At 44.2% G+C, this 144,179-nt stretch overlaps 5 protein-coding genes and 1 pseudogene across 12 annotated transcripts; 3 read left to right on the forward strand and 3 right to left on the reverse strand.

Annotated features, from left to right (window-relative positions):
• Positions 1–2,292: 2,292 nt before the first annotated feature.
• Positions 2,293–33,644, reverse strand: LOC121586309 (tripartite motif-containing protein 46). Of its 7 annotated transcripts, none has more exons than XM_041902905.2 (12): positions 33,227–33,644; positions 22,967–23,231; positions 22,585–22,738; positions 17,410–17,608; positions 16,744–16,890; positions 16,258–16,353; positions 15,408–15,661; positions 14,219–14,340; positions 13,261–13,599; positions 11,238–11,467; positions 4,460–4,527; positions 2,293–4,132 (listed from the first exon to the last, which is right to left on the reverse strand). In XM_041902905.2, the coding sequence occupies exons 1-12, from the start codon at positions 33,239–33,241 to the stop codon at positions 3,673–3,675; spliced, it is 2,349 nt and encodes a 782-aa protein (XP_041758839.1). In that variant the 5' UTR covers positions 33,242–33,644; the 3' UTR covers positions 2,293–3,672. The 7 variants fall into 7 exon arrangements, with proteins under 7 accessions (XP_041758839.1, XP_041758836.1, XP_041758837.1 ...); XM_041902902.2 differs by having other exon boundaries at positions 33,215–33,644; XM_041902903.2 differs by lacking the exon at positions 33,227–33,644 and adding an exon at positions 32,178–32,405.
• LOC121586310 (zinc finger protein 574-like) lies at positions 19,094–20,822 on the forward strand. The gene has a single exon (XM_045226299.1). The coding sequence runs from the start codon at positions 19,125–19,127 to the stop codon at positions 20,331–20,333; it is 1,209 nt and encodes a 402-aa protein (XP_045082234.1). The 5' UTR covers positions 19,094–19,124; the 3' UTR covers positions 20,334–20,822.
• A 417-nt stretch (positions 33,645–34,061) lies between the features above and the next one.
• On the reverse strand, positions 34,062–38,917 carry LOC121586312 (protein S100-A1). The gene is made up of 3 exons (XM_041902911.2): positions 38,325–38,917; positions 36,090–36,256; positions 34,062–34,747 (listed from the first exon to the last, which is right to left on the reverse strand). Exons 1-3 carry the CDS (start codon positions 38,341–38,343, stop codon positions 34,655–34,657), a joined length of 279 nt encoding a protein of 92 aa, XP_041758845.1. The 5' UTR covers positions 38,344–38,917; the 3' UTR covers positions 34,062–34,654.
• A 4,872-nt stretch (positions 38,918–43,789) lies between these two features.
• Positions 43,790–89,893, reverse strand: LOC123492892 (annotated as a pseudogene).
• Positions 75,441–77,458, forward strand: LOC121586311 (protein S100-A1). Its single transcript, XM_041902910.1, has 3 exons — positions 75,441–75,552; positions 76,563–76,728; positions 77,201–77,458. The coding sequence occupies exons 1-3, from the start codon at positions 75,485–75,487 to the stop codon at positions 77,357–77,359; spliced, it is 393 nt and encodes a 130-aa protein (XP_041758844.1). The 5' UTR covers positions 75,441–75,484; the 3' UTR covers positions 77,360–77,458.
• Positions 89,894–92,409: 2,516 nt separating the features above from the next.
• Positions 92,410–94,791, forward strand: LOC121585541 (ictacalcin). Of its 2 annotated transcripts, none has more exons than XM_041901865.2 (3): positions 92,410–92,534; positions 93,812–93,954; positions 94,416–94,791. In XM_041901865.2, the coding sequence occupies exons 2-3, from the start codon at positions 93,817–93,819 to the stop codon at positions 94,554–94,556; spliced, it is 279 nt and encodes a 92-aa protein (XP_041757799.1). In that variant the 5' UTR covers positions 92,410–92,534; positions 93,812–93,816; the 3' UTR covers positions 94,557–94,791. The 2 variants fall into 2 exon arrangements, with proteins under 2 accessions (XP_041757799.1, XP_041757800.1); XM_041901866.2 differs by lacking the exon at positions 92,410–92,534 and adding an exon at positions 93,176–93,248.
• The last annotated feature ends 49,388 nt before the right edge of the window (positions 94,792–144,179 follow it).

Consider the following 144,179-nt stretch of genomic DNA (forward strand, 5'->3'; position numbering starts at 1 on the left):
GGGGGTGGGAGCCGTCCTGTCACAGAGGGGTGCGGATGGGAGATTACACCCTTGTGCCTTCATGTCTCGCCGCCTGTCTGAGGCCGAGCGCAACTACCACGTGGGGGATCTAGAGTTGCTTGCGGTTAAACTGGCCTTGGAAGAGTGGCGCCATTGGCTTGAGGGGGCTCAGCACCCTTTCCAGGTTCTCACAGACCACAAGAACCTGGAATATCTCCAACAGGCTAAGCGGATGAACCCTCGGCAAGCACGATGGTCCCTTTTCTTTAATCGATTCCAGTTCATCCTGACTTACCGACCTGGCACCAAGAACGTCAAGCCGGATGCTCTGTCTCGAGTCTATTCTCCCGAGGTACAAGAGAAGCCCTTGGCATCGATTATTCCGAGGTCTAGGATCGTCGCACCTCTTCAGTGGGAACTAGAAAGAGGGGTACGAGAAGCTCTTGCCCATGAGCCCGATCCAGGCGGTGGTCCTGCCGGTCGCCTGTACGTTCCTCTCTCGGTTCGGGCCCGCGTCTTGCAGTGGGGTCATGAGTCGCCCTTGACATGCCATCCTGGCAGTGCTCGCACACTGGAGTTCCTCCGACGGCGGTTTTGGTGGCCGTCCATCAAGAAGGACGTGCAGGTCTATGTTGAGGCCTGCCCTGTGTGCAACCAGGGAAAGTCGACACGCCAGCGACCCCAGGGACTGCTCCATCCCTTACCTGTTCCTCGAAGGCCTTGGTCACACCTTTCTCTGGACTTTGTTACGGGACTTCCTCTATCCCAGGGCAACACCGTCATCCTTGTGGTGGTAGACCGTTTCTCTAAGGCTGCCCGGTTTATTCCCCTGCCCAAGCTGCCCTCGGCTAAGGAGACTGCGGAGCTCCTCATGAACCATGTCTTCCGGATATTTGGCATTCCCCTGGACGTGGTCTCTGACCGAGGTCCCCAATTCTCGTCCCGGTTTTGGGGGCCTTCTGCAGGCTTATTGGGGCCACAGCCAGCCTATCGTCAGGATTCCATCCAGAGTCTAATGGCCAAACGGAACGGATTAATCAGGATCTGGAGACCACCCTGCGGTGTATGGCGGCCAGTAATCCCACGTCTTGGGCCACCTATATCATTTGGGCTGAATATGCCCACAACACCCTCCAGTCCTCAGCCACCGGATTGTCCCCCTTCGAATGCCAGTTCGGTTACAACCCTCCTTTGTTTCCAGAGGAAGAGGCGCAAGTTGGTGTTCCCTCGGCCCAGCGCTTTGTCCAACGCTGTAGGCGGACCTGGAAGAAGGCCAGGTGTACCCTCCTTCGGACCTCCCAGAGATACCAAAGTCAGGCTAATCGCCACCGCCGGACGGCCCCTAGTTTCCGAGCTGGTCAGAGAGTTTGGTTGGCCACTAAGAACTTGCCCCTCCGGGTCGAATCCAAGAAGCTTTCCCAGAGATACATCGGCCCTTTCCGCATTTCTAGAAAGGTTAACCCTGTGTCGTATCGTTTAGTTCTGCCTCGCTCCCTTAGAGTTAACCCCACTTTCCATGTTTCACTCCTTAAACCTGTCTTGTCTTCTCCTTTTGCCCCCCACACAGACCCCCGCCACCTCCCAGGATCATAGACGGCCAGCCAGCCTACACAGTCCGCCGGATACTGGACTCCCGGAGGGTCCAGAACTCTCTGCAGTATCTGGTGGACTGGGAGGGCTACGGGCCAGAGGAGCGCTCCTGGGTTCCGGCCAGGGACATCCTGGACCCAGGGTTGATCCGAGATTTTCGCACCCTGGGGCCAGGGTGTTCTGGAAGGAACGTCAGGAGTCGTTCCTAGAGGAGGGGGTCCTGTCAGCTTCCTGCTTCCCCTGTTTGTCTCCTGGCCTCTAGAGGTCAGCTGTGTTCCCCTTTGCCTTAGTTTTTCCTCATGTGTCCTAATTAGCTTATCTATGTCACCTGTGCCTTGTTTCCCCTTGAGTATTTTAGCTGTGTGTTTTCCCCTTGTTTCTCACTTGGTTATTGCGTCCTGTCTATGTGTCTCCTGCTTTGTCCCACCGTATCAGTCCTAGTAAGTTATTCGAAGTTATCTTTAGTTTGTTTTTCTCCCCTCGGGGAGTTGTTTTGTTTTGCCTCCTGTTTTGGAACATTAAATCTACTTACCTGGAGTATTGCCTTGGATGTTTCATTTGGGTCCTACAACATCTCCTCTGTGGCTAAGGGGTAGTACCCCCAGCTCTACACATTTGAGACCGGAGTTCTAGCCCGGCTTGTGACAACTACTACTACCACCACACATAACAATAAGGAGGTCAGGTTTTTCTCATTTTCAGAATTTGTGTTTATTTAGCGTTAATTGTTGGTCTGTTTTTTTATTTTTACAAACATTCTGCCAGCAGGTGAAGTCTACATTTTGACTGCGTCCAAAATGGCACCCTATTACCTAAATAGTGCACTACTTTTGACCATAGTGCACTATATAGGGAATAGGGTGTCATTTTGGAAACATCCTACATTTCTAGAAAGCTTATCATTCATAACAAGTACTGCTCATAATTTACAAACAAGCACGCTTTGAAATAATAAAAAATATTCCCTAAAAGCCAAAATGATCATTAGCCAATGGTGATCAATATGATTATCAGACAAGTTAATTATTTTAACTGCAGTCTCACTCCCACACACACACACACACACACACACACACACACACACACACAGACACACAGTTAAACATTGGAAAAACAACCAGTGCACAAACATATTAATCAAGCAGTAAGTGATAAAGGTGGCTAAAGCTGAAGCAGTATCATTCAGTTCCTAATTACAGTATTGCCTCATGACATGTTATCCTCCTAACTCAATCTACTGTCTACTCAATTACAACAGTATTTAGACCAGATAAATCACTTTGGTTGGGGTTGTGATGGAGTGAGTGGGAAGAGTTCACTAACAGTCAGGACTTTATTTCCATTGGAGATACACAGACGTACAGTAGATGTGTACATAGTGTTAGTACACAGTGAAGGGGTGGAACTGTTACATGATCAAAAAACATAGATCCCTCAAATTCAATTCTGGACCTCGAATCAATTTCCACTTGAGAAACCAGGTAGGTGCAATTAATTATCAGGTAAAACGGAAAACCAGCAGTGGTCCGGACCTCGTACGGTAAGATTTGAAAACCCCTGACATAGATGAACACCCAGACAAGACATGACTGAGAAACAGTTTTTCTCAAATAAATATATGTTCTTGCATATATACATATATACCGTAAATATATACAGTATAGCGTGGTTAATAGAGCAAGTGTCAAAGATAGGAGACATTACATAGTTGCTGTGTGTGTAATTTGCCAGCCACTACTTAAGCAATTTAGTATTTCTGACAAAATAAAAGTATGTAATTAAGTTAAATACATTTGCATATTGGTTGCAATAAAAACGTTTTCATACAAATGAAATACAAAACAACAAAATGAGGTTACTAACTTTTTGCTCTGGCCAAGTAAATAGCTTACAATTAACTTTATATATTGTATGTCCAATCAATCACCTCAGATTAGGGCCGAGATTCAATTATTTTAAAGGCAATGTTACTGCGTTTGCAGAGATCGCATTCAAGGTAAACGCTGCAGAGGTCGGCTCAATTGGATATTACCTTTAAATGTCAAGCACGCGCTACACCATTGTTTAAAATTGAATCGCAGCCTAGTTATTCAGATTAGTGACACGTGATTGGATGGTGACCCTCCTGACTGGAGTCTGGTCTGCCATCCGATTGGCCACCAACTCCTGTAACTGCAGCGCCCCTCCGCCAATAAAAATGAAAGCTGGGCAAACGGGGCCGGAGCAATCGACAGGCCCCTCCCACAGAGGACGGAGCGAGTGGGCATCGTAGAAAGTGACGCGACCCTTCTCAAAGTCAAGGCACACCCCGAGCCTGGGAGGCAGGGGGTAGGTGAGGCCCGTAGGCGAGGAGGCTGGGCTGTTGCCGTTGGCGATGGTGGGGCTGCGGCGGGGGCTGGTGCCGTTGCAACCGTGGTTGTTATGATGGTTGGGAGCCTGGGGCAGGAAGATCTTGCCCATGCCCATTGTGAGGAAAGAGAAGGAGGGAGGGGAGTCCAGGGAATCCTCTGCCCCACTGTCATGGCCACTGTCTGGGTCATAGCTACAGCGGGAGGCAGAGAGAGAGAGAGAGAGAGAGAGCGAGAGCGAGAGCGAGAGCGAGAGCGAGAGCGAGAAAGAAATAGAGAGTGCTGAGTCATACACACACATACACAACTAGGGCCCGTATACATAAAGCGTCTCAGAGTAGGAAGGTTGATCTCAGGTCCCCCCTGTCCATGTCATCTTATTCATTATGCTGTAAAAGGCTAAACTGATCCTAGACCAGCACTCCTACCCTGATGTAAGTCAGTCTCTCCTCAACATATTTTCCATTGACTACTTCCTGTTCTCCCTGCACTTTATAGCCTCAACCTCCAGCACCACTCACCGGGGACTGGCCATGTCTTGGGGAAGGTGAAACCACTCCTGTAGTTTGGCCTCTAGGCCCACTCCCACCTGTGTAACAGATAGAGAGAGGCACTGAAAGGGGGCAGCAACATACAGTGGGGTCCGAAATTATTGGCACCCTTGATAAATATGAACAAAAAAATACTGTAAAATAAAAAATAAAAATACTATATTGTATGCTAAAAAAAAGTGGGAGAATTATACAATTGCTCAGAGAAAGAGATTCTGTTTAACAGGTAATACATAAAAAAAAAAAAGATATCTATATATACAGTGCATTTGGAAAGTATTCAGACCCCTCGACTTCTTTTCCACATTTTGTTATGTTACAGCCTTATTCTAACATTTATTAAATTGTTTTTTCCCCTCATCAATCTACGCACATTACACCATAATGACAAAGCAAAAACAGGTTTTTATTAATTTTTTCACATTTACATAAGTATTCAGACAATTTACTCAGTACTTTGTTGAAGCACCTTTAGCAGCGATTACAGCCTCAAGTATTTTTGGGTATGACGCTACAAGCTTTGCACACCTGTATTTAGGGAGTTTCTCCCATTCTTCTCTGCAGATCCTCTCAAGCTCTGTCAGGTTGGATGGGGAGCGTTGCTGCACAGCTATTTTCAGGTTAAAGTCTGGGCTCTGGCTGGGCCACTCAAGGACATTCAGAGACTTGTCCCGAAGCCACTACTGCGTTGTCTTGACTGTGTGCTTAGGGTCGTTGTCCTGTTGGAAGGTGAACCTTCGCCCCAGTCTGAGGTCCTGAGCGTTCTGGAGCAGGTTTTCATCAAGGATCTCTCTGTACCTCGATCCTGACTAGTCTCCCAGTCCCCACAGCATGATGCTGCCACCACCATGCTTCACCGTAGGGATGGTATTGGCCAGGTGATAAGCGGTGTCTGGTTTCCTCCTGACCTGACAGTTGGCATTCAGGCCAAAGAGTTCAATCTTGGCTTCATCAGACCAGAGAATCTTGTTTTTTCTTGGTCTGAGAGTCCTTTAGGTGCCTTTTGGCAAACTCCAAGCGGGCTGTCATGTGCCTTTTACTGAGGAGTTGCTTCCGTCTGGCCACTCTACCATAAAGGCCTGATTGGTGGAGTGCTGCAGAGATGGTTGTCCTTCTGGAAGGTTCTCCCATCTCCACAGAGGAACTCTGTAGCTCTGTCAGAGGGACCATCAGGTTCTTGGTCACCTCCCTGACCAAGACCCTTCTCCCCCGATTGCTCAGTTTGGCCGGGCGGCCAGCTGTAGGAAGAGTTTTGGTGGTTCCAAACTTCTTCCATTTAAGAATGATGGAGGCCACTGTGTTCTTGGAGACCTTCAATGCTGCAGAAATGTTTTGGAACCCTTCCCCAGATCGGTGCCTCAACACAATCCTGTCTCGGAGCTCTACGGACAATTCCTTCGACCTCATGGCTTGGTTTATGCACTGTCAACTGTGGGACCTTGTAAATGTGTGTGCCTTTCCAAATCATGTCCAATCAATTGAATTTACCACAGGTGGACTCCAATAAAGTTGTAGAAACATCTCAAGGATGATCAATGGAAACAGGATGCACCTGAGCTCAATTTCGAGTCTCATAGCTAAGGGTCTGAATACTTATGTAAATAAGGTATTTCTGTTTTTTAGTTTTAATACAAACATTTCTATAAACCTGTTTTCAATTTGTCATTACAGGGTATTGTGTGTAGATTGATGAGGGAAAACAATTATTTAATCAATTTTAGAATAAGGCTGTAATGTAACAAAGTGGAAAAAGTGAAGGGGTTTAAATACTTTCCGAATGCACTATATATATATATATATATATATATATATATATATATATATATATATATATATATATATATATATATATATATACAGTGGGGAGAACAAGTATTTGATACACTGCCGTTTTTGCAGGTTTTCCTACTTACAAAGCATGTAGAGGTCTGTCATTTTTATCATAGGTACACTTCAACTGTGAGAGACAAAAAATCCAGAAAATCATATTGTATGATTTTTAAGTAATTAATTTACATTTTATTGCATGACATAAGTATTTGATACATCAGAAAAGCAGAACTTAATATTTGGTACAGAAACCTTTGTTTGCAATTACAGAGATCATACGTTTCCTGTAGGTCTTGACCAGGTTTGCACACACTGCAGCAGGGATTTTGGCCCACTCCTCCATACAGACCTTCTCCAGATCCTTCAGGTTTCGGGGCTGTCGCTGGGCAATACAGACTTTCAGCTCCCTCCAAAGATTTTCTATTGGGTTCAGGTCTGGAGACTGGCTAGGCCACTCCAGGACCTTGAGATGCTTCTTACGGAGCCACTCCTTAGTTGCCCTGGCTGTGTGTTTCGGGTCGTTGTCATGCTGGAAGACCCAGCCACGACCCATCTTTGATGCTCTTACTGAGGGAAGGAGGTTGTTGGCCAAGATCTCGCGATACATGGCCGCATACATCCTCCCCTCAATACGGTGCAGTCGTCCTGTCCCCTTTGCAGAAAAGCATCCCCAAAGAATGATGTTTCCACCTCCATGCTTCACGGTTGGGATGGTGTTCTTGGGGTTGTACTCATCCTTCTTCTTCCTCCAAACACGGCGAGTGGAGTTTAGACCAAAAAGCTATATTTTTGTCTCATCAGACCACATGACCTTCTCCCATTCCTCCTCTGGATCATCCAGATGGTCATTGGCAAACTTCAGACGGGCCTGGACATGCGCTGGCTTGAGCAGGGGGACCTTGCGTGCGCTGCAGGATTTTAATCCATGACAGCGTAGTGTGTTACTAATGGTTTTCTTTGAGACTGTGGTCCCAGCTCTCTTCAGGTCATTGACCAGGTCCTGCCGTGTAGTTCTGGGCTGATCCCTCACCTTCCTCATGATCATTGATGCCCCACGAGGTGAGATCTTGCATGGAGCCCCAGACCGAGGGTGATTGACCGTCATATTGAACTTTTTCCATTTTCTAATAATTGCGCCAACAGTTGTTGCCTTCTCACCAAGCTGCTTACCTATTGTCCTGTAGCCCATCCCAGCCTTGTGCAGGTCTACAATTTTATCCCTGTACAGTGAGGGAAACAAGTATTTGATCCCCTGCTGATTTTGTACGTTTGCCCACTGACAAAGAAATGATCAGTCTATCATTTTAATGGTAGGTTTATTTGAACAGTGAGAGACAGAATAACAACAAAAAAATCCAGAAAAACGCAAAAATGTTATAAATTGATTTGCATTTTAATGAGGGAAATAAGTATTTGACCCACTCCCAGGTGTCTTTTATACAGGTAACGAGCTGAGATTAGGAGCACACTCTTAAAGGGAGTGCTCCTAATCTCAGTTTGTTACCTGTATAAAAGACACCTGTCCACAGAAGCAATCAATCAGTCAGATTCCAAACTCTCCACCATGGCCAAGACCAAAGAGCTCTCCAAGGATGTCAGGGACAAGATTGTAGACCTACACAAGGCTGGAATGGGCTACAAGACCATCGCCAAGCAGCTTGGTGAGAAGGTGACAACAGTTGGTGCGATTATTCACAAATGGAAGAAACACAAAATAACTGTCAATCTCCCTCGGCCTGGGGCTCCATGCAAGATCTCACCTCGTGGAGTTGCAATGATCATGAGAACGGTGAGGAATCAGCCCAGAACTACACGGGAGGATCTTGTCAATGATCTCAAGGCAGCTGGGACCATAGTCACCAAGAAAACAATTGGTAACACACTACGCTGTGAAGGACTGAAATCCTGCAGCGCCCGCAAGGTCCCCTTGCTCAAGAAAGCACATATACAGGGCCGTCTGAAGTTTGCCAATGAACATCTGAATGATTCAGAGGAGAACTGGGTGAAAGTGTTGTGGTCAGATGAGACCAAAATCGAGCTCTTTGGCATCAACTCAACTCGCCGTGTTTTGAGGAGGAGGAATGCTGCCTATGACCCCAAGAACATCATCAAACATGGTGGTGGAAACATTATGCTTTGGGGGTGTTTTTCTGCTAAGGGGACAGGACAACTTCACCGCATCAAAGGGACGATGGACGGGGCAATGTACCGTCAAATCTTGGGTGAGAACCTCCTTCCCTCAGCCAGGGCATTGAAAATGGGTTGTGGATAGGTATTCCAGCATGACAATGACCCAAAACACACGGCCAAGGCAACAAAGGAGTGGCTCAAGAAGAAGCACATTAAGGTCCTGGAGTGGCCTAGCTAGTCTCCAGACCTTAATCCCATAGAAAATCTGTGGAGGGAGCTGAAGGTTCGAGTTGCCAAACGTCAGGCTCGAAACCTTAATGACTTGGAGAAGATCTGCAAAGAGGAGTGGGACAAAATCCCTCCTGAGATGTGTGCAAACCTGGTGGCCAACTACAAGAAACGACTGACCTCTGTGATTGCCAACAAGGGTTTTGCCACCAAGTACTAAGTCATGTTTTGCAGAGGGGTCAAATACTTATTTCCCTCATTAAAATGCTAATCAATTTATAACATTTTTGACATGCGTTTTTTTCTGGATTTTGTTGTTGTTATTCTGTCTCTCACTGTTCAAATAAACCTACCATTAAAATTATAGACTGATAATTTCTTTGTCAGTGGGCAAACATACAAAATCAGCAGGGGATCAAATACTTTTTTCCCTCACTGTATATATTAGTCAACAACCTGGTTGCCTCTGCCATGAGGCTGAAACTTGGCCGCAAGTGGATCTTGCAGAGGGTAGTGCGTACGGCCCAGTACATCACTGGGGCCAAGCTTCCTGCCATCCAGGACCTCTATACCAGGCGGTGTCAGAGGAAGGCCCTCAAAATTGTCAAAGACTCCAGCCACCCTAGTCATAGACTGTTCTCTCTGCTACCGCACGGCAAGCGGTACCGGAGTGCCAAGTCTAGGTCCAAAAGACTTCTCAACAGCTTCTACCCCCAAGCCATAAGACTCCTGAACAGCTAATCATGGCTACCCAGACTATTTGCACTGCCCCCCACCCCCACCCCCCACCCCATCTTTTTACGCTGCTGCTACTCTGTTAATTATTTATGCATAGTCACTTTAACTCTACCCACATGTACATATTACTTCAACTACCTCAACTAGCCGGTGCCCCCGCACATTGACTCTGCACCGGTACACCCCTGTATATATAGCCTCCCTACTGTTATTTTATTTTACTTCTGCACTTTTTTCTCAACACTTTTTTGTTGTTGTTCTATTTAACTTTTTTATTAAAAATAAATGCACTGTTGGTTAAGGGCTGTAAGTAAGCATTTCACTGTAATGTCTGCACCTGTTGTATTCGGCGCATGTGGCCAATACATTTTGATTTGATTTGATTTGATCTTCCAGCAAGACAATAACCCCAAGCACACATCAAAATCAACAAAGAAATGGTCAATTGACCACAAAATCAACATTTTGCAATGGCAATCTCAGTCTCCAGACTAGAGATCTTCACGGATCCACCCGTACCCGAATGCCCGAGGCCCGATCCGAGTAGGTCCGGATCCAGAATTCTAAATAATGTCACAGGTCTGGGTCAGATCTGATATGATTGTCAAGGGTCTCGGGTATGTGTAATTTTAACTGACTTGTCCAAAAGGACCTGTACAGATCCGAAAGTGACTGCTGCATTAGAGAGGGAGAGAGAGACATTGTATAATTTATGCTGCCGCCCCCGCCTGCTAGAGCGGCACCTTTCTCTCCCTCACGCTTTATCAGCTCCAGTTAATAAAATAGCTTAAAAATGGACTTTTCTTCTGCTTCCCTCACTGGGATCGGATCTGACCGGGTCTGGATCTGACCAGGTCTATGTGGAACAGGTCTAGTTGTCCTCGAGTCCGTTCGGAACGGGTCTCTATAATTAAAACATGTATTTTTGCATATCGGGTCCGGGTGGGAAAGCCTAGGTCCATTTCAGAACGTGTCAATTTTTTTTGACCCGTGAAGACCTCTACTCCATACTTGAAAATCATTGATAACCTGTGGTTCGAATTGAAGAGGGCAGTCCATAAGTACAGACCAAACATATCAAGGATCTGGAAAATTTCTGTATGGAGGAATGGACTACGATCCCTCCCAATGTGTTGTCCAATCTCATAAAACATTTTAGGCTCAGTGCTGTTATCTTCGCAAGGTGAGGTATTGAAAGGTATTGAAAACAGGGGTGCCAACAATTTTGACCCTTATCTTTTTGAGAAAAATATAAATATTACTTGTTAAACAAAATCTCTTTCTCTGAGCAATTATATTAGCGTAAAATAATATAATTTCCCGATTTTCTGGAGCATACAATATTTTCATTGTTGGACATAAAAGACTGTAAAAACCACAGGAAATCAGCTCCAAGTGATTTTCATTTAAGACATCTGTTCCCAAGTACTCTCACGCATAATAGAGAGACGTGCTCATATACAAATGTAAGCAAGGTTTGAAATTATTATGTTTTAGTATCTGTTTGGGCTTCTTGCGGTCAATTTGCAGTCAATTTATTTGTAATTATGTTCCAGCCCCCCAACCATCCGCTCTTGAAAAAAATTGGCCTGCGGCTGAATCTAGTTGCTGATCCCTGCCCTATGCACTTGTGGATATTTGAGAGGATTTGATTGGTATAAGCAATATGGTTTAACTTCCACCTAGCAGAAGGCAAGGTGGAGCTATTACCAAATTGATTTCACCTGTCATATCCTCTCAGATCTCCATAAGTGAATACGGCACAGGGCTTATGAGACGATTTGGGATTGGGCCAAACTCTCCTCCCAGCCGTTCCACTTACCTTGACCAGATAGGAGCCGGGCTCCACTGAGCATGCCCAGTAGTGCCTGCCCTGGGTGATGGCCACGTCGCCCACCAGGAGGTCTGCAGTCAGGTGACAGGAAGTGAGCGCTCGGTCGGCGGCCTGCAGCAGTGACAGGCCGGGGACGCTCCGGGCGCAGCGCTGCTCCTTACTCACCACCAGCCGGTCGGCATGGAGACCCCAGCGAGAGTCCAGGTAGAAATTTAACACTGAGAGAGGAGGGCAGGGGAGGATAGGGAGGTGGAGGGAGGGGGAAGGAGAGGGGGAAGGAGAGAGAGAGGGAGGGTGGAAGGAGCAGTGATTTTGCAGGAAATAGAGAAGAGGGAAGAGGAGGGTTTTGATGAGATAGAGTAGAGAAGCGAAGTAGGAGAGAGGGAAGAGGAGAAGGGCACAGAGGAGGTAAATACAGGGTAGTGCTGAGCGATTAGTGCTTTTTGAGGTCGGTTCGGTTTCGATTAGATTATTCAAAAATAATCACATTGTTTTATTTCGGTTTCGATAAAAGAAATTGACATTAAATGCAATATGTATTTTGTGGGTTAAATGTTGTAAAAACACAGAATAAAACAATTCATGATGGTAGTGACTGCTTATCACTTAATTTATTCACATTACTTTAATAAAATATTTGTTTTATTTGACGACTATATTATTTAATTCCAAGTCATCATCTCATCTCTATACAGCTGCTGCCTATACTGCCTGACAAAATCACTATTTTAGTAGTTCTTCAAAGTAAAAAAGGCATACCTTTATGACTGCTGAAACTATCAATCACTTAGATCATGTATTTTCAGGCTCATGAAGCAACTGCTTTCTATCCCTCTTGATCGCACGTTCTCTCTTGTCTCAGTCTCCGCGTCTGCTCCGCACAGACCAGATAAGTTTAAGCGGGCGCGCAATGGATTATGGTCATTGTAGTTCATTACCCCATTTTCTGCACTAAACTATGTAGAATATTGGCCTGTTGGAAACTACAACTCCCTACTACATCGCACAGTTCAGGCTTGATCTGAGTTATCTCTACAGAAACTGCACATTGAGCTCATAGAAAAAAAACGGAACAAAATGGAATTCAAATAATTGAACCGATGTCGGTCAATTAGTTGTTTAAAAAAAAAAAAAAAAACGATATTTTGGTTAATCGCTCAGCACTATTACAGGGATAGAGGAGTAATAAGATATAGAATCAGGGCAACAAGGAAAGAACTGAGAGGGTTAACAGAGGAGAGGGATAAAGAACTGGAATGAAGAGAGGAGACATGGACTAGGAGAGAGGGAGTCAAACTGTCTTTCATCAACAAACTAGAAACTGATAGAAAACAGTCAAAGCAGAAGGTCAATCAAAGGAGAAGGATGCATCTTTCCTAAATTGGGATTATTATTGGGATTATTTTGGGGAAATATAGCAGAATAGAAGAATTTACCAGGGGAGACAAGGAATACATTGACCACTCCGGACTTCTCAGACTCATTAGCATAGATCTCAATCAACCAAATCCATTTGTTAAGCCTCAGGTTTTAACAAACAGCAAACCTCATCAACACACTCTGAGATCTCATTATGGGAGAGAGGGAGAAAGAGGGTGTCTGGGAGGACAAGAGATGCATGGTATACATGAAAAAAGAGGTAGAGATATGTGCAAAGCAACAAGAGGAAGAATTCGAAAAGGGTGTCGATGCTCACACTAACAGGCACAGGGAGAAATGTGGATTGGGAGAGTGGATCTAGGAGCGGAATGAGTGAGATGAGGAGAGACATGTGAAGACAGTGTTAAGAGGATGGGTTGGATAGAGAGATGGGATGGGTAAAGAGAGGGATGGGAGGAGAGATGGATGGGAATGGGCAGAAAAATACAGAAATTAGTCATTAAGATGATCTCTATGGATACTGTTCTGATGCATATCAGCTATACCAAGACTTATGATGAGATTGTGTGTGTGTGTGTGTGTGTGTGTGTGTGTGTGTGTGTGTGCCTATAGAACAGTGTATAAACCTCACCTGGTGCTGGTGGAGTGTGTAGGTACACCTCCTCACTGTACTCCCCGAAGCCCGCCTTGTTGCAGCCTCTCACTCTCAACACATACACACTGTCCATCTCCAACCTGTCAATCACAGCACTGGTTCCGCCCACCTCCTCCAGCCGCTGCCAGCCCCAGCGGGCCGTAGCCAATCGCCCTTGGATACCACCCCTGGCTCCGCCTCCTGGCACCACCCCCCGGCGACGAAACTCCACTGAGAAGTGCCAGGCGGGGGTGGATTCCTGAGGCAGCCGCCAACACAGGAAGAGCTGGTCATAGGCCATGGTCTTTTGGGTGTCAATGACAGGGGCCAGAGGGGCTGATGGGAGAAAACGTTACAGCTGTCAGTCAGATGTTAGATACACAAACATACTCTCTGGCTTGATTACATATGCAATACTACCAACGTTCATTACAGTTTGCTAACGCATAGTTGAAGATACAATATGATGCAGTAATATGACATAATTAATGGTAGACTCAGCGAGAAGATGATGCCACAAGCAGCACCACAGATATTGAGATGAGCGTGATGCAAGACTTTGCTCTCACACAGTCACACAGAGTATCTGCGCATGTGCACTGGTGCGCTTCACGCTGCTACAACGTGATAGCTACAGGACCAAAACAGAGTTGTTGCCGAAATTGACACACTACTGCTGTTTATCTTGTGCATCTATTTCATCTTGCCTTTAAATTGAATGACCACCAACATGTTACATGATTGTATTCTGTAGAATGTGATTTCTCTTACATCCTCTATTTCCACTCCTATAGCCCTCTTTCAATACTCTGGCTCTAACCCTGCTCTCTGGCTGACTCTATCACTCTACGTCTCCATAGCCCCCTCCTTTCTCCTCCTCTCTCTCTGGCTGACTCTATCCCTCTACCCCTCCCTCCTATCCCCTCCTTCATCCTCCTCTCCTCCTCTGTCTCACCCTGGATGAACTGCAGGTCTGTGAGGAGTTTGAGCTCTTTGGAGACGTCCAGCTGGAAGTGTCTGAAGGAGGGATCAGCGGCCAGAGAGAAACACTGCAGCCCCTCGATGGACGTGGATAACCTTGGAGAGAGAGGAGGGAGAGAGAGGAGGGAGAGAGAGAGAGAGAAAGGGAGAGACTTTTAGAATCATTGTTTGGAAGTAGACAAGAAGTCAGAGGAGGAAGGTATGCACTACACAGACTTAACAACTGTATTATTAGGGTAACACGCAATTAGAGTAACTTTAGTTGATAGCAGATAGATTCATCTTGGTTAATCCAGAACTAAAGTCTCACGTAATTGGTCAACTGCTCGATTAAATTCTGGGTCCATACATGTTAAGAGAAGGGACTAAGAGACGCTAGAACGAGGAGCTCCAACTTCTCTCTTTGCAAGTTACGGGCCAAATGCCCCCTCCCCTTCCGAAATCCGAAAGATGCTAATACCAGCGAAATCGTAATTTGTCCAAATAACCAGTGACGAAAAACCCAAACACCGGAACTACTGCTGCTTGTTATCCCACGCAACCCATTCCATTCCCTACAGATTCTACGGTACCAGTTATGTTTATGTAGATCTGTCCACGAGTGATTAGATACTGTAGTTTAATGAGAGACTACATACTGTAGCAGTCTACTGTCTACCTGTATAACTACATGTTTCATGCCACTAATCCAGTGTCAGTCTAACAACCCATCATTGGAAACAGTGAACACTGGTTGGAGCACAACTACATAGAACACCATCACTAAAGCCACGCCATGTTATCTTTATCAAACAGGTCTACTGGCTCCCTCTTGTGGCCATTTGTCATTTTGCTGATGATGTGGGATGAGCAGTGAACGCATACACAAAAGAGGGGAAGAAGAACAGACATGGGTAGAAGGAGTGGCTGAGAGGAGGGAGGAGAAATGGAACAATAAGAACAGAGAAACATACAAACAAACAAACAAACAAAGGTACATAAAAATCAACAAACAACAAAACTAGGGAGCTAAACAGCCCTGAGTATTTGCCCAAAATAGCACCCTATTCCCTACAGTGCACTACTTTTGACCACAACTCTATGGGGAATAGTGTGATATTTGTTTAAGAATAGGGTGCTATTTGTATAAGTTTCCACGCTGTCTGCTGTCCAGCCAGTCAGACCTGCTGTGTGTCTGGCGTGCTGCCTGGACGAAGCAGGGCGGGTCCGTCTCCTTCAGCAGCTCCTGGGAGAACGCCATGAGGCCTGCATGTTCTAGCAGGCTCCGCCTCTCCGCCACCTGGCCCGCCAATGCCTCGCCCCGTCTCTGCCGTGCCCCTTCCAGGGCCTGGGCCAATGAGGCGTAGCGCTCAGCGAGGAGGGAGGTCAGGTCTCTCACGCTCTGAGACAGCTGCTCCCGTGCCGCTACACTGTTCGCCTGTGGACAGACAGCAACACACAGGTAGGAGTAGGACCATAGAGATATAATGTATTTAAATCTATATTATTCTAGAATCGTGTTCTATTTCATTCTGTGGTTAAGACTGGCTACGCTGTTCAACATTCAGATAGAAACACACAGGGAGGTTAGGAGGACCACAGAGATTATGTATTAGACAGCAACACACCGATTAGGACCATAGAGCTATGGATTATAAATACAGTTCACATTAGCATATGATGTCTACTGTGGTAAACAATGCTGTCCAAGGTGGTGTGGCCAGTAGGATCAATGAGTTAGCCAACTAACTTGCTTAAATATTATTATATATTATTGCCAGCGCAGTGGAGCTCATATGATGAATTGGCTATTTGTTTACTTAGCCAGCTAACAAGTTGCTTTTTTAAAGAAAACTTGGTCTAATTAACTCAACATCCAAAATAACATATCTAAGTTCAACTTTCTTAATGAATCAATAGTTATTTCTGGTTGTTTATTAAAGTTAGCTGGCTAACTAATTGATCCTCCTTTGTAGTATACCCCTCTGGTGGGGTATTTCTGGAGCTCTGCAGACTGCAGTATTATTTAGTTACCTCTGTCTGAGTGATGGCACTCTCCAGCTGTGAGATCTGGCCCAGCACTGTCTCCTGGTTGGACAGAATGTAGTTCATCTCCTTGGTAATCTTGTCCTGTCAAATAAACAGTGACAACAAATAAACAAAGAGTTAATGCCCAGACCAGACCAGACTTCCTCCTAATGCACAACAGTAGCTCTGTATTACCCTACATGTTAACTGTATCTCTTACATACTGGATGATCTAAACCCACAGTTCAATGGCGACTCCTACCCCTTTTCTGTCATGCACTGTACTACTAGACTAACCACCAACCATTGAGGGCCAATCTCCATTGTGTGTGATATCCACTAATGCAATTGAGTATAACAATATTGCCATTTGGGTACTTTTATTCAAAGCAGCTCATAGGTATTACATACATTATTCAGTAAATTCCACAGTATAAGGCCAATGCAAGAACCATGCTACAATCAATTAAGCCATTGCACCCAGATGCCCACCTTGAGTGTCTGGTAGGCCTGGGCGACTGGCGCCACCTTGTGCCCGGCATGGACGCGGCGCAGCTTGCAGAGCGGGCACAGCAACCTCTGGCATGTCCTACAGTAGAAGTGCAGACGCTCCTGGTCATGCTCCGGACACGACAGAACCTGGAGGAGGAGGACAGGCAAGAGGGATGAGAGAGGAGAGAGGGGGATGAGAGAGAGAGAGAGAGAGAGAGAGAGAGAGAGAGAGAGAGAGAGAGAGAGAGAGAGAGAGAGAGAGAGAGAGAGAGAGAGAGAGAGAGAGAGAGAGAGAGAGAGAGAGAGAGAGAGAGAGAGAGAGAGAGATGAGAGAGGAGAGAGGAGAGAGAAGAGAGAGATGAGAGAGGAGAGAGGAGAGAGAGAGGGATGAGAGAGGAGAGAGAGATGAGGGAGGAGAGAGAGAGATGAGGGAGGAGAGAGGGGGATGAGAGAGGAGAGAGAGATGAGGGAGGAGAGAGAGATATGAGGGAGGAGAGAGGGGGATGAGAGAGGAGAGAGAGAGGGATGAGAGAGGGATGAGGGAGGAGAGAGGGGGATGAGAGAGGAGAGAGAGAGAGATAGGGATGAGAGAGGAGAGAGAGGGATGACAGAGGAGAGAGAGATATGAGGGAGGAGAGAGAGTGATGAGGGAGAGGCAGGCCTCACCTTGGGCCTGAAGTTGAGGGTGGGCTGGACGTGTTCGTGCTGGGCGCGCGGCGTTCCCCAGGGGTGGTAGAGCTTGAAACACTCATTACAGAAGCTGGCTTGGCAGTCGGCGCAACCCTTAGTGGCCTCCAGGGACAGGGGAGGCTTGCAAAACTGACACATCACAGCCACACTCCCTAGGCTCACTGTGTGTCTGTACCTAAGAGAGGGGGGGAGGGGAGGAGGGGAGAGAGGGAGGGAGAGGGGGAGAGGAAGATAGAGAGGGATGAGAGGAGCAGGGGAGAGAGGGAGGGAGACAGGGGAGAGGAAGATAGAGAGGGATGAGAGGAGCAGGGGAGAGAGGGAGGGAGACAGAGGAGAGGAAGATAGAGAGGGGGGAGAGGAGGAGGGGAGAGAGGGAGACAGGGAGACAGGGGAGAGGAAGATAGAGAGGGGGAGAGGGGAATGATTAAAGGGAGGAGGGTAGGAGAGAGAGAGCATAGGCGAATTAGGGGAGGATAGTAGTAGAAAGGGGGTGGGCGAAGAAAGGCGAAAGAAAAAGAGACAAAAAAAATGATGGAAGGAGAGAACAGGGCCAAGACAGAGCGAGAGGGGATGGGTAGACAGGGTGATAAATAACATAAGAGGTTACTCTACATGGGGAAAATAAGCTGTTAGCAGTTACACTGCAGTAGTCCAGTGTAAGTACAGTGTCTGTCTGCTACAGTAGCTTGCTACAGTGTGTCGCAGTGTCTGGGAGCTCTGCTAATTTCATCTCTAGGTCAGCTCCATGCTGATTAACAAGAGTCAGCACGTGGCACCCTATTCCCTATATAGTGCACTACTTTTGACCAGGGCCCAGACTATTTTTGACCAGGGTGCCATTTGGAAAGCAGTACTTGGACACTCTCACTCACTGTGGCTAAAGGGGCTAAAGACGCTACTAATTGAAATGTTCCACAATAGCATACCCTGCAGCATTTAGACCACTATACAGTGTGAATGTGTGTGTGTGTGTGTCACGGGTGAGATCTGAACTGATTGGGAAACCAACGACTTCAACAAACCTAGAGGAAATTCCTTCGCGACGGTGACACTGATTTTGCAGACAAGGTAAGACTGGGCAATATGGCCAAAATATCATATCAAGGTATTTTATGTTTTTGAATAATAAAGTTCTAAATTTGCTTTATGAGAAGTGTGTGACCCTAGGGTGGCAACACATACATTCTAAGTGATTTCAATGGGTCTTTCTCCCTTCTGATTGTTTTATACTGTTCAATTCAAACAACAATTATTTTCAGCATGATCCATTTCTGCATTTCCTGCACTCATTTGAGATCATTTCCACACTGCCACGTAGGGCTGCACGATATGGGCAAACAATTTAGGCCTTATTTCAAAATAAAATGTTGCAATTGCGATTTAGAGCAAAACATTTGGGTGAACTGTTGGAATCATGGAAATAGATTGATTATTATAGGTCTATAGTTAGACTATAACAGTGAGCACTTTGAATGCAGTGTTGTTTGACATGACAACGAATAAAAATGCCAGGGAGGAGTTATTGTGACAGGGTAGGAACCAAAGTGATGGTCAGTGTTTCATAAGGGACCCTATAACCTTTGACTACATTGAATGTTTTCTCATAGCTACTTCATGTAGCTAACATATTCATGCTTCGGGTATTCACTTCACTGTACTGGAAGCGGTTTGAGGACATCCACTCTCCCACGATGGACTCAGACATACTGAATATAGAGGAGATAGTGATGGGGAAGGGGCCACCGGATCCCCCTGCAGAACTGACCACTGAGAAACCAGCGGAACCCTACAAACCCATTTCCTCCTTCAAAGCACCGCCCCCACCCACCATACAACCATACCAGCATGAGAACCTGCAGTGTTTCCAGTGCTTCATCACATTCTGTAACTCCAAAGCCAAGGAGAGGCACATGAAGAAGAGCCATCGCGAGGAGTACAAGCAGCAGCTCCAGCAGGGAGATACTCTGTTCACCTGTTATGTGTGTGACCGGACCTTTCCGTCCTCGGAGGAGCTGACCCAGCACCAGGGCTCACACAACAAGGAGGACAAGCCCTTCAAGTGTCCCCACTGCCAGGAGAGCTTCCGCACCTTCTCTGAGCTGACGACCCACAGGAGACAGGTCTGTCCAGAGAGGCAGTTTGTATGTAAGGACTGCAGTGAGACCTTCCGCAGCCCTGCCCTCCTTCGTACCCACCGCCTGGCCCAGCACCCCCGTCCAGAGGCAGAGGTGGAAGAGCCAGATGACCCTACCAAGACGCACCGCTGTGGGAAGTGCAACCGGGGCTTCGAAACGGAGTCTGAGCTAATAATGCACCAGGAGAACCACGCCGGTGACCAGCACTGCAACGGCGGCGCCTCACCAGCCAAGAAGCGCGGACGGCCCATTAAAGCAGAGGACACAGCGGTCGGAGAGAAGAAAGGGAAGAGGAGGAAGAAGAAGGAAGAGGGGACAGAGGAGGCTGAGACTGGAAACAATGCAGAGGAGGCTGCAGCAGCTCCGGCTGAGACCAAGGGGAAAGCAGCAGCCGGCGGCAGACGGGGTCGTCCTAAAGCAACAGCAGGCGAGGAGGCCAGAGAAGACGACAGTGAAGTCCCAGCAGAGGAGAAGAAACCCAAGGCGGCTCCCGCTCCACCCAAGCAGCACCCCTGCCCTGAGTGTGAGCTCACGTTCCATGCCCTGGCCCAGCTCCGCGCCCACAAGAAGGAAAAGCACACCCCACGTAAGGCCCACCCCTGCGAGGAGTGTGAGGAGAGCTTTGCCCGTGCCGAGCAGCTAGAAGCCCACAAGAACCGGGCACACACCAAGGGGCGTTACGCCTGCCCTACCTGTGGCAAGAGCTTTGGCCGAGAGAGCAACCTGAAGGCCCATCAGCAGAGCAGCCACCCGGAGGAGGAGTAGAAAGAGGCAGCGGGCCGCAGCAAGAGATAATTCAGAATGGGGAAGGGGGGGTTTTCTGTAAAGGGATTGGGGAGGGGACGAAGAATCAGAGAGGGATTTTAAAGAATTAGAATTTGGTCAAGGGTTTTTGTTGGTTTGAGGTTGGGTGTGAAATTTAGATCATGAGTTTGGAGTGTTTTTAGAATGTGAGAAAGACGGGTGAGGAATTTCTTGCAGGATTTTTAACAGGTGAGCTGAGATGTCCCACTGATTGTTCAGCATTTGCCATTTTTGGGTTGTGTTAGGATGTTCAAGGCACACATCACGCTTGGAATGACTGACCTACTAACCAAAAGATGTAAGCCGTTGTTAAACCCATCTGTCATACACCTGTGTCTTATCTGGACTAAGAACAACAGCAATTAGTTTTGGGCATCATGTTTGTTCCCTCATTTTTGTTTTGATTAATATCTTTTAAATGATTATCATGATAATTGAGTGTTACTGTTTTTAAATTTTTTTAGAGGTGTTTGTGTGAAAGAGTGTGTGTATAATGGCTTTCATGCTGTCTGACACATGGCGCTTTTCTTGTTTGTTTTATGATTTTTATATTGCTAAGTAAGTGTTCTGTAGTAGCAGATGAAATGCAACCACTGTGCATTTTATAAAACCTGTTGAGGATATTTACTATTTGAAAGAGATTTTTGTGAAAAGTAAACATGGATTGGAATGTTTGGGAGTTGCAATTTCTAAGAGACATTATGTTTCTATTTATATATGGTTTCTGGTTCATGTAGTGGTGCATTGTCATGCCAAACTGTTTCTATTATGATTAACTTCTAGGTTGTGCTGCTATTGTTAAATGCACAGAGTAAATGTATAAAGATATGAAGGTGTATTTCTCCACTAGGTTGGTTTCGTTTAGGCCCAATGGTTCTTTGGTGTCATGCATAGATTTTCACGTCATCCTAAACAATGGTTGTAATGTAGACTGTGAGGAGCCATTGGGCCTGGGCGAGGCTGGCTTGGTGGAGAAATATATTTTTATGCTCTGTGCATTTGGCGATAGCAGTGTAGTTTGGAAGTTAATCATAATTGAAACAGTACTCCCGAATCCAGGCTCTGTTGTAGCCGGCCGCGACCGGGAGACCCATGGGGCGGCGCACAATTGGCCCAGCGTCGTCCAGGGTAGGGGAGGGAATGGCCGGCAGGGATGTAGCTCAGTTGGTAGAGCATGGCGTTTGCAACGCCAGGGTTGTGGGTTCAATTCCCACGGGGGGCCAGTATGAAAAAAAATAAAAAAATAATGAATGCACTCACTAACTGTAAGTCGCTCTGGATAAGAGCGTCTGCTAAATGACTAAAATGTAAATGTAAATGTATTCCTCTTTGATTTAGAAGATGCTGTTGCACAAACAACATGCTGATTTAAGTCGCACCATCCCTGGTATTATCAGGCTGTATAGCTAGTTACGTTTGCTCTGACTCAGTACATTTATCAGCTAGCCAGCTAACTAGCGATTAGCATTAGCGGCAAACACGATTTAGGCCCAACTTGCTAAGAAAAGACAAACTAGCCATTTGCAGATGTAAGAAACACAAACTATTAGTGTAATTATAGAACGCTAGTGGATTTATATTAAGAAGCAAAGTGAAAACAGCATTGTTGTCATCAACATTGTTGCATGTGCTGCATTGACCGTGCAGACAAACGCAAGTGTCTCGTTGTCGAGGAACAACAAATGCGTTCCTTGAATGACAGGGGACAGGGCTAGGTCTGTGTGGAAAGTGGCATGGAGAGAGATGACTCAGGTAGAGAGTAAACTATAAAAATGGACGTTACACATGGTGTATCACATTTAACAAACCAAACATTCAAATACCGTTATAGAAGGTGAAGTAAAAACCCAAACCAGGCCGTGCATCAATACCGGTACATCGTAAAATACGGTATACTGCCCAGGGCTACCTCCTCCCTTACAGAAAAACACAATTTCACATGTGTCAAATCACATGATTTCATGTCGAACAATTCACATGTGATCACGTGTTTTCACATGTGTAGTTTCATGTTATCACATGTTGCTTTACATGATATTACCTTAACTTCACATAAGATCACATGGGATCACATAAAATTCATGTGGTTTTTCCGTAAGAGCTCACAAGTCCATGAGCCGACTCACCTCCACTACGTGTCTGTGCATGCCTGTGCATACGTGCATGTGTGCGTGCGTGTATAAATGTAAGTGTGTATAAGTGTGTGTGTTACCTTTCTACAATGCGCTCCAAGGTGAGGTTACGCAGGCAGTCAGTTAGGCCCTTCTCTCCCAGCTCTACCTCCCTCCCACAGGGCGGGCATGGAAACAACATCGCAGGGGGTGGTTCCTTACGCCGTCGCCCCGGCGACGGATACGTCCCAAATCCTGGACACAGGGTGGCAGAGGGGGAGAAGTCAGTCAGTGGGATGAGGAGAGAGGGATAGGTAAAGAGTGGAGGAAATAGAGAGAAAGAGAGAATCAGAGAAGGATGTGTGTATTCCCATCGCATCCCCAGACTAGTCCTATTGATTGTCACTTGACATTGAATCTAAAGATACATACACACACTCTCTCTCTCACGTGCAAACACACACTCACACACACACACATTACCTGAACGTAGCACGCGGTCGATGGGTCGATGGTCAGCCTTGCAGGGCATGGGCCTGCGTGGCTGGCGGGGAGAGCGGGTGTTGGGGGTGGAGGCAGGAGAGTTGGGCTCGGGTGGCAGCTCCGGAGGAGGGTAGCCATTTTTAACCAGGACCTCGGAGGCACACATCAGGCAGACGCTGTGCTGACATGGCAGGACCACGGGCTGCTTGACGATCTCCTTACACACTGGGCAATGCAGCTCGCACTCCATGCTCTTTACGTTAGACTGGGGAGGAGGGAGAGGTGGAGAGTCAATGAATCACGCAGGTAGATAGACAGACCTAAGGGGGTCCTGTGTGGCTCGGTGGTAGAGCATGGCGCTTGTGATGCCAGGGTTGTGGGTTTGATTCCCATGGGGGACCAGTACAAAAAACGATGAGAATGTGTGCACTCACTACTGTAAGTCGCTCTGGATAAGAGCATCTGGTAAATGACTCAAATGTAATATAATGTAAATGGCGAATCACTTTGATATTCATGAGACTAAAAAGAATTAATTAATTGAATTAAAACAAACCCACCTAGAGGGGGTAGAAGGATGAATTTATAGTGTTTGAAAAGAGAACGAAGTAAGTACACAGCACGGGACCAAAATAGAGGAATAACATGAAGAAGAGGTATTGAAATAAAACACATATAAAACAGTTGTACCACCAACTACCATTAACTGCAGCATTCAAGATGCTACAGGTGTCACACCCTGGCCTTAGTTATCTTTGTTTTCATTAATAATTTAGTTAGGTCAGGGTGTGACATGGTGAAGTATGTGTTTTGGGTTGTCTAGGGGTTTGTAGGTTTATGGGGTAATGTCTTGTCTAGGTGTTTGTATGTTGATGGCTGCCTAGATTGGTTCTCAATTGGAGACAGCTGTGGTTTATTGTCTCTAATTGGGAGCCATATTTAAGGCAGCCATGGGCATCATGTGTTTGTGGGTAATTGTCTATGTTGAACGTTTGTTGCTTGTCTGTGCACTTACGTTATTTAGCTTCACGGTCGTTTGTTGTTTTGTTAGTTTTGGATAGTGTTCGGTTTCGTGTTTTTTCTCTCTTCCAAAATAAAGAGATGTATTTGGCACACGCTGCGCCTTGGTCCAATATCTCACAAGAAGACGATCGTGACAGAATTACCCACCAATCTAGGACCAAGCGGCGTGTCAAGCGGCAACAGGACCCACCTACACAGGATTCATGGACATGGGAGGAGATACTGGATGGAAAGGGTCCTTGGGCACAACCGGGAGAAGTTCGCCTCCTTCGTGAAGAGCTGGAGGCAGCTAAAGCCGAGAGGAGGCGATATGAGGAGGCAGCACGGAGGCAAGGCTGGAAGCCCGTGAGCACTACCCAATAAATTTTTAGGGGGGGGCACAGGGCATGGACGACGGGGCTGACGGAGGCAGAGAAGGGGCGAATTCAAAAGGCCACCAGGTTACGGGGGCCACTGGTCAAAGTAGGGAGAGGAGATGTAGAGGCACGGCGAGTGGTACTGGGGTGTATTACCAGTCCGGTCCGGCCCGTTCCAGTTCCCGGGGTAGAGCCAGTGGTGTGTGTCCCCAGTACGGTCCGGCCTGTTACGACCCCTCGCACCAAATGGACGGTGCGCGTCGCCAGCCCAGCCCGGCCTGTTCCTGCTCCACGCACTAAGTTAATGGTGCGCGTCGCCAGCCCAGCCCGGCCTGTCCCTGCTCTACGCACTAAGCCTACGGGGTGCGTCGCCAGCCCAGCCCGGCCTGTTCCTGCTCCACGCACTAAGTTAATGGTGCGCGTCGCCAGCCCAGCCCGACCTGTTCCTGCTCCACGTACTAAGCCTACGGTGTACGTCGCCAGCCCGACCCGGCCTGTTCCTGCCACTCGCACCAAATCTACGGTGCGCGTCGCCAGCCCGGTCCGGCCTGTTCCTGCCACCCGCACCAAGTTTACGGTGCGCGTCGCCAGCCCGACCCGGCCTGTTCCTGCCACTCGCACCAAACCTACGGTGCGCGTCGCCAGCCCGGTCCGGCCTGTTCCTGCTCCCCGCACTAGCCCTGAGATGCGTGTCCTCAGCCCGGTACCTCCAGTTCCGGCACCACGCACTAGGCCGTATGTGCGTCTCGGCCGGCCAGAGTCTGCCGTCTGCCTAACGGCGCCTGGACTGCCCGTCTGCCCAACGCCGTCTGAACTGTCCGTCTGCCAAGCGCTGCATGAACTGCCCGTCTGTACTGAGCCTGCTAAGCCGCCCGTCTGCCATGAGCCTTCAGAGCCGTCCGCCAGACAGGAGCCGCTAGAGCCTTCCGCCAGACAGGAGCCGCTAGAGCCTTCCGCCAGACAGGATCAGCCAGAGCCTTCCGCCAGACAGGATCAGCCAGAGCCTTCCGCCAGACAGGATCAGCCAGAGCCTTCCGCCAGCCATGAGCAGCCAGATCCGTCAGCCAGCCATGGGCATCATGTGTTTGTGGGTAATTGTCTAAGTTGAACGTTTGTTGCTTGTCTGTGCACTTACGTTATTTAGCTTCACGGTCGTTTGTTGTTTTGTAAGTTTTGGATAGTGTTCGGTTTCGTGTTTTTCTCTCTTCCAAAATAAAGAGATGTATTTGGCACACGCTGCGCCTTGGTCCAATATCTCACAAGAAGACGATCGTGACAACAGGCCCTGGTCAAAAATAGTGCACTATATAGGGAATAGAGTGCCATTTGGGATGCAGCCATAGTGTGAGAGAGGGAAGAGATTTCTCTAGCTAAGTGTTACCACGTGACAGTTTAACAGTTGTTTTATAAATAGCTGTCCTCAATGGCTGTCAGAGCAGTGGGAGACTCATTAAATATCAATAAGGAAGGAGGACCAGACGTAAATTATTTAATTCCTGCACACGCCTGGTCCGGAGTGTGTGTGGACGTGTTTAACTATTCTTGTGGGGACCAGAAGTATTCTGCAGGACTGTGTGTGTGTGTGTGTGTGTGTGTGTGTGTGTGTGTGTGTGTGTGTGTGTGTGTGTGTGTGTGTGTGTGTGTGTGTGTGTGTGTGTGTGTGTGTGTGTGTGTGTGTGTGTGTGTGTGCGTGCGTGCGTGCGTGCGTGCGTGCGTGCGTGCGTGCGTGCGTGCGTGCGTGCGTGCGTGCGTGCGTGCGTGCGTGCGTGCGTGCGTGCGTGCGTGCGTGCGTGCGTGCGTGCGTGCGTGCGTGCGTGCGTGCGTGCGTGCGTGCGTGCGTGCGTGCGTTTGTGTGTGACGCCTGGTCCCGATGACTTCATTCTACACATGACCACTGCTGTATAGACTGGTGCTGCCTATTGTCACACACACCATACCTGGGCCCGTATTCATAAAGCGTCCTGCAGGAGTGATAATCTAGGATCAGTTCTGCATTTTAGATCATAATAAATAAGATCTACATGGACAGGGGGACCTGATCCTAGATCAGCACGCTGAAGCTTTATGAACACAGACCTAGATTGGAAGGATGAATGCACCTGTAATGCTGAAGATAGTGTGTCCCTTAGATCTGGACAGTGGACACTGATAGGTCCAAGACTAGGTGTGTTGCTTCTAATCTGTGGTTGCCCTTGACAGAGGTCTGAGAGATTCAATTCTGGCTAAAACAGATCATAATGAGTAAGATTACATGGACAGGGGGGAACCTGATCCTAGATCAGCATTCCTACTCTGAGTGAAGGAAATGAATGAATGAATTAATTAATTAATTAAATCACCCTTTAAACTGTAGTAAAATCAGTAGCCTAACGGTTGCAGGATGCATCAATACTGATAGCAGCTCTGGTCATAGTCGAAGACGTTGTATAAAAATAAGGGTGGGGGGGAAACAGTGCTCTACTCCAGCAGTCTTTCACTAAGGGATATTTCAGTGGCACAATGACATCATTCCAGGAAAGGGTTCTATGAAATAAGTAATGGAAATGTAGATTCTAGCCAATAAATAGGCTATCCAAAACTCAGCTCCTAAAGCTGAGGCTCCAGAAACTGACTCTCACACACACACACACACACTCACTCACTCACTCACTCACTCACTCACTCACTCACTCACTCACACACACACACACACACACACACACACACACACACACACACACACACACACACACACACACACACACACACACACACACACACACACACACACACACACACACACACACACTCACACACACACACTCACACACTGACACTCACAGTGATACACTCACACACACACTCACACACACACTGACACACAAGTTAATCAGTACATTAAACTAACCAATATCCATTCTATTGATTGCTCTGATGCAAGGGGAGAGGAGGATGACAACCTTCCTTTGAATTTTCTAAACCAATCACATCCACTTAAATTACATGATTTGTATTTGATTATAAGCTTTAAGCAACACTATAGCACAGCCTAAATCACTTGATACTTTTCCAACATTACAGTTTTTTTCAATCACTTTGGCACATTTTTCAGATATACAGTGCACTCAGAAAGGATTCAGACACCTTGATTTCTTCCACATTTTGTTACGGCACAGCCTCATTCTAAAATGGATTAAATAGTTTTTTCCCCTCATCAATCTACACACAATACCCCATAATGACAAAGCAAAACAGGTTTTTAGACATTTTGACATATTTATTACTAATAAAAACCGGAAATATCACATTTACATAAGTATTCAGTCCCTTTACTCAGTACTTTGTTAAAAGCACCTTTGGCAGCGATTACAGACTCAAGTATTTTTGGGTATGACGCTAAAAGCTTTGCACACCTGTATTTGCACACCCATTCTTATAATAATAAATAATTATTCTCTGCAGATCCTCTCAAGCTCTGTCAGGTTGGATGGGGAGCGTCGCTGCACAGCTATTTTCAGGTCTCTCCAGAGATGTTCAATCGGGTTCAAGTCCGGGCTCTGGCTGGGCCACTCAAGGACATTCAGAGACTTGTCCCGAAGCCACTCCTGCATTTTCTTGGCTGTGTGCTTAGAGTTGTTGTCCTGTTGGAAGGTGAACCTTCGCCCCAGTCTGAGGTCCTTAGTGCTCTGGAGCAGGTTTTCATCAAGGATCTCTTTGTACTTTACTTCGTTCATCTTTCCCTCGATCCTGACTAGTCCCTCAGTCCCTGCCGCTGAAAAACATCCCCACAGCAAGATGGTACCAGGTTTCCTCCAGACGTGACGCTTGGCATTCAGGCCAAAGATTTCAATCTTGGTTTCATCAGAGCAGAGAATCTTGTTTCTCAGTCCTTTAGGTGCCTTTTGGCAAACTCCAAGTGGGCTGTCATGTGCCTTTTACTGAGGAGTGGCTTCCGTCTGGCCTCTCTACCATAAAGGCCTGATTGGTGGAGTGCTGCAGAGATGGTTGTCCTTCTGGAAGGTTCTCCCATCTCCACAGAGGAACTCTGGAGCTCTGTCAGAGTGACCATCGGGTTCTTGGTCACCTCCCTGACCAAGGCCCTTCTCCCCCAATTGCTCAGTTTGGCCGGAGGGCCAGCTCTAGGAAGAGTCTTGGTGGTTCCAAACTTCTTCCATTTAAGAATGATGGAGGCCACTGTGTTCTTGGGGACCTTCAATGCTGCAGACATTTTTTGGTACCATTCCCCAGATCTTTGCCTCGACACAATCCTGTCTCGGAGCTCTACGGCCAATTCCTTCGACCTCATGGCTTGGTTTTTGCTCTGACATGCACTGTCAACTGTGAGACCTTATATAGACATGTGTGTGCCTTTCCAAATCATGTCCAATCAATTGAATTTAACACAGGTGGACTCCAATAAAGTTGTAGAAACATCTCAAGGATGATCAATGGAAACAGGATGCACCTGAGCTCAATTTCGAGTCTCATAGCAAAGGGTCTGAATACTTAAGTAAATAAGGTATTTCTGTTTTTTATTTTTAATACATTTGCAAAAAATTCTAAAAACCTGTTTTCACTTTGTCATTATGGGGTATTGTGTGTAGATTTATTTTAATTTATTATAGAAAAAGGCTGTAACGTAACAAAATGTGGAAAAAGTCAATGGGTCTGAATACTTTCCAAATGCACTGTAAGTGGTATTTAAAAAAAATATCTAAGTACAAAACTCTAAACTGATAACACTTGTAATGGCCCCTATCTTTTTTAAATAACTTTTGATTGTGCATTCATTGGGGTTTCACATATCTTTCACCACTGAGTCATTCATGCAAAATCCAAGTTTTCCGTGAAATACCATGAGCACATTTTATTTAGTCTCCAATACCTCAGATAATGATAGGCTCACCATTTAGTCATTTTAACTACCATTTAATCCAATAGCCAAATAATACAAGATACACATTTCGAAACTGTTCTTTTTGAAGTGCTGAATAGAAAGAATAGTAGATGGTAAATATACATTTCCATACAGTATTTGACTATAGAAAGCAAAGGTAACCTGCCTGAATGATTACCGCCCCGTAGCCCTCACGTTGGTAGCCATGAAGTGCTTTGAAAGGCTGGTCATGGCTCACATCAAACACCATCATGCCGGAATCACTAGACCCACTCCAATTCGCATACCGCCCCAACAGATCCACAGATGACGCAATCTCAATCGCACTCCACACGGCCCTTTCCCACCTGGACAAAAGGAACACCTATGTGAGAATGCGGTTCATTGACTACAGCTCAGCGTTCAACACCATAGTGCCCACAAAGCTCATCACTAAGCTAAGGACCCTGGGACTAAACACCTCCCTCTGCAACTGGATCCTGGACTTCCTGACGAGCTGCCCTCAGGTGGTAAGGGTAGGAAACAACATATCTGCCACGCTGTTCCTCAACACTGGGGCCCCTCAGGGGTGCGTGCTTAGTCCCCTCCTGTACTCCCTGTTCACCCACGACTGCGTGGCCAAGCACGACTCCAACACCATCATTAAGTTTGCTGACGACACAACAGTGGTAGGCCTGATCACCGACAACGATGAGACAGCCTATAGGGAGGAGGTCAGAGACCTGTCAGTGTTGTGCCAGGACAACAACCTCTCCCCCAATGTGAGCAAGACAAAGGAGCTGATCGTGGACTATAGGAAAAGGAACGCCGAACAGGCCCCCATTAACATTGACAGGGCTGAAGTGGAGCGGGTCGAGAGTTTCAAGTTCCTGGTGTCCACATCACCAACGAACTATCATGGTCCAAACACACCAAGACAGTTGTGAAGAGGGCACGACAACACCTTTTCCCCCTCATGAGACTAAAAAGATTTGGCATGGGTCTCCAGATCCTCAAAAAGTTATACAGCTGCACCATCGAGAGCATCCTGACAGGTTGCATCATCGCCTGGTATGGAAACTGCTCGGCATCTGACCGTAAGGCGTTACAGAGGGTAGTGCGTACGGCCCAGTACATCACTGGGGCCAAGCTTCCTGACATCCAGGACCTATATACTAGGCGGTGTCAGAGGAAGGTCCAAACATTTTTCAAAGACTCCAGTCACCCAAGTCATAGACTGTTCTCTCTGCTACAGCACGGCAAGTGGTACCGGAGCACTATGTCTAGGACCAAAGGCTCCTTAACAGCTTCTACCCCCAAGCCATAAGACTGCTGAACAATTAATCAAATGGCCACCCGGACTATTTACATTGACGGTAAGGTCTACACCTGTTGTATTTGCCGCATGTGACAAATAAAATTTGATTTGATTATAACTTGACATACGCCATTTTTATATCATTTGTATCCAATGGCAGGTTGTGAGTATGTTGGGAAATATGTCAGTCTTACGGTTTCATTATCCTTATACAGTACAAACGTAGGACAAATCATCAGAAATATGGGGTAATGTAAAGCAGTTAAAATAAATACAAAATAAGAAGTTTTATTGTCACATATTGTAGCATGGTGTTGTATGTCATTTCTGGCCCTTGCAACATTGTACAAGTTCACCTTTTCTATGTGTTTCTATACAATATCTCATATCTCTCTGCTCGACAAAATTAATCAGCTTACAGTGTATCATTGAAATTCAGATAATGAGTGGAATATATTGTTATATACAACCCATGTAGTTTAGCAGTGCATTGTACACTACACTATAATTACAAATGGTAGCACATAAGAGTGACTCTTTCCACTTTGAAGCACACTGGCTTATGGAGAATGATTGTGTCGTATTTACAGTCACATCCATATACAGTATGATTTCGTTTTACCTTCCAACATAAATTGGTGTCTAATTGATACATTTATGAGGTAAAAATATAGAAATATACAGTTATCAAACTATACACGGAGCCCCGTGTAGCTCAGTTGGTAGAGCATGGCGCTTGCAACGCCAGGGTTGTGGGTTAGTTTCCCACGGGGGCCAGTATGAAAATGTATGCACTCACTAACTGTAAGACACTCTGGATAAGAGCGTCTGCTAAATGACTAGAATTTAAAATGTATATATGTTAACTAGGCACTACATCAGTTTAGTTCGGTAGGTAACAGTTTTGAGCAGTTTGATTAAGTGATAATTAATTGTAGTGTTAACACATGATAAGAATATCATATCAAAAGTAGGCTTAAAGTGAATATTGCATTTTGAAAAGCTGATACTTCAATTGAATATGCATCCAAATTGAAAGAGTGATTTGTTGCAGTGAACAAGTGACTTTGTGAATTCGTTTGTTGTACTTGGTATAAACATTTTTTTTTATTAGTTTTGAAACATGAGCTATTTTGATGATCTGTTTAGATTTTTGTGCTCAGAGTTATGAAAATGTATCACATACTTGTGAAAATTGCACCAAAGTGATATTTAAACAAATATATAAATGTATATGATGCCAAGCCATTCACACACACATCACATCACATCATAAAACATGCTAATATAAATGTATATGAAGCGAAGCCATTCACACACACATCACATCACTTCATAAAACATGCAGATCTGAAGGTCAAAGAAAGATCATTTATAATTTACCAGCACGATATGGTTCGAGTCACGCTGTCTCTATGTCATTCACCAATGTCAACTCCGTCCAGTCCTTTCTTGTTCTATTCAAAACAGCGGCCGAGTAAACTAGCAATATGCTAGCAAGGCTATGCTACGCTGGGTACAATCCACTGACGCCCACAAATTATTTGTCCAAATAGGACCTACATTCCATATTACAGCCCAAATTGCTTCGCAATGCGATGTCTGTCTGTCACCGGCTTGTTTTCCAGAACACGCGTTGTGCTACAGCGCATTTCTTACCTTCAGCTGGAATCTAGGCGCCATGATAGGAAGGTTTCTTCCACCGTAATCGGAGCGATGCTACCTGATGGGATACTAGAAACTGAAAGAGGGAGGGGGGAATTTCTTCCCAACTACAAGGAGGTGTAACATGGGAGATTTGTGAGATGCTAATTATTTTAAAGACTACCTTTAAATTCCTGTTGACATAGTGCTTAAAAATAGTGATTTTCAGTCTCTCATTGTTCTCTTTGTTGAAAACTACAATAGCTTATTGCGCTGTGCAATTTTCGGTACCCTAGGTTTTTTTTAAATCTCCCCCTATGCAGCACAAGAGCGTACCGCGTGCCTGCATCCCGTCTCCATGGTAACAAGCATCTGCTGTACCTGAGCATCCTACAAGCTCGCACAAAACGTGTGGCATTTTATTTGCACAGCTTCTTTATTTGTTTCCAGCGTGTCTAGTGTTGCATTCGAATAGGCATAGGGTCTACATCTTTTAACGCATTTTTGTTGTCCACAAAAAAATCCCCAAGTCATTATAGAGCACCTTATAGCCTAGTTCTAAAGAAAATGTGCACCAAAATGGGTAACGCCCATAATAGGCCTATACGTGGTTCAATACATTTGGTAGGCATCCACATATTTGCGGGTGAATTGAATGGGAAAGTATGGTAAAGGATACAGTGTTATTTAAACATAAATAGCCCTATCTGTTTCTTTTTGGTCTAGGTTGAAGATTAGTATTATTATATATTTATTTTTTTAATCGTATGCTATAGATAGGCCTATATCACATTTTTAAAAATTACATATTAATGTGTGACATTGAGCCGTATTAAATGTTGGAAATTATTATGTAGACTAATAAAACTGGTCCGACAGGTGCAAATTGGGGCGAATCAGACACCTGAAAATAAAATGGTGGCAATCTGATTCTGGTAGCCTAGGCATTAGGCTACTGTCTGCATCATTAGCCTATAAAATGTCATAGGCTATAACAACAAAACATGTAAACACAAACAAAACACTGACACAACAATACACAGGCTACTCACACTAATACGAACCAGAGCGTCCATCATTGAAGAAGTGAGCGTTCAATCCGACTGTGCCTCCTTCGATGAATTACACATGATACCCCTACCGTTATCATAACAATAACAACAGGTGCCATAAAGACGAAAATTGCAAAATAGATATTCATAACTCCTGGTTCACTATTTGCGAAATAAGATTATTGGAATTTGGCGCACGCGCGTGAGCCTACAACCCATTAAAAAACGTTAACAATAGAAAAATGAAGCCAAATGGAAGAGAGACATTTTATTTATAACGAAATAAATGTAAACGATAATGAAAATACACACACTATTCCAAATGCTGCCAGATTATGCGCTTGGTAGGCTACTCCCCGCCCATACATCTCTCAACCTTCCTTTATTGAATCGCATCAGCGTCGGAAATTCTGCCACGATTCTGGGGTTTCTGTCTGCTAGGCACTGTAATATAAAGGGGCGGGTGAAAAGGACTACAATAGTCGGAGCATGGGTAACAAACCCTGTTACCAAAAAGTGACCACCCCCCAAAAATATGACAATTAATTAATAGGCCTACTTTACATAAAAAATTGCTACTGCTTTATACATTACAGTCATTTAGCAGACGCTCTTATCCAGAGCAATTAGGGTTTAGTGCCTTGCTCAAGGGCACATCGACAGATTTTTCACCTAGTCGGCTCGGGGATTTGAACCAGCGACCTTTCGGTTACTGGCACAACGCTCTTAACCACTAAGCTACCTGCCGCCTAGAAACAAAAAAAAAGAACACTAGTTTCTATAGCACAGATGGGATTGCAAATGTTCATAAACGCATGCAAAACAAATCGCTTTACAAAAGTGGATCTTTGGTTGGGTCTTTTGCCCATTTATTAGCAGCAATGACAAAACATATCAATAATTCCATACAGACAGATTTAATTACTGTAAACACAGTAAATACATTGGCCTACACATAGCCTACACACCCTGTTTACTATCTCACATGCTCTGTTTAGCAGCATTCTTTAGCTCTTAATATAATAATATATCTAATTTAGCAGACGCTTTTTTCCAAAGCGATTTACAGTCATGCATACATTTTACGTACCGATGATACCAGGAATCAATCCCACTACCCTGGCGTTGCAAGCACCATGCACTACCAACTGAGCTACTTTCTGACAAGATAATCCATGGGGGTGCATGTATTTGAGCATCAGTCTTATAATTGTTGCAGAGTTATGCAACCCTTGTGTCTATGTGTGCATATGGGCATGCTTGTGGACACAGGGAGGAAGGCATGTATCCAATTTACTCAATGAGATATGAGACTATATTAATGTGACATGTAGGCCTAATGCAATACACTGTAGAACGCAGATAGAAGCAGGCAGGTCTTTACATGACATGCAATCACATTTTCCCTTCCAGGAAGCAGTTGGACATGCAGGCAAGGGATTAAATCAGGGTGATGTACTCCTTGAAGTCCACAGCGCCATCACCGTCATGGTCTAGCATTGTCATCAGCTCACCCACGTCAGGACCACCCTTCTGCTCATATTAATGGGATATAGGATTACAAGGAAGACACATTACATTAGGATTTCTGTATTTTGTTGTCATTCACACTGAATGGCTGACACTTCACTCATGTCAAGAGAACATAAGCAGGGGATTAGAACACAAGGAAGACACAATACATAAGGATTTCTTTACTTTGCTGTCATTAGTACTAAATGAATGAGACTCCATGCAATATAGAATCAGTCAATCTCAATTAAACTTTATTTCAAGTGCATTCTTTATTAAAATCACAACACTTTACAATAAAAAATAGCATTAGAATAGCATTTGCTGTCTCATGAGTGACCAGGTTACCAAACACAGATTAAGCCTAGTCCTGGACTTCAAAGCTGAAATCCTTCATGGTGAAACTGCCACGTCCAACAAAAAAGTTACTGCAAACAACACTGTTTTTTCCCCTCGAATATCATTGCATGCGCGATCAACCTGGTCAGAGCATTTCGTATTATTTCGTATGTAAATCCGAGACCCTCCATTTAGTACGATATGTTAAGTTTCGTATGGTATGTATTAATTTGTGGATGTCATCACTCATTTCGTATGATATGTTACGAATTACAATCCGTATTATATGTTACGAATTTGCAAAACATACAATATGTTACGAATATACAAAATTTACAATATGTTACGAATTCTAGCTAAGTGGCTAGGTGGCTACCTTTAGCTAGCTCACTAACGTTAGCTAGGCTAGGGGTTAAGGTTAGAGGTTAAGGTTAGGGTTAGGGTTAAGTTTAGGAGTTAGGTTATAGGGTTAAGGTTAGGGTGAGGGGAAGGGTTAGCTAAAAGGGTTAATGTTAGGATTAGGTGAAGGGTTAGTTTAAAGGGTTAGTGTTAGGGGAAGGGTTAGCTAACATGCTAAGTAGTTGCAAATAGCTAAAAAATAGTAAGTAGTTGAGATGTTGCTAATTAGCTACAATTCTAAAGTTGTCCGTGATGAGACTCAAACTCGCAACCTTTATACGCCCACCAAACCACCCTCCTTTCATTTTTGCCTTAAGTAACAATCTGTCATATGTAACCATACCAAATGTAGCATATCATACTAAATGGTGCTTCTCAGATTTACATACAGAATAATACGAAATGCTCTGAGACCAGGTTGCCACGATAGAACAACAGAATATGTACTGCATTTCTTTCTTTTTTTATACCACATTGCGGACAATGGCGCTGTTTCCTCACTGCAGATTACATATTTTAAAAAAGCATGCTCAATGGACAATCTTAATTGAAAGTGCTTTTTAGTCCAGGACTATAAGCTTAATGGGGGTCTGGGAAACTGTCCCGAGTTGTTGCATTGACTCACCCCAGTGATGTAGGGCAGTTCCGCCTTGATGAGGTTGGTTAGCTCTTTCTTGCTGAGGGTCTTAGCATCTCCACTGCCAGAGTGCTTGTGGAATGCCATGATGAGGGCTCCCAGGGAGGCTTCCAGGGGTGTGGGCTGTGCCATGTTGTCTGAGACTGATGGTGATCCTGGGGGTGTAAATTATTATAAGTAGGCTACTAGGAAAGCAGCTTACATTTGGAATGCTTTATGTTCTGCAGAGGAATAAAGTAAGTAGGTAAGTAAGCGCTTACCACATGCAGAATATACATGCTAAATTGAACAGTTTACTCAGACCGATGATTTTACACAGGTAACTGACATTTCAACTCGTGTTTTGAATGCATGTAAATTAATGTTGGAGATATTTCAAACATTTTTCTGAAAAAGTAGTGTAGGCCTAGTAAAGAACTAAATAATTATGAACAGTACACCTTTAGGAAATAATCATTAACAGTCACACAACTGTACCCTATGTAGATGAGTGTTCCAAATGACACATGCATGAAGAATAATGAACTGTTTTCAAAAGTATTTTTAAATTATTTATTTTATAAATCCCTGCATTCTACCCTATTGATCAATGTAATATTTTACGCTTCAGTCTAATCGGCCGATTAAACAAGGACTATCCACACTGTAAAAAAAAAAATCCTGTTATTTTTAGGTAGGGTAGACAAGGGATGGTTATAACACTATTTGCATTTTTGTCAATTTGTCAGAGATTGTTTGAGCTACTATATTCAAAATGTGATACGAACAACTTACATCTGTCTGCTACAAATTGGTGTAGGTATTATCTCTCTAAATCAAACAGACAAGGTGTGACTTTGTCTCAAATACAAGGAGTGAAATGTTACAATTTACCCCAACTCCCCAGGACAGTGGTATAAGGGCTTGGGGTTAAATGTAACAGTTTGAAAATGGCATGCAACGAAATATTGAAAGCCTTTATTGAGAACATGAGGACAACATTGCCATGTTTAACATTTTGTGTGGCAGAAATAATAAAATAATAATACAAATCATAAAACATGTATTATTTGTACGTTCCATTAACTGGCCCTTTTCAACTAAAAACTGTGTGTGTGTGTGTGTGTGTGTGTGTGTGTGTGTGTGTGTGTGTGTGTGTGTGTGTGTGCGTGCGAGTTTGAGAAAGACAGAGCGGTGGTGTGTGAGTGTCTCTGTGTGTGTGTGTGTGAGTGAATGTTGGACATGTCCACTCAATCAGAGTCATAGTTGTGACAGTGGTATGGTAGTCTTGGGGTACAGGCTTGGTGGGCCCATAATTTATATTCCCAAGACTGCACCCAGACCTCCTTAGCTTGTTACAACTAACCCTGACTTGCAGTCTTTAGCTAGCTTCAATTTTAGCTACATGTTAAAACTCTAGCATTGCTAACTTACATAAGAAATAGCTACACACTGGTTTTAACCTGATATAAGTTTGGTGAATCGAACTACAAAGCAGGTGATACCATCAGCAAAAAATTATTGGTAAAAAAACTGACTTTCTTACCTCAAAATCAGATTTGTGTCAATAAAATCTATCACTGGGTCTTGCTTCTTCACATTAGGGCTGATGATTAAACTGAGCATGTGCACAGCGAATCCTGATTGTAGTTTGTTCATGATTGGAGATTTTGAGAGTGTTACAACTAACCTGTGTTACAAGCATCCCCAGTCTCCCCTAACTTACTGTCAGCCAGCTACCTGTAAATTACTGTGGGAAAAAAAAGGTACAGTATGTTAGCCTTCCATAAATTCCAAATAGGCCTAAACTTTGCTTTAACAGTACAGGTAAATGGCTGCCAGTAAATTACCTTAAAAACAACCAGATTAAAATACACTGATGTCGACAAGCCATTTGTCCAAAATAGCCTATTACAGCGCAAATTGCTGTGCAATGCGATATCTGTCTCTCACCAGCTTGTTTTACAGAATAGCGCATTTCTTACCTTCACCTGGAATCTAGCCGCCATGATAGGAAGGTTTCTTCCATGGTAATCGGAGCGATGCTCCCGGAGAGGATAGAAACTGAAAGGGGGGGTTCTGCCCCGCCACAAGGAGGGGTAAGGGGGAGATTTGTCTGCATGCATCATCGGTAGCCTATAAAATGTCATAGGCTATAACTACAACGGGAAAACAACAAAACAACAAAACATGTAAACACAGACAAAACACAGACTGACACGACCACAGACACAGGCTACTCACGAACCAGAGCGTCCATCATTGAAGCGAGCGTTCAATCCGACTGTGTCTCCTTCGATGAATTACACATGATACCCCTACTGTTATCATAACAATAACAACAGGTGCCATGAATGCAAATATTGCAAAATAGATATTCATAACTCCTGGATGATCCGTTTATTTAGCTGGAGTAGTCCTTGCCCTAATATGACATCTGTTTTGCGCAGTAAGATTGGAACTGGACGCACGCAAGTAAGGCTATAGCCTACATTATAGGCATGCAACCCAATAGAAAATGAAGCCAAATGGAAGAGAGAAAATAAATTTGTAACGAAATTAAATTTAGGCCTAACGATCATCCGATGATGAAAATGCACCGTTCCAAGTGCTGCCAGATTATGCGCTTGGTGGGATACTCCCCGCCCAGACGTCTCCCACCCTTCCTTTCCCGAATCGCATCAGTTTTGGCAAATCTGCCACGATTCAGGGGTTTCTGTCTCTACTGTTGCTGGCTGGTTACACTGTAATATAATTGGGCGGGGGTGAAACGGACTACATAGTCGGAGCATGTGTAGCCTAATAAACCCTGTTAAAGTGGCCTCAATTACATTGATATTTTAGGCTACATAAGAAATGGCTGCTGTACAAAGAAAAAAAAGAAGACTGGCGAACATCCATGTTTGCCACTATCAAGTGGGATTGCAAATGTTCATAAACGCGTGCCAAAAAACACGCTTTACAAACGTCGTTGGGTCTTTTGCCAATTTATTAACAGCAAAGATAAAACATTTTGAAGCGATCCTCACTATATGAGCTATGTTACAATTCCGATCGAGTGAGTTAACCCTATTAGCGCGAGGGTGTTTGCCTTTCTCTTCCCTGCCCCACCGTTCGGTACACTGGTATCAGAAGTGGGATTTCTATTGGAGAAGCAGTTTCTGCCAAACTTCATACCGTCGTCTACTATATTTGTTAAGGTCATTTATCTACTTACCCAGAGTCAGACGAACGCAAAACTGGGTGATTATACAGTGGGGAAAAAAAGTATTTAGTCAGCCACCAATTGTGCAAGTTCTCCCACTTAAAAAGATGAGAGAGGCCTGTAATTTTCATCATAGGTACACGTCAACTATGACAGACAAATTGAGAAAAGAAAATCCAGAAAATCACATTGTAGGATTTTTAATGAATTTATTTGCAAATTATGGTGGAAAATAAGTATTTGGTCACCTACAAACAAGCAAGATTTCTGGCTCTCACAGACCTGTAACTTCTTCTTTAAGAGGCTCCTCTGTCCTCCACTCGTTACCTGTATTAATGGCACCTGTTTGAACTTGTTATCAGTATAAAAGACACCTGTCCACAACCTCAAACAGTCACACTCCAAACTCCACTATGGCCAAGACCAAAGAGCTGTCAAAGGACACCAGAAACAAAATAGACCTGCACCAGGCTGGGAAGACTGAATCTGCAATAGGTAAGCAGCTTGGTTTGAAGAAATCAACTGTGGGAGCAATTATTAGGAAATGGAAGACATACAAGACCACTGATAATCTCCCTCGATCTGGGGCTCCACGCAAGATCTCACCCCCGTGGGGTCAAAATGATCACAAGAACGGTGAGCAAAAATCCCAGAACCACACGGGGGGACCTAGTGAATGACCTGCAGAGAGCTGGGACCAAAGTAACAAAGCCTACCATCAGTAACACACTACGCCGCCAGGGACTCAAATCCTGCAGTGCTAGACGTGTCCCCCTGCTTAAGCCAGTACATGTCCAGGCCCGTCTGAAGTTTGCTAGAGTGCATCCAGAAGAGGATTGGGAGAATGTCATATGGTCAGATGAAACCAAAATATAACTTTTTGGTAAAAACTCAACTCGTCGTGTTTGGAGGACAAAGAATGCTGAGTTGCATCCAAAGAACACCATACCTACTGTGAAGCATGGGAGTGAAAACATCATACTTTGGGGCTGTTTTTCTGCAAAGGGACCAGGACGACTGATCCGTGTAAAGGAAAGAATGAATGGGGCCATGTATCGTGAGATTTTGAGTGAAAACCTCCTTCCATCAGCAAGGGCATTGAAGATGAAACGTGGCTGGGTCTTTCAGCATGACAATGATCCCAAACACACCGCCCGGGCAACGAAGGAGTGGCTTCGTAAGAAGCATTTCAAGGTCCTGGAGTCTCCAGATCTCAACCCCATAGAAAATCTTTGGAGGGGAGTTGAAAGTCCGTGTTGCCCAGCGACAGCCCCAAAACATCACTGCTCTAGAGGAGATCTGCATGGAGGAATGGGCCAAAATACCAGGAACAGTGTGTGAAAACCTTGTGAAGACTTACAGAAAACGTTTGACCTGTGTCATTGCCAACAAAGGGTATATAACAAAGTATTGAGAAACTTTTGTTATTGACCAAATACTTATTTTCCACCATAATTTGCAAATAAATTCATTAAAAATCCTACAATGTGATTTTCTGGATTTTTTTTCCTCATTTTGTCTGTCATAGTTGACGTGTACCTATGATGAAAATGACAGGCCTCTCTCATCTTTTTAAGTGGGAGAACTTGCACAATTGGTGGCTGACTAAATACTTTTTTTCCCCACTGTACATTATAGTCTTACAAAGTTATACATAGTAATTCATATGTTATACATTCGTTAATGTTAACCCATAGAGATGTAGGCCTAGAGAGTTCGCAGCGTTGTGTCTCAATGGCGCTGCCTGAGCGCTCACAGACGCCATAATGGGACAGGGCAGATAGCCTACCACGCTTTTGCTGATTTTGACTGATTATCAGAAAGCCACACATCTAGCTAGGCTATACTTTTATAAGAAACAGTTTCATTAATCTACTAGCATAACCAGCGCATCCATGTGAAAACAATTTGATCTCAACTACCCCTATGGTACAAGGAAATGGTGTCACAGCATTATGTCATTATTACATATTAATTAGCCTACTAGTACATATGACATATGTTATTCACAAAAACGTTTATTCCTTATAAATTCCTCATTCAACAAAACCTATTCACAAAAACCTTATTCACTAAGAAAACACCCAGACAAACAAATTAAAATTAAACAGGCATTTATTCATGTGGCATCTATATTATATTACCTTAAGCCTCTAAATTGCAGTTGATTTAACACTGATTTCCTTCATTTTAGGCTTAAAAGAAGCATGTCCTCCTGTGTTTTGTATTTTTGTTTTTTCCCCCTGGGATACCGTGCTGTCAGAATGTAAAATGATGTAAGCACTTCTAGGGCAATTTAGATTCTGTAGAATGACTACGTTACCCATAATGCTCATTGACTGAACATTCCAAATTACCATAGCAATTATGCGTCACAATAGTAATATTAGGGTGCATTCGTAAATTCACTCTGGTTATTTACTCCGATTTCAGAGCACTCTCGTCTGAGTGTGCGAGAGCGCTGAATAACTGATGCATTTATGAACGTGCAACACCCCTTGAATATGACCGATGTTGGCAAAATATTGTTGCCAGCAGCACAGTTATCATCACCAATGCTCTAGATAACATTAAAACATCTTAACCAGCTCTGCTAGGACGAGCAAAATGGTCAGACTGAGGTGTTCTCTCATTTGTGTCTGGAAGTAGCTAGCTAGCAAGCTAGCCAACTTTAGCCAGTTAGCTTAGGTGCTTGACTGCCGTTGTGAGGTCAGAACGCTCAGATAAGCTCTGAATTTACAAATGGACAATCTGACAACACTCTGAATTTACGAACGCCCAGAGTGCACCCCGAGCGCATTCTGCCACTCCAGAGTGAATTTACGAACACACCCTTAATATGCAACCAATGTTGTATATAAACCCTGGATTGCTGATGCTATGTGTTGGCCATAAAGTACCACAGTATGAGTCATAATACCCATAAAACCTAACGGTCAAGCATGGAAACGGTTCCAATCATTTTTCCACCATACATTTTTCCCATAGGGGATTTTAGAAACACTTCAAATAAGGGCTGTGTTTCATGTAAGCTTACCCTGGCTTGACGTTTTGATAACTGTGTAAATCTCTCTCGGACAAGTCGACTTTTATCAATACATTTGCCTGTATTTACCCCCAACAATGAAATGCTATTTAGCTGCTAATGTGACTATCATACATAACTACAAATTTGTGTCTCAAGCTTTACGTCACTCACCAGGGCCATGATGATCTGGACGAGACTGCCGAATTGAGGAAAAGGTAAGAATCTCTAGATTAACTATCTAATGTTAGCTAAATTTAGTAATTAATAAATGGGCTACATTTTTTAAAATTGACAATTCTGTGAACTGTCTTGGGCAAGTTTTACATTTACACTACATGGTATCTAGCTATGCTAGCTAGCTCATGGTTAGCTAGCTAGTTAGCAACATTATACTGGCTACATTAGGCATCTATTTGTCTTGCCATTTAAATGCATGAGAAATTCATAAAAACGACTTTACCTTTCTTTGGCTTATATAAACCAACAGTCTAGCTTGCTAGTTAACTAGCTAGCTAACTTCGATGATGAAGCTAGGCATTCTTGATCATGTTTGTTTGTGTCTGTGGGTGAGGGGTGGGTAGCCTACTTCCAGTAACCTACTACTTGACTTGTAGCTACCCTAGCTAGCTGTATTATTTTGGTCTGGCTTTTTGAGAGTTTTCAGAGATGGACTGATTAGCATCTCTTGAGCCAACAGTGTGCTTACTTTACTGCGGGAAGACATTGATCTGTTTGCTGTTACCCTCTGGACAGCAAATTATTAGTATAGCTACTAGACAAGGTTATGTAACCTTATTTAGTCCTACTTGTTATGGTGGGGTATAAATTCATTGGTATTCACACGTTTGTTTTTGAGGTAGAATTACTGTCATGTTATTGATGCCAAATTGCAAACCTTCTCTATTTCAGAACCAAGGGGTGTGCCTGAGTCTTATCACCTCTCAACTAGGTAAGCTGTTTCAACCTGGAATACTATGCTTTGGTCTGATTCAGTCATTGCATGAAGTTCTGAAGAGCTGGAGTGTGTGAACGGTTTTGTCTCAGCCCAGCTCTAACACGGTAGCTAGTAGCTAACTAGCTGACAGTAAAGGTGTCAACTAGAGATGACGTGCAGGAGCTTGCAGGGATTTCTAAAATCCCCCTATGGGAACAATGAATGGTGAAAGAATGGGGGCAATTCTCCCCGCTCTGCTGATAAGGAGATTTTTGCTCTGCTCCTCTCATACAGGAGGAATAAAGGCCTAGTGCACTAATTTGGTGGGATTTTTTATTTTCTTAAAGAAACATATATATTTTTTTAATTAATACTTTTAAAATTGTGATTTATCAGGGGTGGCTGCAGCACCCTCAGCACCCCTACTTCCCGCGGCTATTTAAGTATTTTTGTTATTGTTGTTGTAGTGGGGACAGTAACATTAGTACTCAACATTTTTATGTTTAGCTCACATAATATAATTTAAAGTATGCATTATGGTGTCTGTAATATAATAAACATGTCAAAAACGAATGTAGACATTAATAAATGCATTTCTATAGCTTCCAACATCTTTTTTTCAATGGAGAGGTGCCAAGATGGCTGTGCGGTAGCTTCAATACAGCGCCCCCTATCAGTCATCCAGGGTTTATACACATCATGTATGCAACATGCAGCAATCCACAGTATCTAAGGTATACTATCAACAGTGCTATGGGCTTATAGCAGCCTATTCCCTGTGCATAACATCTTCAACGGCAGATCTAATGACTCGTTGCCCTGTTTTCCCCAACTCTTAAACTAACCCTCAAATCCTTTAAAATAATGCTGTCAAATAAAACAAAGTACGGTACACAATGAGTCAAACAAGCACTATGCCTAAAACATAGGCAACAAACGTGAGCTGGTAGATTAGTTAGCCCACACTGGAGAAGTGAAAATGACATTCTCACTCCCATTTTTGGATGTGCATCCTGCACATCGGACATGCAGGACCAGCCGTAGCCTACAGGCCTACTGTTTTATAATAGATATAGATAACATGGGTTCTTGGTGGGCCTATTAAAACATTACATTTTAAAGAGAAAGCATGCGCCATGATCCCACAGGAAAAGGCCTATGAGAGTTTTTTTAATGCTCTGGAGTTGAGAATATTACTGGTATATCGAGACACATTTTGATTTGCAGGAGGGGGGAATTGCATTGCAATCATGCATTACAATAGTAGGCCTAATTCAATTTCTGTTGTAGGCTGTTTTTAATAGATATGGATAACATGGGTTCAAGGTAGGCCTATCAAACCATGCACCACCAAGTCACCAACACACGCATCAGCGAGCAGGCATATCGCACAACTTGCTGACTTAATGGGATATTATTATTATTATTATTATTATTATTATTATTATTATTAAGTAACGGTTATGAAAGCAAGTGCCATGATCCAAAGGGAAATATTGGAGTTTCTTAAATGCTCCGGAGATGAGAATGTTGGTAGCCTATCCAGAGACCAAAAATCTGAATAAATACATATTTGATTTGCAGGAGGGGGGAATTGCATTGAATCAAATGATACATTTCCAATTATTTACTGGGGTGCACTAGTGTAATGTAATACACTGTACAAAGCAGATGGAAGCAGGCATTTTCCCGCTAGAGCACAGTTGCACATGCAAGGGATCCAATCAGGGTGATGTACTCCTTGAAGTCCACGGAGCCGTCAGTGTCCTGGTCCAGCATTGTCATCAGGTCCCCCACTTCAGGACCACCCTTCTGCTTATGTCAATGTAATATAGGATCACAAGGAAGACACAATACATTAGGATTTCTGTATTTCATTGTCTTTCACACTGAATGGCTAGGACTGCAATATAGAATCAGTCAAAGTTCAATAAAACTTTATTTCAAGTGTATTTTTTTCTTAAAATCATGACACATTTAAAGTGATGCTCCAGAGCTTTTGTATAATTTCAGCCAGTAGTTTTGAAAGTAGTGCTCAAGAGCCAAAACAGGTCCCCGAAAATGTAGCTAAATTGTGTACAACGTCATCCATTTTATATGATATTTTACACCCTGCAAAATTCATATGATATGTTACGAATTCCAATTTGTACAATATGTTACGAATTTGTAAGTGCTTAAGATCCCGGACTGCATCTTTAGCAATAAAAAATAGCATTAGAATAGCATTTGCTATCTCATAAGGGGGCGGTTTCCCAGGCACATATTAAGGCTAGTCCTGGACTTTAAAAAAACATGCTCAATGGATGTTCATTATTGAAAGTGCTTTTTAGTCCAGGACAATAGGCTTAATCGGTGTCCGGGAAACTGGCCCGAGGTGTTGCAATGACTCACCCCAGCGATGTTTGGCAGCTTAGCCTTGATGAGGTTGGTTAGCTCTTTCTTAATGAGGGTCTTGGCATCTCCACTACCAGCGTGCGTGTGGAATGTCATGATGAGAGCGCCCAGGGAGGCTTCCAGAGGTGTGGGCTGTGCTCTGGTGTCTGTGACTGATGGTGATCCTGGGGGTTGAAACTATTATAAGTAGGCTACTAGGAAAGTCGCTTACATTTGGAATGCCTTATGTTCTGCATAGGAATGAAGAGGACTAAGTAAGTAAGTATGTACGTACGTACGTACAGATGTCAGATCTTAATTTGACCCCTTTCGTCACAGGAGGAAAATAATCCTGCAGCAGGAGGATTTGAATATCTGAATAAATATTTTGAATCGCCGCCAGGGGGCAGCTGGAAGCGGTGATGTATACAATGCAGTACCGTACCTACATTGTAGGCTATCTTATGTAGGCTATGTGCAGGCTACAGCGCGTCTCATGTGAATTCTTATGTGTATTATAATAAATTGACATATTTGTAGGGGGTATATGTATTTTTCGTTAGGGAAAAGCAATTGTTTTATTTTATGTTGAAGGAAAGCAATAGGTAGAATACATTATTATAGCCACTGATCCCTGCACACATATGGCAGTCGGCATGTGTTCGAATCTGGACATTGCCCTTTAACTCATGGATGAATGTCTATTTTTGACGCATTAATTCCGCGTGGTTACAGGGTTAAAACAGAAACAACTCAAAGGTTAAAGGGTAAGTCTCAACCCCAATTACAGCCTTTGCCCAACCGCTTCAAATCTTTTTAAAAAATGCATTCAGGTGAGAAGTTGTGGGTGGGGGGAATTGCTCATAAATATTCATTTTGGGGGTGGGTAAATGTAGTTGTACCTGATCCGAACACTTTCTCACTAAAGCATAGACAGGTTGGTTTTTTAGCAACTATGGGGCAAAACAGACAGGGCTGGTTTAGATTGTTGACAACATCCAATGTTTATTGAAAACATAAATACAGTGGGGGAAAAAAGTATTTAGTCAGCCACCCATTGTGCATGTTCTCCCACTTAAAAAGATGAGAGAGGCCTGTAATTTTCATCATAGGTACACGTCAACTATGACAGACAAAATCAGAAAAGAAATTCCAGAAAATCACATTGTAGGATTTTTAATGAATTTATTTGCAAATTATGGTGGAAAATAAGTATTTGGTCAATAACAAAAGTTTCTCAATACTTTGTTATATACCCTTTGTTGGCAATGACACAGGTCAAACGTTTTCTGTAAGTCTTCACAAGGTTTTCACACACTGTTGCTGGTATTTTGGCCCATTCCTCCATGCAGATCTCCTCTAGAGCAGTGATGTTTTGGGGCTGTCGCTGGGCAACACGGACTTTCAACTCCCCCAAAGATTTTCTATGGGGTTGAGATCTGGAGACTGGCTAGGCCACTCCAGGACCTTGAAATGCTTCTTACGAAGCCACTCCTTCGTTGCCCGGGCGGTGTGTTTGGGATCATTGTCATGCTGAAAGACCCAGCCACGTTTCATCTTCAATGCCCTTGCTGATGGAAGGAGGTTTTCACTCAAAATCTCACGATACATGGCCCCATTCATTCTTTCCTTTACACGGATCAGTCGTCCTGGTCTCTTTGCAGAAAAACAGCCCCAAAGCATGATGTTTCCACCCCCATGCTTCACAGTAGGTATGGTGTTCTTTGGATGCAACTCAGCATTCTTTGTCCTCCAAACACGACGAGTTGAGTTTTTACCAAAAAGTTCTATTTTGGTTTCATCTGACCATATGACATTCTCCCAATCCTCTTCTGGATCATCCAAATGCACTCTAGCAAACTTCAGACGGGCCTGGCGTAAGCAGGGGGACACGTCTGGCACTGCAGGATTTGAGTCCCTGGCGGCGTAGTGTGTTACTGATGGTAGGCTTTGTTACTTTGGTCCCAGCTCTCTGCAGGTCATTCACTAGGTCCCCTCGTGTGGTTCTGGGATTTTTGCTCACCGTTCTTGTGACCATTTTGACCCCACAGGGTGAGATCTTGCGTGGAGCCCCAGATCGAGGGAGATTATCAGTGGTCTTGTATGTCTTCCATTTCCTAATAATTGCTCCAACAGTTGATTTCTTCAAACCAAGCTGCTTACCTATTGCAGATTCAGTCTTCCCAGCCTGGTGCAGGTCTACACTTTTGTTTCTGGTGTCCTTTGACAGCTCTTTGGTTTTGGCCATAGTGGAGTTTGGAGTGTGACTGTTTGAGGTTGTGGACAGGTGTCTTTTATACTGATAACAAGTTCAAACAGGTGCCATTAATACAGGTAACGAGTGGAGGACAGAGGAGCCTCTTAAAGAAGAAGTTACAGGTCTGTGAGAGCCAGAAATCTTGCTTGTTTGTAGGTGACCAAATACTTATTTTCCACCATAATTTGCAAATAAATTCATTAAAAATCCTACAATGTGAGTTTCTGGATTTTTTTTCCTCAATTTGTCTGTCATAGTTGACGTGTACCTATGATGAAAATTACAGGCCTCTCTCATCTTTTTAAGTGGGAGAACTTGCACAATTGGTGGCTGACTAAATACTTTTTTTCCCCACTGTCCATTTGCACAATGAGCAAATATATTGTTACAGTTGTTGGTTAACTACCTAGCTAATTGTAGCTATATTAGCATTGACATGAAATCAGTCAAAACACCTAAAAAAGACATGGTATCAAGAACAAGATGAAACGAGCTGAAACGAGCCACTTGATAATAAAATGATGTGCATCGCAAGCAAATACAGTTCTGGACAGTTAGCTCACAGTGGTAAGGCGCTGAGTTCCCTCACATTTACATTTGGCATTTTAGTAATTTAGCAGATGCTCTTATCCAGAGTGACTTACAGTTAGTGCATTCATCTTAAGATAGCTAGGTGGGACAACCACATACTATATCACAGGCATAGTAAGTACACTTTTCCTCAATAAAGTAGCTATCAGCAAAGTCATTTATTGCGGTATTGTGTTGGAAAGAAAAGTGCAATCATCACCTTGAAAATGAAGATTAAGGGCTCAATTCAATCCAACCCGCATTGCAGTATTTATGCAGCTCTTTATCCAATGGTCAAATTAACTCACAGATTGGTCTTATTGGGTACTGTATAAAAACCTACAACTACTACCAGGGTGACCCCTCTCACAGATATGCTTTAACTTTTCAGAATTAGAAGTGTGTGGGCACAGGATTAGAACTCATAATCATTCAACTAGGAGCCAACTGCCTTAGCAGACTGCGCCACCAATCAGTCATACTGTTACTGAAAAAATACAACAAGTTGACATGATCACCATTGTCATCGATTACTTGTTACGATGGATGTAGCTACGAATATAAACGTATAATCCTCAAAGCATACATGTATTTTTTTCTTCGTAAAAGCACATAGATGTGTATGAAATGGTAAGCAAAAACTTTGAATTTGGTCATATGCGGAAATGTGCCTTACTGCCTTTTGAATATTGTGTAACGTCAGTAGTGTAGACAAAGAGGCATCATGCAAAATATATTGTCGCACTCCACTTACCAAGACTATTGCCAAATAAGGAGCACTGTCACCTGCTTTATAGTAAATCTTGAGGTGGTACCATCCAGGGTTTCTTAGCACTAAAATCATCTTAATTCCATTGAAATTAAATGGACAAAATATGATCTTAGTGCTATGATGCTTTTGGGAAACCCAGCCAAGCACACCTAGAAGGGAGTGTATTTCATACCGGACCCCTCCCTTGAGATGACGTAAAGGGCACCTTCTCAAGGTGCCTCTACATAAAGATTTCAATGGTAGAGTTGAACCGCTATGGGCAAAAAGAGCTAGATTTACTGCTAAAAGACCAAAATATATCATTCTTGCAACAAACTGTCAAAATGAAGACCAGAATTGACGTGTTTCACTATAACTAAGCCTAAAACATCTGTTTTTTATGGGGGGGGAAAGTATTTTCATGAAAGTTAGGCATTGTGAACTGCCGTAGCGCAGTGATCTAAGCAGCATGCTCTGAGTCAGGGCCTTATGAGTGCTGGGCAATCTAGTGACCAGCCTGAGCCTACATTAAGCCCACAAGTTAATTGCATTTATTTAAATGTTTACAAGAAGTAAAACTAATAAATAACTTCAGGAGGAAAATTGGCTTAACAAGTCACATAATAACGAAGATACAAGCGTCCTTCCTAACTCAGTTGCCGGAGAGGAAGGAAACCGCTCAGGGATTTCACCATGAGGCCAATCGTGTCTTTAAAACAGTTTAATGGCTGTGATAGGAGAAAACTGAGGATGGATCAACAACATTGTAGATACTCCACAATACTAACCTATTTGAGTGATAAGAGCGTCTGCTAAATGACTAAATGTAAATGTAAAAGAAGGAATCCTGTACAGAACATGCATCCTGTTTGCAATAAGGCCCTAAAGTAAAACATTACGTTTGGGGCAAATCCAACACAACACATCACTGAGTACCACTCTATATATTTTAAAGCATGGTGGTGGCTGCATCATGTTATGGGTATTCTTGACATCGGAAAGGACTAGGGAGTTCTTTTAAATAAAAATTTACGGAATAGAGCTAAGCACAGGGAAAATCCTACAGGAAAACCTGGTTCAGTCTGCTTTCCAAAAGACACTGGGAGACAAATTCACCTTTCATCAGGACAATAACCTAAAACACAAGGTCAAATATACACTGGAGTTGCTTACCAAGATTACATTGAATGTTTCTGAACTGAAAACGGCTGTCTAGCAATGATCAACAACTTTAAAAAGAGTTTGCACACCTGGATTGCACAATCCAGGTGTGCAAAGCTCTTAGAGACTTACCCAGAAAGACTCACAGCTGTAATTGCTGCCAAAGGTGATTCTAACATGTATTGACTCAGGGGTGTGAATACTTATGTAAATTAGATATTTCTGTATTTCATTTTCAATCAATTTGATAGAATTTCTAAAAACATGTTTTGACTTTGTCATTATGGGGTATTGTGTGTAGATTTTTTTTTCATTCAATCCATTTTGAATTCAGGCTGTAACACAACAACATTTGGAATATGTCAAGGGGTATGAATACATTCTGAAGGCACTGTAGCCTAAGTATAAAATGTGGGCGAGCATCCACATTGGAGGAAAGTTTATCGTTCTACGGTAGGCCTACATCTGTCAATCAACTGATGGCCGATATCAGCTCATAAACTCAGCCAGGGAAACACTAACAGTAAGCTAGCCTATTATGGGTTTTCACACCTTTCACTATGTTACAATGAATAGGTTAACGGGTGTAGGCTATTGGAATATAATAAAATAACAACAGGCCTTTTGCAACCATCAATGGCACTAGATTATCGCCACTTGATGTCTCATTAAATCATCAATAACGCTAAATTCACCTGCACAGCTGATCTCAGTTGCAACCATTATTGGTCACCTCATTACCGTTCCCTGAAATATGATTTATATGTTACCTTAACGTTAGTCCTGCTTGCAACCAAAGTCTTTCAAGATACTGTTCGCCCTCTGGTTGGTATTTTTATTGGAACAACTTAGTACTTTTTGAACAGACTAAGGGTGATTTATCTACACAAATTTGTTCACATCCCTGTTAGTGAGCATTTCTCCTTTGCCAAGATAATCCATCCACCTGACAGGTGTGGCATATCAAGTAGCTGATTAAACAGCATGATCATTACACAGGTGCGCCTTGTGCCGGGGACAATAAAAGCCAGTTTTGTCACACAACACAAAGCCACAGATGTCTCAAGTTTTGAGGGAGCATGCAATTGGCATGCTGACTGCAGGAATGTCCACCAGCGCTGCTGCCAGAATATTGAAAGTTAATTTATCTACCATAAGCCACCTCCAATGTCATTTTAGAGAATTTGGCCTCACAACCGTAGACCACATGTATGGCGGAGTGTGGGCGAGTGGTTTGCTGATGTCAACGTTGTGAACAGAGTGCCCCATGGTGGCGGTGGGGTTATGGTATGGGCAGGCATAAGCTACAGACAACGAACACAATTGCATTTTATCGATGGCAATTTGAATGCACAAAAACATCGTGACGAGATCCTGAGGCCCATTGTGAGGCCCATTTTCTTTTACGTATCTGTGACCAACAAATGCATATTTGTATTCCCAGTCATGTGAAATCCATAGATTAGGGCCTAATTTATTTATTTCAAATGACTGATTTCCTCATATGAACTGTAACTCATGTTGCGTTTATATTTTTGTTCAGTATATTTGACAAGCATTCCGTACAGTATAAATAAAGTATTTCCTCGTTTACCACAGCAAATCTACTGCGGCAATTTACCAGACACTTTGTATGAATGGAAACTAATGTTAGTGTAGCCTATTGTTATTATTATATTTGTTCCCTATTTATGTTATCCAAAAGTGTCTGGTATGGTATGGTCAGGGGGTAAAATATCAATGGACTGTTTGAAATGTGTAAATAAATAAAGTAAATTGGGGGAATTGAGTTATTTGTGCCAGAAGAGCGTGAGATGAAATCGAACCCACGTTCGACACGGTAGGCCTATATGAAGGCAGCGGCCCTAACCCCTAGACCACCCCAGGCCACAACTGAACAACATTATGACTTTAGTATTCACTAGTGGAGACCAATATTTATCTTGCTTATTAAGCTATATAAAAAAATGGTTGTTGATGTGTATGGCTGCTTTCAGATCAATTGTTGTACATTTGAATGTTGCATTTATAGGACTTAGGCCTAGTGTTTCAGAGAGCGAGAGAGAACATTATTTTGATAGCAAGCCCTAATGCCAATGACTCGACTGCAGCCACATGGAGAGAAAAAGAACTACTAATTTTCAGGGACTCATTTGAATTTCCTGATGCAGCAGTAAAATTCTCCACGAAAATAGAGTGATCAAGTTAAGATACGACATCTGTACATACATACGTACATATGTAAGTAAGAACTTACCACATGCAGAATAGAATAGACATTGATAACAGTTTAGTCAGACCGATGATATCACACAGAAAACTGACATTACAACTCTTGTTTTGAATGCATGAACCATTGGGACATTCCAAATATTTTTCTGACACATTATACAGGTCATAAAAGTGTAGTAAAGAACGAAACCGTTATGAACATAGAATGAAGGGATGATGGCTCCTCTTTGCTAGAGTGATGGAATCTAATTTGATTGGTCCTCAACTCCCTGCTCAGGATTTGTGAGATGCAAGTTATTTTAAATGGCACATTCAGTGGTAAGGTGAAAGCAACCGACTGTAGACGAAAGTCGAGGAGTGAAGTAGGGGGAGGTTAATCTGCGACAGCCAAAAGTCGTACACTGATGTGGTTTTCCAACAGCAGGGCTAACTGCAACATGGTAGTTTTGCCATTGTTTATAAAAGTTTTTCTTTGCAATGTTGAAATAAACATGTCTCCAACCCCCATATCACACACTCACAAATTGTAAATACTGTATACGTGTGTACATTGTGCTATCATTTGGTGAGAGAGAGCCTCAAATACCACATTCAATTGTACATACAGTTGAAGTCGGAAATTTACATACACCTTAGCCAAATACATATTTTTCACAATTCCTGACATTTAATCCTAGTAAAGATTCCCTGTCTTAGGTCAGTTAGAATCACCACTTTATTTTAAGAATGTGAAATGTCAGAATAGTAGTAGAGAGAATGATTTATTTCAGATTTTATTTCTTTCATCACATTCCCAGTGGGTCAGAAGTTTACATACACTCAATTAGTATTTGGTAGCATTGCCTTTAAATTGTTTAACTTGGGTCAATTGTTGTTTCGGCTAGCCTTCCACAAGCTTCCCACAATAAGTTGGGTGAATTTTGGCCCATTCCTCCTGACAGAGCTGGTGTAACTGAGTCAGGTTTGTAGGCCTCCATGCTCACACACGCTTTTTCAGTTCTGCCCACACATTTTCTATAGGATTGAGGTCAGGGCTTTGTGATGGCCACTCCAGTACCTTGACTTTGTTGTCCTTAAGCATTTTTGCCACAACTTTGGAAGTATGCTTGGGGTCATTGTTCATTTGGAAGACCCATTTGCGACCAAGCTTTAACTTCCTGACTGATGTCTTGAGATGTTGCTTCAATATTTCCACATCATTTTCCTTCCTCATGATGCCATCTATTTTGTGAAGTGCACCAGTCCCTCCTGCAGTAAAGCAACCCGACTGCCACCCCCGTGCTTCACGTTTGGGATGGTGTTCTTCGGCTTGCAAGTAACCCCCTTTTTCCTCCAAACATAACGATGGTCATTATGGCCAAACAGTTCTATTTGTGTTTCATCAGACCAGAGGACATTTCTCCAAAAAGTACGATCTTTGTCCCCATGTGCAGTTGCAAACCGTAGTCTGGCTTTTTTATGGCGGTTTTAGAGCAGTGGCTTCTTCCTTGCTGAGCGGCCTTTCAGGTTATGTCGATATAGGACTCGTTTTACTGTGGATATAGATACTTTTGTACCTGTTTCCTCCAGCATCTTCACAAGGTCCTTTGCTGTTGTTCTGGGATTGATTTGCACTTTTCGCACCAAAGTACGTTCATCTCTAGGAGACAGAACGCGTCTCCTTCCTGAGCGGTATGACAGCTGCGTGGTCCCATGGTGTTTATACTTACGTACTATTGTTTGTACAGATGAACGTGGTACCTTCAGGCGTTTGGAAATTGCTCCCAAGGATGAACCAGACTGTGGAGGTCTACAATTATTTTCTGAGGTCTTGGCTGATTTCTTTAGATTTTCCCATGATGTCAAGCAAAGAGGCACTGAAATTGAAGGTAGGCCTTGAAATACATCCACAGGTACACCTCCAATTGACTCAAATGATGTCAATTAGCCTATCAGAAGCTTCTAAAGCCATGACATCATTTTCTGGAATTTTCCAAGCTGTTTAAAGGCACAGTCAACTTAGTGTATGTAAACTTCTGACCCACTGGAATTGTGATACAGTGAATTATAAGTAAATAATCTGTCTGTAAACAATTGTTGGAACAATTACTTGTGTCATGCACAAAGTAGATGTCCTAACCGACTTGCCAAAACTATAGTGTGTTAACAAGAAATTTGTGGAGTGGTTGAAAAATGAGTTTTAATGACTCCAATCTAAGTGTATGTAAACTTCCAACTTCAACTGTATCTAATGTATACATGAATCGCAGCAAAGTTGGTTCCTGTTTCAGTCACATCTGGTAAAACAAAAACACCCCAATGATTGGTTGAAAATAGAGCCTCCCACAATGCAGGTGAGGGCTGCAGGATGCAGTTGGTGATGAGCAACTGCAGAAATTTGCAGTCAACTGCAGTCAAAACTTCATGACCTTTCATCACATGGTTTCTGTAAAGTTCATGCAGTCGCAAATTGGAAAATGTTTGACCCCATAATGCAACACACTTTGGAAGGCGCCCCTCGAACGCTCCCAAATACTCCCTTTTAATTCCTATTGATATAGCTTACTGCGTAAAAAGTGATTTAAATCATTGTTTTATTTTTTTAAAACTAGGTTACTAGTGTACAGTCGTGGTCAAAAGTTTTGAGAATGACACAAGTATTGGTCTTCACAAAGTTTGCTGCTTCAGTGTTTTTAGATATTTTTGTCAGATATTACTATGGTATACTGAAGTATAATTACAAGCATTCCATAAGCGTCAAAGGCTTTTATTGACAAGTACATTAAGTTTATGCAAAGAGTCAATATTTGCAGTGTTGACCCTTCTTTTTCAAGACCTCTGCAATCCGCCCTGGCATGCTGTCAATTACCTTCTGGGCCACATCCTGACTGATGGCAGCCCATTCTTGCATAATCAATGCTTGGAGTTTGTCAGAATTTGTGGGTTTTTATTTGTCCACCCGCCTCTTGAGGATTGACCACAAGTTCTCAATGGGATTAAGGTCTGGGGAGTTTCCTGGCCATGGACCCAAAATGTTGATGTTTTGTTCCCCCGAGCCACCTAGTTATCACTTTTGCCTTATGGCAAGGTGCTCCATAATGCTGGAAAAGGCATTGTTCGTCACCAAACTGTTCTTGGATGGTTGGGAGAAGTTGCTCTCGGAGGATGTGTTGGTACCATTCTTTATTCATGGCTGTGAGTGAGCCCACTCCCTTGACTGAGAAGCAACCCCACACATGAATGGTCGCTTTACTGTTGGCATGACACAGGACTGATGGTAGCGCTCACCTTGTCTTCTCCGGACAAGCTTTTTTCCGGATGCCCCAAACAATCGGAAAGGAGATGCACTCACACCTGCCTGCTGCCATTCCTGAGCAAGCTCTGCACTGGTGGTGCCCCGATCCCACAGCTGAATCAACTTTAGGAGACGATCCTGGCGCTTGCTGGACTTTCTTGGGCGCCCTGAAGCCTTCTTCATAACAATTGAACCTCTCTCCTTGAAGTTCTTGATGATCCGATAAATGGTTGATTTAGGTGCAATCTTACTAGCAGCAATATCCTTGCCTGTGAAGCTCTTTATGTGCAAAGCAATGATGATGGCACGCCATTGCTGCGGATCCAGGCTGTGGGTCCCTGGGATCATCTACTTTGCTCACATTCTCTGCTCTACTTGTCGAGAACCTCCCTTTACATTTTCCACTGTCAATCGTGAATTATAATTCTTCAAATTTTACCGGTGAAACGTCCATGCAGCATCTGCATATCAATCAGTTTCATGGGGATATGCATTTAGAACTTCTTATAGGTTATAGGCTGCTACAGTTCCGAAGTAGCCAACAGTGTTCTGTTGAATTATGTGCAGTGACCAGATTTTTGAAAAGATGGTGTTAACAAACTGTAGCATAGCCTACCTGTGTTCAGTTTCAATCAAAGCACATATTATGCCTAGTTGCACCTTGCGCGCTGCAGTGTTTTGGCCACATGAGAGAAAAATGCGATCATCATCCTAAATGCGACCATCATCCTAAAATATCATAAGAAATTAGGTGGTGTTTTTTTCTTATAGTAAGGTTAAAATATGCTATTTTATCTGGTTCTGTTATATAGAATATATATATATATATATCATGTGATCTTGCAGACATTGGCCGTGTTCAAGAGGATCAAAACCTCAATGTATCATGGGCAAATTGTGACTGACTGACTGATCTACAAATAATAATGAGTAGTTATTTATGATGCAAGGTGATTTGTAGATCAGTCGCCTGCAGTCGTTTTGCTGCTCTCGAACACGGCTATTGATTCAGCTTTGATCTACACTACCGGTCAAAGGTTTTAGAACACCTACTCAAGGGTTTTTCTTTATTTTTTACTATTTTCTACATTGTAGAATAATAGTGAAGACATCAAAACTATGAAGTAACACATATGGAATCATGTAGTAACCAAAAAAGTGTTAAACAAATCAAAATATATTTTATATTTGAGATTCTTCAAATAGCCACCCTTTGCCTTGATGACAGCTTTGCACACTCTTGGCATTCTCTCAACCAGCTTCACCTGGAATGCTTTTCCAATAGTCTTGAAGGAGTTCTCACATATGCTGAGCACTTGTTGGCTGCTTTTCCTTCACTCTGCCGTCCGACTCATCTCAATTGGGTTGAGGTCGGGGGATTGTGGAGGCCAGGTCATCTGATGCAGCACTCCATCACTCTCCTTCTTGGTAGAATAGCCCTTACACAGCCTGGAGGTGTGTTGGGTCATTGTCCTGTTGAAAAACAAATGATATGCTGTGGTAGCCATGCTGGTTAAGTGTGCCTTGAATTCTAAATAAATGTGTCACCAGCAAAGCACCCCCACACCATAACACCTCCTCCTCCAAGCTTTATGGTGGAAATACACATGCAGAGATCATCCGTTCACCCACACCGCGTCTCACAAAGACACGGCGGTTGGAACCAAAAATCTCAAATTTGGACGCCAGACCAAAGGACACATTTCCACCGGTCTAATGTCCATTGCTCGTGTTTCTTGGCCCAAACAAGTCTCTTTTTATTATTGGTGTCCTTTAGTAGTGGTTTCTTTGCAGAAATTCATCCATGAAGGCCTGATTCACACAGTCCCCTCTGAACAGTTGATGTTGAAATGTTTCTGTTACTTGAACTCCGTGAAGCATTTATTTGGGCTGCAATTTCTGAGGCTGGTAACTCTAATGAACTTATCCTTGGCAGCAGAGGTAACTCTGGGTCTTCCATTACTGTGGCGGTCTTCATGAGAGCCAATTTCATCATAGCGTTTGATGGTTTTTGCGACTGCACTTGAAGAAACATTCAAAGTTCTTGAAATTTTCCGGAATGACTGACCTTCATGTCTTAAAGTAATGATGGACTGTCGTTTCTCTTTGCTTATTTGAGCTGTTCTTGCCATAATATGGACTTGGTCTTTTACCAAATAGGGCTATCTTCTGTATACCCCCACTACCTTGTCACAACACAACTGATTGGCTCAAACGCATTAAGAAGGAAATAAATTCCACAAATTAACATTTAAGAAGGCACACCTGTTAATTGAAATGCATTCCAGGTGACTACCTCATGAAGCTGGTTGAGAGAATGCCAAGAGTGTGCAAAGCTGTCATCAAGGCAAAGGGTGGCTATTTGAAGAATCTAAAATCTAAAGTATATTTTGATTTATTTAACACTTTTTTTGGTTACTACATGATTCCATGTGCTATTTCATAGTTTTGATGTCTTCACTATTATTCTACAATGAAGAAAATAGTAAAAATAAAGAAAAACCCTTGAATGAGTAGATGTTCTAAAACTTTTGACTGGTAGTGTAACTTTATTAGACGAGCCCCATTCGGTAGCCTGTTCTCTACAAGTGGAGCAGATTGTGACTGTGCACGGAGTGAGGGACCTGCACATGTACAGAGGCTTCGGGACCATGGCTGATGAAAAGTTGGATCCGCAGCAACTCTGTTTTTTTACGTAGCTGCTGCTCACCCTCTCCTCCCTTCACGTTTTTCTCTTTACTCACCCTCTTCTCAACCAAATTGATTGACATGATGATGTAGCCTCTGTACAGCAGAAATACAAACCCTGGGCAATTTTAATGACATAAAGAAAAGGATACAACCTAGCTAGCACATAAGGTTCTGAGAACCATATGTTTCTTAGACCTAGGTGAGAGCGTGGTTGTCCTATGGTTATTTTGCATACAACCTTTCCACAGTGTTCTGGAAATAGTGCAGGATACCCAGCTGGCACATAATGTTCTGAGATGGGAATTTCAGTTCTTCAGCATAAAGTTTCCTGCAGGTTTCCTCATGGTTCTATTTAAAGTAATGTTCTCAGAAGGTTCAGAGAACGTTAAGAAACAATGTTCTTCTGTGGGAATTTCAGTACTTCAAATCAAATCAAATCAAATTGTATTTGTCACATGCGCCGAATACAACAGGTAGACTTTACCATGAAATGCTTACTTACAAGCCATTAACCAACAATGCAGAATTTTTTAAAAAGTAAGTAAGAAAATATTTCCACAAAAAAATACAATTAAAATACAATTAAATAAAGCACGAAAAAAACACAATAAAATAACAATAACGAGGCTATATACAGGGGATACCTGCACCGAGTCATTTTGCAGGGGTTCAGGTTAGTCGAGGTAATTGAGGTAATATGTACATGTAGGTAGGGGTAAAGTGACTATGTATAGAAAATAAACAGCGAGTAGCAGCAGCGTAAAAAAAGGAGTCAATGCAAATGGTCCAGGTAGCCATTTGATTAACTGTTTAGCAGTCTAATGGCTTGGGGGTAGAAGCTGTTAAGGAGCCTTTTGGACCTAGACTTTGTGCTCCGATACCGCTTGCTGTGCGGTAGCAGAGAGAACAGTCTTTGACTATGGTGGCAGAAGTCTTTGACAATTTTTAGGGCCTTCCTCTGACTCTATCTGGTATAGAGGTCCTGGATGGCAGGAAGCTTGGCCCCAGTGATGTACTGGGTCGTATGCACTACCCTCTGTAGCACCATTGCGGTCGGAAGCCGAGCAGTTTCCATACTAAGAGGTGATGCAACCAGTCAGGATGCTCTCGATGGTGCAGCTGTATAACTTTTTGAGGATCTGAGGACCCATGCCAAATCTTTTCAGTCTCCTGAGGGGGAATAAGCGTTGTCGTGCCCTCTTCACGACGGTCTTGGTGTGTTTGGACCATGATAGTTTGTTAGTGGTGTGGACGCCAAGGAACTTGAAGCTCTTGACCCACTCCACTACAGCCCCGTCGATGTTAATGCGGGCGTTCTCAGCCCCCTTTTTCTGTAGTCCTTGATCAGCTCTTTTGTCTTGATCAAGTTGAGGGAGAGGTTGTTGTCCTGGCACCACACTGCCAGGTCTCTGACCTCCTCCCTGTAGACTGTCTCATCGTTGTCGGTGATCAGGCCACCCCTCAGAGCCTGGTTCTTCTCTAGGTTTCTTCCTAGGTTTCTGCCTTTCTAGGGAGTTTTTCCTAGCCAGCGTGCTTCTACATCTGCATTGTTTGCTGTTTGGTGTTTTAGGCTGGGTTTCTGTATAGCACTTTGTGACATCTGCTGATGAAAAAAGGGCTGTATAAATCAATTTCATTGATTGATTGATGAGTTTTAAAAAACATGGCATGCTAGCTCCATCCTGGTGGCGCAGTGGACTTATTCCATGGATAGGGAGCAGAAGATCATAGGTTTGACACTGTGCCACAATAAAAAAAAAGTATGTTTGCATGTTTAGTGACTAAGCAAAATAATTTCCATGTGTCCTATCTGTGCTTGGAGTTCAAAACAGTTAATCTAAGCTAGCAGTTTTAAGGAAGTTATTCAAAAACCTCCAACCTAATTTCATTCACAACATTTAGAGAATGTTCTCAGAACGTTATTTAATAATGTTCAAATAATTTATCATTTCCGTTCACGGAACGTTAATAAAACATCCCAGGAAACTTTCAGGTAACCATAGTAAAACGTTCTCAGAACCTCCCTGCAACCTAAAAATGTTTGTTCCCAGAACATGCCAAATTTTCACTTCAGTTCTCAGAATGTTTAAAAAACGTTCAGTTTTACCGGTCAGGAAAGTTATGGCTTCGTTCACAGAACCAATGGGAAACCAAAAACGTACATTCCCTCAACTTCCAAGGAACCAAATGTGCTAGATGGGAATCTTCTCTCTCTGTAACTAAGGATATTGCAGTAGCACAAGCTGGACATTCTACACCAAAGGAGGTTGGTGGCAGGGGAGGGAATGGCCGGCAGGGATGTAGCTCAGTTGGTAGAGCCTGGCATTTGCAACACCAGGGTTGTGGGTTCGATTCCAGTATAAAAATGTATGCACTCACTAACTCTAAGTCACTCTGGATAAGAGCGTCTGCTAAAGGACTTAAATGTATATGCTGCATGTAACTCCCCACCTGAATTTTGCATAAAACACTACTCATATTATTTCACATGATTTGATAGATAGCGCATTATTAAAATTCACCAGAATAGCTGTTAACACCTGATCATCGACGAGGAGGAAGCAGTAGCGGAGTAATGCCGCATGTACAAAGGATGTGTCATTACATTGCTGTACAGTAAATGTACGTAGTTGTCGCAAACCATGCACCGCATCACAACAAAAATAATCTCGCTACACATTAGCACATTCTTCTGTGGTTTATCTACTTTTGTTTCTGATACCGCATAGCTAAGTAAAGCACAAGTTGGAAAAATCCAACGCATGCGACACACTGCACGCACCGCAACCTAGTCCAGCAGATTAGTCGCAGCAGTGCAGATTGCCTCCCATTGAAATGAATGGACTTCAGCCAGAACGCATACAGTTTACAGCAGTTGGTGTGCACAAGGCTTAAAGGACAATTCCACTCAAAAACTATATTTTGGTATTGGTTTCATTAATCAACTGTTGATACAGTCCCAAAATGTTTTGCATGTCAGCAATCAACTTTTCAAGATATATAACTTTCAAAATACAGAAATACAGCCGGTATGATGCGTTTTGCCAAATGTGAACGGTGGCAAGAGCTCAGATACACATGAAAGCATGAAATGACCCTGGGAATCGATAGACATCGCTCAGAGATGCCCCAAAACGATAGAACATAAAAAATAGGTGAATCTTTCCTTTCGTGTAAAGTAGAGCATCTCGCACGTGCAGAAGCTTCGGGAAGAGGGATCCAGAGAATTCGTACCCATAGCCATTCTGTTTTTGGCCTCATCTCCCCCTCTGCAGCAAAAGGCCTCCATGTGCCTGGCCTACATCCCATCTCCATGGTAATGAACATCCCTGGTCCCTGCTTATCAGAGCTCCACAAAGTGTGTGGCATTTTATTTGCATGATTTCTCTGTTTGTTTCCAGTTTGTCTAATGTTGCAGTTGGAAAGCAATAGGCTTTACGTGTTTGTACACAAGTCATTAGCACCTTATTGTTTTGTCTCATAAATGTGCACCACAATTCGTTAAGCCTAAAATAGGCCTACCTAAGTGGTTCAATATATTTGGAAGGCTTCAACATATGTAGACGCAGCTTGATATAAAGAAGTGCAGGTGAATTGAATGGACATTTAACTGGTAGCCTAATGGGAAATCGTAAACATTCACAAGACGACATTGTGTACGACATGCTGTCCTCAAACATCACAAGACAGCAAGCAACCTGATTCCAATTGTGTATTGTCTACTGTGTTATTTAAAACATACATATCTGTTTCCTTTAGGTCTAGGTTTAATACTATTTAGGCCAACATAACGAATTAATTACTACATTCAAGGTAGAATAATAGGGTGATGATGGGCAGGTTGAGGAGGAGGAGGCTATATCTTTTCTACTACATAGCCTATAGATAGGCCCATATGAAGAAAAAAAGATATCAATGTATTACATTGAGCCGTGTTAAATGTTGGAATGGCATGACAAGTTATTTACTTGAGTGCTTGAATGTTGTTGTGAGGATATAGACCAAATTATGATGTAATAAGAGTGGTCCGACAGGTGGAAAATGCGGGCAAATCAGACACCTGAACAAAAATGGTGGCAATCTGTTACTGCCTGTATGCATCATCATTAGCCTATAAAATGGCATAGGCTATAATAGACTACAACGGGAAAACAACAAAACATGTTAACACAGACCAAACACACACTGACACGACCACAAACAGTATAGAATTACTCACACTAATACGAACCTGAGCGTCCATCGTAGAAGTGAGCGTTTTCAAAGCCGACTCTGCCTCCTTCGATGAATTATACATGATACCCCTACCGTTACTATAACAAAAATGCACGGTGCCATGAAGGCAAATACTGCAAAATAGAAATTCATAACTCCTGGCTGATCAGCAGTTTTGCGCAATAAAATTATTGAAACTGGACGCACGCACGTGAGGCTATAGCCGTTAACAATAGAAAAATGAATCCAAATGGAAGAGAAAATTTGAATTTTTAACGAAATTAAATGAAAATACACACACCGTTCCAAATGCTGACAGATTATGCGCTAATGTGAATCCCGAGCGCCCAGATGTCTCCCAAGCTTCCTTTACCGAATCGCATCAGCCTCGAAAATTCTGCCGATTCAGGGGTTTCTGTCTCTGCTATAGCCTACACTGGAATATAAAGGGGCGGGGGTGAGAAGGACTGCAGTAGTCGCAGCATGCGCAATAAACCGTAACTCTTACTGAAAGGAGTAGCCTCAAAAAGAATGTATTGCAATCAAATGAATCTGATATTATACATAATAATTGCTACTGCTGTACAAACACAATAAAAAAGAACACTGTAGTCGGCCTAACCAGTGATCTACAGTGCATTCGGAAAGAATTCAGACCCCTTGACCTTTTCGACATTTTGTTACATTACAGCCTTATTCTAAAATTGATTAAATTGTTTTTCTTCCCCTCATCAATGTATACACAATACCGCATAATGACAAAGCAAAAACAGGTCTTTTGAAATTTTTGCAAAAAAAAACAACAACATGGAATTATCACATTTACATAAGTATTCAGATGCTTTACTCAGTACTTTGTTGAAACACCTTTGGCAGCGATTACAGCCTCGAATCTTCTTGGCTACAAGCTTGGCAAACCTGTATTTGGGGAGTTTCTCCCATTCTTCTCTGCAGATCCTCTCAAGCTCTGTCAGGTTGGATGGGGAGCGTCGCTGCACAGCTATTTTCAGGTCTCTCCAGAGATGTTCGATCGGGTTCAAGTCCGGGCTCTGGCTGGGCCACTCAAGGACATTCAGAGACTTGTCCCGAAGCCACTCCTGCGTTGTCTTGGCTGTGTGCTTAGGGTCGTTGTCCTGTTGGAAAGTGAACCTTCGCCCCAGTCTGAGGTCCTTTAGCGCTCTGGAGCACTGACTAGTCTCCCAGTCCCTACCGCTGAAAAGCATCCCCACAACATGATGCTGCCACCACCATGCATCCCTGTAGGGATGGTGCCAGGTTTCCTCCAGATGTGACGCTTGGCATTCAGGCCAAAGAGTTCAGTCTTGGTTTCAGAGTGACCATCGGGTTCTTGGTCACCTCCCTGACCAAGGCCCTTCTCCCCAGATTGCTCAGTTTGGCCAGGCGGCCAGCTCTAAGAAGAGTCTTGGCGGTTCCAAACTTCTTCCATTTAAGAATGATGGAGGCCACTGTGTTCTTGGGGACCTTCAATGCTGCAGAAATGTTTTGGTACCTTCCTGTGCCTCAACACAATCCTGTCTCGGGGCTCTACGGACAATTCCTTCGACCTCATGGCTTGGTTTTTGCTCTGACATGCACTGTCAACTATGGGACCTTATATAGACAGGTGTATGCCTTTCCAAATCATGTCCAATCAATTGAATTTACCACAGGTGGACTCCAATCAAGTTGTAGAAACATCTCAAATATGATCAATGGAAACAGGATGCACCTGAGCTCAATTTCGAGTCTCATAGCAAAGGGTCTGAATACTTATGTAAATAAGGTATTTCTGGTTTATTTTTAATAAATGTACAACATTGTCTAAAAACCTGTTTTCGCTTTGTCATTATGGGGTATTGTGAGTAGATTGATGAGGGATTTTTTATTTTTTTTACACATTTGAGAATAAGGCTGTAATATAACAAAATGTGGAAAAAGTCAAGGGGTCTGAATACTTTCCGAATGCACTGTATATAAACACTAGATTGCTGTTGTTATGTGGTGGCCAATTAGAGGCTCTGAATATTGGTACTCCACAGAAGGACCAGTCCTCCATAGGAATGAATGGAATTCTACAATTCTACTGAACTGTATATACAGTCGTAGTCAAAAGTTTTGAGAATGACACTAGTATTGGTCTTCACAAAGTTTGCTGCTTCAGTGTTTTTAGATATTTTTGTCAGATGTTACTATGGTATACTGAAGTATAATTACAAGCATTCCATAAGTGTCAAAGGCTTTTATTGACAATTACATTAAGTTTATGCAAAGAGTCAATATTTGCAGACCTCTGCAATCCGCCCTGGCATGCTGTCAATTAACTTCTGGGCCACATCCTGACTGATGGCAGCCCATTCTTGCATAATCAATGCTTGGAGTTTGTCAGAATTTGTGGGTTTTTGTTTGTCCACCTGCCTCTTGAGGATCGACCACAAGTTCTCAATGGGATTAAGGTCTGGGGAGTTTCCTGGCCATGGACCCAAAATGTCGATGTTTTGTTCCCCCAAGCCACATAGTTATCACTTTTGCCTTATGGCAAGGTGCTCCATCATGCTGGAAAAGGCATTGGTCATCACCAAACTGTTCTTGGATGGTTGGGAGAAGTTGCTCTTGGAGGATGTGTTGGTACCATTCTTTATTCATGGCTGTGTTCTTAGGCAAAATTGTGAGTGAGCCCACTCCCTTGGCTGAGAAGCAACCCCACACATGAATGGTCTCAGGATGCTTTACTGTTGGCATGACACAGGACTGATGGTAGCGCTCACCTTGTCTTCTCCGGACAAGGTGTTTTCCGGATGCCCCAAACAATCGGAAAGGGGATTCATCAGAGAAAATGACTTTACCCCAGTCCTCAGCAGTCCAATACCTGTACCTTTTGCAGAATATCAGTCTGTCCCTGATGTTTTTCCTGGAGAGAAGTGGCTTCTTTGCTGCCCTTCTTGACACCAGGCCATCCTCCAAAAGTCTTCGCCTCACTGTGCGTGCAGATGCACTCACACCTGCCTGCTGCCATTCCTGAGCAAGCTCTGCACTGGTGGTGCCCCGATCCCGCAGCTGAATCAACTTTAGGAGACGGTCCTGGCGCTTGCTGGACTTTCTTGGGCGCCCTGACGCCTTCTTCACAACAATTGAACCTCTCTCCTTGAAGTTCTTGATGATCCGATAAATGGTTGATTTAGGTGCAATCTTACTAGCAGCAATATCCTTGCCTGTGAAGCCCTTTTTGTGCAAAGCAATGATGACGGCACATGTTTCCTTGCAGGTAACCATGGTTAACAGAGGAAGAACAATGATTTCAAGCACCACCCTCCTTTTAAAGCTTCCTGTCTGTTATTCTAACTCAATCAGCATGACAGAGTGATCTCCAGCCTTGTCCTCGTCAACACTCTCATCTGTGTTAATGAGAGAATCACTGACATGATGGCAGCTGGTCCTTTTGTGGCAGGGCTGAAATGCAGTATACAATGTTTTTTGGGGATTAAGTTCATTTTCATGGCAAAGAGGGACTTTGCAATTAATTGCAATTCATCTGATCTCTCTTCATGACATTCTGGAGTATATGCAAATTGCCATCATCAAAACTGAGGCAGCAGACTTTGTGAAAATTAGTATTTGTGTCATTCTCAAAACTTTTGACCACGCAGACTGACACAACCCAAACACACATATATACACATTACAACACACACACACACACGTTTACACTCATCATTTGCTGTTGCTGCTCTGTTCTTTATTTTACTCTTATTGTTATCTATCCTGATGTCTAGTCACTTTACCCTGCCTTCTTGTACATATCTACCTTAAATACCTTGCACATTGATCTTGTACTGGTACTCCCTATATATAAGTCCATTCTTGTGTATTTTATTTTATTCTTCGTGCTACAATTTTTATTTCTAAACTCTGCATTGTTGGGAAGAGTTCGTAAGCAAGCATTTCACGGTAAAGTCTATAACAGTTGTATTCGGCACATGTGACAAATAACATTTGATTTGATGATTATGATTTAAGTAATCTGAAGAGATGAAGGACTAGTGTGATTTATGATAACCCTGCTAATACGCCATTACACAGCAAGTTAAACATTTCTGCAAGGCACAAAACAATAGGAAAATTATGACATCTGCAGAAGGTTTTCATAGTATAAAAAGAAAGAAAGAAAGTTGCATATTCTGTGTATGCTCCCAACAATTGGGTAAACCTAACGACCAACGTTTCGGTAACGTAGTGCCTTCTTCAGGTTTTAGCACATCAAATATTGGGTGTGGGCAGTTTGGTTTGGCTGTTTCTCTCTCTCACTGACCCTGTAGATATTAAAGTTCAAGATATTAAAGAACTTGTTTGTGTCATGAGCCCTCTCACTCCACCGGGTTACCACCTTAATTTGCTTCCACTCTGCTCACCTCCCTCTCTCTACTCAGCCTAACTAGCTCCACCTGTCCCTGCTCTGCTCGGCTCTAATTACTCTGCCAGCTGCGCTGCATTACCCACTAACCTCTCCCAGTATTTAAGGCCCTGTCTTTCAGCTCTCCGGTGTCAGATCGTCTGCAAAGCTCACACCCGGAACCTGTTTGCTCGCGCTTCTGGCTCACCCTGGTTTTGTGACCCCGGACCTGCCTGTTTTTTGGATACTCTTCTGCCTCAGGAGATCCAGACCTGCTTCTGCCATTACGACTCCTGACTACTCTTCAATCCCGGTAACTCTGACCAGCCTTCTGCCTTGCTACTACGTATTTTGGATTTCCCTTGAACTGTACTGCTGCCTGGTTTCATTCCGCCCTGTTGTGTCTGTGTCTCCCCCCCCCCCAGGACTTCTGGAAGGACTTCTGGACCACCCACCACCGGCTTCATAGGACGCATCGCTGCCACTGGGGGGGGCACAGACCCAGCGCATTGGACGGGATCCCTGTTACCCCTGGAGCCTTCATTCACTCCCTACTTCCCTTTTCCCTTAAGTTTAATAAACTTTCTGGTGTGACGCAATTGTGGTCCTCTGGTCGTCTGTCTGAACCGTGACAGTACGATCTGACCATTATGGACTCAGCGCACACTTTCCCCGACATGGAAACCGATGAGCATGAGCAGCAGTTCCAGCAGCAGCAACAACAACTCGCCATGATCATTCAACTCCTCACCAACCTTACCCCAGCCAGTCTGCCCACCAGCCCAGCCCCCGAGTTACCTGCCCCGGTCATTGCAGCCGCTGCTCCGGAACCCAAGATTGGAAACCCCGAGCGGTTCAACGGCGATTCAACCCAGGTCCGGCCATTCCTGACTAGCTGCCGACTTCAGTTCTCCTTGCAGCCAAGGACCTTCGCCACGGAGGGGGCTAAAGTTGGGTATGCCATCACTCACCTGACGGGCCGAGCTCGACTCTGGGGAACAGCAGAGTTCGAACGTCAAACCCCCGCATGTGCAACCTTCGACCTGTTTGCTGAGGAGATGCTGAAGGTGTTTGACCTGGATTCACCCACCGCAGAGGCGTCTCGTGAACTGTTCAGTATTCGACAAGGCAGACGTACAGTCGCAGACCATTCCATCGACTTCCGAACCCTGGCTAGACGAAGTTCTTGGAACACACCATCGTTGGTGGACGCGTTCTTCCATAGTTTGGCTGACTATATCAAGGACGAGTTGGTCTCCCATGAACTGCCTTCCACTCTTGATGAAGCCATCGCACTGACTGTCAGGATCGACAGAAGGATACAGACCCGTCGTCGTGAGAGGGGGGCGCCAAGGTCCACCTACTACCGGCATTCGGAGAGATCCGACTGGGCTCCTGTCATCTACTGCCACTCACCCAGGTCAGCTTGATCAGTCTGAGCCTATGGAGATTGGGCGAGCCTCCCTCACTCCTGCAGAGCGCCAGCGCCGCTTCACCTCAAACCTCTGCCTCTATTGTGGAGGTGATGGACATCGTGTGGTAACCTGCCCTTTAAAGGGCCGAAGCTCACCGGGCGTAGGGGGAGTCCGGTTGAGTTCAATGACCATCCAGTCCTCCGACCGCAAACCCCTGCTGCAAGTTCACCTCCGCCTCTCTGACTCAACTCACACCCTGGCTGCTCTGGTGGATTCTGGCGCCGAAGCCAACATAATGGACATCAAGCTGGCACGCCAACTGGGACTGGAGAACCTCCGTTTGACACCTCCTATTCCTGCCCGGGCACTGGACGGACACTTACTCGGATCGGTCACTCATGTCACGGCCCCGGTCTCGATGGGTCTGTCCGGGAAACCATCAAGAAACTATCCAGTTTCACCTGCTCCCCTCTCCAGGCCAACCCCTCATCCTGGGTTACCCATGGCTCCGCCCGGCACAACCCTCAGCTCGACTGGGTGACCGGGGTGATCAGGGAGTGGGGAGAGGACTGCCACCGAACCTGCCTGCTTGCTGCCGCACTACCCCCTCGGCCAGTACCTACTAACTCCGCTCCTGACCTCTCCAATGTCCCAGAATGCTACCATGGTCTCAGAGAGGTGTTTAACAAAGCAAGAGCCACATCTCTGCCCCCTCACCGACCGTACGACTGTGCCATCGACCTCCTCCCTGGAACAGCTCCTCCAAGGGGTCGTCTTTATTCGTTGTCTGCTCCTGAAAGAAAGTCCATGGAGGACTACATCAATGGCTCTCTGTCCGCAGGATTAATCCGTTCATCTTCATCTCCTGCTGGTGCTGGCTTCTTCTTTGTGGGGAAGAAGGACGGATCTCTTCGCCCCTGCATCGACTACAGGGGACTCAACGACATCACAGTGAAAACCGTTACCCTCTGCCTCTGCTCACCTCTGCTTTTGAGTTGCTCCAGGGAGCCACTGTTTTTACCAAGTTGGATCTCAGAAACGCTTACCACCTAGTGCGGATCCGGGAGGGAGATGAATGGAAAACCGCATTCAATACACCAACAGGCCACTACGAGTATCTGGTTATGCCTTTTGGCCTCACCAATGCTCCTGCTGTGTTCCAGGCTCTAGTGAATGATGTACTGCGGGACATGTTAAACAAGTTTGTCTTCGTTTACCTGGATGACATCTTAATTTACTCCAGAAACCTGTCTGAACACACCCGCCATGTCCAGCAAGTCCTTCATCGTCTTCTGGAGAATTCCCTCTACGCCAAGGCAGAGAAATGTGAGTTTCACGTCAAGACAGTGGCCTTCCTGGGGTACATAGTGGCAGAAGGAAGTATCCAAATGGATCCTGCCAAAGTATCAGCAGTCACTTCATGGCCAGTTCCGGAGAACAGAAAGAAGCTGCAACAGTTTCTGGGGTTTGCTAACTTCTATAGGAAGTTTATCCGGAACTACAGTACCGTTGCTGCCCCTCTCACTGCTCTAACCAGCACCAAGCAACCCTTCACCTGGACCCCAGCAGCCGACAAAGCCTTCAGTACCCTCAAGGTGAGGTTCACCTCCGCTCCCATCCTCCAGATGCCTGATGTGGACCGGCAATTCATTGTGGAGGTGGACGCCTCGGATGTGGGAGTTGGTGCTGTGATTTCTCAGTGGGCTGCGGAGGATAGGAAGCTCCATCCCTGTGCCTTTTTCTCACGTCGGTTGTCCCCCTCTGAGTGCAATTACGACATAGGGAACCGTGAGCTGCTGGCTGTGAAACTTGCCTTGGAGGAGTGGCGTCACTGGCTGGAGGGGTCCACCATTCCATTTCTCGTTTGGACCGATCATAAGAACTTGGAGTACATCCGCACGGCCAAACGGTTGAACTCCAGGCAGTCCCGCTGGGCCCTGTTCTTCACCAGGTTTAATTTCACTCTGTCATACCGGCCTGGATCACGCAACACCAAGCCAGACGCCCTCTCCCGTCAATTCCAGAAGGATGACACCCCCTCCAAGGACCCTGTGTCGATTCTGCCAAGTCCCTGCATCGTTGCAGCTCTGACCTGGGCTGTTGAGGAACAGGTGCTGGAGGCTCTCCGTAACCAGCCAGGTCCCAGCACTTGCCCAGCTGACCGCCTTTTTGTCCCCGAAGACCTGAGGTCCCAGGTCATTCAGTGGGGACATGACTCCCGCCTAGCTTGTCACCCTGGCTCCACCCGCACTTACAACCTGCTCGCCCAGAGGTTCTGGTGGCCCTCTCTGAGGAAGGATGTACGGGGATTCGTCCAAGCCTGCCCCATCTGCAACCAACACAAGTCGTCCTGCCAGCCCCCAGCCGGATTGCTGCAGCCCCTGCCTGTGCCCAGACGTCCCTGGTCTCACATCGCCCTTGACTTTGTCACGGGGCTGCCCCCTTCAAGTGGCATGACCGTCATTCTCACCATCGTTGACCGTTTCAGCAAGATGGCACACTTCATTCCCCTCCCCAAGCTCCCAACCGCCAAGGAGACCGCCCAGGTGGTCCTGGAACACGTCTTCCGGATCCACGGACTGCCAAGGGATGTTGTTTCTGACCGTGGTCCACAATTCTCCTCCGCTTTTTGGAAGGAGTTCTGTCACCTGCTGGGAGCCACAGTCAGTCTGACTTCCGGATTCCATCCCCAATCCAATGGGCAGTCAGAGCGGGCTAATCAGGAGCTCGAGAAGGCACTGCGATGCATGACTTCACGCAACCCCCACTCCTGGTCGCAGCAATTGACATGGGTGGAATACGCACACAATTCTCTGACCTGCTCTGCCATCGGTATGTCCCCTTTCCAATGTGTTTATGGATACCAGCCTCCTCTATTTGCCAGCCAGGAGGAGGAGGTTACTTGCCCATCTGCACTTGCTTTTGCCCGTCGATGTCGCCGCACCTGGTCACAAGCCCGAGCCACACTCCTCAGGTCCGTTGCCAGCTACACTACCGGGGCCAACCGTCGGAGAATTCCTGCTCCCACCTACCATGTTGGTCAAAGGGTGTGGTTGTCATCGAAGAACCTGCCACTCAGGGTGGAGTCGCAGAAGCTGGCACCTCGGTTCATTGGCCCATTCCCTATCATAAGAGTGATTAGCCCAACTGCTGTCCGGCTCCAACTGCCTAATTCCCTGAGGGTGCACCCCACTTTCCATGTGTCTAAGATTAAGCCCATCCATGAGAGTCCGCTGGTCCCTGCTGCGCCTGGTCCTCCTCCTCCACGGCTCGTCGATGGTGGTCTGGTTTACACCGTCCGCCGCCTGCTTCGGTCCAGACGGAGGGGTAGGGGTCTCCAGTACCTCATTGACTGGGAGGGCTATGGACCTGAGGAAAGGACCTGGGTGCCAGCTAGTCGGATTGTGGATAGGACTCTCATCACCGCTTTCCACCAACGGCATCCTGATCAACCTGCAATCCGTAGGGGGCCGCCCCAGAGGGGTCCCTAACCGTCCGGCCCGCTCGGCTTCCTGTCCTGTGCCTGATCCTGTCTCGGGACCTGTCCCATCTCCCGACCACGGCCCTCCGGCTTCCTCCGAGGATGAGGACGTTCACTCGGACCGTTCGGAGGAGTTCTAGCCCTCCTCCGGCTCCCCTCCTCCCGCCCGGCGTGGTGTTGCTCTTGGGACTTCTGGGGCCGTCCCTTGGGGGGGTTCTGTCATGAGCCCTCTCACTCCACCGGGTTACCACCTTAATTTGCTTCCACTCTGCTCACCTCCCTCTCTCTACTCAGCCTAACTAGCTCCACCTGTCCCTGCTCTGCTCGGCTCTAATTACTCTGCCAGCTGCGCTGCATTACCCACTAACCTCTCCCAGTATTTAAGGCCCTGTCTTTCAGCTCTCCGGTGTCAGATCGTCTGCAAAGCTCACACCCGGAACCTGTTTGCTCGCGCTTCTGGCTCACCCTGGTTTTGTGACCCCGGACCTGCCTGTTTTTGGATACTCTTCTGCCTCAGGAGATCCAGACCTGCTTCTGCCATTACGACTCCTGACTACTCTTCAATCCCGGTAACTCTGACCAGCCTTCTGCCTTGCTACTACGTATTTTGGATTTCCCTTGAACTGTACTGCTGCCTGGTTTCATTCCGCCCTGTTGTGTCTGTGTCTCCCCCCCCCCCAGGACTTCTGGAAGGACTTCTGGACCACCCACCACCGGCTTCATAGGACGCATCGCTGCCACTGGGGGGGGGCACAGACCCAGCGCATTGGACGGGATCCCTGTTACCCCTGGAGCCTTCATTCACTCCCTACTTCCCTTTTCCCTTAAGTTTAATAAACTTTCTGGTGTGACGCAATTGTGGTCCTCTGGTCGTCTGTCTGAACCGTGACAGTTTGGTTGTGCAGTTCAGTTTACTATCATAGGAGTTATACAAATAGAGAACCCTCAAGCATGACAAGCAGCACAAATAATCTCTTTCTAAGGTTAAGCCATGGGTAGAGGAGCACAATGAGGCTCAAAGAGCCATTGAATGTCATATGTGAGTTATACGCTGATGATGCGTAGAGAAATAAAGAATGGGAAAGAGTATAGACGATTGAGAGGGAAAAGGGTGTAGGCCGAAAATAGTTTTTTTTTTTATAAAGCTGGGTGTTGTCGCTAGGTGACCCTCCCTGGATGCCCATGTCTTTTTGGTCAGCAAATTATGTCATCCCTCTTCACAATGTATGCCCACACACACACACACACACACACACACAAACGCAAGCATGCACACACACAAAGGGTTAGGGCAGAGAAGCAGACCAAATAAAAAATTAAGGAATGAAATGGGAGAGACGAAGAGAACTCTGCCATTTCATAATCTTCCCCTTATCGCTACAGTACCAAACAACTACATGTAAAACTTTATTTTAAATATTTCACTTATAGTGAGAACCTGTTGTTTATGATGCATGTGACGAATACAATTTGATTTGATTAGTTAAGTACTCTGCCATTACAAGGCTATTCCACTAGAGGGCATAAAAACATGACCCTCCAAAAGCTTCCATGTTGCACAATAAAGCTGCTGCACCCCTTCCATTAGAACCACTTTACATGGTGGTTGTAGAGACATATTTTTATTTTCTTGCTATTTAACCGTGCAGTCTTGATATGTGGTGCAGACAGATATACACCACTGCTTTCTCAATCGAAATGTATCGAAATGTACAGAAAACGAGGCTTAAGAATCTATTTTAAATTATTTTCATGAGAGGTTTCCATACATTTCCATAAATTATATCTGCAGCGAAATAAAATGATTGGATGTGCTGAGGATATCTGAATAAGTAAATTATTATTATATCTTATTGCTGAGAGCAAAACTGGATTTACTGTAGCTTACCTATTGGAGCAGCAGGTTGGAGCTGCTTTATTAAAAAATCACCCAAATGCTATAAGCTATTCCATATAGTGAACTACTTTTAAACATGTGAAAAGTAATGCACAATATAGAGAATAGGGTGCCAATTGGGACGCAAGAATAGGGTGCCAATTGGGACGCATATATTGGTCTGACTTCTCACGTCATCATGACCACTCCCAGAGTGATACAAATCACACAGGAAGTGATGCCAATTTAGCAATTTGTTGCTAGATTTAGGAACTTTTCAGACCACCCTGGCAACTTTTTTTTCAAACAGCACCTAGCAACAAATGTAGCTACTTAAAAAAAAATATTTGGAACTTTTATCAACTTTTGAAAAGTGACTCAAACGATACAATGCACGCATTTTCCCTCTAAATGACACAAAAACGATTTTCTCTGTCACACACTCAGTCACAACACACGTGCCTGGCTGCAAAAGTGCATTGTGAGTGACGTCAGCAGCAGGCGCTCAGCTCGTGCACAGGCAGCAGCAGGCCAGCCAAGCAGCACAACAACCTGGAGAGAGCTGGAGAGAGATGCCTAGCGCACACATCATTATTTGAGTTGTTTGTTCAATAAGATAGCATATATACCTTGTTATTAGCTTGTACCTATAATTGTTGATCAGTTAGGTAGCATGTTAACTAACTACCAATACACTGCTTAAAACTATAATTGTTCAGAATGTGTAGGTTTACTAGTTAATAAGAAAATAAATAAAATGTAATTGTTCAATAATGTCTAATGTGTAATTCTTCAATATTTCGATGTGTTGTGTTTTAAAATAAAAATAAATTTTCATATAAAATGTGTTGTGTTTATATTACTTTTACAAATAAAAATGTGATAATAAACAAACAAATCTAAACTAACAAATTACAAGTCATATTTGTTGCGGAGATGGCCAGTCAATTTGAGTAACGTTATTGTGTATTCTACGTAATGACGCAGTTTTACGTTATTACGCCATGACATCACAAAGTCATTTGGCAACTTTTAAGCAACAAATCGGCCTACCTTCCCCTGAAATGTAGTTGGCAACACCGTACACAGGTAAAAGCCTCACTACATGTAGTATCAGGGATGGTCACCATCATAAATGCTGGCTACAACTGCTGGGCTAATTATTTACACTCTGATCAACTGTAATGATAGTGCTTGCTCAAACAAGTTGTTTGTCACTGCAATCGATTATAATTAATAATTTACACTAGGCTAAGTGTATTTGTCTTTACCTCACTTTCAATTTTCATTGTTTAGCCCACCTCGTTTGTTTTGTGTATAAGTGGGAGATTAATTAAATGTAGGGCTATCAATCATTTATTTAAAAAAATAGTTAGTTAGTCATTTTAATAGTTTTTATTACACAGCGCAAAATATTAGCTTGACTGTGTTTGGTAGGTTTACCAAGGTAACTTACTATCATAGTCTTACTGTCTTGCTCAATATCCACGGTATCATTAGTTACTTCACTCAAGGCAGCGCATACAGGGCGTTGCCTGTCTATAAATTCTCATGCGCAATATTTCTCAACTCTGCACAATTCAACCTCTTCTCAATTGCCAACTCCACACTCGTGAACGGTAAGAATTCAGCCTCTAATACGAATGTAAAAAGTCGATTCAAGCTAAATAGTTTTGTTAATCCTATCTGATCTCCTCCTTCAACTCAGAAACTAGTCTGCAGACTTTATTCTTGGTGCAGTTTTCTATGGAGTGGGTGTCATACTTTTCATCTGTAAATATAAAAGTGAACATAACAGTCACTTTTTACAGTCCAGACTTAACTTTTTAGGTGATCTGTATTGATTAAGGATTTTAAAACTTCATCATTTGGGGGGCAGGTAGCTTAGTGGTTAAGAGCATTGTGCCAGTAACCGAAAGGTCGCTGGTTCTAATCCCCGAGCTGACTAGGTGATAAATCTGTTCGATGTGCCCTTGAGCAAGGCACTTAACCCTAATTGCTCCTGTAAGTCGCTCTGGATAAGAGTGTCTGCTAAATGACTAAAATGTAAATGTATAACTAAAATAATCACACTGGGCAAAAGAGCATGGTCAACATATAGAACCTGTCATGTTTGCTTAACAATTATACCGTTATAATTGTTTTTTCTAAAATATCATCTGAGTTTTTTATATTAATTAACATTAAGGAAACTGACTGAAAAAATGTTTTTCGTTAAATTTCCAGTTAAAATCCCCATCTGCTGCTCTGACTCATTCTACCCATTTCCTTTTAGCCCCTAATGATAATAATCATAATGTAGTATTGTCTAATATTAACTCAGTGGAGTCCAGAGAGACTACACCAGGGTGTGGCTCACTTTGAAAGAATGGGTTTAGAGCTGACTGTCGACATGTACACACACGTTTCCTCAGTGTTGGTGCGGCCTCTCTTTCTCTAGTCTAGTTTGTCTTTCCTTCTACTCAGTTTTGGACTACATTTTTCCCACATTCAGTCATTTTCTCTCTTCTCTCATACCACATCCTTTTTTTACTACCTCTCTTTTATGAAATATCTCTCTCTCTGTCCCTCTCTCTCTCTGGCTCACTTTCCCTGCCCCTCTCTCTCACTCTCTCGCACTCTCTCTCAGTGTGACCTCACTCAGACCTGCAGCCATGCCTTCAGAACTGGAACGTGCCATGGAGTCCATGATCACCGTGTTCCACAAGTACGCTGCTAAGGAGGGCAGTGGCAACACTTTGAGCCGCCGCGAGCTCAAGGACCTGATGGAGAACGAGCTCTCTGGCTTCCTCAAGGTGGCCATCTCTACTACTATCTCTACGAAGGGTGCGTCCCAAATGGTACCCTATTCCCTATATAGTGCACTACCCTATGGGCCCTGCTCAAAAGTAGTGCACTATATAGGGAATAGGGTGCCATTTGGGACGCACAGTATATTATCTCTATTACTATATACTACTAGCTGTAGTAGAACTCCATGTTTGTTTGATACAGAAAACATGCACGCTTTATGATTAGGAACAGGAGTTTTTCCTCATCACGTGACGTAACCATGAAAAACTCAGGGCCCTAGTCATAAGGTTTGACTAGGGCCCAGAGTTTTCCCTGGTTAAGTGGTCAGCAAAACAACTTGGCCCTACTTGTCATGTACCTGCCCAATAAAGAGTAGCGACTTTCACTGTTGTCCCGTATTAATGTTAGTGAAATTACAGTATTAATATTTAGTATTATTAAAATGTCCCTGTCTTCCTTGTGTTTCCCTTTCAGTCTCAGAAGGACCCAACCACAGTAGACAAGATAATGAAGGATCTGGACTCTAACGGTGATGGAGAGGTGGACTTTGAGGAGTTTGTTTCTCTAGTTGTGGGCCTGTCCATCGCCTGTGAGCAGTGCTACCAGATGCACAAGAAGAAGATGGGGAAGTGAGGGATGAAAAGAGGAGAGGGGGAAGGGGTGCAGAGTAGAGAAGGGTTCTAATTTTCACTTTTGTAATTGTCACACTGTCCATTAAACACAAAGACCAAGGAGGAGTTGTCATTATTTTGTGTGTGTGTTTGTGTGTGTGTGTGTGTGCTAAGCAAGCAGCGTGAAGTCCTTTATGTGTAAAGTACTTCACACTACTTGCTTAGCACGTGTGTGTGTGTATGCGTGCGGGCATGTGTGTGTAAGAGCGGGGGAGAGAGAGAGACTTTATAATGTATTTATATGGTTTTATATGTGTTATAACCAATCTATTGGAGTTCTATCAGAGTAAAAGTATTGTAGATGTGTGCTGATAGCTTTGTCTACATGCTCACAAGAGAAATGCATGACAGTCTTGAAGACCCCATATACCAGGGATATTCAAATCTTACCCTACGATGTCCGGAAGCGTGCTGGTTTTCTGTCATACCTGATCATTAAATGCACCTACCTGATGTCCCAGGCCTAAATTAGTCCGTGATTAGAGGAGAAAAAGTAAGAAAAAAAAAGGTACGTTGACATCTGTTGGAATGAATCCTATTCTGAGACAGCTGCCCTCAGAAGAAGATTTATCCCAGCTAATGTCAACAAGCATATACCATGTCATTTCACACCTTTACCTGTGATTTCAGTCTTATACAGATTATGATAGCTTAGTGGTTAAGAGCGTTGTGCTAGTAACTGAAAGGGCGCTGGTTCTAATCCCCGAGCCGACTAGGTGAAAAATCTGTCGATGTGCCCTTGAGCAAGGCACTTAACCCTAATTGCTCCTGTAAGTCACTCTGGATAAGAGTGTCTGCTAAATTACAAAAAATATAAAATATAATGCCTACCTGGATTTTTCTTAGAGGGCAGAGGGAACTCTCTTGTGAGGCTGATAAAAATGCTCACAATGTTCTACAGTACTGTACACACCCTCTGTCCTCATGATCTTTGGTCAGACATCTATCTACATCTTATCTTTAAGGTTAAAAATTGTGCAACATTTTGACTGCGAAACACAGTACAGTTTTACAATTCTTGATTTGATTGTATGTAACAGAGGCAATCAAAAATAACTGTAGGGTGGTTGAATAAATAGGACACATACTGTATTGTCATATCATTGTTTTACCACAAGCAGTGGTGGAAAAAGTACCCAATTGATACCTTAACAGAAAATGACTCCCAGTAAAATATTACTTGAGTAAAAGTCAAAAAGTATTAGATTTTAAATATACTTAATATCAAAAGTAAATGTAATTTCAAAAATATACTTTAGTATCTAAAGTAAAAGTATGAATAATTTCAAATTCCTTATATTAAGCAAACCAGGCGGCACGATTTTCTTGTTTTTTTAAATTTACGGATAGCCAGGGGCACACTCCAACACTCAGCGTGTCATGGTCTGGTGCATGTTGGGTAACTCTCTCTCTCTCTCTCTCTCTCTCTCTCTCTCTCTCTCTCTCTCTCTCTCTCTCTCTCTCTCTCTCTCTCTCTCTCTCTCTCTCTCTCTCTCTCTCTCTCTGTGTGAATGTTCTTGGGCAGGGCCTACTCTGCGGCCAACTTAGTTACAAGGCCAACAGGGGTGTTGTTAGGTAATGACACATAGAAGGGTTTTGGAATGGACACTTCCCTCTCTATCATTTCATAACATAATTTCTACTCACTTTGTGCGATGTGCATTTTACAGAATACTGTACTGTGTTAAATGAGACAACAAAAATCCACAGTCATTTATATATTCTTAATTTTTACATTATATTTAGTGCATTCATCTTAAAGGCCCACTGCCGTCAAAAATGTGATTATCCTGTATTTAATTTATATTTCCACATTACGAGGTTGGAATAATACTGTGAAATTGTGAAAATTCTTGCTTGAGAAATTGCTCTATGCCTAGAAGCTATTTTTGTTTCTTTTTGACCATTTTAATTGATATTGAGATTAAAAATAAATGTCTTAAAAAACGGCTGCATTGGACCTTTAAGATAGCTAGTTGGGACAACCACATATCTAAATCATAGTAAGTAAATTTTTCCTCAATAAAGTAGCCAGTGCTAGTAGGAAAAAAAGTGAAGTGCGAGTGTTAGTTCACGAAAGGCAAGGGTGTTCTTTTTTTTGTGAGGGGGAGGGGTGCTGTGGGATTATTTAAGATGGGCAGGGACTCTGCTGTCCTAGTGTCAGAGGGAAGCTTGTTCCACCATTGGGGTGCCAGGACAGAGAAGAGCTTTGAATGGGCATAGAGACAACACTAAATACATTCCCAGTGAGCAAAACTGGTTGAAAAAATACATATTTTCATCCAGTTCTGCTCTCTGGGGTGGAAGTCATTGATCATTGGTTTAAGAGTCTACAGGTCAACTCATTCTCAGAAGAAGAATGGTCAGAGAATTTTAATTTCAGTTATTTAGATAAAATCCCTAATTTGGATAGTTTAACAAAAATAACAAATGTAGTTCCATTTACAATGCCTGTCTCAAAGTATGTCCATCTAATTATTTAAAAACAAATACAAGGTTTGGCTGGCTCTCGACAAAGTTCCTCTTATCTTCTGCATTATGGGATCACTGTGATTAGTCCACAGTTCCAACTTTGACCACTAGACATCAGGAGAGTACAAAAATTATACTGATGAACTCTGAGCTTGACAAAAATGGTCAACAAGTCAAGCTATGGCACCTCATGGTCGTATTCATTAGGCACCAAACGGAAGAAATAGGGAGGCACTACCTAAACTTGTGTCTAGTTTATGTTTTCTGTTGCAAAACCTTTTGATACAAATTGCCCTAATGAATACAACCCAAATCTACTTATTGTGTCAACCCTCACATATGTAAGAGATAAGAACATGCCATAAGGTCCCTTCACAGCTAGCTGGAAATGTTGCCAATGGAGCTACCCACTCATTCAAGTGTTTTTCTTTATTTTTACTATTTAGAATATATTATTCTATATAGAATAATGGTGAAGACATCAAAACTATGAAATAACACATATGGAATCATGTAGTAACCAAAAAAGTGTTAAACAAATCAAAATATATTTTATATTTCGAGATTCTTCAAATAGCCACCCTTTGCCTTGATGACAGCTTTGCACACTCTTGGCATTCTCTCAAGCAGCTTCACCTGGAATGCTTTTCCAACAGTCTTGAAGGAGTTCCCACATATGCTGAGCACTTGTTGGCTGCTTTTCCTTCACTCTGCCGTCCGACTCATCCCAAACCACCTCAATTGGTTTGAGGTCGGGGAATTGTGGAGGCCAGGTCATCTGATGCAGCACTCCATCACTCTCCTTCTTGGGAAAATAGCCCTTACACAAACTGGAGGTGTGTTGGGTCATTGTCCTGTTGAAAAACAAATGATAGTCCCACTAAGCCGAAACCAGATGGGATGGCGTATCGCTGCAGAATGCTGTGGTAGCCATGCTGGTTAAGTGTGCCTTGAATTCTAAATATATCACAGACAGTGTCACCAGCAAAGTTTTGATGTCTTCACTATTATTCTACAATGTAAAAAATTTTAAAAATAAAGAAAAAGCCTTGAATGAGTAGGTGTGTCTAAACTTTTCATTGGTACTGTATGTAATTGGATCCTTTTTTTACACCTCAATTGGTTGGTACGTTGTCAAGGAGGAAGGTCACGTGTGTTTGCGAGCAGAGGACCACTAGTTCCGACCACTAGTTTGAGCCCGGTATGGGGACAGGGACAGTGTAGGAAGCTATACTGTTATCAGCACACTCCCCAACTCCTTCTCTCTCAATTTAAACATTATTATCTTTGAAGGAGAGAAAATATATTTTTTAAAGAGCACACAGTGGAGGTTAATGAAAGCAGAAGTGGTTGTTTGTGTATGTGAAACCGGAGTCAAAGGGCAGTAGAGAGGGAAGAAAAAATCTGAGAGGAGTTCTACAGCATGCACGCACGCACACACACAGACACACACACAGACACACACACAGACAGACACACACACACACACACACACACACACACACACACACACACACACACACACACACACACACACACACACACACACACACACACACACACACACACACACACACACACACATACACACACACAGAGACACAACCCTTTACTACAGTGTTGACATATAGGAGCAATAGTTAAATAGCAGACACACATCCACACGCATATACACTACCGTTCAAACGTTTGGGGTCACTTAGAAATGTCCTTGTTTTTTTAAAGAAAAGCAATTTTTCTGTCCATTAAAATAACATCAAATTGATCAGAAATAAAGTGTAGACATTGTTCATGTTGTAAATGGCTATTGTAGCTGGAAACGGCTGATTATTTATGAAATATCTACGTAGGCGTACAGAGGCCCATTTTCAGCAACCATCAGTCCTGTGTTTCAATTGCATGTTGTGTTTGCTAATCCAAGTTTATCATTTTAAAAGCCTAATTGATCATTAGAAAACCCTTTTGTAACAGCTGAAATCTCTTGTGCTGATTAAAGAAGCAATAAAACTGGTCCTCTGAGACTAGTTGAGTATCTGGAGCATCAGCAATTGTGGGTTCGATTACAGGCTCAAAATGGCCAGAAACAAATAACTTTCTTCTGAAACTCGTCAGTCTATTCTTGTTCTGAGAAATGAAGACTATTCCTTGCGAGAAATTGCCAAGAAACTGAAGATCTCGTACAACGCTGTGTACTACTCCCTTTACAGAACAGCGCAAACTGGCTTTAACCAGAATAGAAAGAGGAGGTCGGAGGCCCCGGTGCACAACTGAGCAAGAGGACAAATACATTAGAGTGTCTAGTTTGAGAAACAGACACCTCACAGGTCCTCAACTGGCAGCTTCATTAAATAGTACCCGCAAAACACCAGTCTCAACGTCAACAGTGAAGAGGCAACTCCGGGATGCTGACCTTCTAGGCAGAGTTGCAAAGAAAAAGCCATATCTCAGACTGGCCAATAAAAAGAAAATATTAAGATGGGCAAAAGAACACAGACACTGGACAGAGGAAGATTCGAAAAAAGTGTTATGGACAGATTAATCGAAGTTTGAGGTATTCGGATCACAAAGAAGAACATTTGTGAGACGCAGACCAAATGAAAAGATGCTGGAGGAGTGCTTGATGCCATCTGTCAAGCATAGTGGAGGCAATGTGATGTTCTGGGGGTGATTTGGTGGTGGTAAAGTGGGAGATTTGTACAGGGTAAAAGGGATCTTGAAGAAGGAAGGCTATCACTCCATTTTGCAACGCCATGCCATACCCTGTGGACGGCGCTTAATTGGAGCCAATATCCTCCTACAACATGACAATGACCCAAAGCACAGCTCCAAACTATGCAATAACTATTTAGGGAAGAAGCAGTCAGCTGGTATTCTGTCTATAATGGCGTGGCCAGCATGGTCACCAGATCTCAACCCTATTGAGCTGTTGTGGGAGCAGCTTGTGTCACGGTTTCGGCCGAGGCTGCCTCTCTTCCTTGCTCGGGCAGGCTTCGGCGTTCGTCGTCTCCGGAATACTAGCTGCCACCGTTGCATGTTTCTATGTTCGTTTGCTTTTGTCTGATTGTTGTTACACCTGTTATCGTTTAGTGTAATTAGTGTCCTATAAGTTCTCGTTGTGTTTGTCTAGTGTTGTGTGTTATTGTTTTCACTGTCGTGCGTATTGCTTGTGTCTATACAGTTTGCTCGGTTGAGCTGCTCTCCATTTGTATTTTTGGAGTATTTTGTCGCACGTGTTTAGTGCGCCCGTTTGATTTCGCCTGCGTGCGGAGTTTCTCGCCTCAGGGCATTTATTTTCGTGCTGTGTTTATTGCTAAACTACTAAAGTCTTTTGACTTACTTTGTGCGTCCTGCGCCTGATTCCACCACCACACCCACCTACAGCTACACTGACAGAATAACACACCTCAAGAATGGAATCAGCAGGAGCCGCAGCAGCACAGGCGACACTGGAGGACAGGGTCCGCGAGCAGAATGACCAGATCCTGCGGATGGGGTCCGCACTGCAGGAGGTGATCACCACCATCCGAGGCTGGGAGACCCGAGGGACACCTCCACCACCATCCTCCCTGCCCACACCATCGGCAAGTCAGCCCATTCCCGCTCCGGAACCCAGAGGAGTTCGACTCTCGCTCCCGAGGGCCTACGATGGGACCGCTGCCGGGTGTCAGGGATTCCTTCTCCAGGTGGAGCTTTACCTGGCCACCGTGCACCCGGCGCCCTCGGGACACGAGAGCGTGTCCGCCCTGATCTCCTGCCTTTCCGGTAAGGCGTTGGAATGGGCCAACGCAGAGTGTAGGAGAATAGACGCTACCACCATCACCTACGACGAGTTCTCCCGCCGCTTCAGGGCGGTGTTTGACCATCCCCCGGAGGGGAAAGCGGCGGGGGAGCGTCTGTTCTGCCTCCGGCAGGGGAAGAGGAGTGCCCAGGAGTTCGCCTTAGAATTCCGTGCTCTAGCGGCGGATGCAGGGTGGAATGAGCGGGCCCTCATCGATCACTACCTATGTAGTCTACGTGAGGACGTCCGTAGGGAGCTGGCCTGTAGGGACACCAGCCTCTCGTTCGACCAGTTGGTCGACATGTCCATCAGGCTGGATACCCTGCTAGCTACCCGCGGACGTCCCGAGGGGGGTCCGTCCATTTCACCCTCCAGCGCCTCCGAGCCGTGCCCCATGGAGCTCGGGGGCGCTGGCGCTAGAGAGAGGAGGGGTCGGATGACGAGGGGGTCCATCTCCTGCACCAACTGTGGTCGGGGAGGACACACCGCGGCTAGGTGCTGGGGATGGCCTCCTAGGGGAGAAGACGACAGGTCCCGCACTGGGGAGTCCTTCCAGGTGAGTAGGCGCCCCACTCACCCAGAGCTCTCTGTTGCACACTTCTGTATACCTGTGCGTTTTCCACAGGTAGCACCTCATTCCCAGCATAAGGCGCTGGTAGATTCAGGCGGGGCTGGGAATTTTGTTGATAAGAAATTTTGTTTAGCCTTAGGGATTCCCCTTCTCCCTGTTGACGTTCCCTTCCCCGTTCATGCCCTAGATAGCCGTCCGTTGGGTGCGGGCTTGATCAGGGAGGTCACGGCGCCACTTAGGATGTGTGCGCAGGGGGGTCATCAGGAGATGATCCAGCTATTTCTGATCGACTCGCCTGCGTATCCGGTGGTGCTGGGCATGCCCTGGTTGAGTACCCATAACCCATCTATTTCGTGGCAGGAGAGGGCTCTGATGGAGTGGTCTGCCCAGTGTGTGGGTCGATGTTTAGGCGTTTCCGTAGGGGCTACCTCGGTGGAGAGTCCAAACCAGGTGCCCGCATTGCACGTTCCCCCTGAGTATGGGGATTTGGCTATTGTGTTCAGTAAGTCGAGGGTGACGCAGTTGCCTCCCCATAGGCAGGGAGATTGTGCGATAGACCTCCAGGCAGGAGTTGCGCTCCCACGGAGCCATGTGTATCCTCTGTCTCAGGAGGAGAAGAGAGCTATGGAGACTTACATAGACGAATCTCTGAGACAAGGATACATACAGCCCTCCACTTCCCCTGCGTCCTCGAGTTTCTTTTTTGTGAAGAAAAAGGATGGGGGGTTACGCCCGTGCATTGACTACCGTGGTCTCAATCAGATCACGGTGAAGTACAGTTATCCACTCCCGCTGATTGCGACCATGACGGAGTCATTGCACGGGGCGCGTTTCTTCACTAAATTAGATCTCAGGAGCGCGTACAACTTGGTGCGCATTAGGGGGCGATGAATGGAAGACAGCCTTTAGTACCACCTCGGGCCATTACGAGTATCTTGTCATGCCATACGGGTTGATGAACGCTCCTTCAGTTTTCCAATCATTCGTGGATGAGATCTTCAGGGACATGCAGGGGCAGGGGGTGGTCGTGTACATAGATGACATTCTCGTGTACTCGCCTACCCGGAGTCGAGCATGTGGCCCTGGTGCGCCGAGTGTTGCGGGAGGCTGTTGGAGCACGACCTGTATGTCAAGGCAGAGAAGTGTCTGTTCTTCCAGGAGTCGGTCTCCTTTTTGGGTTATCAGTTGTCTGCGTCAGGGGTGAAGATGGAGGTAGACCGGGTGTCAGCCGTGCGTAATTGGCAAACGCCAACCACTGTGAAGGAGGTGCAGCAGTTTTTGGGGTTTGCGAATTACTACCGGAGGTTTATCCGGGGGTTTTGGACAGGTGGCAGCTCCCATAACGTCTCTTTTGAAGGGGGGTCCGGTGCGTCTGCAGTGGTCAGCCGAGGCGGACAGGGCGTTTGGGAGGCTGAAGGACCTGTTTACCTCGGCCCGGTGCTGGCGCATCCGGATCCCTCTTTGCCATTTCAGGTAGAGGTGGACGCGTCAGAGGCCGGTGTAGGAGCCGTGCTTTCGCAACGGTCCGGCGCGCCACCTAAACTCCGCACCTGTGCTTTTTATTCCAAGAAGCTCAGTCCGGCGGAGCGAAACTATGACGTAGGGGACAGGGAGCTGTTAGCCGTGGTACAGGCCCTAAAGGTGTGGAGGCACTGGCTTGAGGGGGCTCAACACCCTTTCCTCATTTTGACGGACCACCGTAACCTGGAGTACATCCGGGCAGCGAGGAGGCTGAACCCTCGCCAGGCGAGGTGGAATATGTTTTTGACCCGGTTCACATTTAAGATCACGTACATCCCTGGGTCACAGAACGGTAAGGCAGACGCACTTTCTCGGCGGTATGACACGGAGGAGAGGTCCGTGGAGCCCACTCCCATACTGCCGGAGTCTTGTCTGGTGGCACCGGTAGTGTGGGAGGTCGATGCTGAACTCGAGCGGGCGTTACGCACCGACCCTAGTCCACCTCAATGCCCGGAGGGTCGGAAGTACGTTCCGCTCGAGGTTCGGGATCGATTGATCTATTGGGCTCACACGTCACCCTCCTCTGGACACCCTGGTATCGGCCGGACAGTGCACTGTCTTAGTGCCAAGTACTGGTGGCCCACGTTGGCGAGGGATGTGAGGGTTTATGTTTCCTCCTGCTCGGTGTGCGCCCAGTGTAAGGCGCCTAGACATCTGCCTAGGGGTAAGTTACTACCCCTGCCCGTTCCACAACGACCATGGTCTCACCTCTCGGTGGATTTCCTCACTGACCTTCCTCCTTCACAGGGGAATACCACTATACTGGTCGTTGTGGACCGGTTTTCTAAGGCCTGTCGTTTGCTCCCTATGCCGGGCCTTCCTACTGCCCTGCAAACCGCCGAAGCACTATTCACCCATGTGTTCCGGCACTACGGGGTACCCGAGGATATTGTGTCTGATCGAGGTCCCCAATTTACCTCCAGAGTCTGGAGAGCTTTTATGGAGCGGTTGGGGGTCTCGGTGAGCCTCACCTCGGGTTACCACCCGGAGAGTAATGGGCAGGTGGAACGTGTGAACCAGGATGTGGGTAGGTTTCTTAGAACATACTGCCAGGACCGGCCGGAGGAGTGGGCAAGGTGCGTTCCCTGGGCCGAAATGGCCCAGAATTCCCCTACGCCATTCCTCCACTAACCTAACCCCTTTCCAATGTGTGTTAGGTTACCAGCCGGTTCTGGCACCTTGGCAGCAGAGCCAGATCGAGGCTCCTGCGGTGGATGAGTGGGTGCGGCGCTCGGAGGAGACATGGAACGCTGCACACGTCCACCTGCAGCGGGCCCTCCGTCGTCATAAGGCGAGCGCCGATCTCCACCGCAGTGAGGGACCGGTGTACGCACCTGGTGATCGAGTCTGGCTCTCTACCAGAAACCTGCCCCTCCGCCTGCCCTGTCGGAAACTGGGTCGGCGGTTTGTAGGGCCATTTAAAGTCCTGAGAAGGTTGAACGAGGTGTGTTACAAATTACAACTACCTGTTGAGTATAAAAGTATTAACCCCTCGTTCCATGTGTCTCTTCTCAGGCCGGTGGTAGCTGGCCCACTCCAAGAAAGTGAGATCAGGGAGACTCCTCCGCCCCCATTGGACATCGAGGGGGCACCGGCGTACTCCGTGCGGTCCATCTTGGATTCGAGACGTCGGATGGGGGGTCTCCAATATCTAGTGGAGTGGGAGGGGTACGGCCCGGAGGAACGGTGCTGGGTGCCGAGGAGAGACATTTTGGACCCGTCTCTCCTGACGGAATTCCATCGTGGGCACCCGACGCACCCTGCTCCGCGTCCTCCTGGTCGTCCCCGAGGCCGGAGTCGGCGCACGTCTGGAGCCGCGCGTCAAGGGGGGGGTACTGTCACGGTTTCGGCCGAGGCTGCCTCTCTTCCTTGCTCGGGCAGGCTTCGGCGTTCGTCGTCTCCGGAATACTAGCTGCCACCGTTGCATGTTTCTATGTTCGTTTGCTTTTGTCTGATTGTTGTTACACCTGTTATCGTTTAGTGTAATTAGTGTCCTATAAGTTCTCGTTGTGTTTGTCTAGTGTTGTATGTTATTGTTTTCACTGTCGTGCGTATTGCTTGTTTCTATACAGTTTGCTCGGTTGAGCTGCTCTCCATTTGTATTTTTGGAGTATTTTGTCGCATGTGTTTAGTGTGCCCGTTTGATTTCGCCTGCGTGCGGAGTTTCTCGCCTCAGGGCATTTATTTTCGTGCTGTGTTTATTGCTAAACCACTAAAGTCTTTTGACTTACTTTGTGCGTCCTGCGCCTGATTCCACCACCACACCCACCTACAGCTACACTGACAGCTTGACCGTATGGTAAGTAAGAAGTGCCCATCAAGCCAATCCAACTTGTGGGATTGGCTTGATGAAATCTCTTCAGATTACCTCAACAAATTGACAATTAGAATGTCAAAGGTCTGCAAGGCTGTAATTGCTGCAAATTGAGGATTCTTTGGCGAAAGCAAAGTTTGAAGGACACAATTATTATTTCAATTAAAAATCATTATTTGTAACCTTGTCAATGACTACATTTCCTATTCATTTAGCTATATTTCCTATTCAAACTCATTTCATGTATGTTTTCATGGAAAACAAGGACATTTCTAAGTGACCCCAAACTTTTGAACAGTAGTGTACAGTTGAAGTCGGAAGTTTACATACACCTTAGCCAAATACATTTAAACTCAGTTTTTATCAATTCCTGACATTTAATCCTAGTAAACATTCCCTGTCTTAGGTCAGTTAAGATCACCACTATATTTTAAGAATGTGAAATGTCAGAATAATAGTAGAGAGAATTATTTCTTTCAGCTTTTATTTCTTTCATCACATTCCCTGTGGGTCAGAAGTTTACATACACTCAATTAGTATTTGGTAGCATTGCCTTTAAATTCTTTAACTTGGGTCAAACGTTTCAGGTAGCCTTCCACAAGCTTCCCACGATAAGTTGGGTGACTTTTGGCCCATTCCTCCAATACCTTGTCTTTGTTGTCCTTAAGCCATTTTGCCACAATTTTGGAAGTATGCTTGGGGTCATTGTCCATTTGGAAGACCCATTTGCGACCAAGCTTTAACTTCCTGACTGATGTCTTGAGATGTTGCTTCAATATATCCACATCATTTTCCTTCCTCATGATGCCATCTATTTTGTGAAGTGCACCAGTCCCTCCTGCAGCAAAGCACCCCCACAGCATGATGCTGCCACCCCCGTGCTTCACGGTTGGGATGGTGTTCTTCGGCTTGCAAGCAACCCCCTTTTTCCTCCAAACATAATAATGGTCATTATGGCCAAACAGTTCTATTTTTGTTTCATCAGACCAGAGGACATCTTTGTCCCCATGTGCAGTTGCAAACCGTAGTCTGGTTTTTTAATGGCGGTTTTGGAGCAGTGGCTTCTTCCTTGCTGAGCGGCCTTTCAGGTTATGTCGATATAGGACTCGTTTTAATGTGGATATAGATACTTTTGTACCTGTTTCCTCCAGCATCTTCACAAGGTCCTTTGCTGTTGTTCTGGGATTTATTTGCACTTTTCGCACCAAAGTACATTAATCTCTAGGAGACAGAACGCGTCTCCTTCCTGAGCGGTATGACGGCTGCGTGGTCCCATGGTGTTTATACTTGCGTACTATTGTTTGTACAGATGAACGTGGTACCTTCAGGCGTTTGGAAATTGCTCCCAAGGATGAACCAGACTTGTGGAGGTCCCACATTTTTTTCCTGAGGTCTTGGCTGATTTCTTTGGATTTTCCCATGATGTCAAGCAAAGAGGCACTGAGTTTGAAGGTAGGCCTTGAAATACATCCACAGGTACACCTCCATTGACTCAAATTATGTCAATTAGCCTATCAGAAGCTTATAAAGCCATGACATCATTTTCTATAATTTTCCAAGCTGTTTAAAGGCACAGTCAACTTAGTGTGTAAACTTCTGACCCACTGGATTGTGATACAGTTAATTATAAGTGAAATAATCTGTCTGTAAACAATTGTTGGAAAAATTACTTGTGTCATGCACAAAGTAGATGTCCTAACCGCCTTGCCAAAACTATAGTTTGTTAACAAGACATTTGTGGAGCGGTTGAAAAACAAGTTTTAATGACTCCAACCTAAGTGTATGTAAACCTCCGACTTCAACTCTATATTACCAACGCATCATATGAGAACACAATCATCTTCACAGACAATGATCATATATTTGTGTCACCATGATGAGATATAGCATACACCAGCATATTGCGACATCCTAAGGCCAAGGGGATATTCAATGGTTATCTTATAGATACTAAACATAGTTGAAATTCTGATCATTAAATGTGATCCTATTGTATTGGAGGCTAATGCTAACTTGAAGACATGTTGAATTAAGGTTAAATTAAGGACAAATTCCAAAGAGCAGACAGGGAGAGAGGAATGTGGTCATTCAGCTCAACAACAATGATGCGCTTCTAACAAATGGAGAAGGCAAGCAAGGACCAGGCCAAACACAAAACTCAAACATATACACGTACAGACAAATGCAGAAATGCACATAATAAGTGCACATAATGCATGCATACTTGACTAAACCATAGACCACACACACTCACACACAACCACCAATACTGCATTGGTTGCTATGGTGGAGAAGGCCCTGGTCTCCAGATGTTTATCATTATGTTCAGTCAGGCTCCTAGCTCATCTGCTCATGGCCATGTCAGTGAGTCACAATCCCAACCTCAGAAATGTGGAAATAATTCGCTGTGGAGGAAGAGTGGACCCACTCACTACCATAACAATCCCAGGTTTATCCAGTGAGTCAGGAGGAACTCCATTTGCAGAGCTTGACTGGAACTAGTAGACATGCACATTAAGCTTCCTGACTGAGTCATAGAAACACACATTCAGAACAGATTTTAAGGAGAACCAGCCCTTCACACAGTAATCTAGATGCAGATTTTTAGGTATAAAGGCAGGGAGTAATGGAATGGTACATAAAGCATGCACCGTCTTTCTCTGTCTCCAAGTCAAAATTTACAGTAAAAGAGCCAAGCCTGATGAAGACTTCTGACTCGAAATGCTGAACTCAATAAACTGTTAGAATCTTTTATAGTGTTTGGGTCAGGGTGTCTATTCTTCTTGCAAGCTTGAGAAGAGTATCACAAGATGACGTTGATGATAAATTGCTCAAAGCAACAAAGAAAGAGCACGGGACAGGGACACTGCCTAGGACTTACTGACTGTGTGTGTGTGTGTGTGTGTGTGTGTGTGTGTGTGTGTGGCATATCTTTGTGTAATTAACACCAGAGATTAACGAAAGGTCGCACAAAGAGCTACAATACAAAAATGACGTAATATGTGTTGGCGAGTAAATACTGTTTTCTGCTCTGTAAACACAGTAGTATTATGGTAACTCAAGGTATATTACAGTTTACCTCATCACATAATTGTAATAAGGCACACACAAACACACACTCAAATGTGAGGAAAATGGCACTAAAGAAGTCTATGCTTTACAGAGTTTATGTTTACACCCTTACATTTGATACAAATGACAATCAATCACATTATTGATACATACACTATTATCCTCCAGTCAATACAGCCCATGCCTCCCAGTTAAAAGCTTTGTAAAAGATGTTTGGTCAAGTTGTGAAGCAATTCCTATAAATGCATCTAAGAATCTAACTTGTGACTGAAGTTAATCGTGACCAAGGAAACCGCAGGCTATTGGGACATGTTGTCATTATATAAATGATACTGCATGACTCACACAAACAAGCAGGGCAGTGAAGCTATGTTAATTTCTCTCTGTCAAACACATATCCAGTCATAGACTGTGTCCCAAAATGCACCCTACTCCCTATGTAGGGAATAGGGTGCCATTTGGGATGGAGACCTGTGGTGAAATTAAGTTCAAGAGCTGCTGCCATACTACACTTAAATAAGTGAAATGTTTTCTCATAAAGTCTACTTTGCAATGTGCTACCTTTACTTTTTGGATGGCACTCATATTACATGTAAACAACAGTATATTTATCAGTGTATTTATCTTATCCATAAGTACAATGTAATACAAGTCTGTAGGACATTACACTGTATGTGAACCAAACCACCAATTCACAGTATCAATAACGTATTGTCAATAATGCAGTGCTTTAAGACATATAAGTTGGCAGATTCAATGTTAGCGTCATCTAATGCATTATAAACAAGTTAAAACAGTAGGCCTATTTGGAAGCCAATAATACATTATGGGCTTTAATACTTTGCAATCAAATTATTTCTTAAGCAAATCCATTCTCTGTAAACGTACAATACAACTAAAGAATACTGGTCATAAGCTCAAGGTAAACTTGATCTAAATGCTTTGTTTTATATATTGTGAGAAGGGCAGTGAATTCTAAATGTATTGCATTGCATCTAAAGTCAGGGGAATGTATGGTTGGATATAATGCAAGGATTTAGACCCTGTCAGGTGCACCAAGCTAAACAACCACTATCATGCAATGTGGTGTAAATATTCAGACTATTAACACCATCAGGTAACATTTAATGATAAATGATTGAAGAGAATAGTTGAAGAGTAAAATAGTTAATGTACCAGAGAGAGAGAAAGAGAGAGGGGGAATAGAATGTAAGGAACAAGAGGGAGGGAGGGATGGAGGGTGTGGCGCTGTATAAAACATCCCTTACATCCCTACCTCCACCACTCTCTCACTCTCTCTCACGCTCTCACTCTCTCTCACGCTCTCACTCTCTCTCACGCTCTCACTCTCTCCATACACTCACTTTTTCCTTTGCTTTCTCATTCCCTACAATTCTTCCAACATCTCGGTGAGTAGGAACTTTAATCTTGGTTTTCTTAACTGTGCTCCATAATGTTTAAACTTCAATGTTACTGAAGTGGTTTTAAATGTAATCCCTGTTTAGTATATTTTGATTTGTGCACTTATATTTTTCTCGAGATTTTTTATTTAACCCTTCACTCACTTGACTTCTGTTTCAGAGTTTTGCACTTTAAAACAAAATGTCCTTCTTTGGTTCCTAATGTGGTTGTTTTTATTACGATTAATTTATTCTGTAACTGAGGCTTGCAAACCAGTCATTCTGTACCAATGTGTTTTGCATTGCAAAGGACAGGTTAGGTTTAACTTATCACTGTGTGCACTACTCAGTAGTTGTGATGTCACAACAGTTTGTGGTTCTCCTATTCTCATTCCTTTTCCTTACTCTCCCTTCTTTAATTATTTCATTCTCTCGCTGTCTCATCTGGCTAACATTCCCTTGGCTCTACCCTTTTCTCCCTCAGCCACATCCTAAATAGCAGACACACACGCGCACGCGCACGCGCACGCACGCACACACACGCACACACACACACACACACACACACACACACACACACACACACACACACACACACACACACACACACACACACACACACACACACACACACACACACACACACACACACACACACACACACACACACACACACACACACACTCAGAGGAAGACAAGAAGATTGAAGAAGTGACTCTTGGGGTAAACACGCAGCACATGAAAAAATATGTTATTAAGTAGAAGAGCAATCCACAGATGGGATTTGCCCAGATCTTTACCTGTTTCCTTATCTGGAGCCATGTGAATTACCAGGAGAGCAGGGCGTTTCCATAACAGTGCCTGTGTTTTTCACAATAGAACCTGTGGTAGAGACAATGGTTGCCTCCCAAATGGCACCCTATTCACTATGTAGGGCTCTGGTTAAAAGTAGTGAACTATGTAGGGAATAGGGTGCTACCATGGACTCTGAGGAAACCAGGGTTTATTTTGATCCCTTTCCATGGAAAATACAGAGAAACACACAAGAGACAAAAGCTATGATGACGAAGCTACAGTATGATGCAAAGCAACAACCATATGCTTTCAGTGAAATCATTGAAATGGTTTAATGCCCCACCGAATTGAGTTTTCATACTTTGAGAGTGAAAGAATGCACAAATAATATCCTTACCTACAGTGAGCAAGAACAATAATGTCCAGAAACATTTTTAATTTAATGCTTCACTAGGTTCTGTGTCCCTCTCTGTTTTCCCCTTCAACTATAGTCACCATGTCTGGGATCCAGCAGGCCATGTCTCTCCTCATCGCTTCCTTCCACAAGTATTCTGGGAAGGAGGGGGACAAGTTGACCCTCAGCAAGGCCGAGCTGAAAGAGCTGCTCCAGGCTGAACTAGGGGAGATGCTGGGGGTGAGTGAGACTGAGCATTCAATTCCTAATGATATAGGATCAGATTTCTTGTTGCACTACAGCAGGGGTGTCAAACTGAATTCCTGGAGGGCCGTGTGTCTGCTGATTTTTGTTATTTCCTTAAATTAAGACTGAGACATCCAGGTGAGGGCCCTCCAGGTAGTGAGTTTGACACCCATGCACTAGAGACTGGGTCAGTGCTCTCTCTTCCATGATCCGTTGGGTCGGGCAAAATAGGAAAACCGGAAAGATGGGGTCCGTTTCTGAATACAGCTCAAATAAACAATGCTTGCTAACTCCAGCAATGGCATCCCGTAATATTGAAATTCACTAAGATTTATATCACCTTTGGCCAGCAATACAGCAATGTGTCTCCATGATCAAAATAAACAGATAGAGCAATCAAGACAGTTTTCTTGTTAAGCTCCCCCTTCTTTCTTCTGCATTCTGTCTGTTTTCAGAAAGCCAGTGACAAGTCAGCAGTTGACAGAATCTTCAAGGACCTGGACTCTAACAAAGACAACACTGTTGACTTCAAGGAGTATGTCACCCTCGTGTCCTGCCTCACAGTGATGTGCAATGAGTTTTTCATAAAGAAGTAGAGCATGTACGCCACCTAGCGGCCAACATATAAAACTGCAGGAGGAGACTTCAATTTTCTCTCAACTAAACAGAGATTAAACATGGGGGAGATACATTTGGAGGACAATGACATGCAAACACAGTGAAGCAGTTTAGAATAGTTATATTACAGTAATAGATAATAGTCAGGTTGAATCTGGGAAGTTGTCCTTCTAATGCAATGTCCATCGATAAAGAAATTAGATGAGTATGTTCTGCCTGGTCTGATGTGCTGTCATTTTTTTGTGCTGCTGTCACTTCTTTATATCACACGTTTCTTACGGAGGTTTTTCTTACTAAGGCTATGTTTAAAGCCTTTCTTGTATGAAAATGTGCATCCATTTCACACAACGGGAAATAGTTGGGTTCATTCTATGCATATGCAGTGGCTTAGGCCTACATGCAATTGGGTACATATGAAATGAGACATCTGCCTCTGGTGAGTGGTATAACTATTAAGCTAAACAAGAGATCAGTGGATCTGTTTAATCACCACCAAAGGGTTTGGTATAGCACATGTATAACTTGTTAGAACCCTCCAGAATCAGGGTATGTGTCCTGAAACCTCTCTTTCTCTGTCTTCACTGAGAAGAGTGGGGTGTAGGTCGGCATGGTTCTAATTGGCAACTTAATTCAACACATATTGGAGAATGGATATTGTAATAAGCAATAAGGCACAAGAGGCCGTACTATTATTTCATGAATATCACTGGTAAATGGCTCTGTTCAGACCGATGCAAAAAGACAATCACCTCAATGGAGGACGGGTTCAGTATACTTGGACTCTCATCAACATCTCTCCAAACATATAGAATTAACTGCAAAAAAAAGACAATAGGCCTACTGCAGTGGCATGACTTTCAAAGCAATAAAATAGTCTGTCAAATTCGAATATGTTATTTTTTGATGGGCCTCGTTTAGAAGCAAGCCAGTTTAGTAGCAAGCCAGTTTATTAGGTACACCACCCGTTCACGAAAATGGTTCGCTCTTACAGTAAGTGATTCACGTGGCCGTGGCTTGCTATATAAAGCAGGCAGACAGGCATTGAGGCATTCAGTTACTGTTCGATTTAATGTTAGAATGGGCAAAACGAGTGACCTAAGCGACTTTGAGCGTGGTATGATCGTCGGTACCAGGCACGCCGGTTCCAGTATCTCAGAAACGACCGGCCTCCTGGGCTTTTCATGCACGACAGGTTCTATGGTTTACCGAGAATAGTGCTACAAACAAAAAATATCCAGTCAGCGGCAGTCCTGTGGACGAAAACTTGTTGATGAGAGGTCGAAGGAGAATGGCAAACAGGCAAACAATGGCGCAGTACCACAGTGGAGGGCAGAACGGCATCTCGGAACTCGTCTGTCCTTTTTACTGATTGGCTTTTGCAGCAGACAACCACACCGGGTTCCACTCCTATCAGCTAAAAACAAGAAGAAGCTGCTCCAGTGGGCACGCGATCACCAACAAAAACATCGCCTGGTCCGACGAATCCCTGTTCCTGTTGCGTCATGCTGATGGCAGAGTCAGGATTTGGCGTAAGCAGCATGAGTCCATTGCCCCATCCTGGCTAGTGTCAACGGTACAGGTTGGTGGCGGTGCTGTAATGGTGTGGGGAATGTTTTCCTTGCACATGTTAGGTCCCTTGATACCAATTGAGCAATGTTTCCATGCCCCTGAAAATTCCGTCTGTTCTGGAGGCAAAGGGGGGTCTGACCCGGTACTAGAGTGTACAGTATATACGAATTCGCTCAACAATGACAACCTGCATCCAGTATTCAAGAGGATACATACAAAGTCTCCAGCAGATCAAGACTAAGCTGAGTAAGGAGCTTGAAAATAGACTGATTCAACAAAGAAGACCTGATTTCTGATTTATTTTGATTTTCCCATGATGTCAAGCAAAGAGGCACTGAGTAGTTTGAAGGTAGGCCATGAAATACATCCACAGGTACACCTCCAATTGACTCCAATTATGTCAATTAGCCTATCAGAAGCTTCTAAAGCAGGGTTGTCAAACTCATTTTAGCTCAGGGGCCACATGGAGGAAAATCTATTCCCAAGTGGGCTGGACCGGAAAAATCATGGTATATATAACTTAAAAACAACAACTTCAGATTGTTTTCTTTGTTTTAATACGATCAACATACAACATAAAGCTGGAGCCTGAGGACAGTGTGTCCAAAATAGTACAAGCACAACATCACTATTAATCATAAAACACGTCAAGTTTATTTGAAAATTCTAAAGAAAAAGAACACAGAAACACACAATGCCTCAGTGATTAACAGAACTGTTTCACAGATCACATAACTATATCAGGGTGTCATTTCTCAGGCAGAAATGTAGATAAAAATAATGAAATCCTGTTCCCCAAACAAGTGCAAGAACCACAGAGTCAAGAATAGGTTAAATATACAAATAAAATAAAATCAATTAAAAACAATAGCACATCAACATAAAAACATATAAACATAAAGCTGGAGCCTGAGGACAGTGTCCAAAAGCACAACATCACTATTAATCATAAAACACCTCAAGTTATTTGAAAGTTCTGAGGACAAAGAACACACAAACACACAATGCCTCAGTGATTAACAGAACTGTTTCACAGATCACAGAACTATATCAGGGTGTCATTTCTCAGGCAGAACTGTAGATAAAAATAATGAAATCCTGTTCCCCAAACAAGTGCAAGAACCACAGAGTCAAGAATAGGTTAAATATACAAATAAAATCAATTAAAAACAATAGCACATCAACATAAAAACATATAAACATAAATCTGAAAGCGTTGCTCAAACTCCCGTAACAGCCACGTTATTTTATCTTTGAACCGCTTCATGTCTGCCACATGTTGGGTCGCGCACACATTTTTCAGACAGGGGAAGTGAGCTGCATCACCACCGGCAAGTTGCGTCTCCCACAATGACAGCTTCAACTTGAAAGAACGTATGCTGTCATAATACTGCGTGACAACTTTGTTGCGCCCTTGCAGCTGTTTGTTCAAGTTATTCAGGTGCTCTGTAACATCCACCATAAATGCAAGGTCCTGCATCCATTCTGCGGAATGAAATTCTAACACTGGTTTGCCCTTTTCTTCCATGAACTGTTCAATTTCTTCTCGTAAATCAAAGAAACGCCTCAGCACAGCACCTCGGCTTAACCATCTTACCTCAGTGTGGTATGGCAGGCCATAGATGTGGTCTTTCTCTCTGAGAAGGCTGTCAAACTGACGGTGATTCAGGCTTCTGGATCGGATGAAATTAACAGTTTGGATGACCACCTTCATGACGTTATCCATCTTTAATGACTTGCAACACAAAGCCTCCTGGTGCAAAATACAGTGAAAAGTCAAAAAATCACGTCCTCCATTTGCAGATTGCACTTTCTCTCTGAACTTTGTCACAACGCCTGCTTTTTTCCCGATCATTGAGGGCGCACCATCTGTAGCCAGGCTGACAGCGCAGGACCAGTCCACTCCGACCCTGTCCAGCGCGCCGACGAGTACGGTAAAAATATCAGCTGCTGTCGTTGTATCTGTCATCGGCACCAACTCCACGAACTCCTCGGTGACGGTCAATGTGTCATCAACTCCGCGGATGAAAATGGCCAGTTGTGCAACATCTGTAATGTCCGTGCTTTCATCAATTGCAACCGAAAACGCAATAAATTACTTTACTTTTTGCTTCAACTGGCTGTCCAAATCCACTGAAAGATCGGAAATCCTGTCTGCAACTGTGTTTCTTGTCAGGCTGATATTCGCAAAAGCCTGCCGCTTTTCAGGGCACACAATCTCCGCTGCCTTCATCATGCATGTTTTTACAAATTCACCCTCACTAAATGGTTTTGAAGCCACTGCGATTTCATTAGCAATGAGGTAGCTAGCTTTCACTGCAGCGTCACTGATGTCTCGGCTGTGAGTAAACACAGACTGCTGTTTCTTCAGACCTGCCAACAGTTCATTCACCTTCTCTCATCTCCGCTGTCCTTGAAAGTTGTCATATTTGTCGGCATGAAGACTCACATAGTGGCGACGAAGGTTATATTCTTTCAGCACTGCAACATGCTCTGAACACACCAAACATACAGCTTTCCCATTCAATTCCGTGAATAAATAGGATGACCATTTTTCTTGGAACACTCTGCACTCTGTGTCCACTTTTCTCTTTTTTGACAGAGACATATTGGGGCAATGAGGGTGCCAAAGCACATAATGTTAAAAGTAGAAGCCGTAATAAATATCGCGGGCAAAACAAAGTAGCTCATTGGCTGCACGTGCTTGACCTACTTGCTCTGCCCCGGTATAAACAGTTTGCTTGCTTAACACAATTGCTATTGCGCCATCCAGTGGACACAATTGGAACAGCAGTTTATTTTATTGAAAAATTGCAGCGCATTTTTATACTTTACAATGACACCCCTGTTCTAAAGCCATGACATCATTTTCTGGAATTTTACAAGCTGTTTAAAGGCACAGTCAACTTATTGTATGTAAACTTCTGACCCACTGTAATTGTGATACAGTGAATTATAAGTGAAATAATCTGTGTGTAAATAATTGTTGGAAAAGTTACTTGTGTCATGCACAAAGTAGACGTCCTAACCGACTTGCCAACAATACATTTGTGGAGTGGTTTAGAAACAAGTTTTAATGACTCCAACCTAAGTGTATGTAAACTTCCGACTTCAACTGTATATCTGTTTCAGCCACAATGCTGACCCACCTCCACCATTATCCATCTCCGACCACACACTTGGTGTGGTGTTCAGCGCTAAAGCGCTTGGTGTGACATTCCAAGCCAACCTAAAATGGGACACACACATCTCTGACATTAACACCAAAGGGAATCAAAGGCTCTTCATGATGAACCATCTTCGCCACTTCAACCTCCCCTGAAGACCTTCTGACAGTCTACACCTGCTTTGTTCATCCATTGCTCGAGTACACCACTCCAGTATGACACCCAGGTCTCACAGCCCACCAACACAACCAACTTGAGAAGATCCAACGACGTGCAACCAAAATCATCATGGGCCCCACCTACACCTCCTACAACTCTGCATGCAATGACCTGGGCTTGGAGTCTTGCTGCAACCACCTCTGCAGATTCATTGCCCAGAAGCTTGCAAAATCCCAGGATTACAGCAAATGGCTGCCTCAGAAGAGAGGCAGTCAGTGACAGATCTACCCGATCCAGCAACAAACTGAACCTTCCCCTCCTCGGAATGACAGATGCTACAACAGCCCTATGCCTTACTTTGCCTATGTATGCTGCAATTCTGCTTTTAGCTGCAAATGTGTACAATTCAAAATAAACCTTATATATATATATATATATATATATATATATAGTGGGGAATAAAAATATTTAGTCAGCCACCAATTGTGCAAGTTCTCCCACTTAAAAATATGAGAGAGGCCTGTAATTTCCATCATAGGTACACGTCAACTATGACAGACAAAATGAGATTTTTTTTCTCCAGAAAATCACATTGTAGGATTTTTAATGAATTTATTTGCAAATTATGGTGGAAAATAAGTATTTGGTCAATAACAAAAGTTACTCAATACTTTGTTATATACCCTTTGTTGGCAATGACACAGGTCAAACGTTTTCTGTAAGTCTTCACAAGGTTTTCACACACTGTTGCTGGTATTTTGGCCCATTCCTCCATGCAGATCTCCTCTAGAGCAGTGATGTTTTGGGGCTGTCGCTGGGCAACACAGACTTTCAACTCCCTCCAAAGATTTTCTATGGGGTTGAGATCTGGAGACTGGCTAGGCCACTCCAGGACCTTGAAATGCTTCTTACGAAGCCACTCCTTTGTTGCCCGGACGGGGTGTTTGGGATCATTGTCATGCTGAAAGACCCAGCCACGTTTCATCTTCAATGCCCTTGCTGATGGAAGGAGGTTTTCACTCAAAATCTCACGATACATGGCCCCATTCATTCTTTCCTTTACACGGATCAGTCGTCCTGGTCCCTTTGCAGAAAAACAGCCCCAAAGCATGATGTTTCCACCCCCATGCTTCAGGTATGGTGTTCTTTGGATGCAACTCAGCATTCTTTGTCCTCCAAACACGACGAGTTTAGTTTTTACCAAAAAGTTATATTTTGGTTTCATCTGACCATATGACATTCTCCCAATCCTCTTCTGGATCATCCAAATGCACTCTGGCAATCTTCAGACGGGCCTGGACATGTACTGGCTTAAGCAAGGGGACACGTCTGGCACTGCAGGATTTGAGTCCCTGGCGGCGTAGTGTGTTACTGATGGTAGGCTTTGTTACTTTGGTCCCAGCTCTCTGCAGGTCATTCACTAGGTCCCCCCGTGTGGTTCTGGGATTTTTGCTCACCGTTCTTGTAATCATTTTGACCCCACGGGGTGAGGTCTTGCGTGGAGCCCCAGATCGAGGGAGATTATCAGTGGTCTTGTATGTCTTCCATTTCCTAATAATTGCTACCACAGTTGATTTCTTCAAACCAAGCTGCTTACCTATTGCAGATTCAGTCTTCCCAGCCTGGTGCAGGTCTACACTATTGTTTCTGGTGTCCTTTGACAGCTCTTTGGTCTTGGCCATAGTGGAGTTTGGAGTGTGACTGTTTGAGGTTGTGGACAGGTGTCTTTTATACTGATAACAAGTTCAAACAGGTGCCATTAATACAGGTAACGAGTGGAGGACAGAGGAGCCTCTTAAAGAAGAAGTTACAGGTCTGTGAGAGCCAGAAATCTTGCTTGTTTGTAGGTGACCAAATACTTATTTTCCACCATAATTTGCAAATAAATTCATAAAAAATCCAACAATGTGATTTTCTGGAAAAAAAATTCTCAATTTGTCTGTCATAGTTGACGTGTACCTATGATGAAAATTACAGGCCTCTCTCATCTTTTTAAGTGGGAGAACTTGCACAATTGGTGGCTGACTAAATACTTTTTTCCCCCACTGTATATAATAGTAGCCTAAAGACATTTAACATTAAAATGCAGGTTAATTACTGATAAACTGTAATCTATGACGCAAAGTGGCCTAATATGATTGTGATGTTTTATTGAATCCACGGTATTGTTGAATACTCGATTCGGATTGGCTTAAAGGGCATTCAAGAGTGTAAATTCTAAATTAAAGTTTGCTTTGATATCAGTGTGACAGATTCACTTTAACGGTCCTGCGCTTTATCTGCCCAATGGTATCTTCACTCACGACTGGATAGCCTACCTTTACTTTGAATGATTTAGTTCAGAATTCTCTGTCAAAACAACACATTTTTTAGACTAATCACTTGATTAGAGTAACTTTGAATGAAATTGCAACTTTATATTTCAACCTAGAGAGGTGACCTCACACCCTGGGAATTAACATATACAGCGCTTTCGGAAAGTATTCAGACCCCTTGACTTTTTCCACATTTTGTTATGTTTCAGACTTATTCTAAAATGGATTACATTAATGTTTTTCCTCATCAATCTACATACAATACCCCATAATGACAAAGCAAAAACAGGTTTGTAGAAATGTTTGCACATTTATTAAAAAAATTAAAAATAAAAACCTTATTTACATAATTATTCAGACCCTTTGCTATGAGACTCGAAATTGAGCTCAGGTACATCCTGTTTCCATTGATCATCCTTGAGATGTTTCTACAACTTGATTGGAGTCCACCTGTGGTAAATTCAATTGATTGGACATGATTTGGAAAGGCACACACGTGTCTATATAAAGTTCCACAGTTGACAGTGCATGTCAGAGCAAAAACCAAGCCATGAGGTCGAAGGAATTGTCCGTAGAGCTCCGAGACAGCCTTGTGTCGAGGCACAGATCTGGGGAAGGCTACCAAAACATTTCTGCAACATTGAAGGTCCCCAAGAACACAGTAGCCTCCATCATTCTTAAATGGAAGAAGTTTGGAACCACCAAGACTCTTCCTAGAGCTGCCCGCCCGGCCAAACTGAGCAATCGGGGGAGAAGGGCCTTGGTCAGGGAGGTGACCAGGAACCCGATGGTCACTCTGACAGAGCTCTAGAGTTCCTCTGTGGAGATGAGAGAACCTTCCAGAAGGACAACCATCTCTGCAGCACTCCACCAATCAGGCCTTTATGGTAGAGTGGCCAGATGGAAGCCACTCCTCAGTAAAAGACACATGACAGCTCACTTGGAGTTTGCCAAAAGGCACATAAAGGACTCTCAGACCATGAGAAAAAAGATTCTCTGGTCTGATGAAAACAAGATTGAACTCTTTGGCCTGAATTTTACCTCAACTATCTCAACTAGCCGGCCCCCGCACATTGACTCTGCACCGGTACCCCCCTGTATATATAGCCTCCCTACTGTTATTTTATTTTACTTCTGCTCTTTTTTTCTCAACACTTTTTTTGTTGTTGTTTTATTTTTACTTTTTTTTGTTAAAAATAAATGCACTGTTGGTTAAGGGCTGTAAGTAAGCATTTCACTGTAATGTCTGCACCTGTTGTATTCGGCGCATGTGACCAATACATTTTGATTTGATTTGATTTGATTTGATTTGAATGCCAAGCGTCACGTCTGGAGGAAACCTTGCACCATCCCTACGGTGAAGCATGGTGGTGGCAGCATCATGCTGTGGGGATGTTTTGGTCTCCCGAGTGGTGCAGTGGTCTAAGGCACTGCATCGCAGTGCTAGCTGTGCCACTAGAGATCCTGGTTCGAATCCAGGCTCTGTCGTAGCCGGCCGCGACCGGGAGACCCATGGGGCGGCGCACAATTGGCCCAGCGTCGTCCAGGGTATGGGAGGGAATGGCCGGCAGGGATGTAGCTCAGTTGGTAGAGCATGGCGTTTGCAACGCCAGGGTTGTGGGTTCGATTCCCATGTATGAAAAAAAAATAAAAAAATGTATGCACTAACTGTAAGTCGCTCTGGATAAGAGCGTCTGCTAAATGACTAAAATGTAAATGTATTGTTTTTCAGCGGCAGGGACTGGGAGACTAGTCAGGATCTAGGGAAAGATGAACAGAGCAAAGTACAGAGAGATCCTTGATGAAAACCTGCTCCAGAGCGCTCAGGACCTCAGACTGGGGCGAAGGTTCACCTTCCAACAGGACAACGACCCTAAGCACAAAGCCAAGACAACGCAGGAGTGGCTTCGGGACAAGTCTCTGAATGTCTATGAGTGACCCAGCCAGAGCCCGGACTTGAACCTGATCGAACATCTCTGTGCAGCGATGCTCCCCATCCAACCTGACAGAGCTTGAGAGGATCTGCAGAGAAGAATGGGAGAAACTCCCCAAATACAGGTGTGCCAAGCTTGTAGCTTCACACCCAAGAAGACTCGAGGCTGTAATCGCTGCCAAAGGTGCTTCAACAAAGTACTGAGTAAAGGGTCTGAATACTTCTGTAAATGTGATATTTCCTTTTTTTTATTTTTAATAAATGTGCAAAAATTTCTAAAAACCTGTTTTTGCTTTGTCATTATGGGTATTGTGCGTAGATTGATAAGGAAAGAAAACAATTTAATTCATTTTAGAATAAGGCTGTAATGTAACAAAATGTTGAAAAGGGGGTCTGAATACTTTCTGATTGCACTGGACACATACACTGACTCATGCAATACGTTATGCATAATATGTGCATATTATTGTCTCATCCTGGTATAGCCCTGGTTCTCATAGTCCAAAACCAGCATTTGCCATTGCAATGTTCATTGGAATGCTCATTGACTGAAAATTCAAAATTACCATGGCAATTACGCATCACAATAGTAATTATATTTCTATGGTTCATCCAGGCCCAAGACATAAAGCAGTCTGCAGGCAGTGTAGCAATCATTCCATTGCTGACACAGATAGGATGCTTATCACATAAAGGATTGGCTTCATCTAGAATCATGTATATATTTCATGTGAGTACTTAGATACCAGATTATTTACTAACTCAGAAGGACCCCAGGGATTGCAATATCTGGAAGCACTACATCATGTAGAATTGTTCTCTCTGAAATGTCTAACAAAATGTTGACATCACTGTTTCATTAAGGCCAGCCCATCACAAGCTGGAACTAGTGGGCAGAATTGGGACAATGTTGCCAAAAATAACAGGGGCCAATATTTTCATGGAGGTAAGTATTACACTTCTGATGGGTTTAACAATTGTATTATTTTATCTAAAAGTGAGAGTAAACCCCAGCTGTTGTTATTCTTTTCCCAGGGAAGAACAATCCCCCATAGTAGCCCTTTCCTGTAGTCAAATGACCTAGTTGACTCATGGGTGGAATGTTATTAATAGTTTTCATAATATCATCATTAATAAACATTATTTAAAATACCAGCCGAAAATCCGGTGTTTCTATGTCAAACGATTTTGTTATATTTCAGTCTTCTGTGATGTATATAAAGTGTAATATTGGGATGCTAACTCAAAATTGAATACATTTCAACTCTATATATGACATGGTACAGGTGTGTTCTTTTTTTAAAGCCCATAACCACGTGTGTGAGGTGTATACTTTTGTTTCAAAGTAGATTTGTTTAAGACTACCAAGAAACACTCTGTGTGACGCTGATTTAGTCCACTGCAGTAAAAGGCTAAGTGATTAATGTTTAATTGCTGAACAACCATAGATATTTGTCCTCTAATTTGTTTCACGTTCCTCCAACAGTCAGCAAGACATACTAGCAGAGCTCATTGGAGCAGGGAGACATCCCGTCATCCCCTTGGCATCTGACATTGTAAGGGTTTTCAAAAAAAAGAACACTAGTAACATCTGCGCCAAGGTTCATTCTTAATAAGATTGGGGTTAAGTCAGAACTCACTGGGTACAGACGTCAATCCAACATCTATTCCACGTTGGTTCAACGTCATTTCATTGAAATTATGTGGAAACAACGTTGATTCAACCAGTGTGTGCCCAGTGGGAAAGAATCATAAAGATGGTCCAATTGGCATGGTGTGAAGCCTCTCTCTTCCTCTCAGTCGGTTAAACCACTTGATTTCCTCTAGGCTTGAGATTCAGGTCCTGCTGAACGTAAAACAGACGATGAACCACATTCAGGGGCAGCTGAACAAAATGCAGGGGCAGTTTCTTGAGTTGCAGACATCCACATGTCTATGTAATCATGATATGATGGTGATCATGATGATTGAGATAATTAATTATGATAATAACATGAATGTAATTGTGCATTTACAGTATTAGTAAGGGAGAGTAGGGTAAATTGATCCATTTTTTACATTTAGCATCACTCCGTCAAGGGAAATATAGTATTATTTCTAACAAAGATATCTACATATATTTCAGGATGTTGTGTATCCCTGGAAATAATCAGAATTAATGTAAACATTACAGTTTTCAAAACATAGCTTGTCCAGAGAAAGTGGTCTCTTGGCACAACTTACCCCGGGTATGAAGTAAGTTCAGCCGCGGGACAGGGTAAGTTAAGTCACCTACAGTACAGAATGAAATCCCACTGGGCAAAAACTGGTTGAATCAAAGTTCTTTCCACGTCATTTCAATATAAAAATGTTATGTTGAATAAACGTGGAAACTGATTGTCACCAATAGACTGACTTTACTTCTTGGACAGTGCCAATTACAGTTCACCCTGTTAACATAATGTCGTGTTCTGTGAGGTTCTGAACATCAATGATGCCATGTGGAGAGGCATCTTTTCTCAGCTTTACTAGAGTCCCACAGAACTCAAGTCCTTCTGCCCACTGAGGGTTTACATCAGGCTTAAAGATCAGTGTGGTGTCCTCTTTAACGGGACTTGTCTGCACTCGACATTGAACCTGAACAGAGGTGCATTTTGGTATGTTGATCTTCTCTTTTGTAGTTTTCACCAGGTACTCGTATTAATGTTCAGCACTTACTAGCTCTATGAAAGCCTGGACATTGTTTTTCTTTAGTCTCATTTAACTGCTCTATGAATGTACCTTCTGACTGTTCACTGTTGTTGACGATTTGCTCAATCACATTAAAGACAATAATGGGATGAGATAGATGTCTGCCCTGCATCACGAGCTCTGGGATGACTAGTTCTTTAATGTCAGTTGCCTCTGAGGCCAGTTTGAAAGTCACTTCTATCCAACATACAGTACATAAGGCATGTTCATTCCATTGGCAGCTACTATCTGTACTGACTCAGGTAAGTCAATTATATCTGAAACATTAACACCAGGTAAGTTTTCTTCTTTCACCAGTTCATCAATGATATACACCTGAGAGCCTGTGTCCCACCTGGCTTGAGTTCTCTGACCCTGTAGATAGCATTCAACAAGGCACTGTTTTCCTACTAAGGCAGTTACAGTAGAAGGCTGGTTTACTTTAGCAGAAATCTTCTTTGTTACATTCGTCTTCATGCAGGAGTACAGTCTCTGTGTGCAGTATTTTCGGTGTTCAGCCCAGTGTTCATTTTGACATTCTCTCAAACAGTAGTGTTTTTGTAGTGTATTAGGATTATGTCTTTGTTAATGGGTTTTTAAGTGGAACTGAAAGAATGTTTATCTTAGTTCAAAAGTAGCCAGTTGTAGGGTGACGCCCCAGGGGAGACGGGTGATTGGACAGCAGAGGGAGCAACCCATATTTTGGCATTGTTTATAAGTATGGGCTAGATGAAGAAGAAAGCAGAGCGACCATTGCAATCGGGGGCGTCGCTCTCCGGATGTCATGACATCTGTAAAACTTATGCTGAAAGCTTGTGATATGAATAAACTTATGATCAAGGTTCAGTATGAGCGGACTCCTTTGTTTGACAGCAATAATTGCCAGCATTTACTCGATACGACAAATGGCGCCCAACGTGGGGCTGGTCTGCGTCTCTTCTTTGTTTCATTCGTTGCCGCCAAGCTAACTCGTTCTGAAGTCATGGCCAGAAAAGGGTGAGTTTTTCCTCACCGCTTTGGAAGTTTGTTAGTTTGGATGCTATGTGATTGTGCACTGGAGAAATGTACCATTAGGACCGAAATGTGCCTCGTGTGGCGTTATTGCTGTCGACTAGGGGTCTGTAATAATTATTCTAAAATTTGGTTTAATTGGTAAACGGCAAATAATAGGAAGTCTAGAACAATTGATTGGTAGTGAATAAAGGCAGATATACGTATATACATTAGGGCATTGTGAATCTGATAAGACCTCGAAACGGGGCCATCATAGGATGGGCCATAAAATCCTCTAACGCATTAGGTGCCCCCTAGTCAAAGGTGGGTTTTTGGAATATGTTCAATTGCATGTTACCGCTCAGCGGGTGGTTGACGAAGCATTTTGTTTGATGTAACCTCTCATAGAATATCCATGAACTCACGGCAGCATAAAGTTAGTGGAAAAAGGGAAAATAATTTAGGCACAATGCAGGCTATTGTTACATGTTGCATGCCACATGATAAATGCTAAGGCTAATGCTAAATGCTGGTTGTGTGCCATGTCACATTGTACATAAAAGCTAATGCTAATGCTAGATGCTAATTGTGTTGCGTGCTACATGCTAACCTGTGGCCTTAGAGGGCCATTGCGATGGAATAAAGCCTCTTAAATTATGTTTGTGTGTGTGTGTAATTCTATTTTTTTGTGAGCGCTGTTAAATGTTGTTTGACTATGAGGGGAAAACGGAGGTACAGCAGGACTGTTAACTGTCGGCTTGGGTTGGGGAGACAGCTGAGAAGCTGCCTTCCATGGTGAAATCGTGGTGATGAATGTATTTGCGCATGCGTTTGATTTTACTACACTAGATTACGACACGTGGGAGTTTACGGCACGAGATTATGAGACGTTTTGTTTTACGGCACTAGACTACAACACGTTGGTTGCTAAAACTACAACACGGGATTGTGGGTAAATTGGTCATATTTCTGTTAGACTGGGCTGCAGGGGGAGACAGAGAAACACACAGAAAAAGGGGAGATTTGGACACGAATTACATTTACATTTACATTTTAGTCATTTAGCAGACGCTCTTATCCAGAGCGACTTACAGTCGGGAATCGAACCCACAACCCTGGTGTTGCAAACGCCATGCTCTATCAACTCAGTTGCTCTACCAACTGAGCTACATCCCTGCCGGCCATTCCCTCCCCTACCCTGGACGACGCTGGGCCAATTGTGCGCCGCCCCATGGGCCTCCCGGTCGCGGCCGGCTGCGACAGAGCCTGGAATCTTCTAGTAGTTAAAGCGGCTGTGGTTTGAAAATGAAACTATTTGTTAGGATGTAGTGAATGTATAAATTAGATATATGTTGACGGATTATAATAAATTAAATTAAATGACGGATTAAAATAAATAAAAATGTTATTGAGCTATTTAGTCCTGAGTTAAGTCTTAGAGCGAATATGAGTGGGGGAATATTGAATGTGGATAACTCAGTGATTGCATGACTGCTAAATTCTTTTTCTGTTTCTATGTTCTTTTGTCATATGAGAGGAACGATAGGACGAGACGAGAGGAGAGAGAGGGAGAAAGAAAGAGAGGTGCTGACGTGACATCACGTGACAAGGGGAGGATCGAGTCAAAAGGGTTTTGGTACTGGTCTGTTTGCAAAATCTTCCCCTACAGGATATTTGATGTTATGACAATTTCACAGGGGCTTGGCAACAGACTGATCATTTGAATAACATTTGCATTTTAGAGTCTCTGGCATCACTTGGGTTTGATTACAGTTGTGTTGGGAATCGAGGACTGACATTATTCTGTAAAATTAAGATAATTAGGTGCTTATAGAGCAAGGGGGTTTATGGGAATTGTAGTGTTGTAAGGTTAGAGGGCTTTGTTTTTAGATTGGTAAGATAGCCACTAATTGATAAATTGGTAAGATAGGATATAGAAATAAAAAATTGGTTTTAATTATTCATAATTTTTAATTGATTTTTTAATTGATTTTTTTATTTTAATAAAAAGTATTTTTTGAATAATATTTTTAATTGAATTTTTTAATATTCATATTTTTGTTGATTGATTTTTTTTTGGGTTGTTTAGTTTATATTAATAATTAAAGGGGGGAAGCCATAGGCTATATAGTCTAAAATAAAATAATTCACAATAAAGGAATATAAAAGGGTTGTTACAATGGGGAGAAAGGACAGCAAGGCTATGAAGGTAATTACACCTGTTGATATTGTACAAAATAGTAATCCTTTAGTTAAGGGTATTGCTAGGTTATCCGGCAAATGAAACAAAAGTTGCCCTTCATTCTCAAACAAAAACTGATAAAAGATTCCAGCGATAAGATAAACAAAGGTATAGAGAAAATGCTAAAGGAAGAGAAGGCGACAGAAAAACTAATGGCAGAAGTTAGTACACCTTTCTCACACACGGAATCAGCAAAAAGACACCCACCTTATGAGAAGGAAGTAGAGCTTAGGGATGTTTATCCTCAGCTTCCAGTGATCATCCAGGAGGGTGATTATTGCATCAGAGATGAAGATGAACGAATAATAGATAGAGGACAAGCAGAAACGACCAGAAAGATGAATCCAAACCTCCAGAAGTAAGAAAAAACCGAGATGTCTGGAAACTAAGAGAAGAATGAGGTTCGGAAAGATGAGGATGAAGATACAGAAGAGAAGAAAAACTGCTGAGAAAAGAATCCCAAGAATTTGAGGAGAAGAATACATTGAGGTCAAGGAAAGGCCAATAGTAAGAAGATGATGGAAGATGATATTTCGAGGACAGAACTTAGAATATAAGCTGTTGAAGAATCCTGATATGTCAACAACAAGAAAGAAGAAGGAGAAGAAACAAGCTTTGGTTAGGAAGAATCAGAGTGCACCAAATCAACAATCACTGCCACAGCTTCAACAGGACCAGTTCCAACCGCAATTGTACCAGCCACCAAGGGGGGTACCAGTTATCCATATCCACAGCCAGTTTCGGGACAGACACAGAATTGGAGAGGAAGAGGACGAGAAGGCTTAGAAGGAGGAGGAAGATTTCAGCTACACGTCCAGCAACTTTCAGAAGAGTGTTATAATTGTGGACAGATTGGTCACTTTACCTGTGAGTGCAATAAGTCAGGAGGAAACATCAGAGGGAATTTCAGAGGAAGATACAGGGGCCAGTCAAGATCATCTGGAGGACCGGTGAACCCCTACAGGGGTCCGGAGCAAGGATTCTAGAGGTGCCTAGAAGATCCGAAGGGGGGGTCAGCTGATAGAGCCGATTAGAGAAGAAGAGAAAATATCTAACAATTGAAGTAAAAACAAAGGACTATGAGAAGTGATGGTGAATAGTGGAAAAACTTTTATCTGTGTTGAGCCTAAAGAGGTTAAACATCTCACTATGTAAAATTAACTAATTAGGATAGGGATTTGAGGTAGTAAAACAGCTAATTACTCTTAAGGAACCAATTGAGCTCTGCTATAAAAATCAAAGAGAAATTAAAATAGACATACTAATATTAGAACATATACCTATTGCATTGTTGGGAAGAGATGCATTGTGTAAATTGAACTGTACAGTAAGATGTACACTAAACGGCTGTCTGGTAGAATATTTTAAAAGAGTAGGGTTTTTGGGAATCTATTAGACTGCCTATTAGACAATCTGTCTGAAAAATAAAGTTAAAGGGGGTGATTTATTCTGGGTTACATTCCTACACCAAGAGATTTCAGGCTGGGCTAAAAGATGTTTAGTCGTTTGCCAAGTCTGTGTGTGAAGAAGTCAGAAGCAGCTGGGGACTTCCCAATCACATATTCAAAAAATTTGGTGGTAAAGGATTTTGTGAATAAATCAGTGGAAAAGGTTTTTAAAGGTTAGGAGAAAAGATTAGATTAAAAAAGTTAGGAGAACTAGGGTTGAAGGAACTCTAAGACAGTAAGCTAAGTTTCAAAGTTAGTAGTAAGAGAGAGAGAACAGTGGTGAAGGACATTTTAGAGTTTAGTGGGAAGATAGATATGGTAGGAGTTTAGATCTGTTAGGAGCAGATGCATTGAGAAAGTATGCGTTGCTGAATGATAAGAGAAGATTGAGGGTGATTGAGTATCTATATTTACAATTCCCAGCAGGAAGATCAAGGTAATTGTGGGTGTATTTTTTATAATCAAAAGTTTGAAAGTGAGGGTTTAGAGTAGGAAGAGAGAGTGAATGTAAGTTACATTTACGTCATGTGACACTAGTGGTGATAGATGGAAGTACAAGTAAAGAGTTCAAAGCTTTGGGGAAACTAGATGAAGTAACAATAAGGACATTAACACGTCAGTCTATTAAAACAACAGTGAGAAGCAATTTAACTCTTTCAACATTGATAGTTATTAAAGCCATAAATATATCGCATTTAATTATAAGGGAACCAATAGCTCCAGCACCAATTTTAGAGGAAAATACTGTTATTAGGGTTAGGATGAGTGATCCAGCTCATCTTCATTGTAGATGTGAGAGATGGAGTGGGGGAGGGGACGTTCCTCCCACATGGAGAAATAATTATGGAGAAGAAGTATTGTTATCAGGACCAGATGTAGAAGCGGTGCCCCCTAGTCAAAGGAAGTATATTTTGTACAACAATATGAAGGGGAAGAGGGTTATGAGTGATTGTTCATTTATTTTGCGTAATGTTACAGAGAAAGATCAGGGAGAATATATGTGTACTTATCTAGTGCAAGCATTAAAATTTGTTCCGGTTAAGAATTATTGGTTAAAAGGCTATGTAATTCGTAAAGTCACGCTTATAATGGAAGATTTGAAATCTGTTGAAGCTTCCACAGTCACCGAAGGAGTTCAGGAGAAGTAGATTACAGTAGTCACTCCAACAGTAAATAATACACAGAGGATATCGGTAACTTTCCCACTAGAAGTAGTTAAGGGTGTTAATACATCAACTAAATCAACTACTTTAATGGTAACTTTGGAAGGGATTAATGATGCGACGGCAATGACAACTGTAGGAAGTATGACACCGACACCGACAACAACTTTTCTGAAATTAAAGGGGGTAGCAAGAAGGACTCAGGGGTTTATGTTACGGATGGAGAGTGCTGTCAATGATAGTACGAATAGGATTAAAATAGGAGAGCAGATGGTGGTAGAGAAGAATATAGATTCATCTGAAATAGTGAAGGATACTATCATGGAGGTACAGGATGAGGTCTTTGATTTTAATGATAGACAAGGAGAGGTATCTGATCAGTACCGCTCGTTAGGGAAGAGAGAAACTAAATGCATGTGGTTTGATTCTTCTGTTGTGAAAATTAAAGATGGATGGGCAGGTAGGAATTTTTGGTTCCAGCAGCTAGCTCATTCTGTAAGATCAATGAGGAATCTTGAGGGTCCATGTCTGTTGAGAATTCCAGCACCAAACATTTTAGAGACGGTCGCTCGACCTCTATCAAGTATGTGTCAGTCTTATGCTTTGTCATGGCTGTTGTATCAGCAACAATCAGTAACAGATAAAATAATGTCGTTGTCAAAACATTTGTTTAAGCCTAGGTTTAGATGTTATTGAAAATCAGGTAACAGCAAACCCTGAAGCATTGGAGGTGAAACCAGTGAGGGCTAAAAGTTGTTTTTGTTCTAATAAAACATATGATGTAAGGGGTATGTTTATGGGAATATCAGATTGTGATGATTATATGATAACTTTGGGTATGCATGACCTTAAGGGTAGTAATGAGAAATATAATGTTACTTTTTATGTTCCAGGTAGTAAGAACAGCAAGACTTTGATGGTGAAAGATTAGCTTTTGCCTGGCAATGTGACTATTGGGAATTTTAGAGATATTTGGAGGGTTTGTGGTGATAAAGCGTATTCTTACCCTATGGATGGACAGGATGTTGTTACATGTCAACGTTGAAGCTTCCATATGAGGTTTCTACCATTAAAAGAGGGGTAGCACCGGACACAGATAAATCTGAATCTAGGTTTGGAAGTAGGGTGGAAAGGGACATGGCGACATTTCATAGTCTGGGAAGCCTATCATTGGAGGATAATTCTAAGAGAGAAGGGGGGACTTTTTTCCATGGTATGGTGTAACATTTTTGGCAGATCATATTGATAATATTAGCTATACTTTGATTCCAGATAGTTCAGATAGTATCACTATGCGTTGAAATATATAAGGGATGCGTTTGGTAGATCTGAAGGAGCTGGATGGTCAGTGAAGACTTGGTTGCAAGATCAGTTAGGCCCAGTAGGAGCAGTGATGGATTAGATTTTAATGGCAGCTTTGATAGCACTGTGTGTGATGTTTGTAATTTGTTACTGACCTTTGAGAAAGCTATGATATTGAGCTAGGTTGGAGTAGTGATGCCTGGAAACAACACTCAGATGCCGTTGTTGACTGTTCCTGATCTGGATGAAGATGGACAAGGGGGTCTGGATGGAGTATTAATGGATAAATATCCTTTTTGATTATTTGATCATTTTTCAATTTTTTTCAATATTAGTGTGATTTTAGTATGATGTTATGAATCAAAGGGGGGAAGTGTATGAATGAATTGTATTATCCTAGTTCATTATTCTATCATTTATAGTGATTCATACATCATTTATATATAATTTTTATATTCTTAGTTGATATTGATGGTTATTTTGAAAGTGTTGTTTTGCAAAAGATACTGTTTGGTCTTTTCTTTTCTTCCAGAAGCATTTGGGGGAATATGTGGAGATTGAAATACTCAAACAAGGACAATATGAAGGGACAATATGAAAGGACAATGACTGGAGGAGATGGAACAAGGAAGGTGTGGAAAGATTCCGATTCCATCATCAACAATGCATTGGAAGAGGAGACTACGGAGGAGATGAAGTGTAGTGGACTACATTCCAGTGTCTGCAATGAAATATAGACATATTTGCATGTGTAATACATAATTTGTGTCATATTCTTAGGTATTAATTTTTGTAGAATGATATTTGATGTTATTGAATACATGTGGGGAACTTAGATGTTTTTGTTTATTTCGTGAATGCTTAGGGACAGGGAGTCTAGGCAGGGAGAGGTCCACTATAGGGTCCGATGGGTTGACCAGCCTTGGTGTGGACATTTTTTGGATAGTATTTTGTTTGTTGGGGCTTTCATGTGTATTTAATTGCATCATAGTTTCAAATGCATTGATAAGGATTTATGAGTTCATCGGGAGTACCTAGGTGGTTGCCTGGGGCAGAGGGACCGTGAGAGAATTTTACTGTCTTGATTGATGGATGGATTTGGAACGAAGGTTGCCAGACAGTTTTTCGCTCTCACACTCCATAAAGATTTGTTCATATTTCATAGTAATGTATTCACACTTCATAAACAGTTATTCATATTTCATAGAAAGGTATATACACTCTAGAGAAGAATGTTTTTGGTTTAATGTTAAAGATACTCAATAAGATAAATTGTTACTTGTCATAATCCTATTCTGTTTGGTTTCGAGACTTTTAGTTCGTCTCGAAGGGGGGAAATGTAGTGTATTAGGATTATGTCTTTGTTAATGGGTTTTTAAGTGGAACTGAAAGAATGTTTATCTTAGTTCAAAAGTAGCCAGTTGTAGGGTGACGCCCCAGGGGAGACGGGTGATTGGACAGCAGAGGGAGCAACCCATATTTTGGCATTGTTTATAAGTATGGGCTAGACGAAGAAGAAAGCAGAGCGACCATTGCAATCGGGGGCGTCGCTCTCCGGATGTCATGACATCTGTAAAACTTATGCTGAAAGCTTGTGATATGAATAAACTTATGATCAAGGTTCAGTATGAGCGGACTCCTTTGTTTGACAGCAATAATTGCCAGCATTTACTCGATACGACATTTTCTTACAGGAAGAGCACTGTTTCAGTCCATGGCCATTTTCTCTCATTCCATAGTTTGTACAGTGTTGGGGCCAGAGTATGTGAGTGGAGCAGCAAGGGGCTGAACGTGCCCAATTTGACTGGAGCACGGAGCGAGATTCCCAAAGTCTGGAGCGTTGGCCTTCCCGCCCGCTCCAATTTCGCTCCAGTAGTGCTCCAAGTAGCACTCACTTCACGAGCTCAGGGCATGCCCGGCCCAGCATATATTTGTAGTCTACTTGTGTGCTGCTATAGCCCCTTGCTTTAGCTACTGTCATGGAGTTCGCTAAATATGTTCATAAAGAAACTGATAAAACACACAGGTGCAACATCAAGATGACTTACAAAGATGAGGACCAAGAGCAAGAGAGGGAATGCGGTGATGTAGTGTCCACAACTAAAGAATCATTGTGGAATCTGAAAAGACACATATCCCAAAAGCATGATGGTGTACTTACTACATGCACGTGCTAAAAGAAAGGAACGAGGTGGGTAGATAACTAAGTGTGTCATTGTAGCAAAGTATTTATAAACTAAAAATAAGATCTCTTAAACGTTTCGCTTTTTTGTTCTATTATCTATACAATAGGCTATAATTGATTTTGCTCAATAGGCCTGGCATATTCCCACATTAAAGGAGTTTTCCATTTTGATTGGGTTATTTTGCTTAAAAACCTTTAGGCCTCCCTATAGAAAAATTAAATAAAACTGCATCTCTGCCCAGCCTGGCAAGAGAGGCCAAAAGGGTGATTAGCATCCCCAGTGGCTCTGCAAGTATGGAGAGGACATTCTCCGCTGCTGGCCTGCTCACAAGGCACCATTGCACGAGCCTGAAGCCAGAGACTGGCCAAACTCGTGTTTCTAAAAAGGAATTGTAAAAATGAATTCAAAGGCACTAATAAGTCATGTTTTGTTTAATTTGTATTTAAATACAGGGGCGCAACTTTGGTTTTACAAGTGGGGGGGGGGGGACATATATACAGCTCTGGAAAAAATTAAGAGACCACTGCAAAAATATAAGTTTCTCTGGTTTTACTATTTATAAGTATGTGTTTGGGTGAAATTAACATTTTTGTTTTATTCTATAAACTACTGACAACATTTCTCCCAAATTCCAAATAAAAATATTGTCATTTTGAGCATTTATTTGCAGAAAATGAAAACTGGTCAAAATAACAAAAAAGATGCAGTGTTGTCAGACCTCGAATAATGCAAAGAAAATAAGTTCATGTTCATTTTTAAACAACACAATACTAATGTTTTAACTTAGGAAGAGTTCAGAAATCAATATTTGGTGGAATAACCCTGATATTCAATCACGGCTTTCATGCGTCTTGGCATGCTCTCCACCAGTCTTTCACATTGATGTTGGGTGACTTTATGCCACTCCTGGCGCAAAAATTCAAGCAGCTCGGCTTTGTTTGATGGCTTGTGACCATCCATCTTCCTCTTGATCACATTCCAGAAGTTTTCAATGGGGTTCAGGTCTGGAGATTGGGCTGGCCATGACAGGGTCTTGATCTGGTGGTCCTCCATCCACACCTTGATTGACCTGGCTGTGTGGCATAGCGCATTGTCCTGCTGGAAAAACCAATCCTCAGAGTTGGGGAACAATGTCAGAGCAAAAGGAAGCAAGTTTTCTTCCAGGACAACCTTGTACGTGGCTTGATTCATGCGTCCTTCACAAAGACAAATCTGCCCGATTCCAGCCTTGCTGAAGGACCCCCAGATCATCACCGATCCTCCAACAAATTTCACAGTGGGTGCGAGACACTGTGGCTTGTAGGCCTCTCCAGATCTCCGTCTAACCATTAGACGACCAGGTTTTGGGCAAAGCTGAAAATTGGACTCATCAGAGAAGATTATCTTACGGTCCAATCCTTATGGTATTTTGCAAAACTCAGCCTGGCTCTTTTTTGCTTCTCATTGATGAAGGGCTTTTTTCTAGCTTTGCACGACTTCAGCCCTGCCCCTAGGAGCCTGTTTCGAGCCGTCCTCGCCGTGCACTTCACCCCAGCTGACGTTTGCCATTCTTTTTGTAGGTCACTTGATGTCATCCTACGGTTGTTGAGTGACATTCGAATGAGTTGGTGGTCATCCCGGTCAGTAGAGAGTCATTCTCACCCTCTGCCGGTCTGTAGCTTTGTTGTCCCCAATGTCTGCTGCTTGACCTTGTTCTTATGAACCGCCGTCTTTGACATTTTAAGGATGGAAGCAACCTGACACTCACTGTATCCCTCTGCCAGTAAAGCCAGAATTAAACCCTTCTTTTTCTCACTCAAAACTTTCCTTTTCAACTCTTTTGGCATGGTCAATAGTTATTTTTTTGATTAATAATACTTTTGAGGTACTATTAGCACTGTTTTTGCCATCCAGCTGGTCCTATTGCAAGAGGATAGTGATGACCACAGCAGTGGTTTTTATACTTTTCCTCATTAAATAAGATTTGGTTCAGGTGATCACCTAATCAGTACCTAATTCAGTAGAATGAGGTGTGCCTGTGTTGGAATTCAACAGACACTGGAATGGAATGGCTGTCATACATGTAGAGATGCTGATTTAAGAAAAATGTGCAGTGGTCTCTTAATTTTTTCCAGAGTTGTATATATATACACTACTGTTCTAAAGTTTGTGGTCACTTAGAAATGTCCTTGTTTTCGAAAGAAAATCAATTTTTTTGTCCATTAAAATAACATCAAATTGATCAGAAATACAATGTAGACATTGTTAACGTTGTAAATGGCTATTGTAGCTGGAAACGGCTGATTTTTAATGGAATATCTACAAGGCTATTCCATGCGAGAAATTGCCAAGAAACTGAAGATCTCGTACAACGCTGTGTACTACTCCCTTCACAGAACTGCGCAAACTGGCTCTAACCAGAATAGAAAGAGGAGTCGGAGGCCCCGGTGCACAACTGAGCAAGAGGACAAATACTAGTTTGAGAAACAGACGCCTCACAGGTCCTCAACTGGCAGCGTCATTAAATAGTACCCGCAAAACACCAGTCTCAACGTCAACAGTGAAGAGGTGACTCCGGGATGCTGACCTTCTAGGCAGAGTTGCAAAGAAAAAGTCCAGTGTCTGTGTTCTTTTGCCCATTTTCCTTTTATTGGCCAAATTTCTAAGTGACCCCACACTTTTGAACGGTAGTGCATATATATATATATATATATATATATATATATATATTTTTTATCCAGTCGGCTAAACATTCCAAATAGCCTACCCGACCGCTCTGAGACTTCTGCATGGTCTTATAGCACACCATTGCCTCGTTTTGTATCACATTCCAATGATAAAACTGGGGGGGACAAAAATGCAATTTCAGAATGTCCCCAGTGAAAGTTGCGCCCCTGTTTTTAATTTGAAGTAAGTAACAACCTATATGCGCAATTTATAGACTATAACGATTTAATACAACGAAATGATGTTTTAAACCTCTTAAGGATCGGACCCTTTTTTTTCAATTTTGCCAAAAATGACATCCAAATCTAACTGCCTGTAGCTCAGGACCTGAAGCAAGGATATGCATATTCTTGATATCATTTGAAAGGAAACACTTTGAAGTTTGTGGAAATGTCACTTTAATGTAGGAGAATATAACACATTAGATCTGGTAAAAGATAATACAAACAAAAAAACATGCATTTTCAATATTTATTTTGGTTGCATCATCTTTGAAATGCAAGAGAAAGTGATGTACAGTACCAATTCAAGGGTTTTTCTTTATTTTTGCATGGTAGAATAGTAGTGAAGACATCAAAACTATGAAATAACACATATGGAATCATGTAGTAACCAAAAAAGTGTTGCAGTCCAAATCTCAAATATAAAATATACTTTGATTTGTTTAACACTTTTTTGGTTACTACATGATTCCATATGTGTTATTGTATAGTTTTGATGTCTTCACTATCATTGTACAATGTAATTATTATTTTTTTAAATTAAGAAATACCCTTGAATGAGTAGGTGTGTCCAAACTTTTGACTGGTAGTGTAGGATTCTATATGTAATTTAGATGTTGTCAACTAGATGGTAGCAGTGTGTGTGCAAAGTTTCAGACTGATCCAGTGATCACTACACAATATTTTGTATCATGTCTGCCAGGAGTTTTCCCAAATGTGCCGAATTGGTTTTCAAGTTCATAACTATAGAGAACATACAAAAATGCTATGGTAATACAACATTTAAGTTTGCACACTCCCAGGAATGTCATACATGATGGATCATTAGCTTCCCTACAGAAAAGACACTAACCGTCACACATCTAGATGGCCGGGAGGGGTGGGTGTGGAGCCAAAGGTCAAACTGTAGACCCCAGTTCCTAAATTTGAATATAAAAATAGATTTTTCAAACAAAACAAAACTTCATTTTATCGCTGTGACCCTCAGGATGACAAATCAGAGCAAGATTACTGAATGTAAGTACATTATTTACCTTCAGAGGTGAATGTACCAAACCAGTTGCTGTGATAAAAGTGTTTTGTTGTTGTGCCCTATCCTCAAACAATAGCATGGTATTTCTTAGCTGTAATAGCTACTGTAAATTGGACTATGCAGTTAGATTAACAAGATTTTAAGCTTTCTGCCCATATAAAACATGTCTATGTCCCGGAAAGTTGTCTGTTGTTTACAACACCATTCTAGTCACATACCTATATTGAGCAGCAACCCTCCTGTAGAGGTTAAATGCTGAGGGCTTTATGTCCCTACCAGCCTATTGTGTCACACTCCGAAATGCTTCACAATGTATTTCTTTGTAGGCTATAGCCTTGAAATAATTGAAATGACTAAATAATTCATTTTCGATCCTTCTTAGGCTCCCTGTCTGGCTCCTGACCTATTTAGAGTGTTTATATACTGTTTAATATGACATGTAACCTTTTTGAAATTATGTATGCTTCTTACATTCACCTTTTCATGTTTATTCAAATACTTTTCATTCAAATCATATGGTTTGGTTTCAATAATTCAAAACCAAATGGTAGGTCCAGGTAGTCACAACAATAGATGAGTGTTGGTTAAATTGTGATTTTAATGAATGGAGCGAATTTGGAGCTGCAGTTTTTTTTCATGTGAGCGCAGAGAGGTTTATAGCAGAGTGGTTAGAAAGGCCGTGGAGCGCCTTGGGCACAGCTCCATGAGAGATGAGCTGGATTCGCTCACATACTCTGGTCGGGGCGTGTCTATGTGGCTGGTTACTCCCTATCCCGCGGTGGCTACCTGTCTTCGTTTAAAAGAACCTCTGGTTGGCCTTGTTCCTCTGAACCCACAGCCTGCCAGGAAGTGGTCGCTGCTCCCACATCTGTAGCAGTGCTGGCACTACTCCTCTGATCCGCTTTGTTGACAGTGGAACAGGGTTTCCGTTAGGAAAATGTGGCGCCAGACATTTGACCGGCAACATTTTCATTTAACGGACCCATATGCATTGGGTGTGTAACCTGATCAGGGCGTCCACCCATGGTGCTCAGAATGACAGAAATCACATTTAGAATATGGTCATTCATATTAACAGAACATGCAACGATGTGCGGTCTTTCTTAACGAATTCTGATGTGCACTTTGAACATGTTAGAATAACTGTCCACATTTACTTTTACTCAGCCAACAAGACAAGTAACGAACAGCAAAATCACTAGCCTATGTCAATCTACTTTAGTAGAAAAGTTTAGGCTACCTATTCTATTGGTCAGCTTCTCGGGAAAGTAATAAATAGCCTATTCCAAAAAGACTCTATGGCAGTTGTGGGAGGATAGATCCCAAATTCATACAACCAGTAGGCAGGTGTCGTATATGATGAATGGTGGCAATTATTGCTGTCAACAAAAGGAGTCTGCCTATGCTGCCCTTTGATTAGAAAGTCTTTATTCATTATCACAAGCTTACAGCATAAGTTTACAGACACGCGTTGTCTGGAGAGCAGTTGCCTCGAATTATAATAACCGCTCTGGGGTTTATTGTCTAAAACCCTTCTTATATAGACACTGCCAAAATAAGGGTTACCCCCTCTTCTGGCCAATCACCAGTCTCCCCTCGGGCGTCACCCTCAAAACGGCACATTTCAAATAACATCATAAAACATCCCCCCTTCTTGCACTAAATGAAACAACATTCCATTTCTTCATGAAAAACATTTAACACAGACATAATCCAATACACTACATTTCCCCCCTTCGAGACTAAACTAAGTCTCGAAAACAAACAGAATAGGATTATGACCAGTAACAATTTATCTTATTGAGTATCCTTAACCTTAAACCCCAAAACATTCTCCTCTAGAATGTAAATACCTTTCTATGACATATGAATAACTGTTTATGAAGTGTGAACACATTACTATGAATTATGAATAAATCTTTATGGAGTGTGAGAGCGAAAAACTGTCCGGCAACCTTTGTTCCAAATCCATCCATCCATCAATCAAGACAGTAAAATTCTCTCACGGTCCCTCTACCCCAGGCAACCACCGCGGTACTCCAGATAAACTCATAAACCATGTAAATACATTTGAAACTATGATGCCATTAAATACACATGTAAGCCCCTGCAAACAAAATCCTATCCAGAAACATCCACTCTCAGGCTGGTCAACCCATAGGACCCAAAAGGGACTCTCTCCCTGCCTAACCGTCCTGTCCCTAAACATTCACGAAATAAACAAAAACATCTAAGATCCTCATCTGTATTCAATAACATCAAACATCATTCTACTAAAATCAATACCTAAGAATATGACACAATTATGTATTACACATCAAATATGTCTATATTTCATTGCAGACACTGGAATGTAGTCCACTACACTTCATCTCCTCCGTAGTCTCCACCTCCACTGCATCGTTGATGATGGAATCGAAACCTTTCCACACCCTCCTTGTTCCATCTCCTCCAGTCATATTGTCCCTTCATATTGTCTTTGTTTGAGTCACATGTTCCCCCAAATGCTTCTGGAATGAAAAGAAAAGAAACGACCAAACAGTATCCTTTGCAAAACAACCTTTTCAAATTAAACCTCAACATCAATTTAAGAATATAAAAATGACATATAAATGATGTATGAATCACATTAACCTATCCCCCCCTTGATTCATAAAATCATTCTAAAATCATACTAAAATCACCCTAAAAAATTTTTTTCCTTGAAACAATAAAAATTAAAATGATCAAATAATCAAAAATGATATTTATCCATCAGTAGGCCACTTGTCCCTCTTCGTCCAGATCCGGAACAGTCAACAATGGCATCTGAGTGTTGCCTCCAGGCACCACTTCTCCAACCTATCTCAATCTCATAACTTTCTCAAAAGTCAGTAACATATTACACAGTGCTATCAAAGCTGTGATTAAAATGTAACCCATCACTGCCCCCTACTGGCCTAACTGATCTTGCAACCAAATGCATCCCTGATATTTTCCAATGCATATATATAACCCCAGTGATATTATCTGAACTATCTGAACTCAAAGTATAACTAATATTTATCAATATGATCTTCCCAAATGTTACACCATACCATGAATAAAGTCCCCCTTCTCCCTGACCTTATCCTTCAATGATAGGCTTGAAGACTATGACATGTCGCCATGTCACCCTTTTAACCCTAGATTTAGCTGTGTCCAATGCTATCCCTCTTATAATGGTAAAACCTCATATGGAAGCTTCAACGTTGACATGTAACCAAATCCTGTTCATCCATAATGTAAGAATATATATTTTATCATCACAAACCCACCAAATATGTCTAAAATTCTCCATAGTCACATTGTCAGTCAAAAGCTAATCGTTTAACCATCCAAGTCCTGCTCTTCTTACTACCTAGTATATTAAAAATTACATTATATTTGTCATCTCTAACCTTATGTTCATGCTTATCCAAAGTTATCCTATAACATTCCAATCTGATATTCCCATAAACATACCCTTTCCCTCATATGTTTTATTAGAACAAAAACAACTTTTAGCCCTCAATGTTTCACCTGAATACTTCAGGATTCCGTTGTTACCTGATTTTCCTTTCCCATTTAACAATTCCCATAGAGTAATTAATTTAACCAAGAACACTTAAACCTAGGCTTAAACCACTGTTCTGACAACGACATTATTTTATCTGTCAATGACTGTTGCCAATACCACAGCCATGACAAAGCATAAGACTGACCCATACCTGATAGAGGCCGCGCGACCGTCTAACACGTCTTGGGCTGGCATCCCCAACAGACATCAACCCTCAAGATTCCTCACTGATTCTTACAGAATGAGTTAATCTATCTCTAATTTTCACAACAGAGGAACGAGCAGTACTGATCAGATACCCCCCCCCTCTGTCATCAAAATCAAAAGACCCCATCCTGCAGCTTCCATGATGAATCTATATTCTCCATTTCAGATTAATCTATATTGTTTCTATCTGCTCTCCTATTTTAACCCCATTCGTACCATAACCTCCTGAGTCCCTCTTGCTACCTCTAATTTCAGAAAAGTTATTGTCGATGTCATACTCCCTACAAAGTAGTTGACTTAATTGCTGTATCAACCCTAATTACTTCTAGTGCAAAAGTTCCCATTATCATCTGTGTATTCTCTACTGTTGGAGTGACTACTGTAACATTCTTCCTGAACTCCCTTGGTGACTGCGGAAGCTTCAACAAATTTCAAATCTTCCATTATAGGCATCACTTTACGAATTACATAGCCCTTTAACCAATAATTCCTAACCGGAACAACTTCTAATGCTTGCACTAGATAAGTACACATATATTCTCTCTGACCTTTCTCTGTAACATTACGCAAAATAAGTGAACAGTCACTCCTAACCTCTTCCACTTCATATCGTTGTACAAATTATCCCTCCTTTGACTAGGTGCAACAGCTTCTACTCCTGGTCCTGATAACAATACTTATTCTCCATAATTATCTCTCCATATGGGCGAAACGTCACCATCCTAACCCTAATAACAGTCTTTTCCCCCTATAATTGGTGCTGGACCCTTATAATCAAATGCGATATATTTATGACTTTAATAACTATCAATGTTGAAAGAGTTAAATTGCTTCTCCCTGTTGTTCTAATAAACTGAAGTGTTAATGTCCTTAGTTACTCCTAGTTTTTCCCCAGTTTTCCCCTAAGACTTTGAACTCTTTACTTGTACTTCCATCTATCACCACTAGTGTCACTTTTCCCCCAAATCTCAGTCCTTTTTCTCTAAATCCCTGACTTTCAAACCTTTGATTATAAAAAAAAACACCTATAATGACCTTGATCTCCCTACTCTACAGTGTCATTCACCATTGTTCTCTCTCTCTCTTACTACTAACTTTAAAACTTAGCTTACTGTCTCAGAGTTCCTTCAACCCTAATCTACTCCTAACTTATTTTAATCTAATCTTTTCTCTCATAACATTTTAAAACCTTTTCCCCTGATTTTCACAAAATCCCTTACCACCAAATGTTTAGACTATGTGATTGGGAAAGTTCCCCACCTGCTTCTGACTCATTACACACAGACTTGGCAAAACCGACTAAACACCTTTAGCCTAACCTCAAATCTCTTTGTGTACGAATGTAACCCAGAATAACAGTCACCCTTATTAAGTTTATTTTTCAGACAGATTGTCTAACAGGCAATCTAATAGATTATCATCCTTCCTATGATATTATCTTTTAAGCAAATGATTCCCAAAAACCCTACTTCTTAAAATATTCTACCAAACAGTCAGTCGTCTAATGTGCCTCTGATTGAACACTTCAATTTACACCATGCATCTCTTCCCACAATGCCATTGGTATATTGTCCTAATATTGGTATGTCTATTTTAATTCCTAGCTCAATTGATTCCCTAAGAGTATTTAAACTGTTTTACTACTTCAAATCCCTATCCTAACCTAATTAGTTTATTTTACAGAGTGATATGTTTAACCTCTTTAGGCTGAACACATAAATGTTCCCTTCTTCACTATCACAGTCCTCTGTTTTTACTTCAATTGTTGGATATTTTTGTTCTTCTCTAATCGGTGCTATCAGCTAACACCCCCCTTCCGGATATTCTAGGCCCTCTAGAATATTTAGGGTTCACCTGAAGAACAGGTGATCTTCACTTGCTCCTTCATCTTCCTCTGTTGTTTTCTCCTGACTTGTTGCTGTGGATATGGAGCATCTGGTACCCCCCTTTGGCTGGTACAATTGCATTTGATATTGTTCAGTTGAAGCTGTAACAGTGATTGTTGATTTGGTTCACTCTGATTCTTCATAACCAACACTTATTTTCTTCTTCTCCACCACCAGTTATAAGTTGTATTTGATTGAGTTTTCTTCGTCCTGTTCTTCTCATCGTTGACATATCAGTATTCTTCAAAAGGTTCTCTTCTAAGTTCTCGTCCTCGACATATCATCTTCCATCATCTTCTTACTAGTGGGCTCTTCTTGACCTCAATGTGTTCTTCTCCTTCCATTCTTGAATTCTTCATCCAGTCGTGTTACTTCTTATTCGATTTATCCAGGCATGATAAGCAATCTGCCTATATCTCCATTTCTTCTTTGCTCTTGTACCCTTCTTTCTTCAACCTTCATCAGAGATCAAGTCTCCAGTATCCTTCTTTCCTCTCTTGCCACTTCCTTCTGATCACAGAGTCACCTCCACCCATGGCCTCTCATCAATCACTCTCATCTTCATCCTCCTCATCTCCTTCACGTTCCATCCTCCTTAACCTCCCTCTTTTTCCCAGACATTCTCCTATTGTTGGGATCCTTTTCTTCATCAGTTTCTTCTCTTCATCTTTATCTTCATCTTTCTGAACCTCATTCTTCTCTTCGTTTCCAGACATCTCGGTTTTTCTTCCTTCTGGAGTTTTGAATTCATCTTTACCGTCGTTTCTGCTTGTATTCGTCTTCATCTCTGATGCCATAATCACTCTCCTGGATGATGACTGTAAGCTGAGAATAAACCTCCCTAAGCTCCACTTTTTAAACCTATCTTATTGCTGACATATTTTATCAATTTCTGTTTGAGAATGAAGGGCAACTTTTGTTTCACTTGCCGGATACCCTAGCAACACTTTAATTAAAGGATTATCACTATTTCAACCCGTATAATGACTTTCATAGTCCTGATATCTTTTTCCCCATTGTAACAAGCCTTTCTATTCCTTTATTGTGAACTATCCTATTTTAGACTATATAACTTATATAGGCTTCCCCCCTGTAATTCTTAATATAACCTAAACAACTCAACAAAAAAAAACAATTTTTTTTTTTTTTTTTTTTTAAATAAATAAACGGACGAAAATATGACTATCAAAAATTCAATTCAATGTTTTAGTCAAAACCCACTTCCAATAAAAATTAAAAATCAATTAAAAATCTAATTAAAAAAAAATGAATAATTAAAATCAATTTTTATTTCCCTATCTTATCAATTTAGCTATTAATGGCTCTCTCACCATAACCCATCAAATGCAAGTATTAAACTTCAGACTATAATCCTAATACAAAGCCTGTACCCCTACAACACTACAATCCCCATAACCCCTTGTTTCTTCCTATGATATAATCCCCAAGTATCATCATTGCAAAATAATGTCAGTACCTGATTTCCAATCGAACTGTAATCCAGCCCAGTGATGCACATAGCCTCCAAAATGTAAATTTTATTCAAATAGTATTTTGCCAAGCCTATGCAAAATTGTCATTTTATCACATTTCTTTAAATTGGAAAATGTTGTAGCCTAGCCTGATATCTGATTCTCTGCCGCGTCATGTGACGTCACGCCACGCACCCGTCAGCCCCTCCTCTCTCTCTCGTCTCGCCTCACCTCGCTCCCTGTGTCTCTCATATTTCAAAAAAACATAGAAACACAGAATCACATTTTAGTAGTTAATGCAATTAACCAAGTTATCCACATTCAATATTCGTCCGTTCTAAATTCGTTCTAAGACTTTAACTCAGGACTAATTATAGATCGCTCAAAAACATTTAGATTTTAATCCGTCATCTAATTATTTAATTCAATCTATTATAATCCGTTATCATATATTTAATTTATAAATTCAATAGGTCCCAAAACAAGTTTCATCTTAACCCACCGCCGTTTAAACTTATAAGATTCGTGTTAAAATCTCTTTATGCGTATTTGTTCCGTCGTCTGTGTTCCTCTGTCTCCCCCTGCAGTTTAACCAATGTGTTGTTTTGCAGAATCCCACGCATGCGCAAATATCATTTTAACCTCATGCTTGAGTTTTAGCATCCCCTCGTGGTGTCGTTTAGTGCCATAAAACAAAACGTTCCCTAATCTCGTGCCATAAACTCCCCTTTCTGTAGTGTAGTGTCGCAAAATTAAACGCATGCGCACATTAACGCCATGCTTGACACACCATAGACCGATAGCATTACGCTACAGCTTCACTATTTATACCTTATACTCACACAATTACACATAACAGAGCTCACATTTGCGTAGAACTTAGACTTCCACACATACAGACATATTTTAAGAGACTGTAATCCATCGCAATGGAGTCTCTAAGGATACGTTAGCATGTAGCACACAACACAATTAGCCTTAGCATCAGCATTAGCCTTCAGCTAACTGCAGTCTACCCAGCCCTACGTAACCTGCACCGTTGCCAAATAAATAATCGTCCAATTCTCCCCGTCTAACTTTTTGTTGCCTTGAAAGATGAATCTCATATCAAGAGGTTATCCCCAACATATCTCCCGTCGGCTATAGAAGGAGCATAACATAAATACAACCATTCACTTCATAATTCCCGCTTAAGGAATCAACCTGACCCAGTCTAACTAAGCCCCGGATTTCTGGCCCACTCCTGCGAGTCGCCCCGTTTTGAGGTCTTTACCAGATTAACGGTGCCCTAAAAATGCATACGTATCCCAACATTATTCTCTACCAATCCATTTGTACAATCCATTGTTGTAAACAGCGTTTACACATCAACCAAATTTAGAATATTTTCGTTCAGACTCCCAGTCAACAGCCATAACGCCACCCGAAACACGGTCGTAAGGGTACATTCCTCCAGTGTACATAAGCAGTAACAAAACCAACAACTTAGCTGTGTTTAGTCGGGTCATGACTCCAGACCAAAGTCAGCTTGAGTTAGCTTGGCGACTCCAAATGCAGCAAAGAAGGATTGCATAATCCCTCCTGGCTAGCTCGCCATTATGTCGTATATGATGAATGGTGGCAATTATTGCTGTCAACAAAAGGAGTCTGCCTATGCTGCCCTTTGAATAGAAAGTCTTTATTCATTATCACAAGCTTACAGCATAAGTTTACAGACACGCGTTGTCTGGAGAGCAGTTGCCTCGAATTATAATAACCGCTCTGGGGTTTATTGTCTAAAACCCTTCTTATATAGACACTGCCAAAATAAGGGTTACCCCCTCTTCTGGCCAATCACCAGTCTCCCCTCGGGCGTCACCCTCAAAACGGCACATTTCAAATAACATCATAAAACATCCCCCCTTCTTGCACTAAATGAAACAACATTCCATTTCTTCATGAAAAACATTTAACACAGACATAATCCAATACACTACACAGGCCTAAGCTACATAAAAAAACAACGTTATAAAGAAATGAGTCTGATGCAACGGATCAGAACATTTAGCTTAAAATGTTGATAAACTATTAGTTCTTCACATTATAAGTGCAGCAATGAGCACAAGACAGTAGGCTGGCTACACACGAATATTCATTCCATAATGCAATTAGCGGGAAAACACCGTAGTGTGACAGAGATGAAAATATCCCTTACAAATTTAGAAAGAGAGGAGATCTAAGGTAAAACATGCCTCATAATATGTATTAAAACGTTCAGGTTTCAAACAATTCAAATTCAAACAAAATTCATCCAGCTCATTGCAAAGTGGTGTGTGACGTGCTGATGAAGCCTGCCTTCCGTTGCCGTTTGATGCCTCGTTCAAAACAACTGGGAACTCGAAAATCTCCGACTTCCGACTTCAGTGCATTCAAGACAAATGGAAACTAGAACAAATAGTTTTGAACGGTCATGCAACTCGGAATTCCAACTCGTGAACTCGGGCCTCTTTCTAGAGCTCCGCATTTCCGACCTGAAGATCATTGACGTCATGATTTCACCTCCTATTTTTCCGAGTTCCCAGTTGTCTTGAAAGCACCACAAGATCCTGCAGCAGCAGCTCTTGCGCTGTCTGACAGATTTACACTCAAAGGTTCTGTAGCCTATCTGTATGCTGTACACGTGATAAATAAGACACATACCAATATACTATTCCACTAAATTATGCAAATTAACCTATAGACAGATAATATAGACATGACCAGTTAAATGTATTTACATCGACTGGTATTTCCATCATTGAATAGGCTAAAAAGCATTATTTCGCAATGGGATTTGTTCTTCTTCTCCTGGACAATTGGCCAGCGCCAAATGTATTCATCAGCTTTTGTATTTTTTTATCAGACAAAAGCTGTCTATTACCAGCTAACGGAAACCATGCAACAGAAGCACCTTCTCATATGGGCATGGTTTGGGAGTTCATAGTATTGCTGTGGTGCATATCTCTGCTTGAACTGTGCGGTTTCTCTCACCAGTGGTATGTACAGTGCATTCGGAAAGTATTCAGACCCCTTGACTTTTTCCACATTTTGGTAGGTTACAGCCTTATTAGAAACTCATCAATCTATACACAATACCCCATAATGACAAAGCGAAAACAGTTTTTTAGAATTGTTTGCAAATGTATAAAGAATAATAATATGAAAAACCTTATTGACATAAATAGTCTGACCCTTTGATATGAGACAGGTGCATCCTGTTTCCATTGATCATCCTTGAGATGTTTCTACAGCTTGATTGGAGTCCACCTGTGTCAAGGCGTCAGTGTAATGCGGTAGGACGAAGTCAGGCGCAGGACACAGAGCTAATCGAAAAAACGTACTTTACTCGTAGGTAATAGAAACAACAAACCTCCACGCAGGGAGGAACAAACCCGCTCACTTACGACAACCAAAACATGAACAAACACGCACAACACACAGTGTGAGACACAGAGTTAAATAGGGAAGACATAACTACATGATGGGAAACAGGTGTGACCTATAAAGACATAACAAGTCGAACATAGAAACATGGATCGGTAGTAGCTAGTACTCCGGTGACGACGAACGCCGAAGCCTGCCCGAGCAAGGAGGAGGGGCAGCCTCGGCTGAATTCGTGACAGTACCCCACCCCCTGGAGCCGTGCGCCGACCCCGGCCTCGGGGATGGCCAGGAGGACGCGGAGCAGGGAGAGTCGGATGACTACGGTGGAAATCCCTCAACATGGAGGGATCGAGGATGTCCCTCCTAGGGACCCAGCACCGGTCCTCCGACCGTACCCCTCCCACTCCACGAGATACTTTAGGCCCCCCACCCGACGCCTCGAATCCAAGATGGAACGGACCGAGTACGCCGGTGCCCCCTCAATGTCCAGTGGGGGCGGAGGAACCTCCCGTACCTCAGACTCCTGGAGTGGACCAGCTACTACCGGCCTGAGGAGAGACACATGGAACGTTAATACGGTAATTAAGAGGAAGCTGTAACCTATAACAAACCTCGTTCAATCTCCTCAGGACTTTAAATGGCTCCACAAACCGCCGACCCAGCTTCCGGCAGGGCAGGCGAAGGGGCAGGTTTCGGGTCGAGAGCCAGACCCGGTCCTCACTGCGGTGGCGATCGGCGCTCGCATTTTGTCACCTGATGGCCCGCTGCAGGTGTACATGAGCAGCGTTCCAGGTCTCTTCCGAGCGCCGAAACCACTCATCCACCGCAGGAGCCTCGATCTGGCTCTGATGCCAAGGTGCCAGGACCGGCTGATAACCTAACACACACTGGAAAGGAGTAAGGTTAGTAGAGGAGTGGCGGAGTGAGTTTTGGGCCATCTCTGCCCAGGGGATAAACTCTGACCACTCCCCCTGCCGGTCCTGGCAATAGGACCGCAGAAACCTACCCACATCCTGGTTAACTCTCTCCACCTGCCCATTAGTCTCGGGGTGAAAACCTGAGGTCAGGCTGATCGAGACCCCCAGACGTTCCATGAACGCCCTCCAGACCCTTGAGGTGAACTGGGGACCCCGATCCGACACAATATCCTCAGGTACCCCGTAGTGCCGGAAGACGTGTGTAAATAGGGCCTCAGCAGTTTGTAGGGCTGTAGGGAGAACTGGCATAGGAATGAGACGGCAGGACTTAGAAAACCGACCCACAACGACCAGGATCGTGATGTTCCCTTGTGAGGGGGGAAGGTCCGTAACAAAATCCACCGATAGGTGGGACCACGGCCATTGTGGAACGGGTAGGGGTTGTAATTTCCCTCTGGGCAGGTGTCTAGGTGCCTTACACTGGGCGCACACCGAGCAGGAGGAAACATAAACCCTCACGTCCTTGGCTAAAGTGGGCCACCAGTACTTCCCACTAAGACAGTGCACTGTCCGACCGATGCCAGGATGACCAGAGGAGGGTGACGTGTGAGCCCAATAGATCAATCGATCGCGAACCTCGAGCGGCAAGTACATACGACCCTCTGGACACTGGGGGGGAGTGGGTTCGGTACGTAACGCCCGCTCGATGTCCGCGTCAACCTCCCACACCACCGGTGCCACCAGACACGACGCCGGAAGTATGGGAGTGGGCTCAATGGACCTCTCCTCTGTGTCATACAGTCGGGACAGGGCGTCTGCCTTAGCGTTCTGGGAACCTGGTCTGTAAGTAAGAGTAAACACAAAACGAGTGAAGAACCTCCTCGCCGCCCGGATGTACTCCAGATTGCGATGGTCAGTCAAAATGAGAAAAGGGTGTTTAGACCCCTCAAGCCAATGCCTCCACACTTTCAGAGCTTTAACCACAGCTAACAGTTCCCGATCCCCCACATCATAGTTGCGCTCCGCCGGACTGAGCTTCTTAGAAAAGAAAGCACAGGGGCCGAGTTTTGGTGGCGTACCCGAGCGCTGAGACAGTACAGCTCCTATCCCAGCCTCGGACGCGTCCACCTCAACCTGGAATGCCAAGGAGGGATCCGGATGAGCCAGCACTGGAGCCGAAGTAAACAGGTCCTTCAGATGACCAAAAGCCCTGTCCGCCTCAGCTGACCACTGTAGACGCACCGGTCCTCCCTTCAGCAAGGAGGTAATGGGAGCCGCTACCTGACCAAAGCCCCGGATAAACCTCCGGTAGTAGTTGGTAAAACCCCAAAATCGCTGCACCTCCTTCATCGTGGTTGGAGTCGGCCAATTACGCACGGCCGAAATGCGGTCAATCTCCATATCCACACCTGACGCGGACAGGCGGTGTCCTAGGAAGGAGATGGACTCTTGGAAGAACAGACATTTCTCCGCCTTCACATACAGGTCATGCTCCAACAGTCGACCAAGCACCTGACGCACCAGGGACACATGCTCGGCCCGTGTAGCGGAGTATATGAGAATGTCATCAATATACACCACTACACCCTGTCCATGCAGGTCCCTGAAAATCTCATCAACAAAGGATTGGAAGACTGATGGAGCATTCATTAAACCGTATGGCATGACGAGGTACTCATAGTGCCCAGAGGTGGTACTGAATGCTGTCTTCCACTCATCTCCCTCCCGGATACGCACCAGGTTGTACGCGCTCCTGAGATCCAATTTAGTGAAGAAGCGCACCCCGTGCAATGACTCCGTCATACTAGCAATCAGAGGTAGTGGATAGCTGTATTTTACAGTGATCTGATTAAGACCACAGTAGTCAATGCACGGGCATAAGCCACCATCCTTCTTCTTCACAAAAAATAAACTTGATGACACAGGGGAAGTGGAAGGCCGAATGTATCCTTGACTCAGAGATTCGGTGACATATGTTTCCATAGCCGCCGTCTCTTTCCTGTGACAGAGGATACACGTGACTCCGGGGAAGCGCAGCGCCTACCTGGAGGTTTATCGCACAATCCCCCTGTCGATGGGGTGGTAATTGAGTCGCCTTCAGAAGGCGAGAGCCAAATCGGCATATTCAGGCGGAATGTGCATGGTGGAAACCTGGTTTGGACTTTCCACCGTAGTTGCCCCTACGGAAACACCTACACACCTCCCCAAGCACTGACTTGACCATCCCTTGAGAGCCCTCTGTTGCCATGAAATAGTGGGGTCATGAGAGGTTATCAGGGAAGCCCCAACACCACTGGAAACGCAGGAGAATCAATCAGATAGAGACTAATTTTTTCCTCATGCCCCTCCTGCGTCTTCATCCAGAGTGGAGCTGTGACCTCCCTAATTAGACCCTAAAGGGCGACTATCTAGGGCATGTATAGGGAAGGGCACATCAACTGGCACAATAGGAATCCCTAACCTACGGGTAAACTGACGATAAATAAAGTTCCCAGCTGCGCCTGAATCTACTAGCGCCTTATGCTGGGAATGAGAAGAAAACTCTGGAAATACAACATCTAAACACATATGCGCAACAGGGAGCTCTGGGTGAGTTGGGTGCCTACTCACCTGAAACGGTCCACCAGTGCTCTGCCTACTGCCTCGACTCCTTAAAGACCCTCTGCGGCCACAGTTGGTGCAGGGGACGGCCCCTCTACCGGTTTCCCTAAGAGCAGCACCTCCGAGCTCCATAGGGGTAGGGTCGGAGGTGCTGGGGGATGGAATGGACAGCCCCTGATCCGGATGTCCGCGGGTGGCCAACAGGTTATCCAGTCTGATTGACATATCCACCAGTTGGTCCAGGTTAAGGTTGGTGTCCCTGCAGGCCAGTTCCCGACGAATGTCCTCCCTTAAGCTGCAACGGTAGTGGTCGATGAGGGCCCTCTCATTCCATCCTGCGCTGGCAGCCAGAGTCCTAAAGTCCAGTGCAAACTCCTGTGCACTCCTCTTCCCCTGTCTGAGGTGGAATAGACGCTCACCCGCCGCTCTCCCCTCTGGTGGATGATCGAATACCACCCTAAAGCGGCGGGTAAACTCCTCATAACTTACAGTTGCGGCGTCTATTCCTCCCCACTCTGCGTTGGCCCACTCAAGCGCTTTACTGGACAGACAGGAGATGAGGGCGGACACGCTCTCATATCCCGAGGGAACCGGGTGGATGGTTGCCAGGTAGAGCTCTACCTGGAGCAGAAACCCGTGACACCCGGCAGCTGTACCGTCATATGCCCTCGGGAGCGAGAGCCGAATCCCACTGGACCCAGATGGTGAAAAGGTGGACAGCGGTGTAGGTGGTGGTGTAATTGGAAGAGGTATAGGGAAACCTCCTCACTCCCATCGCTCCATAGTATTCACCACTCGTTCCATAGCGGTGCCGAGAGCCTGGATCATGGTCGCTTGTTGTTGGACGCGTTCCTCCATCGATCCGGCTGGCATTGCTGTACCTGCTGACTCCATATTTTGGTGCGTGTTTCTGTCAAGGCGTCAGTGTAATGCAGTAGGACGAAGTCAGGCGCAGGACACAGAGCTAATCGAAAAAACTTACTTTACTCGTAGGTAATAGAAAGAACAAACCTCCACGCAGGGAAGAACAAACCCGCTCACTTACGACAACCAAAACATGAACAAACACGCACAACACACAGTGTGAGACAGAGGGTTAAATAGGGAAGACATAACTACATGATGGGAAACAGGTGTGACCAATAAAGACATAACAAGTCGAACATAGAAACATGGATTGGTAGTAGCTAGTACTCCGGTGACGACGAACGCCGAAGCCTGCCCGAGCAAGGAGGGGCAGCCTCGGCTGAATTCGTGACAACCTGTGGTAAATTCAATTGACTGGACATGATTTGGAAAGGCACACACCTGTCGATATAAGGTCCCACAGTTGACAGTGCAAAAAAACAAGCCAAGAGGTCGCAGGTCCGTAGAGCCCCGAGACAGGATTGTGTCGAGGCACAGATCTGGGGAAGGGTACCAAAACATTTCTGCAGCATTTAAGGTCCCCAAGAACACAGTGGCCTCCATCATTCTTAAATGGAAGAAGTTTGGAACCACCTAGACTCTTCCTAGAGCTGGACGCCCGGCCAAACTGAGCAATCGGGGGAAAAGGGCCTTGGTCAGGAAGATGACCAAGAACCCGATGGTCACTCTGACAGAGCTCCAGAGTTCCTCTGTGGAGATGGGAGAACCTTCCATAAGGACAACCGTCTCTGTAGCACTCCACCAATCAGGCCTTTATGGTAGTGGCCAGACGGAAGCCACTCCTCAGTAAAAGGCACATTGAAGCCTGCTTGGAGTTTGCCATAAGGCACCGAAAGGACTCTCCGACCATGAGAAACAAGATTCTCTGGTCTGATGAAACCAAGATTGAACTCTTTGGCCTGAATGCCATGTCTGGAGGAAACCTGGCACCATCCCTACGATGAAGTATGGTGGTGGCAGCATCATGCTGTGGGGATGGTTTTCAGCGGCAGGGACTGGGAGACTAGTCAGGATCGAGGAAAAGATGAACGGAGCAAAGTATAGAGAGATCCTTGATCCTACTCCAGAGCGCTCAGGACCTCAGACTGGAGCGAAGGTTCACCTTCCAACAGGACAACGACCCTAAGCACACAGCAAAGACAACGCAGGAGAAGCTTCGGGACAAGCCTCTGAATGTCTTTGAGTGGCCCAGCCAGACCCTGGACTTGAACCAGATCGAACATCTCTGGAGAGACCTGAAAATAGCTGTGCAGCGACGCTCCCCATCCAACCTGACAGAGCTTGAGAGGATCTGCAGAGAAGAATGAAAGAAAATCCCCAAATATAGGTGTGCCAAGTGTCATGATTCTCATTTGATGGTCCCACGTGAGAAGCCCAAGATCAGAATACAGAGAAGCAACAGTTTACAGATCTCTCTCTCTCTCTCTCCCGTGGTAATTTTTATGAACAAAGGAGGGATTTAAGTGGGGGGTTTTATGACCCCTCGCGCCAATCGTAAATGGTTTGCTGCAAACGACTCCCTGTTGGTCCCTAGCATTGGTGATCTGTGATGAGGTGGGGTTGAAGGAGTGTTAGATTAATTTGGATTTTAAGAATAATGACTAAAGGATTTCACCCCAAATACAGTATAAATGTTAGAATTATCATGTAGTGTCAACCCACTAACAGAGGGGGCGGTACTAAACATTCAAGGGTGAAGGGGAAGGCGGAAACAGTTTAGAAAAGCCACCTAAAGGTGGGAGGAGTCAAGTTCAGGAGGTATAAAATCGTATGTTTGTGTTTTTGGCGTCAGAGCTCTCCATGAATAAAAATACATACAATCCTTCTTCGTGGTTATGGACCTTGAAACATTTATGATTAAAACCAGAGCCTTACAACCTCTGGTAATGATTCAAGCTTAGGTTGAATTAGAGATAGAAATTCACATGACAAGGAGTCAGGCGCAGGATAACAGGCTTTAATCCGCAAAATACAGGTTTACGCAGAAATGCGTCCAACACACTCCAGGGCACAAAACAGGCGCACTGGAAAATACAAGGCACACAGGAAATACTCCCGTCGATACAAAATACACGAGCTCCATCGAGCTTTACTAACCTCCACAATAAACAATCCCCCACACAGACAAGGAAGCAGAGGGAACACAAATGACTAATGAGAGATACGGACCAGGTGTGTGTGATTGAAGACAAGACAAATGGAGTGATGATAAATGGATTAGCAGTAGCTAGTAAGCCGGTGACGCCGAACGCCGAAACCTGCCCGAACAAGGAGGGGAGGCAGCCTCGGCGGAAGTCGTGACAGTAACCCCCCCCCACTTGACGTGCGGCTCCAGCAGGGCGCCGACCCCGGCCTCGGCGACGGCCAGGAGGGCGCGGAGCAGGGCGAGCCGGATGGCGACGGTGGAAATCCCATAACATGGAGGGATCGAGGATATCCCTCACTGGGACCCAGCACCGTTCTTCCGGACTGTACCCCTCCCACTCCACGAGGTACTGAAGCCCTTCACCCGACACCGCAAATCCAGGATGGAATGGACAGAGTACGCCGGGGCCCCCTCAATGTCCAGAGGAGGTGGAGGGACCTCCCGCACCTCAGACTCCTGGAGCGGACCAGCTACCACCGGCCTGAGGAGAGAGGTTAATACGGTAATCAGGAGGAAGAAATAACCTATAAGTGACCTCGTTGACTCTCCTCAGGACTTTGAACGGCCCCACAAACCGCGGGCTCAGCTTCTGGCAGGGCAGGCGGAGGGGCAGATTCCGGGTCGAGAGCCAGACCTGATCCCCCAGTACAAAGACGGGGGCCTCACTGCGGTGGCTGTCAACGTTGGCCTTCTGATGACGCACGGCGCGTTGGAGGTGAACGTGGGCAGCATCCCACGTCTCCTCTGCGCGCCGAAACCAGTCATCCACCGCAGGAGCCTCGGTCTGGCTCTGGTGCCACGGTGCCAGAACCGGTTGGTAACCTAGAACACACTAGAAAGGCATTAGGTTAGTGGAGGAGTGGCGGAGAGAGTTCTGGGCATATTCTGCCCATGGCAAGAACACCGACCACTCCCCCGGCCGGTCCTGGCAGTAGGACCGCAGGAATCTACCCACGTCCTGATTTACCCGTTCCACCTGCCCATTACTCTCGGGGTGGAACCCAGAGGTCAGGCTGACCGAGACCCCCAGACGTTCCATGAACGCCTTCCAGACCTTGGACGTGAACTGGGGACCTCGGTCAGACACTATATCCTCTGGTACCCCGTAGTGCCGTAGGGCGTGTGTAAACAGGGCATCCGCAGTTTGCAGAGCCGTGGGGAGACCGGGCAGAGGAAGGAGGTGGCAGGCTTTAGAAAAGCGGTCCACAACAACCAGGATGGTGGTGTTACCTTGGGAGAGGGGAAGATCAGTTAGAAAATCAACACTTAGGTGAGACCATGGTCGTTGTGGAACTGGTAAAGGTTGTAACTTACCAGCTGGGAGGTGCCTAGGTGCCTTACTCTGGTCCGCACACTGAGCAGCAGGAGATGTACACCCTCACGTCCTTAGCCAAGGTAGGCCACCAGTATTTTCCGGTCAGGCAGCGCACTGTACGGCCGATACCTGGGTGACCAGAGGAGGGTGACGTGTGTGCCCAGTATATCAGACGATCACGGATAAGAGCAGGCACGTACTGTAGCCCATCTGGACACTGAGGTGGAGAGGGATCCGTGCGTAATGCCTGCTCCATATCCGCGTCCATTGCCCATACTACCGGCGCCACAATGCAGAAGGCCGGCAGTATGGGTGTGACGATCCCGGCTGTCTGAGTCGGGTCCTGTCTGGTGACTAGTGTTCCTGCTCGTATTCTCCAGTTTCCCGAGGGTTCGGGAACGCTCCGGGGAGCGCTCTGGTTTTCCGCACCTGCATCCCATCAGCAATCTGCACACCTGGTCCTGATCATCACCCTTCTTAGGCTCTGGCCCAACATCCAGTTCCTGCCGGATCGTTAGCCATGAACAGTATGTTGTCAGCGTATCAGTCTCTGAGCCAGTAGTGTTAGTTTTGTTGTTTTGCACCTTTTGACTTGCTGTGTACTGACCTCCGTTTTGTTCTGTCTGCAGTCTCTCACCCGGAACCTTCACCCAACCTCTGCCTGATGGTCGGCGGCTGCCGAGCCAGTACCGGACCAACCACTGCACCCTCAACAACCCATCCACGCCACCCGCTCTGTTCCCTGGATTATTCAGCTTCACTCGGACTCTATTAATAAACACTCACCTTTGTCTCACGTACCGTGTCCTGGTCTGCTTCTGGGTTCTGGCTTAGTTAACCGTGACAGAACAATCCGGCCAGTTATGAACCCAGCGGACCTGGACTCTGTTCGCCATGCTATTACCCAGCAGGAGAAGATGTTGGGCCATCATAGCACGGTACTACAGGAGATCGCGTTGTCAGTTCGGAACCTTTCTACCGGTCTGACGGAGGTCCAGAACCAACGCAAGTGTCCGGTGGAGGATCCACTACCGGTTTCACCCATCTCGCCTGCCGCTTCTGAAGCTGTGTCCATCCGTGAGCCCAAGGTTCCGACGCCGGATAAGTATGAGGGAGAGCTGGGAAGATGCCGTTCCTTCCTTATGCAGTGTGGACTAGTGTTCGATCTACAGCCCTACTCTTATGCCACAGACAAGGCTAGGATAGCCTTTGTGATTGAGTTGCTGCGTGGTCGGCGCTGGAGTGGGCTTCAGCCGTTTGGGAACGACAGGATCCCTGCATGGCTTCATACCAGGGGTTCACGGCCGAGATGAGGAAGCTCTTCGACCATTCCGTCCGAGGGAGGGACGCAGCTAGGCGCCTGTTTTCGCTTCGCCAAGGAACTGCAGCGTGGCCGACTTCGTGATCGAGTTCAAGACGTTGGCTGTGGAGAGTGGGTGGAACGAGGAGTCTCTGCAAGCGGCCTTTTACCAGGGTCTGTCGGAGCAGCTCAAGGATGAGTTGATCTCCTATCCGGAGCCTAGTGACCTGGACAGCTTGGTAGCTTTGTCTATTCGGGTGGATAATCGAGTCCGAGAGCGAAGGAGGGAGAAGCAATGGGTTCCGTCCAACCGATCAGCTTCTCAGGATCCAGTCGGGTCGTCAAACTGCGCGGCTCGCTAAAGTTGGGAGGACTTTTAGCGAGCCAGTTTCGACCTCTCAATACCTCTGTCAGACCCCGTTTCCCGGCTACCCTTATGAACAGGAATCAGAGCTTAGCGATTAACGCTTTTATCGATTCAGGTGCCGATGGAAGCTTTCTAGATGCCGAGTTGGTGGAACAGCTGGGGCTTTCCAAGGAGCAATTGCCGGAAGCCATTGAAGCTACCACTCTGAACGGCAGTAGTCTGGCACGTATCACGATGAGGACTGAACCGGTTAAGATGCGGTTGTCGGGGAATCATTCTGAGATGATTTCATTCTTCATTCTGCCGTCTTCCCATGTTCCTCTGGTCCTTGGATACCCCTGGCTGAAGGAACACAATCCCACGTTCGATTGGGTGACGGGCAAGGTAACGAGTTGGAGCCTTGATTGTCATGCTAACTGTCTCAAGACTGCCTGCCCCCATTCGGTTCCCAGTCAGGTGATTGAGGCTAAACCCCCAGATTTGTCCCTGGTTCCCGAGACATATCACGATTTGGGGAAGTTTTCAGTAAGCAGAAGGCTCTGTCACTCCCTCCCCACCGACCATATGATTGTGCCATCAACCTGGTCCCTGGAGCTGTCTACCCCAAGGGAAGGTTATACAGTATCTCCCGACCTGAACGTGAGGCGTTGGAGACCTACATCAAGGAGTCCCTAGCTGCTGGTCTCGTTCGTCCCTCGTCATCACCCCTGGGGGCAGGATTCTTCTTTGTGGGTAAGAAGGATGGCTCTCTTCGACCGTGTATTGATTATCGGGGGTTGAATGACATCACGGTCAAGAACAAGTATCCCCTGCCCTTGATGAGTTCTGCCTTCGACTCCTTACAGGGTGCTACGGTGTTCACCAAGCTAGACCTACGCAATGCGTATCACCTGGTCCGGATCAGAGAGGGGGACGAGTGGTTGACGGGTTTCAATACACCGATGGGTCACTTCGAGTATCAGGTGATGCCGTTTGGACTGACCAATGCTCCAGCGGTATTCCAGAGTATGGTGAACGACGTCCTGAGAGATATGATCGGTCTCTTTGTGTTTGTTTACCTGGATGACATTCTGATCTTCTCGAAGGAACCTTCCGACCACGTCCAGCATGTCCGGCAGGTTCTGCAGCGATTGTTGGAGAATCGCCTGTTTGTGAAGGCCGAGAAGTGCGAGTTTCACGCCCACACGACATCCTTTCTCGGGTACATCATCTCCAGGGGAGAGATTAGGATGGACCAGGAGAAGGTTAGAGCGGTTCTGGAATGGGCCCAGCCCGGTACGAGATTGCAGCTCCAGAGATTTTTGGGGTTTGCGAATTTCTACCGCAGATTCATCCGGGATTACAGCCGTGTGGCCGCTCCGTTAACTGCCTTGACTTCCAGCATCAGGACCTTCAAGTGGAATCCGGAGGCGGATCGAGCGTTTCTGGATTTGAAGAGGCGATTCACCAACGCACCGATTCTCTCTCAACCGGACACGGCCCGTCAGTTCGTGCGTTGAAGTGGACGCGTCTGATGTGGGAGTTGGCGCCATCCTGTCGCAGCGATGCTCCACGGACAGTAAACTCCATCCCTGCGCCTACTACTCTCGTCGCCTTTCGCCTGCGGAGAGGAATTACGATGTGGGTAACCGGGAGCTTCTCGCGGTGAAACTTGCCTTGGAGGAGTGGCGCCACTGGTTGGAGGGGGCGGAGCAACCGTTTATTGTCTGGACGGACCACAAGAATCTTGCTTACGTGCAATCGGCTAAACGTCTCAACTCCCGTCAGGCCAGGTGGGCGTTGTTTTTCGGACGATTCAAGTTTGCCCTGACGTTCCGACCTGGATCTAAGAACGGCAAGGCGGACGCCTTGTCCCGGATGTTCTCCAAGACGGAGGAGAGTGGGTCCAAGACCGAGACAATCCTCCCCCGGAACTGCGTCGTGGGAGCAGTTATGTGGAAGATTGAGGAGGAGGTGCTGGCGGCCCTTCGGACTCAGCCCGGTCCCGGTAACGGTCCACCCGGTCGGTTGTTTGTGCCTGAGTCGGTTCGTCCTGCTGTCCTCAAATGGTCCCACGCCAGCAAGATGGCTTGTCACCCTGGCGTGGCTCGGACTATGGCGTTTCTTCGCAGACGTTTTTGGTGGCCTGCCATGGCCGAGGATACTCGGGGTTTTGTTGCTGCCTGTCCAGTGTGTGCGCAGAATAAGAGTACCAATCGGCCCAGCTCTGGACTACTTCACCCCCTTCCTATTCCCCGGCGACCATGGTCGCATCTGGCCCTGGACTTCGTCACGGGGTTGCCCGCTTCTGAGGGGAACACGGTCGTTCTGACTATCGTGGACAGATTCAGCAAGTTCGCCCACTTTGTGCCAATTGCCAAGCTTCCCTCTGCCTCGGGAGACGTCCGAGATCCTGGTTAGGGAGGTTTTCAGGGTCCACGGTTTGCCCAGTGATATCGTTTCCGACCGTGGCCCTCAGTTTACCTCTGCTGTCTGGAAGTCCTTCTGTTTGGCCATTGGAGCTACGGTCAGTCTCACATCTGGTTTTCACCCCCAATCCAATGGTCAGGCGGAGAGAGCCAACCAGAAGATGGAATCAACGCTACGCTGTCTGGTCTCTTCCAACCCCACCTCCTGGGTCTCTCAGTTGCCTTGGGTTGAGTATGCCCACAATACTCTTCCTACATCTGCCACTGGGATGTCTCCCTTCCAGTGCCTGTATGGCTACCAACCTCCCCTGTTTCCTTCTCAGGAGAAGGAGCTCTCAGTGCCTTCTGTTCAGGCCCATATTCGGCGTTGCCACCGGACCTGGCATCGGGCCAGAAAGGCACTCCTTAGAGTTTCGGACCGGTATCAGCTCCAGGCGAATCGTCGCCGGATTCCCGCTCCCACCTATACCATCGGAGATAGGGTTTGGTTGGCCACACGGGATCTTCCGTTACGGACTGAGTCTAGGAAGTTGTTACCGAAGTTCATTGGTCCGTTTGTGGTGGAGAAGGTGATCAATCCAGTGGCAGTTCGACTCAAACTACCGAGGACGCTCAGAGTCCATCCCACCTTTCATGTCTCCTGCCTCAAGCCTGTCTTCCTCAGTCCTCTGTTGCCTCCTCCGCCTCCTCCTCCTCCTCCTCGGATGATCGGAGGTGGTCCTGCCTACACGGTGCGTCGCATCATGGATTCCAGACGGCGGGGCCGGGGTTTCCAGTATCTCGTGGACTGGGAGGGGTATGGCCCTGAAGAGAGGAGTTGGATTCCGCGGCGACAGGTCCTAGACGCAGACCTCATCAGTGACTTCTACCGCCTCCATCCTGGCGCTCCGGGAAGTCCGCCCGGTGGCGTTCGTCGGAGGGGGGTACTGTGACGATCCCGGCTGTCTGAGTCGGGTCCTGTCTGGTGACTAGTGTTCCTGCTCGTATTCTCCAGTTTCCCGAGGGTTCGGGAACGCTCCGGGGGAGCGCTCTGGTTTTCCGCACCTGCATCCCATCAGCAATCTGCACACCTGGTCCTGATCATCACCCTTCTTAGGCTCTGGCCCAACATCCAGTTCCTGCCGGATCGTTAGCCATGAACAGTATGTTGTCAGCGTATCAGTCTCTGAGCCAGTAGTGTTAGTTTTGTTGTTTTGCACCTTTTGACTTGCTGTGTACTGACCTCCGTTTTGTTCTGTCTGCAGTCTCTCACCCGGAACCTTCACCCAACCTCTGCCTGATGGTCGGCGGCTGCCGAGCCAGTACCGGACCAACCACTGCACCCTCAACAACCCATCCACGCCACCCGCTCTGTTCCCTGGATTATTCAGCTTCACTCGGACTCTATTAATAAACACTCACCTTTGTCTCACGTACCGTGTCCTGGTCTGCTTCTGGGTTCTGGCTTAGTTAACCGTGACAATGGGGGTGTTGTCGCTGGGCCTCTCCTCTGTGTCATACAGCCGGGACAGTGCGTCTGCCTTCACGTTCTTCGTACTCGGGATGTATGATAGAGTGAAATCCAACCGGGTGAAGAATAGGGCCCACCTGGCCTGGCGAGGATTCAGTCTCCTCGCTGCCCGGATGTACTCCAGGTTACAGTGGTCCGTCCACACGGTCAAGGCTCGAACAACAGCCAACAGCTCCCGATCACCAACGCCGTAGTTCTGCTCCGCCGGGCTGAGCTTCTTCGAGAAGAACGCACAGGGGCAGAGCTTGGGTGGCGTACCTGAGCATTGAGACAGGACAGCTCCTTTCCCAACCTCGGAAGCATCCACCTCCACTACGAACGGTAGTGATGAATCGGGGTGGGCCAGTACTGGGGCTGAGGTGAACAGACCCCGCAGTTTGCTGAAGGCCTGGTCAGCCTCAGCAGACCAGCGTAGCCGGG

This window comes from Coregonus clupeaformis, chromosome 17 (genome assembly GCF_020615455.1).
Source record: "Coregonus clupeaformis isolate EN_2021a chromosome 17, ASM2061545v1, whole genome shotgun sequence".
Taxonomy (NCBI): Eukaryota; Metazoa; Chordata; class Actinopteri; order Salmoniformes; family Salmonidae; genus Coregonus; species Coregonus clupeaformis.

Bases quoted from the DNA above. Each gene is read 5' to 3' on its own strand.
- LOC121586310 (XM_045226299.1), top strand. From the start codon at position 19,125: ATGGACTCAGACATACTGAATATAGAGGAGATAGTGATGGGGAAGGGG.
- LOC121586309 (XM_041902902.2), bottom strand. From the start codon at position 33,241: ATGATGGACGCTCTGGTTCGTATTAGT. The intron at 22,739-22,966 runs GTAATGTGTGTG...CCCTGTGTCCAG, and splicing joins CGACCGCGTGCTACGTTCAG to GATTTGGGACGTATCCGTCG. The intron at 14,341-15,407 runs GTCTGACTGGCT...TCTCTCTCCAAG, and splicing joins GCACGCCAGACACACAGCAG to GTTATCCACGTCCATCGAGG.
- LOC121586312 (XM_041902911.2), bottom strand. The intron at 34,748-36,089 runs GTGAGTCAATGC...TAATATGAGCAG, and splicing joins AACTGCCCTACATCACTGGG to AAGGGTGGTCCTGACGTGGG.
- LOC121586311 (XM_041902910.1), top strand. From the start codon at position 75,485: ATGCGCAATATTTCTCAACTCTGCACAATTCAACCTCTTCTCAATTGC. The intron at 75,553-76,562 runs GTAAGAATTCAG...ACTCTCTCTCAG, and splicing joins CAACTCCACACTCGTGAACG to TGTGACCTCACTCAGACCTG. The intron at 76,729-77,200 runs GTGGCCATCTCT...TTTCCCTTTCAG, and splicing joins AGCTCTCTGGCTTCCTCAAG to TCTCAGAAGGACCCAACCAC.
- LOC121585541 (XM_041901865.2), top strand. From the start codon at position 93,817: ATGTCTGGGATCCAGCAGGCCATGTCTCTCCTCATCGCTTCCTTCCAC. The intron at 93,955-94,415 runs GTGAGTGAGACT...GTCTGTTTTCAG, and splicing joins AACTAGGGGAGATGCTGGGG to AAAGCCAGTGACAAGTCAGC.